We start from the raw sequence: 144,179 nt of genomic DNA, 5'->3' as shown, positions 1-144,179 counted from the left end.
GCAGCCCACCCCCACCGCAGCTGGGGGCTTGGTGCCCTGGCCTGGTGTTGGAGGGACATGACTTACACAAGTTTCTCAGTGTCTGGGCATCCTGACCCCAAAGGATTAAGAAATACTTTTTAAAAACGTTCTGTCTCTACACGTGAGAAACATCATAAGTCAGAAGTTATTTATCACAGCACTTTTTGTAATAGCAAAAGACTGAGAACAACCCGAATGTCCATCAGGAGGGGATTCCCTCAATGAATGATGGTATTTGTGTAAGATCTAATACTCTGCAGCCTTGAAAAGAATGGGGAAGTTCTCAGTATTGACTTTACAATGATTATCAAGATACACTGTTGACTAGAATAATAAAATATGAAGCAATGCATTTGGTTTGTTGTATAAAAAAGAGGGTAAAAGTTTTTTTGCTTCATTCTGTACAGAATATCTCCAGAAGATGCATAAGAAATTGGTAACTCTGGTTGCTTCTCGGGAGAGGAGCTGAGTGCCTGGGGGGCGAGGTCCAAGGGAAGATAACAGCCCTCTCTCGTTTGCTGTCCTTCAGGGTAGTATTTCATCTTAATGCCTCACTCAAAGATTCTAGAACAATACTTTATTGCTTCAGACTTAGTAATGATAGATGTTTTGAGGAGAGTAATGAAAACAAATGTTTTGCTTAGCTGGGAATTTGAGCTACTTCTCTCCTTGCCTGTTTGGCCACCAAGATCTCTAAAAAGCAACCCCACGAGAAGAAACAATTCTACCAGTTTTTGCAACATCCTTTGTTTTTCTTTTAAGAACTCTTTATCTAATCTCTTATCAGCCTATTTCAGTTGATTAATTCATTCCCTAAACCCATGTGAAGTATTTGGGGTTTAATTATGACTTCATGTCTATTTTTCTTGTTACTCATGGGTAGTGATTAGGGGAGGAAGTTCTAAGAACTTGTCAAGGATAGTCATGATGTGCTTAGTGTACTGAGAGCAAGGACACGTCCGTTGACAGAAAAGGATTTTGTATAGTCAAGTGCTATCTAAAGAAAATGTAATATAGTCAATATAACAGCTCACATCTTTGGAGTACTTGGTGCCAGACAATGTGCCAAGAATTTCCCATATTTATTTTATATAATTCTTTTTAACAGTTTTAAGGGGAAAGGGGGAAGCTATTATTATACCCATTTTGAACTAAAGAAATGGAAAGCAAAAACGGTTAATACACTCAGGGTTACATAAATAGTAAGCAGAGGAGCTGAAATGCACACGTGGCCTGCCTGACCCCAAATCCAAGTCCTTCCCACTCCACCCTCACTGGTCAGCTGGTCAACTAATGAGAGGAAGCCATTTTCCTGTTCCCTTTTTGGAGCTGGCTTCAGAGCCTTGCTCTAGACTCACCTGATTGGTGATCAGAGACCCAGAAACCACTCAAGAGCTTGGTCCCAATAACTGCATCTATCAACTGCTTTCCTTCTCCAGCTGTCAGAAGACACCCACGTGGTAACTTTTCTGCCTGTGCCTCCTGAGAACACAGTGGCATCTATGTACGGATCCTGCCTGCAAAGACCAGCTGCTGAGGAGCTGGGGATCCAGTGAAGATGCCAAGTAACAGCCATAATAATAGTGAAACAACCTAATGCCTGATGAAGAGCCATTCAGTTCAGTCACTCAGCTGTATCCAGCTTTTTGCAACCCCATGGACCGCAGAACTCCAGGCCTCCCTGTCCATCACCAACTCCCGGAGTTCACCCAAACTCATGTCCATTGAGTCGGTGATGCCATCAAACCATCTCATCCTCTGTCATCACCTTCTCCTCCCGCCTTCAATCCTTCCCAGCATCAGTGTCTTTTCAAATGAGTCAGCTCTTCGCATCAGGTGGCCAAAGTATTGGAGTTTCAGCTTCAACATCAGTCCTTCCAATGAACACCCAGGACTGATTTCCTTTAGGATGGACTGGTTGGATCTCCTTGCAGTCCAAGGGACTCTCAAGAGTCTTCTCCAACATTACAGTTCAAAAGCATCAATTCTTTGGTACTCAGCTTTCTTTATAGTCTAACTCTCACATCCATACATGACTACTGAAAAAACTATAGCCTTGACTAGATGGACCTTTATTGGCAAAGTAACGTCTCTGCTTGTAGGAAGGGCAAAAACCTGGGATTCTCTTTACTCAAAGCAGCCACAGTCATGTCAGTCTGGTTTTAGCTACCTCTGAGCACCATTGCCTCTATGGTAACGAGAAAAATTTCCCAATAAGTGATATTTCCCTGCACCTGTTTTCTGTGTGGCTCTGACCTGCAATTGGCAGATGCCCTGCTTCTTCAAGATAAGCAGAATGGACTCTCCTAAGAATCATATCTCTTGGGCAAATAAGATATCATTTTCATCAGCAAAAATTAGATTATCCCAATTTAACTAGCACCCCACCACCACCACCCCCCATCAGCTGTATAGTAGAAAGACAGCCAGGACACACCAGGTAAAAAGAGTCAGGTGCTTATCTAGGCCCAAGGCTGGCTCCCTTATTAGAGAAAACAGAGCAAAGCAAACGAGCGCCTGGTGGAATCCGAGCAGCAGAGAGCAAGGAGACCTGATCTGTTAATCAGGAAGTAAGATGGCAGAGGGGCTAGTGTCTGCCAACTCCTTCCTTGTGCCAAGCCCTCTATGTACCACAAATGTCTAAACAGACAGCAAACACGAAAAGGACAATGAGTCTCCACTTTCGAAAGACTGAAGATCAAAAAAGAGGTTTTGAACGATGTGAGGATATATTCTTTTAGAAATATAAATGAAACAGAAAAATGTCTACCGGTTACATTTATTAGTTTATCAAGACATTACAAACATTATAGTAATTTAGAAATACTGCTAACTTAGAAATATTTCTTTTAAATATTCCCATCTCACATTCATGAAACCATCCTACATTAGTTCTTCATATCTCCTTTACTAACACTGTCCTTGTCACAACCAAAGTCACATTTTGAGGCATCTAACAGTTTTCCAAAACACATCACCTTTACTTCCCGCTAAGTTGTTTTGCGATAACATTGCTTTTTGAATCCATATAATAATATGCTGTTAATGAAAATGTGCCTGAGGCCCCAGATATCCATCTCTGTAAGGCTTAGTACAGATGTGTCTCTTCATTCTCTAAATGTGTATTTATGGTATTTATAAAATTATTATTGCTTTTAAAAGTGGTCCTTAAAGGCCTGTTTTCAATGATATCTAGTATTTGCTCTTGTGAAGTCATATCCCTAGATTTATGACTAAATCTGTATTATCCTGAGATAATACAGATTTATGACTATATCTGTATTAAATCTGCCTCCTTTGAAAAAATCCATTGTGTAAGGCAACCCTTATAACCACTCCAAACTGCAGCTGACAGCAGAACATTGTCTCAGAACAATTTGTCCGTCTCAAACAGTACTTTGTCAAAATAAAGGAAAAGAATCCTCAAGTGTCTTGGCCCGGGTTCCACAGAAAGCAAAGCCTTCCAGCTGCCAGTCTATCAGGGAACCGCAGGCAGGAGTGGGGCGCTGGGCAGCAGCAGATATGGGGTGCATTCCTGAGCTGCACCCCTGCTGGTATCAAGGGCACCATCTCTCAAGACATCCTTCAAAAGGCCTTATAACTGCTTCTTGGGACGGGTACGGGGAGGGGCACGCATTCATCCCCTCTAGTCTCCCTGGGGTCAATATTGGCCCTTGGGAAGCTGGAGCTTCCCCCGTCCCATGGATGCTCAGGGCACTGAACGGGCCTCACAGCAACATGGCAGCGTCTGCAGGGAGCCCCCAAAGGGGCGGGAAGAAGGTGCAGCAGGAAGTGGGAGACTGTCGTTACCCCTGTGTGAAGGCACACCGCCGGTGGCAGCTGGGAGTTACCTTGAAACCAAGTGAGTCTGAGAGGCTATCACAGGGCCTCTAACACACCCCGTTCAGTTCAGTTCAGTCGCTCAGTCGTGTCCGACTCTTTGCGACCCCATGAACTGCAGAACGCCAGGCCTCCCTGTCCATCACCAACTCCCGGAGTTCACCCAAACCCATGTCCTTTGAGTCAGCGATGCCATCAAACCATCTCATTCTCTGTCGTCCCCTTCTCCTCCTGCCCTCAATCTTTCCCAGCATCAGGGTCTTATCAAACGAGTCAGCTCTTTGCATCAAGGGCCAAAGTACTGGAGTTTCAGCTTCAGCATCAGTCCTTCCAATGAATACTCAGGACTGATCTTCTTTAGGATGGACTGGTTGGATCTCCTTGCAGTCCAAGGGACTCTCAAGAGTCTTCTCCAACACCACAGTTTAAAAGCATCAATTCTTCAGCATTCAGCTTTCTTTATAGTGCAATTCTCACATCCATACGTGACTACTGGAAAAACCATAGCCTTAACTAGATGGACCTTTGTTGGCCAAGTAATATGCTTTTTACTATGCTGTCTAGGTTGGTCATAACTTTCCTTCCAAGGAGTAAGCGTCTTTTAATTTCATGGCTGCAATTCCCATCTGCAGTGATGTTGGAGCCCCCAAAAATAAAGTCAGCCACTGTTTCCAGTGGAAACAGTAGAAACACACCTCGTTATAGGGACACAAATATAAGGTAGTTCCTTTTTAGTTCTGAGGGGTAAGTTTTCAGAGGGAGAAAAAGCTCCCCCTCTGGGAAGATATATACAGTACATTGTCTGTTTATCCCTCAGAACAACCCTGCCAGGTGGATAATAGTATTTCCACTGTACATATGAGGAAGCCAAAGCTCAGGGAAGTTAAGTAACTCACCTGAGGGGTGCAGCCAGCCCTCCACAAACAGGGTGTAGAGGGAACACATACCCTGACCTAACTGTGCCCAGTTTTCCGGGTACCTGACACTTGTTTTAATCCAGTCCCTCAAGACACACAGACACGAAATGACTTGTGAAGGAAGACTTGTTTCTACTCACGCTTCCTCAGCAATAGGAGGCGTGGCACTCCACTGTGTAAGGCGTCCACAGGAGGCGCTATAACTAGTCAGGGGCAGAAGGAGCAGAAGAAAACATGACCAGGAAGAGCCTTTCCTGTGGTTCCCACTGGAAGGAAAAAGAGAGGCAGGATAAGGAAGCTTAGGATTGGCTAGGCTAAACAATGGGGAGTAGGGGCTGCCTCTAGTCATCTCTTACCTGGTCCGAAATGAGGAGGGCAGGGGACCAGGCCCCAGAAGGGGAGAGCTGATGAAGATGGCAGCTGGTAGCGGGAACACTGGATTGGTTTATCTGCTTATGAAAGGCGCACTCCAGGGTCTGATGGAGTCAAAGAGGTCAAAGCTTCAGCGTACAGAGAATAAAAGACAGGCTTAATGGAAGGCCCTCTCCCTGATCTCCCGCCAGTGCTGTCATTGGCTGGACCCTCCAAGAAGCTAAAGCATAAGGGAGTCCCTACGGGCTCCTCCAAGCCCACCCCCCAGGATGCTGAGAGGGTGGAGAAGGCAGGGAGTGGACCTAGGGGGAGATAGAACAGCTCAGTGTTTAACTTCCCTCCTGCATTCGAGGACTGGGGCATGGGGTGCACAGCAGGACGGCAATCAATCAATTTTCATCCGTTCACTCAATGCTGAGAGCCCAAGTATACCCTGCGCTGCTCTAGGCAAGCAGACAGTGGGGCCCACAGGACACACGTGGTCCTAGTTCTCCAGAGCTTATATATCCATTGAGGGACACAGAGAGTAAACAAGTGAGCTACAAGGATTTTATAGACAGTGGGTGCCCCGTCACTCAGTCATGTTCGACTCTTTGCGACCCCGTGGACTGTAAGCCCGCCAGGCTCCTCTGTCCATGGGATTCTCCAAGCAAGAATACCAGAGCAGGTGGCCATGTCCTCCTCCAGGGGATCTTCCTGACCCAGGGATCAAACCCACGTCTCCTGCATCTCCTACAACGCAGGTGGATTCTTTCCCGCTGAGCCTCCGGGGAAGCCCTTTGTAGACAGCAGTCAGTGTTAAAAAAGGACAGACAATGGGGTGAAGATGATGAGGCAGGAGCGGGCACACACCCTCTTTCCTGGTTTGAACCTTGCGGGAGCTCCTGGCTGCCTTCAGCAAGGGCTGCCCGGGGCCTCCCACAAGGGCTCCAGCCTCTGTCTGCAGCCCGTCCTCAATGCTCATCACCCCGGGACAGGCAGCCCCAGCAGGGCCCCATCACCCCTCAGCCCTTGCTGCTCTGTCGCCCAGATGTGCTTCTCACCTCCTGCTTCACCCCCATTTCTTCTCCTGCCTCATCCTCCTCACTTTCCAGGGCTCAGATGTCAGAAGGAAGCAATGCCTGACACCCCGGTACCATCAAGCAGTCCTGGCCCCCTGGCTGGGTTGTGGCCCTCTTCACCGGGCATTGCCTTCCTGGCCTGACTCCTCAGACTCACTCTAGAAATGGAAGCTCAGTCCGCTCTCAACACCTGGGCCGGGAGTGCCGGCTCCCTGTTGGCTCTCCACAGCGGCTCTGTCTTCCTTCACCGATTATTTGGGGACCACAGTAACTTCCTCATGGGTTTCGTGAAGAGTAAATGAGGTAATGCACACACACCAGTGCCTGGCAGAGTATTCAAGAGTAGGATTCAAACCCTCCTCAGGTTGCCTTTTTTTAACTCAAAAAGGAGCATTATTTTAAAGATTTTTTTAAAAGGTCCACACATTATTGAAATATATATATTTATGTGTGTGTGCATACATGCTCAGTTGCTTTAGTTGTGTCTAACTCTTTGAGACACTATGAACTGTAGCCCACCAGGTTCCTTTGCCCATGGGATTCTCCAGGGAAGAATACTGCAGTGGGTTGGCATACCCTCCTCCATGAGATCTTCCTAACTCAGGGATTGAAACTGTGTCTCTTACATTTCCTGCATTGAGAGGCAGGTTCCTTACTGCTGAGCCACCAGGGAAGCCTGAAAAATATATAAAATGAATGTTACATCTTCTTCTCACCTTATATTATCCAGTTTCCCTTCCCAGCGCATCAACAATAAGCCAGTAAGCATTTAAGACCACACATGCCCATGTGTATGTGTGTGTAGACACACAGGTAGATAGGTCCTTTTTCATACTAATCAAAGCTGACACTGTCCTGAAGCTTCCTTTCTTCTCGTAACAACATATCTTACAGTCACTATGCTTTTTAATGGCTGTCTGACTTCCGCTAAGACGAGGAGATCATAGTTTATCAAGTGGACTGTAAGCAACGGCATCTAAGTTGTAGAGATTTTTGTTTAGTAGCACACAAGCTTGGCGTGTCACATCCTGCCTGGTGGTGACAGCACGCGGCAGAGTGGGTCTTGATCTCTGAAGGGCCCGGCGCAGGCCTGAGTCACCAGGAGGGTGACTGCTGGGTGACAAATGAATGAGTGACCTCTGACCTTTGTCCCCTTCCAAGTGGGTATCACCCTCTCGTCTGAGTTCTTCTGCATCCAAGGAAAGACAGCCCAGCCATTCAGTGTCTGGTCCTTGGGTTTGCAAATACCAGGAAGCAAATAATATGACCTTTTTTCTCTGACTCCAGATATGCTGGGACACAGATTCAGATCTTTTGCCAGATTTGAAATACCTTTTCATACTATGCCTGAAAATTACCAAGGGCCAAAAGCTGATGGCTTCTGTTGTCTTCAGACTTGAAGCTAAACCACCTCCGACATTTTCTTTCCTTGCAATGGCTGGATGGAGCCTCGCTTTGCTTGCCTTTCATTGCCATTGTGAAGGGATTTCATAAAAGGCCCTGGCATGTCTATAAGGTGCTGAGCCAGGAGACAAGGTAAAAGATCTGAAATGATGGGAAAAGCTGAGAGACCTGAGTATTCTCTAAGGGGTTGTTCCCTGGCCCATTTGTTCCTCCCATGTGGCCTGCAGGAGAGGGGACAGCTCTGCGCTAGCCAGGCACGAGCTCTACCTCCAGGCCCAGACCCAGGTGGTGAATTCCCTGCCAGGGGACAGAACTCTTAGCCATTGGCTTGTGATGTGCATGATACAGAAGTGTTGAGTACAACTTGATTCTTGGAGTTTTAAGTGGACCCAACATAAACTTACTAAGAGATTTATCAGACATTGTGTTTTGCTCTGGGGTTAGGGACAAAATCAGCATAGTGTTCAGCCTCAAGAAGATAAGAGGAACTTCTCGGCTGTCCAGTGGTAAAGACTCTTCACTTCCACTGCAAGGGGCACAGGTTTGATCCCTGGTCAGGGAACTAAGATCCCACATGTCTTGAAGCTGGGCGTGGCCAAGTAAATAAATAAGAAGATAAGCAAAATGAGGCGTGCTATAACAGGAGAGCGGCCTGGAGGTTTAGAATGAAACTATAGGATCCAAGTAATTTTCTGGAGAGAATGACATCTGGCCAAGTCCTGAAGAAAACGTAATGTTTGTGGAATGGGTTGGGGGCAGGTGGCCACGAGCAGCCTTGTTGCTGCTGTTCAGCCACTCAGTCGTTTCTGACTCTGTGACTCCACAGACAGCAGCACACCAGGCTCCCCTGTCTTTCACTGTCTTCAGGATTAGGCTCAGATTCACGTCTACTGGGGCTTCCCTTGTAGCTCAGCTGGTAAAGAATCTGCCTGCAATGCCGGAGAGCTGGGTTCGATCCCTGGGTTGGGAAGATCCCCTGGAGAAGGGAAAGGCTACCCACTCCAGTGGGTATTCTGGCCAGTATTCTGGCCTGGAGAATTCCAAAGTCCATGGGGTCGCAAAGAGTCGGACACGACTGAGTGACTTCCACTTCACTTCACGTCTACTGAGTCAGTGATGCTGTCTAAACATCTCATCTTCTACTGCCCTCTTCTCCTTTTGCCTTTAATCTTTCCCAGCATCAGGGTCTTTTCCAAGGAGTCGACTCTTCACATCAGGTGGCTAAAGTATTGGAGCTTCAGCTTCAGCATCAGTCCTTCAAGGGAATATTCAGGATTGACTTCCTTTAGGATTGACTAGTTTGATCTCTTTGCAGTCCAAGGGACTGTTAAGAGTCTTCTCCAGCACCACAACTCAAAACAAAAGCATCAGTTCTTCAGTGCTCAGCCTTCGTTATGATCCAACTCTCATATCATACATGACTACCAGAAAAGCCACAGCTTTGACTATATGAACCTTTGTTGGCAAAGTGATGTCTTTAATTTTTAATGTGCTAAGTTTGCCATAGCTTTCCTTCCAAGGAGCAAACATCTTTTAACTTCATGGCTGTAGTCACCGTCCACAGTGATTTTGGAGCCCAAGAAAATAAAATCTGCCTTTGTTTCCACTTTCCCCCTTCTATTTGCCATGAAGTGATGAGACCAGATGCCATAATCTTAGTTTCTTGAATGCTGAGTTTTAAGCCAGCTCTTTCACTCTCCTCTTTCACCTTCATCAAGAAGCTCTTTAGTTCCTCTTCACTTTCTGCCATTAGAGTGGTATCATCTGCATATCTGAGGCTGTTGATATTTCTCCTGCAACCTTGATTCCAGCTTGTGTTTCATCCAGCCAGGAAAGTCATATGATGTACTCTGCATATAAATTAAATAAGCACAGTGACAAGACACAGCCTTGACATACTCCTTTCCCAATTTTGAGCCAGTCCACTGTTCCATGTCTGGTACTAACTGTTGCATCTTGACTGGCATACAGGTTTCTCAGGAGACAGGTAAGGTGGTCTGGTATTTCCATCTCTTTAAGAATTTTCCAGTTTGTTGTGATCCACACAAAGTCTTTTGTGCAGTTAATGAAGCAGAAGTAGATGTTTTTCTGGAATTCCCTTGTTTTCTCTATGATCCAGGGAATGTTGGCAATTTTATCTCTGGTTCCTCTGCCCTTTCTAAACCCAGTTTGCACATCTGGAAGTTCTCAGTTCACAAACTGCTGAAGGCTAGCTTGAAAGATTTAGAGCATAACTTTGCTTACATATGAAATGAGCACAATTGTAGGGTAGTCTGAACATTCTTTGGCATTGCCCTTCTTTGGGATTGGAATGAAAACTGACCTTTTCCAGTCCTGTGGCCACTGCTGAGTTTTCCAAATTTGCTGACATATTGAGTGTAGTACTTTAACATCATCATCTATTAGGATTTGAAATAGTTCAGCTGGAATTCCATCACCTCCACCAGCTTTGTTCATAGTAATGCTTCCTAAGGCCCATTTGACTTCACACTCCAGGATGTCTGGCTCTAGGTAAGTGACCATACCATCGTGGTCATCTGGGTCATTAAGACCCTTTTCATATAGTTTTTCTGTGTATTCTTGCCACATCTTCTGGGGCCCCTGACATTATCACAAAGGAAACTTGCTCCACCAGCTTGGACTTTCACATCAGAGAGAAACAAACTTCCATCCTGAGTGAGTCTATACTGAATCTGGGTGACTTTGATACTGCCTGTATTCAGCAGATCTGACCCAAGCAAAATTATGAAAGCTACAAACTGTGAGCTGAGTTTCCTTTCTCTCCACCCTCTTCAGTGTGATCTGCTCCATGGGGTCCAGGCTCTTCATATTGTCCCCCCACCCCCACCCCCACCCCAGCTCCTCACTGGTTGGCCAGGGCCTGTGTGCTTCCAACATCCTCTACCCCGACTCCCTAATCCTCAACCCTTCAAAACTTACCAATCATGCGTCTTTCATTCAGTTACAGGGAACTTTCTTCTTCCCAACTTCTTGGGACAGGAACGACTCTTTAATCTGAAGATACAAACCACCAATAGCTAGTTACAGCTTTATGTACGACCAGAACTTGGGACAGGGAATCACACAGACATGGATCCTAATCTGAGTTCTGCTACTTTCCAGGTGTAGTGAGCTTGAGGCTTTTGTGGTCTCTGCCTCCTTATTTGTAAAATGGTGATATGAGCACCAATTTTACAGAATTATTAAGAGAATAAAATAAAGCATGTAGCATAGTTCCTGGAAGAGGATGAGAGTCAAGCTAATCACAACTCTTCTAGAAATGCATGTTGTCATCCAGGTTCAAGCAGTCCAAGTGATAGTCATTGATCCTGCTTTTGGAGACCCCTGAGGATAAGATTTCTCCAGGCCCCTTCAGCGAGCCTGCTTAATCATCCTTGGAAATCCTTCCACATATCCACCAGGCCCTCTCTCATAGCTGCTCAGGCCTTTTTAACTGTGTGTAGGAAATATGGACAGCTTTCTCCTTGAGATTCTTTGCCTCTTCCTCTTTAGGTTAAAAACTTCTGAGTCCTTTATCATTACATCATAAAATCCATTGTCTATTACTGGGATAATTTAATAATTTTGTTACTCGTTTCAGGGGTCAGAGAGAGGCTTTGATGGTATTCAGCAAGGGACCGGGAACATCTAATTTGTAAAAGAAAGCAAAATGTTACGTTATCATAATTCTCACAGCGTGGTCCTGGACCAACAACTTCAGCATCACCTGGGAACTCATTAGCAATGCACATCCTAAGGTCTCACTTCAGACGTTCTGAGTCAGACACTGGCTGGAGGCCAGCAGTCTGGGCTTTAACAAGGTCTTCCAGTGATTAAGATGCTTGTGGAGGTTGGAGAACCACTGCTCTGTGCAAAATCCAAAGAGATGAGTTGGAGACAGTAGCCAAGAGGCCTGCGGCCTGAAGGGCAGCCCTCAGTTTCCTCCTGTGTCCAAATCCTCATTCTCCATTTGGCAGCAAAGGAGAGACGCTCCCTACAGGGAAGGGAGAGTGCTTTCCCGGCTCCCTCCCACTGAGAAGAGAAAGGAAGATGGGCCGGTATGTCCCCACTCAGGGTACTTCAACCACACATGGAGGATGAGCGAGCCACTCACTCCTGGCACCCTTGTGCCCTTGAACATGACCCCATCAGTGTCCGAGAATCTCAACAAGCAAATTAGCAGCTCTAGAAGCAAGGAAGGGCAAATCACCCCTGAATATTCATTGGAAGGACTGATGCTGAAGCTGGACCTCCAATACTTCGGTCATCTGATTCTAAGAACTGATTCTTTGGAAAAGACCCTGATGGCTGGGAATGAGTGAGGGCAAGAGGAAAAGGAGGCGGCAGTGGATGAGATGATTGGACGGCATCACTGACTCAATGGACAAGAGTCTGAGCAAACTCCAGCAGACAGTGAAGGACAGGGAAGCCTGGCGTGCTGCAGTTCATGGGGTCGCAAAGAGTCGGACACGACTTAGTGACTGAACAGCAAGGAGAAAGAAGAGTAAAAACTTCTCTTCCGCCCCAGGGACTGACAGCCCTGCTGGTTTCTCCCTCTCTCAACTTACTGTGGGAAATAAATTCCCTTTGTTGTTCTTAATAAATTGATTTATTTTTTGGTAGGGTGAACTAAAGTACCCTAAATCGTGAGGGTTTTACGATGTGTGTTGGGAATTATTAAGCAATTGATGCAAAAATTTTCCCATATCAAAAGCTTGGGCACAGTTCCAAGAGGAAAACTTTCCATAGCAAAACATCATCTGTTTTCAAATTACTCTAGAGGTCAAAGGAAATCAGTGCAAAAGACAGTGGGAGGCACCGCCAGAGGGCCCAAATCTACCCCACACGCCAGGCTGGCGGCTCACCCAGGCTTGCAGCAGGGGGTGTGGGCTAGGCCTATCTGGGAGCGTCAGGCCAGCAGGTTTTAATAAAGGCACCAGGAGGCACACTTCATTATGGCTTCTGTGTTTTTATGACAGTTTGAAGCTACAAGTTCCACGCCGGCCCCGCGCTCTGTTTTGTCACAAGGCAGTCATACTCAAAGTTGGAGATACTTAACTCTGAATAGCCAGGATGTAAAGTCTCTGTGCCCTGGATTTCATCAAAGAAAAATATCTCAAGCACAAAAGAAGAAAAGTCATAAATGTCATACTCAAATGTTTATGAATTTCATTGTTGTCCTGCTTTTCTTTTTTTGGCAAAATCGCGCCTTTTAAAATTCAGTTCACATTAGTCAGAGGCCCTTTGCCGCTGGTCACTGGTCTCCATAGTGCTGGGGAGCCATTGGGTAATTACTTTGTCCCAGGAAGTGCTCGTTCCAGCACGACACCCTCTGAAGCCCCGCAGCTGTCTCTGCGTTTCAAAAGATAAATTGTGAGGACCTTTTCGGAAACGTGCCTTCTTCTAACCTGTGCCCTAACTTCCTTCCTGATCTTCCATCTGCCCGTTTTGTGACGCTTCTCTGAAGGCTGCTGTGACACACGATGTGTGGGCATCTGAACCCGAGGTCCATTTGCTGTTTATGAAAATGATTCAGATGTACCAACCCCAAAGCAGCCTGCCACCAGAGCGAAGCAGTCCTTTCACTGTGACCGAGCAGCCTGGCCAGGTAGGCAGGCCCTGGGCACGGGCCAGCTAGCAGGAGGTTGAAGCTAACAGAGCCCCTGACCCTTGTTCATCAGGTAGCTGTGCGTGCAGAACTCTGTTTCCAGCTCAGCTGCACCATCCCCATAACCACGAATTAGCTCTCAAGTCTGCAAATCATATATTAGAAGCATCTTCCCCGCTGCAAGGCCTCCCCTGGTGACTCACTGGTAAAGAATCTGCAGTGCAGGAGACGCAAGTTCAAACCCTGGGTAGGAAAGATCCCCTAGAGAAGGAAATGACAACCCACTCCACTATTCTTGCCTGGGAAATCCCATGGACAGAGAAGCCTGGCGGGCTACAGTCCATGGGGTCACAAAACAGTCAGACATGACTTACTGACTAAACAGCAACAACAGCTGCAAGTCAAGGTGAGCTTGTGCCCCTGAGGCCCCTAGCCAGGGATGCTCTGCAAAAAAATAGGCTGAGGTGAAGTGAAGTGAAGTCGCTCAATCATGTCCGACTCTTTGTGACCCCACAGACTGTAGCCTACCAGGTTCCTCCATCCATGGGATTTTCCAGGCAAGAGTACTGGAGTGGGTTGCCATTGCCTTCTCCAGGAGATCATCCCGACCCAGGGATTGAACCCGGGTCTCCCACATTGTGGGCAGACGCTTTACCGTCTGAGCCACCAGGGAAACTGGCATACATTTGAGGTGGGCTTTTAATTTTTCTCCAAAGTGGAGGGGACGCCTGCCAGGGAGGAGACCTGCTCTGAATTTCCTTTGTCTTAATTTTGTCTGGTGTTTTCTAGGGATTTGGGTTGATGGTATCCCCTCCACCCCTAGCTAGGACTCCGGCAAGGGCCCTGCTCTGACTCATGTTGACCAAGAAGCCTGAGACACCTTTAAGTCCAGACTTAACCATTTCACAAACGAGGAAACGAGCTCAGAGAGGAGGTAAATCTCCTCAGAAGGTGGATTCCGCTCAGGTAGCTCAAAAAGAGCTTTTCTTTTGGATTCCTCCCAGGCCAGCCTTCCTCCCACAGCAGACTTTTGGAAGGTGGTCCGTGTTGTTCTCAAATTGCCCTCTGGGAGAGAAAAAGTTGCCCTAACTGAGGCTCGCAGATCAGCGGCAGGACAAAATTTCTGGGCCCTTGCTTGGTAGCCAGATGGGAAACCACATCTTCTTCAGGCATTTCTCTCAGTAAAGTTAAGAAACCCCCCCAAAAAACAAGTCATTTTGAATAGTTTCCAGAGCAAAGGAACGATCTTCTAAACAACAGAGTAGGTGCTGGGCCCCCCTGTCTTCTCAGTCCTGTGACACTGGGATCAGGCAGATCCTGTCCTCAAGAGCCAAGAGCCAGGTGTTGGGAGCAGGTAAGGAGATCGAGGGGCAATCTCGTGCTGCAGGAGACCCCAGCACTACAGGGGCATGGGAGGTGGGAGGAGCACCTTTCTCATTCTCCTGGGGTATCAGGTACTAGGGGTTCAGGCTAGGCCTTCCAGAGCGGTATGTGAGAGCCAGACAGGCAAGCGTGGAGGAGTGGTTCAGACCACTTAAGACAGGCAACCAGCTGGAATTCAGGGCAATTTCCAAGGTCATCAGATATTGAAGAAATAGTAATAAATGCAGCTTCAGATTGACCCAGAGGGAAACTGACTCCTAGTTTCAGATAAATAATGTGCAACCTACAAACTTCTCTCAAAGGCGAACTGTTAACAAAAACCTGGAGAAGCTCACCACTGACTTTACTAAAGCTTCTGAAGTTAGGCATTTTGAACTCAGAAATGGTATTAGTAGTGGGAGGGCAATATGGCATAACACATAGGAAATGACTCACCATGTAATATCTGTTGAATAAACAGATCACTTATCAGGAATTTCTTTTCACTGAAATATTAATTAGGAATTGTTGATGTGTGTTTTTATTTATTTATTTTTAATAGAAGGATCATTGCTTTACAGTACTGCACTGATTTCTACCAAACATCAACATGAATCAGCCATAGGTTTACCCATGTTCCCTTCCACTTAAATATCCTTTCCACCTCCCTTCCCATCCCACCCCTCTAGGTTGTTGTCAAGCCCCTGTTTGAGTTTCCTGAGTCATACAGAAATTCCCATCGGCTGTCTGTTTTATATGTGGTAATGTATGTTTCCGTGTTGCTCTCTCCGTACCTCCCACCCTCTCCTTCTCCACCCCACCCCAGCTGTGTCCATAAGTCTGTTCTCAATGCCTCTGTCTCCACTGCTTCTCTGCAAATAGGTTCATCAGCACCACCTTTCTAGATTCCATATATATGCATCAGTATGCAATATTCATTTTTTTCTTTCTGACTTACTTCACTCTATAATAGACTCTAGGTTCATCTACCTCATTAGGACTGACTCAAATGCATTCCTTTTTATGGCTGAGTAATAGTCCATTGCATATATGTACCATAGCTTCTTTATCAATTCATTTGCTAATGGACATTTAGGGTGCTTCCATGTCCTAGCTACTGTAAATAAAGTTGAAATGAACATTGGGTTTCATGTGTCTTTTTCAATTTTGGGTTTCCTCAGGGTATAGGAAGTAGGACTTTGAGAGATATCTGGAGTAACAGGCAAGTTTGGCCTTGGAGTGCAGAAGCAGGGCAAAGGCTAACAAAGTTTTGCCAGAGAGGGCACTGGTCATAGCAAACACCCTCTTCCAACAACACAAGAGACCACTCTACACATAGACATCACCAGATGGTCAATACCAAAATCAGATTGATTATATTCTTTGCAGCTAAAGATGGAGAAGCTCTGTACAGTCAGCAAAAAACAAGACTGTAGCTCAGATCATGCACTCCTTATTGCAAAATTCATACTTAAATTGAAGAAAAGTAAGAAAAACCATTAGGCCATTCAGGTATGACCTAAATCAAATCAAACGCCTTACAATTTTACAGTGGAAGAGACAAATAGAAAGGGATTAGATCTGATAGAGTGTCTGAAGAACTATGGATGGAGGTTCGTAACACTGTACAGGAGGCAGTGATCGAAACCTCAAGATCAAATCCTCAAGAAAAAAAAATGCAAAAAGGCAAAACAGGTGTCTGAGGAGGCCTTACAAATAGCTGAGAGAAGAAGAGAAGCAAAAGGCAAAGGAGAAAAAAAAAAAAAAAAGATATATCTACCTGAATGCAGAGTTCCAAAGAATAGCAAGGAGAGATAAGAAAGCCTTCCTCAGGGATCAATGCAAAGAAATAGAGGAAAACAATAGAATGGGAAAGACTAGAGGTCTCTTGAAGAAAATTAGAGATCCCAAGGGAACATTTCATGCAAAGATGAGCTCAATAAAGGACAGAAATGGTATGGACCTAACAGAAGCAGAAGATACTAAGAAGTGCAAGAATACACAGAAGAACTATAAGAGCCTTGGAGAAGGCTCATGAGACTCCCATGACAACAAGATCAAACCAGTCAATCCTAAAGGAAATCAACCCTGAATATTCATTGGAAAGATCATCGGAAGGACTGATGCTGAAGCTGAAGCTCCAATACTTTGGCCACCTAATGCGAAGAGCTGACTCATTTGAAAAGACCCTGATGCTGGGAAAGATTGAAGGCAGGAAGAGAAGGGGACGACAGAGGATGAGATGGTTGGATGGCATCACCAATGTGATAGACATGAGTTTGAGTGAGCTCCGGGAGTTGGTGATGGACAGGGAAGCTGCAGTCCGTGGAGTCGCAAAGAGTCAGACACAACTGAGCGATTGAACAACAATATGCTTAGTAGTGGGATTGCTGAGTTGTATAGTGTTGATGTTTGTTTTTACTAAAAGCTAAAAAATATGATATAAAAAGTAAAAATTACCTGTAATCCCAATAGCCAGACATAACCACTGTTAACTACTGAGGTCATCCAATTTGACTTGTGACAAATTGTCAACAGTTGAACCTAGGTGAACAGTATATGGGAGTTCATTGTACTTTCAACTTTTCTGTGTTTGAAATTTTTTATAATAAAACATTGCAAATAATGGTTCAATGATTAACTCTTTTGTATATATTTTTTTGTCCATGTCTCTGATTTAATCCTTAATTTTCTGTATGATTACTTCTGAAACTAGAGCCACTGGGTCAAAAAGTATGGCCCCAAGGACCTTAATACACATTCTCAAAGTATCCTTTTGGAAGGTTGCTCCATGACATGTGAAAACCTTCATCTCATTCTCTCTATGCCTTCATTGAATGACATGATTTTTTTATTACTGTTTGTTATTTTAATAGGAAAAATAGTACATCATTAGATTTCTTTGGCTATTAATAACTTTGAATTTTTAAAATTTTCATTAGCTCTTTGTATTTCTTGAATTGTAGTCTTGATCTATTTTTATGTTGAAAACTTAATGTTTACTCATGTCCTTGAATGGATTTTTAAAGTTTATTGTTTATTTTTTCCTGAGCAATATATGAACAAAATATACCATTTAACATTTAATTGTAGGATGAAGTAGTAGTCCCTGCTCTACTTCCCCCATCTCCAGGGATGACCTCTTTAAAGAGATTTTTAAAAAGAGCTATTTCTTCTAGTGTTTTCTCTAAGTAACATGCTTCTTCATTTTTGCTGATTTCAAATTCATTAAGGCATAGCTTGTGTACAATAAAATGCATATATTTTAACTGTACAGTTGATGAGGGTTTTTTGTTGTCCAGTTGCTAAGTTGTGTCCGACTCTTTGTGACCCCATAAACTGCAGCACACCAGGCTTCCCCGTCCTTCTCTATCTCCAGCAGTTTGCTCAGATGTCCATTGAGTTGATGATGCTATCCAACCATTTTTCCTCTATTGCCCCTTTCTTTTCCTGCCCTCAGTCTTTCCCAGCATCAGGTCTTTTCCAACGAGTTGGCTCTTCACATCAGGTGGCCAAAGTATTGGAGCTTCAGCTTCAGTTTCAGCATCTTCCAATGGTCTTTCCAATGAATATTCAAGGTTGATTTCCTTTAGGATTGACTGGTTTGGTCTCCTTGTTGTCAAGGGACTCTCAAGAATCTTCTCTAACACCACAATTCGAAAGCATCAATTCTTTGGTGCTCAGCCTTCTTTATGGTCCAACTCTCACGTCCATACATGACTACTGGAAAAACCATAGCTTTGATTATACAGACTTTTTGCCAGCAAAGTGATGTCTCTGCTTTTTAATACTCTTTCTAGGTTTGTCATAGCTTTTCTTCCAAGGAGCAAGTGTCTTTTAATTATGATTCTTTTTAAATTGGGTTAAAAAACATAACACAAAATTTACCTTAACCATTTTTAAGTGTACAGTTCAGTGGTGTGAACTATATTTACCGTGTTGTGCAACAGATCTCTAGAACTTTTTCATCTTGCAAAACTGCAACTCTATACACATTGAACAACATTCTCCATACCCTCCTCCCCATCAGCCCCTGACAGTACCATTTTACTTTCTGTTTCTATGAATTTGACTAGTTACCTATATAAGTGGACTCATACAGTATTTGTCTCTTTGTTTATTTCACTTAGCATAATGTCCTCCAGAATCACCCATGTGAACATAAATGGCAGAACTGCCCTCTTTTTAAAGGTTACATAATATTCCATTGTGTTTGTACACTACATTTTATTTCTCCATATATTCAGCTATGGATATTCACTTTTGGCTGTTGTGAATAAGGCTGCAATGAACATTAGCATACAAATACCTCTTCAAGACCTTGCTTTCACTTCTTTTGGATATATATTTGTGTTGTGTGTGCTAAGTCATTTCAGTCATGTCCAACTTGGTGCAACCTGATGGACTATAGCCTGTCAGGTTCCTCTGTCCATGGGATTCTCCAGGCAAGAATACTGGAGTGGGTTGCCATTTCCTTCTCCAGGGGATCTTCCCAACCCAGAGCTCAAATTTGTGTCTCTTATGTCTCATGCATTGGCAGGCGGGTTCTTTATTACTAGCACCACATGGGAAGCTGGATATATATTTAGAAGAGGAATTACTGAATTATGTGGGGATTTTATTTTTTATTTTTTTTTAATATTTTGATTTTCTAAGGAATCACCATAGTGTCTAAGTAATATGCTTTAACAGAAAATTTTTGCTATTTTTCCCAATTTTATAGACATTATTGATTGACTTTGTACCCTGAAAGATAAGCTATATTATACTTCAACCTCCATGGGCTTCCCTGATAGCTCAGTTGCTAAAGAATTCACCTGCAATGCAGGAGACCCCGATTCAATTCCTGGGTGGGAAAGATCCCCTGGAGAAGGGAAAGGCTATCCACTCCAGTATTCTAGCCTGGGGAATTCCATGGACTGTATAGTCTATGGCGTCACAAAGAGTCAGACACAACTGAGTGCCTTTCGCTTTCACTTCACTTCCATCTCCGTATATTTTCCAAGTATATTTATATCCAAAGTATGTTTATATCCCAAATTTTTGTTAAATTACTATTTTGTGTTTATATTTTTATGTCTAGTCAAGCATTGTTTATTTTGCTTTCCTGTAGAAGGGCTTGTTTTTCTTGGAGTTAAGGATTGTGTTATTATTTTTTTGTATTCCTTTAGTTTATGTTGTGTGTTTATCACCAATTTACAGCCAGACTCACTTACAAAGCTGTAAAGTTTCCCTCAACATGATCAAACACATCAGGAAACCTATTTTTTTAAATAATGTTATTTATCTATTTACTTTTGGCTGTTCTGGGTCTTTGTTGCTGTGGGGGCTTTTCTCCAGTGGTGGTGTGTGGGCTTCGCCCTGGGATGGCTTCTCTGGTTGCAGAGCGTGGGCTCAAGGGTGTATGGGCTTCAGTAGTTGGGGCACACTTAGCTGCTTAGCTGGTGTGGAGCATGTGAGATCTTCCCAGACCAGGGGTCAAATCCATGTCTCCTGCATTTGCAGGCAGATTCTTTACCCCTGAGCCACCAGGGAAGCCCCAGGTAACCTATTAATCACACTTTTTCCTTGGAGATATCCTCTGTTCCTTTGCTCCTTTACCTCTGATCTCTTAGAAGGCCTCCTGCAGAGCTGTGGTCCTAGGACTGACTTCTGCCATCATCCTGGTTATTCTCTCCACCTCCTTCTCGTGCTAGGTCCCCTATTTCCTGGATCTTATGACATAGCTTTCCTCAAGGCTGCTCATCCTTGGTTGCTTGTTTATATTTAAGAGTTGAAGCTATGCCTTTGCATAGAGACTGACAGGGCAAATACTGATTGCATATTATGTCCCAGACACTATTGAGTCCATGCGGCTTGAAAACTAAATAAGACTCAAAAGGAAAGAAATGCAAACACACAATTATAAATATGGAATATAGATGTGACTATAGCATTCAAGGTATAACAAGGCACAAGGGAAGGAATAGCCAACTCTTCTTAGGCAGCTTTCTCTTTTAGAATATTCTAATAATGTTATCAATTGTGGTATCACTGTGGGTTATAAATGCCTACTCTGTACAAGTACCATTATCCATTTAAGACCAAAGTTTTTCTTTGGTTTTGAAATGATGACCTTTCTGAATTTTGTGAACAGAATGCTACTGCCTTGAGAAGAATGAGTCATATATCCATAATATTTGAAAAATCAGCATAGGTTGACAAGTGGTATTTTGAATCTTTGTTTCTCCTTCAGTCTCTTTTAAAATGAAACAAAGGTACAACTTTATTAAAAGAAGTGCCCTTGTTCAGGGCAATATGTATGATATATCATTTGCACAGATATTTTTGCATAAATCCATATTTGGCAAACATTTTTCTAGAAGGACAGGGCTTCCTTGGTGGCTCAGACAGTAAAGAAACTAACTGCCTGCAATGCAGGAGATCTGGGTTCAGTCCCTGGGTTGGGACGATCCTCTGAAGAAGGGAATGGCAACTCACTCCAGTATTCTTGCCTGGAGAATTCCATCGACAGACGGTGGACTTGCATCCATGGACTTGCATCCATGGACTTGCAAAGAGTTGGACACAACTGAGTGACTTCTTTTTCTTCTAGATGGACACACAATAGATTGTGGACACCCCCCCAGAAAGGGTTGGGACTTTCAAGTATAGGTAAGTTGGGAGAGAGCTTTTTCATAACTTTTCTATGCTTCTGATCAGTTTTAAATCATGTAAATTTGCTTGTGTGCTCAGTCCTTCGGTCTTGTCTGACTCTTTGCAACGCTATGGACTAGAGCCAGCCAGGCTCCTCTGTCCATGGGATCCCCAGGCAAGAATACTAGAGTGGGCTGCCATTTCCTCCTCCAGGAGATCTTCTTGACCCAGGAACTGAACCAAGGTCTCCTGCATCTCTTGCATTGGCAGGTGGATTCTTTACTACTGAGCCACCTGGGAAGCCCTCATGTAAAATTATTTTACTTTTATAATTAAAAGCTAATTTGAGGGATTTCCCTGGTGGTCCAGTGGTTAAGAATCTGTCTGGCAATGCAGAGGACATGGGTTTGATCCCTGGTTGGGGACCTAAGATCCCACATGCCACGAAGCAACGAAGCCTGTGAGCCACAGCTAGAGAGTCCATGTGCTGCCCCGAAAGATCCCACATGACAGATCCCACGTGAAGAACCGGTGTGCAGCAACTGAGACCTGACATGACCAAATAAATAAATATTTTTAAAAAACTAATTTGAGGTAAAATAAAAATTAAACATGTAAAATGTCATCACAACATAGTAGACGAGTGATCACAGTGGGAAACACCACCGACATAATTCTCAGTTCTGTTTCAGGTCACAAGGGAGGGGAGCGTGACAGCCTGCTGCCCAGGTCAGGGAGGGGAGCAGGGGAAAATGTGATGAAAGGCAGGTTTTAGGAGTCTCACCACTGCTCTGCGTGTCATCTCTGCCCCTCAGGGACTCCCAGCCTGTTGGTGGTGCTGGCTCAGGCCAGAGCTCGGTCCATCCGGTTCCTCCCTGCTGTCACCTCTGTGCCCCTTCCTCCAGAGCAGGCATCACAACCTGGATGAGAGCCAGGGCTGGTGATTGTCTGTGTTCGCTTTGGGGCTAGAAACAGGGTCAGGACTGAAGCGAAAAATCGTGGACTGAGCAGGCAGAAATGAGCCAATCTGACAGCAAAACCAGTTGGTGGAAACAAGAAGTCAGGAGTGGTTAAGGCTTAGGTTCAGACTATACCTGTGAATGTACACAGGTGCAAAGAGTCAGACACGACTGAGCGACTGAACTGACTGATCCCTGTGAATGCAGAAGTCCAAACAGGTGTCAACACCAAGGAGAAGAGGCAGAACCAGCCCCTCAGGGGTTCACTTGATTGATCATCCCAACGACTCTATGATGTCAGTTCAGTTCAGTTGCTCAGTCGTGCCTGACTTTTTGCGACCCCACGGACTGCAGCACGCCAGGCTTCAATGTCCATCACCCGGAGCTTACCCAAACTCATGTCCATCGAGTCAGTGATGCCATCCAACCATCTCATCCTCTGTCATCCCCTTCTCCTCCTGCCTTCAATCTTTCCAGCCTCAGGTCCTTTTCCAATGAGTCAGTTCTTCCCATCAGGTGACCTAAGTATTGGAGTTTCAGCTTCAACATCAGTCCTTCCAATGAACACCCAGGACTGATTTCCTTTAGGATGGACTGGTTGGATCTCCTTGCAATCCAAGGGAATCTCAAGAGTCTTCTCCAACACCACAGTTCAAAAACATCAGTTCTATTCTAATGCCCATTTTATAGATGCATAAACTGAGGCATGGGCAGATGTGGTTTGCCCCTATTATACAGCTGTAGGTGTTGGAGATAAGATTTAAATCCCAACAGGTCAGCTCTAGAGCCAGGAATTGTGTTAACAATGGGGATAAAACACTCACTGCAATAACTACTGACTTATTGCTAATAAATGCGATTACAAGCTGAGGTAAGAGGTTTGAAGAGAGATACAGACCCACAGTGCAGGGTTAGGTGAAGCTGGATAAAGGAAAACTTGAACTGAGACCTAAATACTGAGTTACTAAGATAAAAGGCTGGAGGAAGCGGAGTTGGGAGGAGAAGAGAGCTCCGGGAGAAGGTGCAGCACTTGGAAAGGTTCTGAGGTGAAAGAGAGAGGCCGAGTTTGAGAAAAGCAAGTCTAGCAAGTGCTGTCTGGTCTCGGGGAGAGCGTGAAGCAGTGACAGAACCTTTTGGAAGCTTGCGGAGGTTAAGACTGGATAGCAGCCTTCATACCTGGGATCCAGGGTAGAGAAGGGCTCTGGTGTGAAGCTTTCAGAGCTTCTGTGGGCATTTCCTGTGAGTGTGTGTGTCAGCCTCTGGCGCTAAGCTTGCCCCAGCACTGATACACGTTGGCTTGTTCTTCTACGAGGCCCCCATTCTTCGCTTCTGCTACATTCCTGACTCCATGGCTCAGACAGAAGTGAGCAGCAATACCCAGTTTGCGCAAAGACCTGGGATATGGTTAGGCTGGTTCCACATCTTTGCAAAGAGGCCCTTTCCTCCTGCCGCCTCCCCTGTTGAGAATGACTCAGCACAGTGGAGAGGCAGCCAGCAGAAGAGCCTGTGGCCAAGGCCACCAGCACGTTGTGCTGCAGAGCCCGGTGGCTCTCCCTATCTTGGGCTTTCAAAAGCAACCCAAATAAAGATGAGCTAGGTGCCAGGTTCATTGATCTGCGGCGGTTAGAACTGAGGCGGATGTCAGCCGTGTCCCCATTTGGCGCCCCTTCCAAGCTGTGCTGGAAAGGCGCTGGAGGATGCCTCCCAGGGGTGCGCTGGAAAGCTGGCTGTCTGGCTCCCACTCACTTTGTTTGTCTGGGTCTCTGTCTAGTGGCAAGGCGACCATCCACCGCAGAGCTGCCATACTAGGATTGCTCCCCTTTGGCACTTCCCTTTGTTTTTCATTCCTACGAGTAAAAGAAGATTATTCATTGAATAATCAGGGTCAATTGGTTATTCAAGAACATTCTGTAAGTGTTACAGGATCGGTCCTTGACTTTTAGAAATAAAACAGACTTTCAGAGACTGGGTAAGAGCCAGCTTAGATACTGCCATGAAAGGGGGACGGATGTTAGCAGCACCATGGGAAGGTCCTTCCAAAAACCCCTCAAAACAGGACTGGCTTTGGAGAGCTCAGAGCTGTTATAGCAGAGCTGTTTCTTCACTCATCTAGAATCCTAAACACTGAAAAGTATACAAAAACAATACTCACTAACCACCTGACACTGAGCCCAGCCCTGCTCGAGGTCCTGGAATCCCAGGAGAGGCTCACGGTGGAGTGAGGACAGGTGTTAACTCTTGGTTTCCTCAGAGGAACCATCAATGACCCTAACAGAAGTTCACACAAGATGTAATGAGAGCAGAGCAAAGCCAGGCATATGTGCTGGGGGAAGAGACTATCAGAAAAAGCCTCGGCAATCTCTTTGATCCTCACACCCTTCTTCACAAGGGCCTTGTGTAAGCCTTTCATTTCTAAGGGAATTTCTTTACAACACTTTATGGTTTACGATCCCCTTTCTCTAATTCTATCCTTGTGATACCCTCACCAGAGAGAGGCTTCTGACTGGGCTCTTGGCTTAGTGGGAATAATTAACATTTATTGAGTTCTTACCAGGAGTCAGCCGTTGCCCCATGTAAGCCATATCTCATTCAATTTTAGAACATTTCTGTGAATCACCTTTTATCCCCATTCCCACTTACAGATAAGAAAACTAAGACTTAGAGGGATTAAGTGAGTTGACCAAGGTCCCACAGTTGGAGGCAGTGGGTTGTAACATGGGCAGTCTCATGGCAGAAACCTCACTCTAAACCAAGTGTCAGCAAATTACGGCTGGTGGGGGAAATCTGGCCCACTGCTTGTTTTTATAAACAAAGTTTTATTGGAACATAGCCATTTCCATTTGTTTACTATTGTCTACGACTATTCTTGTGCTACAGAGGCAGAATTGAGTAGTTGTTACAGAGATGTTATAGCTTACAGGGCCTAAAATATTTACTATATCACTCTTTTCAGAAAAAGTTTGCTAACCCCTGATCTCCATCAGCCTCCCTTCAAATTAAACCAAAATCTCATAGAGGGCATAGACTGTCTCATTCATCCTGGCTGTCCCCTCAGCCTCCAATCTGGGAGATTCCAGTATTGATGGTTGCATTTCAATGGACCTTACACACTTGCTCAATTAAATGGATTTAATCTGTATTTAAGCAATCCCAAACCTCCTTCTAAAACAGTAGACATTCAGGCAAAAATCGTATTTGCTGCAATCTTCATTAGGTGAGACAAATTTCAGAGGTCAAGACTGGTGTTCTAACAGGACAGCAAGGAGAATCCTAAATTAAAGTGTGTGATACATTTGTAGCAACCTCTTTCTAAAATGAGTTATTCTGTGAGCGGCTCACAATAAACTGCATGGAAGGAAGAAAAAAAAACCCAATATATCTTTCAGCACTTTGGAAACTAGAAAGTATACACAAGCAAAACCCCAAGGATACAAGAATAAATAAAGCCTGCACTAAGTCCCTGGTGCTTTGCAGGCAGCCCAGGAAGAAAGCAGAAGCAAAGGACGAGGTGCAAAGTGGGTGTCCATTTGCAGCAGTGGGGAGGGAAGGCGGACCTGGAAAGGGTTGCACATTCTGTTGGGCACCTTTGAACCAAGGGAGACCACACCCCCAACCCCACTCAGTCTTTATCATGTTACATGTGTGCATGCTAATTAGCTTCAGTTATGTCCAACTCTTTTCGAGCTTATGGATGTAGCCTGCTAGGCTCTGTCTGTCCATGGGATTCTCCAGGCAAGAATACTGGAATGGGTTGCCATGCCCAACCAGGGGATCTTCCTGACCCAGGGATCAAATCTGTGTCTCTTATGTCTCCTGCTTGGCAGGCAGGTTCTTTACCACTAGCGTTTATCATGGTGTTTGCCCAATTTTGGCAACTACCCAGTCAAGGACTGCAGTGGTGTGGGAGGAACAATGGGCCCGTATGGAAGATCTGGGGTCAAGTCCCAGCTGCTGCATGCCCTGGTGACTTCCTGGCCATGTCACCTCGCCCAGAACCTGACTCTGAGTAAGTCAATGAATGGGTGTCTAACCCAATGAGATGAACACAAGTGCTGGAGCCAGATAGTTCTGTATTTAAATCTCAGCTTTTTATTGAAGTATGCTGCTGCTAAGTCACGTCAGTCGTGTCCGACTCTGTGCAACCCCATAGACGGCAGCCCACCAGGCTCCTGTCCCTGGGATTCTCCAGACAAGAACACTGGAGTGGGTTGCCATTTCCTTCTCCAATGCATGAAAGTGAAAAGTGAAAGTGAAGTCGCTCAGTTATGTCTGACTCTTTGAGACCCCATGGACTGCAGCCCACCAGGCTCCTCCACCCATGGGATTTTCCAGGCAAGAGTACTGGAGTGGGGTGCCATTGCCTTCTCAGTTGACTTACAATGTTGATTTCTGCCTTTAATCTTTTTTCCGTTACTTTTATTATCTTGTCCAAGACAGTTATGATATCTTATTTATCTTTGTATTCCCACTCCTAGGAAATAATTGGTGCTGAACACTGAATGAAAGAATGCCTCTTCTTAACTTCTATCTGTATAGTTGGTATATTGGTACAGCATTGTTGACTTACAACGTTGTGTTAGTTACAGGTGTACAACAAAGTGAGTCATTTATATACTCTTTTTAGATTCTTTTCCCATACAGGCCATTACTGAGTACTGAGCAGAGTTCCCTGTGCTATACAGTAGGTCCTCATTAGTTATCTGTTTTATATGTAGTTGTCTGTATATGTCAATCCCAATCTCCCAATTTATCCCTCCCCCAGCTCTTTCCCCCCCAGTAACCGTAAGTTTATTTTCTCTGTGACTCTATTTTTATGTTATAAATAAGTCCACTTGTACATTTTTTAGATTCTACATATAAGTGATATCATATGCTATTTGCTTTTCTCTGACTCACTTTACTCAGTATGACAATCTCTAGGTCCATCTATGTTCCTGCAAATGGCCTTATTTCATTCTTTTTTATGGTTGGTTGATATTCCACAGTGTATCTGTACCACGTCTTTTAAAAAATATCCACTGGCTATCGGTTTTACACATGGTAATATACATGTTTCCATGCTTTTCTCTCAATCCGCCCCGCCCTCTCCTTCCCCGACTGTGTCCACAAGTCTGCTCTCTGTGCCCACCTCTCCAATGACGCCCTGCAAACAGGTTCTTCAGTACCAGCTTTCCAGATTCCATATATATGCATTAATATATAATATTTGATTTTCTCTTTCTGATCAAATTCACTAATAGGCTAAATTCACTAATTCAGTAATAGGCTCTAGGTTGGTCCACCTCATTAGGACTGATTCAAATGGGGTCTTTTTTATGGCTGAGTAATATTCCATTGTATATATGTACCACAATTTCTTTATCTATTTACCTGTCAGTGGACATCTAGGTTGCTGCCATGTCCTAGCTATTGTAAACAGTGCTGCAGTGAACACTGGGGAACATGCGTCTCTTTTAATTATGGTTTCCTCAGGGTGCATGCCCAGTAATAGGATTGTTGGGTCATATGATAGTTTTATTCCTAGTTTTTTTTTAAGGAATCACCGTACTATGTCAATTTACATTCCCACCAACAGGGCAAGAGGATTCCCTTTTCTCCACAGCCTCTCCAGCATTTACTATTTGTAGATTGCTTTGATGGTGACCATTCTGACTGGTGTGAAGTGCTACTTCATTGTAGTTTTTCTTTTCTTTTCTCTAATAATTAGTGGTGTTGAGCATCTTTTTCATGTACTTTTTGGCCATTTGTATGTGTTCTTTGGAGAAATATTTATTTAGCCTCAGGGGAGACCTCTGGAAAAGGAAAGAATCATCTCTCTGAGAATATCACAAATCACAAGACAATCCACAAAGTTCTCATTTCTAACAAATGTCAGACAGAAAGTTGTGTTGGAGAGTTGTAAAAAGAAAGAAAAAGAACCCGTAAAAGTATCTCCATGGAAGTTCATTAAAGAATAAATCTTTTTGATTGCAGGAAAAATCTTGGAGAAAATAGGAGCTCAGTGAATAGTTTTAAACAGAATTGGAGGCAATACAAGTAAAAATGCATAAAATTCAGCTCGGCTAAAGCTGAAATCAAAAGTGGATTAGAATTAAGTGTATCTCAGGGAATGGAAAATATGTTCTAAGAGTTCATATTAATAGAATGGGTTTATCTGAGGAGCAGATAGATAGCCAATGACTCTTTTATTATGAAATAGAAAAACAGAAGGATTAGGTGACTCTAGATTATTTTAGAAAGGAGTGGGACTGTGTCTGTTACAGGTTTATCCCTTTATATTCTCTTATAACTCCCCTGCCATTGTGAGAACTCAGCATTTGTTTCTCTCCTAAGCTTGACTTTAGTTCACCACTGACAACGTCTCTGTGACTGGTTTGTGCTGGCTGCTTCTCCAGAAAGACTCCCTAGAAAACAATTAGAACTGCCTTACCCAGCATGTTCCTATCCTACAAAATTGGATTTCCGTAAAAAGGTTCAGTGCTTTTATTTATGTTACATTCCCTACTCGTAACTTGCAATGGACTCCTATACTTGTTTCTAAGGTGACATCATGGGCAAAACGTGACCTAGAAATAACAACTAGTGTTTATAGCGGCACATGCACACCATATGCCAGGCAGGGCTTCACATGCACACTCCATCGCATTCAATCCTGACAGTCACCATCTAGCTAACCTCTGTCTCTTACTAGCTATGTGACCTCAGGAAGGTTCTTACCCTTTCTTCAGCTTTTTTCAACTTAAAATCCAATAATGATAATAGAGTCCACACCATGGAGTTGTGAAGGTTGCAGGAGTTTAATATACTTAATGTGCTTACAGTAGTGTTCCGTATGAAGTAAGTCTCAATAAATGTATTATTATTAAAGTTGCTAACTTGTTTAGCTGCTAAGTAGTGTCCGACTCTTTTGCAACCCCGTGGACAGTAGTCAGCCAGGCTCCTCTGTCTATGGGATTTCCCAGGCAAGAATAATGGAGCAGGTTGTCATTTCCTTCTCTGGGGGATTTTCCAGACGTAGGGATTGAACCTGTGTCTTGTGCATTGTCAGGCAGATTCTTTACCGCTGAGCCACCAGGGAAGCCCATTATTATTATGGAGGCGCTATTATCATCCTTATTTTACACATGACAAAACTGAGACACAACTTGTTTTTTTACCCAGGGTCAACACAGCCAGGCGGGAAGTGGTGGAGCTGGATGGTACCAGAGCCCTTTTTCACATAAGAAGCCAGTTAGTGCACGCTCCATTGTGTCAGACTCTTTGCAACCCCGTGGAGACTGCAGCCCACCAGGATCCTCTGTCCGTGGGATTTTCCAGGCAAGAATACCTGAGTGGGTTGCCGTTTCCTACTCCAGGGGATCTTCCAGACCCAGGAACTGAACCCGCATCTCTTGTGTCAGCAGGTGGATTCTTCACCACTGTGCCACACGGGAAGCCAAAAAGCAATTAGACTAGTGAGCAAATAAAGCTCCCTGCTTATTTATAAGAAAGAAAGGTAAGGCACCGTGGTTGTGTGGATTCCAATCTCACTGCCCTTCCTTGTCACCTGGAAGTGGTGCATGGCTTTCTTGCTCCATTTGCTTACATGCCCAGGTAGTCTGCATGGATTTCCTTGGACACTCGCAGCCTTTTGAAATTCTGTGAGCTCTACTTTCCTCCAAGTGGATAGAGCACAAGCCATTTCTGGGGGAAAATCTTCTCTGAACCTTGACCACAAATATCTGCTAAACAGGGAGTTATTCTGGGGGGAACTTTGGTGGTTTTTTATGTAAAAAGAAACATGGGTCATGAGATTTGCAGGAATCATAGAGGCAAAGACTCCTTCATATGAAATATTGTCACAGGCTTCTGTTGTGGAAACACTGAATGCACTTCATTTACTTTTCCTGATCCTCTTAGGAGCTGACGCCTTCTTAGCATATGTACCTCTAAAAAAACCTCCAGACTCTTCATATTCATGCTAAAACTGATGCTTAATGACGTTTCATTATGCCACATGGAGAATCTCAGTCTTGATTTAGCCGTTCTGATGTGTAGGAACTTCCTGTACTGGCATAGTGTCTTTCCAGTGGCCAAAAGGGATACTGAAGCCTCTTGTTTATTTCTTCTCTCAGCACTGTTTTTACTACATAGCTGTTGGTGTTGCCGTTAATCTACTGGTGTCAAAACTCAGGCTCACTGATGCTAAGGAATAGTTCTAAGATTTTACAGCCAATCAAGGGAAGAGTTGAATGACAGCTCCCTTTCTGTCTTCGTTGTTTCCTCGGTTATGGGGGTATATAAATGTGCCCTAGTCTTCTCTTGGGCTTCCCTGGTGGCTCAGCAGTAAGGAATCCACCTGTCAATGCAAGCGATGTGATAGACATGGGTTTGATCCATGGGTCAGCAAGATCCCCTGGAGAAGGAAACGGCAATTCACTCCAGTAGTCTTGCCTGGAGAACTCCATGGTCAGAGGAGCCTGGTGGGCTACAGTCTATCAGGTTGTGAAAGAGTCGGACACAACTCAGCAACTAAATAGTAACAGCAAGTCTTCTGTTAAGACTGCTCAGTTGCAAGTAAATGAAAGCTCAATATCAACTGTTCAAATAAACAGGGATTTTTTTCCTTACATACCAATAATAAAAAATCCATAAGAAGCCCATTACTTCCATTGCCAATTCAACAGCTAAAAGATGTTAGGACTACTGTCCCTGCCATTTGCTAATTTGCAAGAGAGCTGCTGAACTTTTTCACCTTTTATCAAGGTGCTTCCCCCACTCTTTAGCAGATATCTGCTTGTAATTCTTGCCAGGTTGGTGCATTTGGCCACCTTTATCTAGCTGCAAAGAAGGCTTAGAAAATAAGCAAGAGAGAAGGGGATTGGGAATGGCTGTCAAGTAAGCCAAACCAGTGTCTTCACATCTAAATCTTGAAGGCTAAGTTTGTAAAACTCCTAGACAATTGACTCAAATCGTTCCGCAATTCGATGAAAACTATTTGGAGCTGTGTTTGGTGGTGCAGCCTTCAATTGCAGTTGCATATTTTATTGTTTAATGGTTTGGGCTTTATTTGAACACCCTAATCCTGGCTTTCCCTGTTGGCTCAGAGGTAAAGAATCTGTCTGCCAATGCAGGAGACTCAGGAAACATGGGTTCGATCCCTGGGTCAGGAAGATCCCCTGGAGAAGGAAATGGCAACTCAATTCAGTATTACTGCCTGGAAAATCCCATGGACAGAGGAGCCTGGTAAGCAACAGTCCTACTCGCAAAAAGTAGGACACAACCTAGTGACTAAAACAACAAACACTCCTGCTCAAATCTTCCATCATTTTGGTCCACTGATGTATTTAGATAAAATCTGATCAAAACCAATGATTTTCAATAATATTCAGTGAATCAGTGCTAGGTTGACTCCATAAGAATCAGATATCCATTCCCAAGTCAGTTTTGATAATTTGAGTCTTTCAAGAATTTGTCCATTTTGTCTAAATTTTTTAATTTGTTGGTATAAAGTTGTCCATAACCTCATTTTAATGTCTGTAAGATCTGTAGTGATATTCCTTCTTTCATTTCTGATATTGGTAATGTGTGTCTTCTCTCTGTGTCTCTGGGTGTGTGTGTGTGTGTGTGTCTCTCTCTCTTTTTGAAAAGTTTAGCTAAATGTTCATCAGTTTCAATGATCTTTGCAAAGAATCAGCTTTTACTGATTTTAGCTACTTCCCCCCCCCCATTTTTAAATGTATTGTTTTTGGCTTTTTATTATTTCTTTTTTCTGTTTACTTTGGGACTAACTTACTCTTCTTCATCTTGTTTCTTAAGGTGAGATTTTAGATCATTAATTTTGGCCATCTTTTCTAATATAACTGTGTGTGTGTGTGTGTGTGTACTCTGCTGTGTCCGACTCTTTGTGACCCCTTAGATGGACTGTAGCCCTCCAGGCTCCTCTGTCTATGGGATTTTCCAGGCAAGAATACTGGAGTGGGTTGCCATTTCCTTCTCCGGAGGATCTTGCTGACCCATGGATCAAACCCATGTCTATCGCATCTTCTGCATTGCAGGCAGATTCTTTACTGGTGAACCACCAGGGAAGCTAGGGTAGTCTAGAGTATTATTCATTCCAAAATAATAGAGTCCTATTACTATGATGTGATTCTTCTGGGCCCTCTACTGAATGTTGTAGATGATGTAAAGGATCATCAGACTGAATAACCAGATTTCACATTTTTCCCTCCCTGTGTGAGCTTTGGGAATTATTCAGTTTATAACTCTGGTCATTCTGTACCCAGGCTTGTGGAATTTCACACTTTATACAGCAAAGATGCAAAGGAATCCCTACACAAGTAAGTTCTTTTTCTGTGTTACTCCCTCCTTTCTGGAACTCTGTCCCACAAGTTCAGCCACTTCAGTCTCCCCCAAACTTTGTCTCTATCTCTCCAACTCAGCAAGTCTCTGGATTCCCTCCTGCCATATCACTGATCCATAAATTGCCTGTGGGCAGAAGGTTGGGGGCTTCACAGGATTCACAGGGCTCGTCTTATCTCTTTTCCTTCTCTCAAGAATCAATGTGCTGCCTGTTGTCCAATGTATGAAAACAACTGTTTCATCTATTTTACCCTATTTTCTAGTTGTTTATGGTCTGAAATTAAATCCAAACCTCCTTACTCTTCACAGAAAGAGTGAAATTTTTCTCCCTAATCTTCACAGGAAGGTGAAATCTTTCTAGATGGTTCTTGATATGCAGCCATGTTTGGGAATTCCTAATATTAACAACTTTACATAATTCTTTTCTTTTCTTTTTTTTTTTTTGGCCTCATCACATGGTATGTGAGCCTGTAGGATCTTAGCTCCCCAACCAGGGAACAAAACCATGCCTCCCACAGTGGAAGCATGGACTCTTAACCACTGGACCACCAGGGACATCTTAATAATTCTCATTTGTATTTTATCAGCTTTTGATATTATCAATGGAATTGCCTTCCCAGATTCAACTTAAACATATGCATTTCTGATAACAATACATAAGATTATATTATCTTGTATTCTTAACCACTATATTACAGAGTGGCTTACACTAATATTATATTCAGTTCAGTTCAGTCGCTAAGTTGTGTCCAATTCTTTGCGACCCCATGAATCTCAGCACGCCAGGCCTCCCTCTCCATCACCAACTCCCAGAGTTCACTCAAACTCCTGTCCATTGAGTCAGTGATGCCATCCAGCCATCTCATCCTCTGTCATCCCCTTCTCTACCTGCTCCCAATCCCTCCCAGCACCAGGGTCTTTTCAAATGAGTCAGCTCTTCGCATCAGGTGGCCAAAGTATTGGAGTTTCAGCTTCAGCATCAGTCCTTCCAATGAATATTCAGGGTTGATTTCCTTTAGGATTGACTGGTTGGATCTCCTTGCAGTCCAAGGGACTCTCAAGAGTCTTCTCCAACACCACAGTTCAAAAGCATCAATTCTTTGGCACTCAGCTTTCTTCACAGTCCAACTCTCACATCCATACATGACCACAGGAAAAACCATAGCCTTGACTAGATGGACCTTTGTTGGCAAAGTAATGTCTCTGCTTTTCAACATGCTATCTAGGTTGGTCATAACTTTCCTTCCAAGGAGTAAGTGTCTTTTAATTTCATGGCTGAAATCACCATCTGCAGTGATTTTGGAGCCCCCCAAAATAAAGTCTGTCACTGTTTCCATTTTTTATCCACCTATCTCCCATGAAGTGATGGGACCAGATGCCATGATCTTCATTTTCTGAATGTTGAGCTTTAAGCCAACTTTTTCACTCTCCTCTTTCACTTTCATCAAGAGGCTTTTTAGTTCCTCGTCACTTTCTCCCTTAAGGGTGGTGTCATCTGCATATCTGAGGTTATTGATATTTCTCCCAGCAATCTTGTTTCCAGCTTGTGCTTCTTCCAGCCCAGCATTTCTCATGATGTACTCTGCATATAAGTTAAATAAGCAGGGTGACAATATACAGCCTTGACCTACTCCTTCTCTTATTTATTATAGAGTATTAATATAGTGTATAGTATTATATACCATATTATAGAGTACATTATCTTGTATTCTTAACCATTACATTACAGTGCATTCCAGAGAGCATTTCATGTAACTGCTATCCATCTACATTTAAATCTGGAAAACACTTACATAAGTTATATTAGTGGATATTACACATTTTGAGTAAGATCACATAAGCAAAGAGATATTAGCAAAAATAATATACCCCCAAGTACTTGACAATTTGCAATGGCCATATTGATAATCAGATTATTTGAATATCCCCCCAAAATTGTGCCACTAAAATTTTACATTTTAAATATCATTCTGCAGTACTCTGAAACTGTCATCCTTACCCAACCCCTAAGTTTCATCTCATCATCAACTACTACCTGGAAATTAAGATCAGAGTGACCCAGGGTGAGGGAGGGTCAGGACAGAAAGATCCACTAATTTACTGGGCATATCACTTGGAAATTTTAAAAAATAAACAGCATTTTTCATTTTCTTTGGAATACTGGGATCAAAATAGTTACACCAAAACACTTCCTAAATCAAAATAACCACATCCAAATGGCTGTGTTAATCAGTCCTGTTAAACTGTTTTCCTTCCTGTTATCTTTTTTCAAAAGAGAAAATGACTTAAAAACAAATCCCATTTTAAAAGATCATAGTTTCTGAAATATTTTGTTTTGGCTCTTAGTCATCTATTTTTGTCTATCTAGTCAAAACAGATTGGAATTTTCTAAACAGACCTTGAAATGGTAAGTGAAACCATGAATTAGGAGACTAAAGAGTAAATTGAATGTGAGAGGACATCTATCTTCTTTGCTCAGTCATTGAGGAAGGATATTTCCACCTTTATCCTTAAGCCCACAGGGCCATCACTCTTTGCTGTTAGGTTAGGGAATGGCTACAATGTGATTTTCAGTAATATTAATAGCACAGTCGTACTTCTTGAGATAAATGAAAGCAATCCATGTCTATTAATACATATTCCTAACACAGTAAATGACTGCAGGAATGTGCTTGGATGCCCATGGCTGCTGGCAGGCCTTGGGCTCACCCTGGCTATCACCCAGAAACAGCAGGGTTTTTGTCACATGACTGTCTCCTTAGGACAGCTCCAGGGTGGCAGCTGGCTTCCCCAGAGAAAGCAAATCAGAGAGTGAGAATGAGAGGGCAGCCCAAGAGAGAAACCACAGTCTTTCTCTTACCTAATATCAGAAGTGACACCCATCACTTCTTCCAGATTCTACTCACTAGTACTGTGTCACTAAATCCCACCACACTCCTGGTAAGGGGATGATACCAGGGAATGCACAGGGAGTTGGAGGCAACGTACACTTAATTGATCTTGTGTGCAAATTGCAACTATCATCTTCCAGATCACGAGGTTGTTATTAAATTTGCTTGACACTGATCAGTCCAACGCCCCTCACTACAGTTGAGCTTGTCAACCACTTACTCTTTTTTATGATTTTCTTCTCTGATTTTTTTCAGCACTTTAGTCTGCAAGTTTTTGTCTTATTTTTTGGCCTCTGTTTTTATTCTTTCATGGGGCTACTTACTCTGCCAAGAGTTTTCACCTTATTCTCACCACAGATATTATTTATCCATGTGTTTGTGTATCACTGAAATGAACATTACTGAAATCTACCACGTATTAAGTGTCCTGACATCAACCATTCTAATTGGCAGAACCACTCCTTTGAGTCAGTGGTCCAAGCTTATTATTTTCACATATTTGGTTCTGAGGGCAGACATACTGGAGATGTCTTTGTATTAAATCTGAAATCCCCTGCATCAGCAGGTGGGAGTAAGAACAGACCACTCTGCGTTATTGCTTTCCATTTTGCTTTTGGAACATATGATGTAGTTTAAAAGCTTGGGTTTGTTCTGCATTTGCTCAGCTGAAAGTGATTTCAGTTGAGTAATTTAATGATTGGAACATTTCAGAGCTTTTTCCAGGGCACCAAAAGTTTTAATACAGTTTATGAATTTCTGCATCCCTCTCTAGCTGACTGTTCTCAGCTGTTGGGGAGTCTACCAAGTCTCTCTGTAATTCCATAGTTCTGACCTCAATAGGGATTTTCATACCTTTTATTTCCTTAAAATATTTGCCAAATGATCTTAGGCTCTGATCGTGGTGAAATATCAGAGATAGGAACAGTCCAAGGTGGGCAAAGATTACTGTAAACATTTACTTAATAGCCTTTTGGTGGAAGAGTCCTTGAACATTCCTTCTGAAGCCTTGACAGGAGTGGAGTGAAACAATTGACAGAAAGGAAACTGCGTGAGCAAAGGTGGAGGGTTGTCATCACTGCTTCTGCCTGCTTCTTAGGAATAAAAAAAAGTAATAGTCCTTTGTGGATTAAGTGAATCATGCATGAATCTAAAGAAGATAGTCCTTAGCTAAATTCAGAGTGTCCTAATTCAGGGGGCAAATGTCATGTCAATCACTGGGCTGACTCTTTGGATAAGGTTCTCATTGACAGAGCAGTTTTCATGATGCACTCTTGTTGAGTGTTCACTCATCCTCAACAAATGCTTTCCTCCTTATTTTTCTTTCCTTTCCCTTACTCTGAGCATCTTTCCCTGCTCCCTTTATATTTTAAACATGATTTTATAAAGAAACTATGAGCATTACTAATACTAATATGCTAAGCTGTATTAAAGAGCTGGGCATATGTCAAGAAGAAAACTATTTGGGGCACAGTTCCAGAAAACACATGCCCAAATGACTTCATTCCTAGCTCCAGTGCATGGTATTGTCCTTGGCAGAAATGTGGCAATTAAATCCCTACAAATTCTGAAATAGCTGGATTCTTGGGTTGAGGTTTGTGGCAAAGAGTTTTGCTTAGAGTTTTAAACTGTTATTTCACTATAGCAGAAAGTTATTTTTAACTTTCATTTCATTTTTCTGTATTCTTGTTCAGTAATGTCTAATCGTGGGTAAGACGAGGCTTGCCAAATTAAGTCACAGACCAGTTAAAGCTAAAATGAGATTTCTGCCCTTTAATCGTCTTTGACAAGGAGGACACAGATTTTGGTTTATACAGTTAACGGGCAAACAACTCGGGCTCAGGTGAATTGAGGCAACTTTGCTAAAAAAGAGAACTGAGCTTCTGGAAGGTCTTAGAATGCTTCAGTTTAATTCCACACTTACCAAGAAACTGTTTTATTAAAGATTCTTTGCTGGCAGCAGAGTTACAATGATAATAAGACCTGGTCTCCTGCCCTCAAGTTGCACAGTGTGTGCTGGATAGGGGTGGGGTGAGGGGAAGTGAACACATGAATAAACAATTAAAGTAAGACTTGATGCTCTACAGACCACCTTCAAGACACGTAAGATGAATAAGACAGAACATGGGTAAAATGCTAACAAGTCTTAACCTTCAAAATGTACAGTGTGGAAATTCATGAAATTCAAAGCTGTGCAAGTACAACTCTTAAGCAAGTGAATGAAATAATGTGCTCTATTAGACCTCAGTGGTGGGGTGGGCAAGAATAGCTGACTGAAGACACTGCTGCTACTGCTGCTAAGTCGCTTCAGTCGTGTCTGACTCTGTGTGACCCCATAGACGGCAGCCCACCAGGCTCCCCCGTCCCTGGGATGCTCCAGGCAAGAACACTGGAGTGGGTTGCCATTTCCTTCTCCAATGCATGAAAGTGAAAAGTGAAAGGGAAGTCGCTCAGTTGTGTCTGACTCTTCACGACCCCATGGACCGCAGCCTACCAGGCTCTTCCGTCCATGGGATTTGCCAGGCAAGAGTACTGGAGTGGGGTGCCATTGCCTTCATCTCTGCGTCTATATTCCTTGAAGGGATTCTAAAATATGACCATTTGAGGTCCTCTCTGCACTTTGTGTGTTAGTCACTCAGTCGTGTCCGACTCTTGCGATTCCATGGATTATAGCCCACCAGGTTCCTCTGTCCATGGAATTTCCCAGGCAAGAATACTGGAGTGGGTAGCCATTTCCTTCTCCAGGGGATCTTCCCCACCCAGGGATTGAACCCAGGTCTCCTGCCTTGCAGGCTGATTCTTTACCTTCTGAGCCATGGACTTTGGGGATCACTTTTCATGGGGAAGGCAGCAGCCATGCTGGCTCCCCCCAAACATCCTCATTCCTGGGCTGAGAAGCCATAGGCGAGTTCAATCTCAGTTGAGTGTAGCCCCCCAAGGGAGTCCACCAGAGCACTCTGGAGAAAGAAGCCTGGACAGCTGGCCACTATGGCCTTTGCTCGTGTTCCAGTAAGTAGGAGGAGAGCACATGAGGAAAGTAAAGCTAGACAGACTGCAGGTACTGAAACTGCAGGTGCTTCAAACCTGTAGGGAAGGGAAAACTATTTTTGTGTTCTCCCACAGACTGGATTTTCTCTCCTAGCTGGTTCTTCTCCAGGGCTATCGCTAAGTCTTTGGATTCTGCCCACTCTGTTCAATGCTTGTACCTCCTTGACATTTTCTGCCCACATCGATCTCTCCATTTATTGAAAGTTCAGCAGCTAACTCTTTGCTGCCATCGATGTCCATCTTGGCTCCATAATTAGATTCTAAGTTAAGCTATTCACTTATTCGAATACAGAGCCTCTCCTACATGCCAGCACCATGCTCAATGATGGGACACAACAGTGAACAAGGTTTCTGCCCCTAAAGAAGCAAACCTAATAAAGGACATAATATACACTATGAAAGTGCCAGGAAGAAAATTAACAGGTGGATAGTAACAGGCAGGACAGCTTGGAGGAGACCAACTTTACACTGAGACCTAAAGCAAGAGAAAAGGGCAGACACAAAAAAGGGGGTTAGAGGTAGGAGAATCTTTGAGGCAGAGGCACATGTAAAGGAACAGAAGGGGAAGGAATCTGCCCCCTCAAGGAAGTGCCAGATGGTCAGTGTGACTAACGTATGGTGAGTAAGAGGGAGGAGGCAGGAGATGAGGTCAGAGCGGGTAGGGGTTGGATAAGAGAGGCCTGCAAAGGAATTCAATGTTATATTTCATTCATGCAACATTTGACGCTCAGTCCATGACTTCATTCAAAAGTCCTCTGGGTGTCCAGCACAGATCTTTGCCTGAGATGAGCTTTCAGCAAAGACTTGCTCGTTGAAATGACTGAGTGGCCCCAATCTTGCACCAACACTTTCAGAACCTCCTGCCCATCGCTCATGCTCTGCCCAACTTCAGAGACAGGTCTTCGGTCTGTCAAAGGTCTCTCTTCAACCCTTGGGTTGGACAATGCTTAGCCCTCACACATGCTTTTCCCAGGAAATGGAGAGCTCAGTGGATGAGAGTGATCTTGGTGAGCAGGTCTCATCACCAATTCTCTTCTTCTTTTTTTTTTTCCATTTTACTGAGAGAGATAACAATGGACAAATAACATAGCAAGAGACTTAAAAGTGTACAGTGTGATGAGTTGATATACGTATGTGTTATGAAAGAATTCCTCCCATCGAACTAATTAAATCAACACAGCCATCACCTCATATTTACCTTTTGTGTGTGAGAGAGAACACTGAAATTCTACTCTCTTAGCAAATTTCAGTTGTACAGTACATTGTTATAAGACTAACCTGCTTCCTAGAGGTGGCTCTGCAGTATAGTTAAAATGTGAGAGTTGGGAGCTGGGCTGCCAGAGACCCTTATCCTGGTACATTACCAATTAGTTGTGCTGTACGAGATGAATCTGTTCACCTCCTGAGCCTCGGGATTCTTCCTCGTAAGGGTGCTTTCTCAAAGGGTTTCTGTGAAGATTAAATGGGACTATGCATGGAAAGCCCTAAACACGGTGCCTGACATGTGGTGAAGACTGAACGATTAGCTATTGCTAGCTACTGCTAATTAACATTAGCATTCGTATTAGCAACCATGGCCCTTAAAATACTCCAGGTTCCCCAGTTCTATCCTTCCCTTCTCTACTTGGGGAAACCCTAAGGCAGAGCTGGGTGCCACTTCTGTGATGGGTTCCCAGACCCTCAGACAGAAGTGACGGTCACCCCTTTCTGCCACCGAAGCAGTCCGTGTGTGCTCCACCTTGGTGTGACGACGCTGAGCTCACTGCACGACGATCATTGAAGTCGTCTGCCTTGTGCGATTGTGCCTTGGAACAGAGACGTGCCTCTTTGTAACAACCACCAATTCAAGACTCGCTTTGTTTTTCACATTTTCACCTCTCCGCAGTTGAGGATGCATCTTACTAATAATGGCATGGCAAAGTTGATTTGCGGTGCTCTTTGCCTTCTTCTCTGGTGGCTCAAATGATAAAGCATCTGCCTGCAATTCAGGAGACCCGGGTTTGATCCCTGGGTTGGGAAGATCCCCTGGAGAAGGAAATGGCAACCCACTCCAGTATTCCTGCCTGGAAAATCCCATGGACAGAGGACCCTGGTAGGCTACAGTCCATGGGGTCTCAAAGAGTCGGCCACGACTGAGCGACTTCATTTTCTTTCTTTCTTAGTGTCACTTGAAATAACAATGCATCTCACGAGAGCTGGCTCCTTAGATTAGACGATATATGGTAGTTTGGGGCATGGACTTCAGAGTTAAGACTTCTGGGGTTGTTTCCTGGTATGCAACCTTGAGCAAGTTACATACTTCACCTTCCTCTATCACAACTTCTGATCTGTACAATGGACATAATAATTGTATCTCCCTCATACTGTTGTTGTAAGGACTCAATGACAATATTTTGTAAGGCATTTAGAATAGTACGGGGCACATGATAAAAGCTGTAAAAATTACTAACTAATGCGATTTGTGTTCCTAGTGACTAGCTCAATATCAGGCCATGATATGGTTGTAGACTTTTTAGTCTCGAAGTCATGCCAGACTCTTTGTGACCCCATGGACTGTAGCCCCCGTGCTCCTCCGTCCATGGGATTTTCCAGGCAAGAATACTGGAGTGGATTTCATTCCATTTCATTGCTCCAGGGGATCTTTCTGACTCAAAGATTGAACCTGAGTCTCCTACATGGGCAGGAGGATTCTTTATTACTGCTAGCCATGGTGGAGGCTCAACAAATATCTGACCTACGGATAAGCAAAAGGATGAAAGGCAAAGTTGATTTGCGGTGCTCTTTGCCTTCTTCTCTGGTGGCTCAAATGATAAAGCATCTGTCTGCAATTCAGGAGACCCGGGTTTGATCCCTGGGTTGGGAAGATCCCCAGGAGAAGGAAATGGCAACCCACTCCAGTTAGGTTGCAACCTAACTATGACGGCCATTGGAAGGCGGGGGGTCAGGGTAGGCTCAGATGCTCCCTCAAGAAGCCCCTCATTGCAGGAGTTGGAGGATCACCACCTCCACCTTCAGGATCACATCCCCAGTCAGCAGCCTGGCGGAGCAGGGGTTCTGAGATCCGAGGCTTCTGCCCAAAGTGGGCTTCTCCAACAGTCTTTACTTCGAGCTCGGCATGGGCTTGGCCCCGGGCTCTCAGAGCTGCACGGCGGGCCTGAGGCTCCTCCTAAAGGTCCTCCCGCCCTCCTTGGCTCCTTCAACACCTAGCACCCTTCCCTCACGGCCCGGGCTCCCCTTAGCCTCCTTTCTTCCATCCCTCACAGGCCTTGCCTCTCACAGAACTTCTCCTTGCCTGTTTCTTTCTCAGCCTCCACTTCCTGAAGGGCCTTCCTGGAGAACACACGGGCCCTTCCAAGGAAGGGTCACTGACACTGAGCTGGGAGGACGTAGAGCAACCGGGGAAGAACTCACACCCCCAGGAAGCCTTACCCCAGGACCAACTTCCGGCTCAGCCGGACCGGGACGCCAGGCAGTGATCCAGCGCCGAGCCGCGCGGCCTGCTCACTCCAGGGGAGGCTTCCCCTTCAGAGGCCCCAGCAAGGTGCTCTGAGATCCCCCCACAGAGGTCCACACTCGACAGGGAGCCCCCCGGGGCCTCTCCCCTCCTGCCCCTCAGGGGACCTTTCCCTGGTTCTCTGTGTCTGCCGCCACCCAAGGCCGCAGCAGACCCCCGGAAATTCCACCTCTGGGATCTTCTCTCCGCCAAGAGCCAGAAAGTCTCACTTTAACTTCAGTTACTAAAAATATGTTCTGTTTCCTCCCAGTCCTGCGCTTAATTCAAGTAACTAAAAGGCTGCACTCACACAGGTGCTATTTTTATTCCCACCTCCCTGGTGCCTGCCCTCCTCCCCTTCCAGTGTAGCTTTCCAACTCCGGGACTTACCCCTCAGCCCAGCTGTTGCAATGGAAAGAATGAAAACTCTCTCCCCATCACAGGAACCCTTGTTTCCATAGCCCGGCTTCAGTCTTCTTCCTGTCCCACCGTGCACTCCCAGGATGAGGATCATGTGTAAAAAGGTGGGGCGGGGGTGGAGGGGGGGAGGCTTTGATCTCTGTTCCAAAACACCAAGGGCTGTTGGAGACATTATTAAATAACCTGTGGAGGCCCCAAGTGTGACTTGTGCCCTAGCTGTGGACATTATTACCCCTGGGTTCCAGAACAGTCCCTTCCCCTTTAGAATTATCTACCGTGTCAGGATGCTGCCCTCCTTGTCCAAAGGGCCCAGATGGCTGACACATGACAACAGGTGGCATACAGTCCTTTGGACATGTCGAATGGGGCCCGTACCATGCTCGAGGTACAAGTGGAAAAGCAATAAAATAGGAAGTAATTGTGTTATGAAAAATATTCTTTGTCTTTGACACTGTCAGGAAGTAGTAGTATCAGTCGCTCAGTCGTGTCTGACTCTTTGCAATCCTGTAGACTGTAGCCTGCCAGGCTCCTCTGTCCATGGGATTCTCCAGGCAAGAATACTGGAGTGGACTGCCATTTCCTTCTCCAGAGGATCTTCCTGACCCAGGGATCGAACCCAGTCTTCTGCATTGCAGGGAGATTCTTTACCATGTGAGCTACAGGGAAGACTGTCAGGAATGTCCCTTTAAATAACCAGGTCTCCAAGCACAAGAAGATCACTTTACAGAAATGTGTGTTTTCGGAGTAATTTTTGCTCTAGTCTACAAAAGTTCTGCTCTTCCACAGGCAGAAGCCGCGTCTTTCTTCTCAGCTTCGTCGTTGGAGTTCACAGGCTCCGACATACTGACAGAGTGACCTGGGACTGTACCCACCAGGCTGCTCTCAGCGGAAGGATCTTTGAGGGCCGAGGACAGCAACCCCCCACCTTCCCTGAGCTCTAGGTCATGGTCCGTGTTTCCACCTGGGAAAAGATGGAAGCAGGCCCAGGTTAAAGGTGCCCAGAAAGTTGAGAGGCTTGGGAAGCTGATGTTCTGAAGAAATTTGCTGATTCAGACCCCACAAAGGATCATATTCCACACCAGCCTGGTGCTAACCCCTCTGAGGATTGTCTGGAATAAGGAATCTCAGCCATGGTTGCACATTAGGTTCATGTGGGGATATATATATATATATATATATATATATATATATATATATATGGTTTTTTTCAGAATATTAACATTAAAACACCCTGCCCAGACATGCTGACTCATTTGGGGATGGGGCTCTGGAATGAGTATTTTGGAAAAACTCCGCCAGGTGATTCTAACATGTGTCCACTGAGCACCCTTGTGGTAGAGAGCTGGCCATCCAACAGCCGCCCACATTCTCAGGATTCAGCCAGAAGGAGACAGGCTTCGGTGAGAAGAAATTTAGGAGAATGAGAGCATGTGTGTTTGGAGAACCCACGTGCATTGTATATGCATTGTATGGATATTTTCATAGGTATGTAAAATGTACATCTAAGTGTATAATGTGTGGCACATTTGAATGCAGCAAAATCAAAAATAGTATTAGCTTTGAGACACTCTCCTCATAAGATAACTTCTAGGTTTGAATGCTATTTTTTTCTCTTACTATTTTAAAATGTGTTTTAAAACATTGATATTATGAACAAATATTGTATGATACCTGATTCAGGAAGTTAGAACAGTGGTTGCCAGGGACTAGGGGTAGGAAGGGATGAGGAGTTCATGTTTAATGTGCAGAGTTTCATTTAGAAACTCTACACATTCATGAAAAAGTTCTAGAGATGGATGATGGTGATGGTTGTCCAATAATGTGAATGTACTTAATGCCCCTGAACTGTACCTTTTAAAATAGTTTAAAATGAGTTTTAAAAATAAAAATTTAAGACATTGTTTCTTTTCAGGTAACTCTTAAGTTCCCAAGTTTAACAAGTTCCCATGATGCATATAGCATTATACAGAACCTTGGAAACAAATTCTCTCCTTCTTGCCCTGGATACTTCAGAGGTAACCTTAGCTTCCTGCCTGTGAGTATTTAGACCATGCTCCCCACCCCCTCCACAACCCGATATCTCTCCTCTTCATTTACTGCTGTCCAGAAACCCGTCTGGGAAATCCCATGGATGGAGGAACCTGGTAGTCTATAGTCCATGGGGTCGCGAAGAGTCAGACACGACTGAGCGACTTCACTTTCACTTTTCACTTTCATGCATTGGAGAAGGAAATGGCAACCCACTCCAGTGTTCTTGCCTAGAGAATCCCAGGGACAGGGGAGCCTGGTGGGCTGCCGTCTATGGGGTCGCATAGAGTCGGACATGACTGAAGCGACAGCAGCAGCAGCAGAAACCCCCAAGACTTTCCTTATAGCTTCTCCCAGGAGTACCTCCCACCCCGCTCCTGAGACCCTCTCACTCTCACAGCTACTTCTCAATCATCCAGAAATTCCTGCAGGCTTTGTCACTCACAGGCCTCACTCACCACTGCTTTCAGCTGTGAGGATGTTGGAACGGCTCATCAGAGCATGGTGAAGTGGGAGTTTAAGGTATCGCTGAGGATACTGTAACTAAACACAGATGGATTAGTTTCGATTTTGTCTAACGGTTGCCTCTTAAATGACAATGGTATAAATGGGCTAAATGAATCAGCTGTTTCATGTATTCATTCTTTAAAAACTTATGGAGGAGCCGCTATGAGCCAAGACTTGTCAGAGAGATGCTGAAAGGATTCAGAGAAACCCCAGACTAGTTGGGGAGGTCAAACGTGCTCCAGTTGTGGAACAGAAGGTCCACAAGTAAGGTACAAACATCCACTCTTCTAGTTGCCAGGGCAGAACTCCACTGAGCTTTAAGTAAAACAGGAACGTACCGCCTCACAGGATAAGAAAGTCCAGAGCAAGGTTGCCCCCAGACAGAGCTGGAGCAGGCACTCAGCATTTTCAAAGTCTCCTCTGAACTCTCTGTGGTCCTTGCTCTGAGACAGGCTTACCTCTTATGGTGACTAGAATGCTCTAAGCTTATTTTCGCCTAGTTTAGCAAGTTGTACTTAAAGAGAGCTGTTTTCTGAGAGTTTGAACAAAATTCTAGAAGTGAGTCTAGGGACATGGGGAAAAACAGGAAGTTGACTCTAAACTATACAGACGGGGTGTGGAAAAGCTGGGGAACGGGGAGGGGAAGATGTCTTCCGGTGGAAATGCAACCACTCTCACCAGCAGAGGGGATAGATCCTGGCATTTTCCTCACCACAGTGTAGAGGTTTAGATGAGATGGTGGCTGGGTCTCTGTAGTTTCCTCACAGAAGGCTTCCCAAAGGGACCAGTATTTAAATTGGTCTTGAAGACTCTAAGAATGGGTAGGATCTGGTCATGAAAGGAGTAGAAGGTTCAGACGGAGGGCCCACGAAGGGGAAAAAGCATGAATACTAATCAGTGGTTTTAGATGAGAAAAAGCAGTGATTTTAGATTTTAGATGGTTATGTGTGATCAGTCTACTATTAGGCGATACAAATTGGTCCAGAGAGGACAACCCTGAACTGAGGCAGGAGGGGTGCCTGAGCAGACCTGCCACGGAACTGCCTGTCTTTCAGGAATGATAAAGTGACCTGGCGTTCTGCAGTCCATGGGGTCGCAAAGAGTCAGACACAACTGAGCGACTGACAACAACAAGGATGCAATTTTAAGTGACCTAAATCACAGTCACCCTTGGTCCAAAACACACAAGAAAACTTCCTAGAGAAGTTGCTGAGGAGTTAGACCATTCTTTAGGCTGGGGTAAAATCTGTGCAGTAAATTTGCTTTTGGCGCTCCTAGATTTTTGTTTTCTTTTGTTTGGTCTTTCAGCATTTGGTGAGACAAGAGAGAACCTCACCCATCATGAGACTTCCAATGAGTCTTGTGTGAAAAAAAAAAAAAAAAAAACAGGTACAAAAGCTCAGTATTATGTTGGGGCACAGGATAACATTATGCAAGAAAGTAATATTGAGGTCTTAGAGTTTACATAATTTCTTTTGTCTTACTTTTTTGCTTTCAAAAATATATAATAAAAGCCCACAAAGAGGGTTATTTATGAAAAACAGAACTCCATGGCCTGCTTTAGCCATCAGTGTAGGAGTGCCTTTTCAGATACAAGTTCTTTTCCCCAAAATTCTTGAAAATTCTGAGAGGCTGTGTAATGTTGAACGCTTTCAAGACTCAAATCGGGAGCCAGACAACAGCCCCAGGTCCTAGAAGTGCTTCCAAATCTAAGGTTTTCTTATTTAAAAATTTAAAATTTCTCATGTATCTGCCTTGAACATCCCAATCCATGATCATAAGCACAGTGAATGTTTATTTCATTGTGGACCCCTCTTTATGGGTTGATTCTACGTGAGAGGTAATTTTGACTAACGATAGTTAACCACTGCTAGCTAGTCCTTCCCTCAAGAAATGCAAAGAATCAGGAAGCAGAACCAAAGAAATCCAAGAAACAAACAAAGCCACAGCCAATGTTTATTCTTGATTGTTGTCACTACATCTTTCATGCTTCCTTATTTTCCTTCACCATTAAATATATAATAACCAAAACTTTATTAATATACACACAAAGGAAGTGGGCACAGCACATGAGCATGGGAGGTGGTGAGTAAACATGGTGAGTGGCCGGTGTTTGCAACCAGGGTCTGTGAAGCAGGCCTCTTCAAACGATCAAGAGTTTCTGTTCAAACTGAGGGACAGGTCTGCCCTTTTATTTTTTCTTCCTGAGACTCTGCTTTGTTCTTTTGTCCAACAAATGTTTTAAAATTAGTGAAATACCAAAGGAGATATGGTGGAAGGAGACATGGGATGGAATTAGAAAAAAGCATAAATGGAATCCAGAAAGCTCTGTGATGGGTGACTGATAAAACCTCTTGAGGAAGCAAAAATAAACAGACTATTTCATCAGCCCCTCATTCCCTGAGAGGGAAAAATACACATTTTTGTGTTTGGAGAAATAGCTACAACTTTTGCAGAGTAGAAAAGTGTCATGAGAAATGGGAAAATATCTCTAATGTCTATAGCACATGAAATATCTAAAAGTAATAAAATATTGAAAGACAAGAGAGTTTATCTGTAAAACTTCCAGTGCATATGTTGGATGAAAAGTAAAAATACGGGACTAAATGGTTATGTTACTGAAATAGCACTTGGTACATAAACTCAAACATTCTTTTTCACATTCAGTTTCTCAGAGCCTTGGTTTCAGATGCCTGAGCACTTTCAGCATTATGTTGGCCTTTATCCCTCTTCATCCGGAAAAACATCACTGCTAAAATTATGCCTAAAAGAGAAAAATCAGAGTCAAATAGATGAAATCTTACAATGTACTGTCACATTCATTTATAAAGTAGCACCCTGGTAGGAAAAAATGACTCATAAATTTCATTTTGTGAGTGGGTCAACAGAGCTTCGTTGTCATGGTGATTAAGGGCTTCTAAACATGGGTTTTCTTGGATAAGTACGCTTATCACTTTTCTTGCTGTCAGTGTGTAACAAGTCCCAAGTTATATCTAAGCTGATGGCTCTCCCCAGGCCTCTGTCAAGGGATATAGGACTTTATGCCTGCACTACCCTGAAGACCATATGAGCATCTGACAGAGTTCCTGAAGTCTGGACGCAGCCAATAGATGTTGATTCCAGTCCTTCTTCCCTGGAGGAAATAGGCCAATGAGAACAACCAGAGAGCTTTTCTAGGATTCGTCCATCTACCTAAAGCCTACTTTCACCAAGTATCACATTTTCTTTTGCACCTTCCTCATGGCTCCAGCTTGAGTAGACTACCTAACCTCTCTGCTTTCCCTCATCTCTGACCTCCTGCAAAATTACATTGTGCGTTTTAGCACTAAATGTGTACTACAAACCAGAGACCTATATGGAAAAGGAAAAGGTGAACTAAAGACCTATTGTTTTTAGGAAATTAACCTGGCATTAGGGTCACAGGAGGAATAATGGCAGAAAAGACTGGATGCTCAGAGGCCCATTAAGAATCTTGCAATAATCCCAATCCTCCTATTTTGAAAAAAAAGTAAGGATATGAAACTACAAGATCCTATTACTTCTGTCTGTAGATCACCAAACTCATCCAATCTTTAACTTGTGGTAAAATTTTGAGAGTAAATGGTCATGCTAGAAAACCATGGCATGCAAACCCAAAAATCCTTTCAAGATGAGAAGACAAATAGAATAAGAAAAGGCATAGAGGTAGGGGGGAGTTTGGTAAGTGAGTAAACCTCAAAAGCCAGCTCAATTAGCATAAAATGTTTGTACCAAACTGTTGTCAGAGAGAAATGATGGTCACCATGCACATATTAGGCTTCCTTGTAGCTCAGACAGTGAAGAATCTGCCTAAATGCAGGAGGCCCAGGTTCGATCCTTTGGTTGGGAAGGTCCTCTGGAGAAGGGAATGGCAACCCACTCCAGTATTCTTGCCGGGAGAAGCTCATGAACAGAGGAGCCTGGCGAGCTATGGTTCGTGGGGTCGCAAAGGGTTAGACACAACTGAGCGACTAACATTACTACTACTATGCACATGTTAGGATGGGCCATGGTCACGCCACAAAGGCCTTTCTGTGTCATAATAATGAGGAATACAAACAGGAGGGTATGAGGAAATGAGATCCCTGTTAGAGCTACGAATCAGAATCCAGAGTGGTAGACCGGATGATGGCAGAAAAGCACAGATGCCAAAAGAACAATGAAAGAGACTTAGAATAACCCCAGCTCTTCCTTTAAAAGAGAAAGGATGTGAAACTGTGTCAACTCCTTCGCTCAGGTGCATGTGAACTGATGAAGTATCTACTAATACGTAATTTGCGGTGAGAACACCTGTTGAAAAGAGGCTAAAGACTACAGTAGACACTGAGCTGTTTACAAAAAAGAAGACAGGGAACTCTGCTGTCTAGGGGCCAAGGCAGAGTGAGGCCTGCAATGCAGTGGAATTATTCTGAGTTAATAAAGAATCAAGGTCCACAGTCACAAAAACATAAAAGGGGGAGTTCTGCAACATGTCAGGTCCTTCAGATACGCCCGCGTCTCCACTGGAAGGCTGCTGCTGCTGCTAAGTCGCTTCAGTCGTGTCCGACTCTGTGCGACCCCATAGACGGCAGCCCACCAGGCTTCCCCGTCCTAGCTTCTACCTATTCCAACAATGGCGGGCTAGGCCCTAAGCTCTGTGAGTGAAAGATCCGCTTATGTCCGTCACCGTGTCTCCCACCAGGCACAGTGCCTGACGCATAGCAGAGGGACAGCTACTGCATTTATTTCCCCTTCAGCATGAAAGCTTGGTGACTCAGCGTGAGATACAATGATTTATTCTTTAAAGCCACCTATGTGATTTTAAATGAGCTGGTTTAAACTTGCTGGTTTTAAACTAACCAGCAAGGCAGTGATGGGTGGAGGGTAGGACCAAAGCAGTAACTCCCAATCAGGTTTACTGGTGATCTGTGTGCTTGGTTATTGCCCAGGCTGCCATCTGAGCAGCCCCAGCTCAGCCCATGAAGTCAGACCCTCATGTGAGCTCATGTTTCTGACAGAAATCGTTGAATCTGAGAAATTATACTCACCGATGACCAAAAAGGTGGCAAGGAGTATACCAACTGCCATGCCCACTGGGGGTATCCCAGGCATGCGAGCCGCTGGCTGGAAACACCTATTTTCCACACACTTGCAGAAAGTAACTGAGAAACAGAATAATATTTGGTAGATAAATTTTCAAGCAAACAATTGAGGAATCCTGTATTAAAGATAAGAATTCTCACAAATTATCATATTGAGAGACATTATCCCAAGTTGCCTGCAGCAAAATATCTACCTGGCAAAGAGACAGTCCTTTCCAAGGGTGGCCGGCCACCATCACCGATGCGGATTGGGATGTTGTAAACTCTCTCCTCAAAGCCCGTGTGCTTGGTGGAGAGGCGGGCATGAGTTCCTGTCAGAATAGGGGAAAAAAATGACTGACATGAAAACACAACTGTGGGCCCCTGGATGAGCAGGAATAAAGCTCATCTCTGCCTCGTACATGAATGGTTAGATGAAAGTGTGAGTTAAACTACCCCAAGTATCACCACTCCACAGGTACCCTCCATAATGTTAAAAAGGATGCTGAAACATCCATCAAATTCTCAATTCCTGACTTCGCTGTAGAAACGAACACCAAGTGCAGTAGGCTGTCATTACTCCTGGTAGTTATGTTCCATAAAGTGGTCAAAAACACTGAATTAGAAAGCATATTCGAAGAAGTAATTGCTAACGTTTTTCCAAATTTGATGGAAACTCTAAATCCTCAGATCCAAGAAGATCAGCAAATCTCAGGAAAAAGAAAAATAAACAATTACACATAATACTCAATTTACTGAAAACTAGTGAAAAAGAAAATCTTAAAGATATCCAGAGAAAAAAGGATATTATACTCAAAAGAACAAAGAAGAACCAATACAATCCAGAACACAATGTCTGTAAAGTACTGAAAGAAAAACTGAGTAAGTTTAAAAGTACCCCAATCACATGTTCTCAGGTCACCATGGAATTAAATTAGAAATCAGTAACCAGGAAGATGTGGGCAATCCCCACATATATGAGAACAAAATACCCTACTTCTAAATAATCCATGTGTCATAGAAGAAATTTAAAGGGAAGTTAGAAAGTGTTTTGAACTGAATGAAAATGAAAACGCATCAAACTTCATGGAATACAGCTAATACGACACTGAGATAAATTTATAACACCAAATACCCACATTAACAAATAAAAAAATTCTCAATTGCTTCAGTTTCCATCTGAATAAAAGCAGTACCAAAAAGCAAGTTAAAAACAACATAAGAAGAATAAAGGAAATAATAAAGATCTGAGCAATGAAATATAAAACAAAAAATAAGGCAAAATCAATGAAACCAAAAGCTTGTTCAGTGTGATTAATAACCTCTAGCCAGACTGATCAAGACCAAAAAAGAGGCAAAAATTTCCAATATTAGAATGAAGTGATATCACTACATACTCTGTAATTATTAAAAGTAATAAAATATTATGAACAACTTCATGCCAATAAATTAGACAAATCTATTGAAATAGAGAATCATTTGAAAGACACAAACTAGCAAGCTCAACCAAAAATAAATCTATAACTTGAGTAGTCCCTTATATATTAAAGAAATCGAATTTATAGTTAAGACTTCCTACAAAGAAAACTTTGAGTCAGAAGCCTTCACTGGTGAATTCTATCAAACTTGAAGGAAAAAATAAAAAGCAATTTTACACAAATTCTTCCAGATAATTGAAGAGGTAGAACACTTTCTAAATCATTCTGTGCAGCCAGTGCTACTCTGATACCAAAATCAGACAAAGGCACCATAAGGGGAAACAGGCCAATATCCCTTATGAATATAGACAGAAATAGTCTTAAAATTTCAGCAAATTGAATCCAATCACATAAAAATGCTAATATTTCACCATCAAGTACGCCTTATCTCAGGAATAGACTGAATTAAGATACAAAAGTTGACTGAAATATTTCACCAACTAACAGACAAAAACAACAAAAACCTAAATTAACCAACAATCATCTAAACAGATGCAGAAAAAACACCTGAAATTTTTAGGATCATACTTCATTAAAAAAAAAAAACAACCTCTCAGCAAGTTAGGAGTAAAAGATAAAGTCCTCACTCTGATAAAGGACATCTACAAAAACTTATAGCTAACCTTAAACCCAACGGTGAGAGACTTCTGAATGCCTTCTCCCTGAGATCAGAAGCCGAATTGTTTCTTCTCTCACTACCTTCATTGAACATTGTTCTGGTGATTTTAACCAGTAAGAAAGCAAGCTAAACATATAAAAAGCCATCCAGATTGGAAAGGAAATAAAGCTATAATGATTCACAGACAACATGTAGAAAAACTATGAAAATGTAAGGAAACAAGGGAGAGAGAACTTACAAGTGAAGTCAGCAATGTTATACGCTACAAGATCAGTATAAGAAAATCATCGGTTATATTTCTATATGCTGGAATTAAAAATTTTAAGTATTTATAACAGCATAAAAATATGAAGTGCTCAGGGGAAATTCTGTAAAACTATACTTAAAAAATTAAAACACATTGCTCAGAGAAATTAGGAAGACCTAAATAAGTGGAGACATAATCATATTCATGGATTGGGAAATTCAGTTTTGTTAAGATTTAAATTGTCCCCCAAATTCAAGCACCGATTCATACTATCTCAATCACAACCAGCATAGGTTTTGGGGGTAGAAACAGACAAGCTTAATTCGAAAAATTATATAGATATGCAAAATAAACTTGAAAAAGAACAAAACGAGGACATTGATACTACCTGATTTCAAGTCTTATTATTGAGCTGAAATTATCAAAACATTATGGTGTTGCTATAGACAAAGAACTCAATAAAACAGAAAAGAGCCCAGAAATAGATCCATGTATATGTGGTCACTTGGTTTTTGACAAAGCTGCCAAGACAATTCAATGTGAAAAGGATATTTTCAATAAACAGTGTTTAAATAATTAGACGGCCATATTTTTTTTAAAAATGAACCTTGACATTTGCCATACATGCAAGAAAGATTAACTTGAAATGGATCATAGAGATAATTGTAAAAGCTAAAACCATAGCTTTCTCTTCCTCTGGAAGAAAAAAATCTCAGAAAACTTTAGTGACCTTGGCAAAAACTTCTTAAAGAATATGCAAAACAGTCACAGATTATAAGGGAAAAATATCAATAAATTAGATTTCATCAAAAAAACTTAATTTGCTCTTCAAAAGGTGCTGTTACAAAATAAAAATATAACAGTGCCTTGGAAAAAAATATTTGTAAACATATATCTGACAAAGACCACAACAGAAGTCAAACCTTTGCTAAATTTTTTAAGCAGGCACAGTATTTGACCAGACACTACACTGATGAGGATATATGGATGGCAAATAAGCTTATGAAAAGCTGGTCAACACCATCAGTCATTGGGGCCATGTAAATTAAAACCATAATGAAATACTACACTCCCACTACAATGGCTAAAATTAAAAAGACCGAGCATAACAAGCATTGGGAAGAATATTAAGCAACTAGAATTCTCGTTCACTGGTGGAAATGTAACATATTACAGACTATTTGGGAAGCAATTTTATATCCCCTTAAAATTTGACCATATAGCTACCATATGACCACTTCCAGGTATTTAACCAAGAAAAATGGAAGCACAGGCTCCTACAAAGTACTTTTTCACAAATGTTCATAGCAGCTTTATTTGAAATGGCAAAAAATGGAAGCAATTTAAGTGATAATAAGTCAACGAATAATAAATCATGATATACAATGGAATACTCCTCTGCAATACAAATGAGTGCTGTGTTGATATATGCAATAACACGTGAAATCTCCAAATAAGTATACTAAGTGAAATTAACCAAACAAAAAAAATTGCATGCTGTTATTTTATTTACATAAAACTCTTGAAAATGCAAACCAATCTACAGTGACAGGAAGCAGATCAGTGGTTACTTGGGGGTGATGGACAGGAAAGCCTGGCCTGCTGCAGTCCATGGGGTCGCAGAGTTGGACACGATGAGCAACTGAACTGACTGAGGGATGAACAGCGTGGGGTGGAAAATAGGGATTGCAACAGAGCATGAAGAAACCTGGTGGAGCTGGTGGAGTCATCCTACCTGATGGTGCTGATGGCTTCAGTGGCACATACGTATATCAACTTTTATAAAACTGTATGTTTTAAATATATGCTGTTAATTGTATGTCAACTATATTTCAATAAAGCTGTTTTTAAAAGATCATGACAAAATCTGTTTCTCAGCTGCCACTGGTTGTTTTGCAATGCTGCTCTGATTGGAAAACAATTCATGTACACCAACTACTGTCCAACTGTTCGTTTACACCAAAGGGGACACTGAGTGTTAACAATCTGTCTTTTCCCAACCTTGGGGGCTTTCAACCCTCTGGAGAGCTTGCCTGTGCAAGTTTCCACAGCATGAACTTCCTTTCTGGAGCGGGGAAGAAAGCTCTGTGTTGAGTGCTGCACACACACCAAGGCAAATTAAAAACTCATTTCATCGCCCATCAGTGTTTTTCTCAATGTTCTTTTGACAACTCACCATTGATTTTGGAAACTTCCCAGTCTTTTTGTAAGCTTTCGCTGCCAAGGGAAAATGTAAAGTGTCGACCCCGAAATGTCAGTTCATCATCATCGGTGGCCTCAAAAATGAGACTTCCGGGTGCTTTGGGGGGATAGCAAAAGAACAAGCCTGTGTACTCCTTGACCAGCCGTGGGGGATTGTCGTTCACATCCGTAAGGGTCAGGTGGAATTGCGCCGTGGAGCTCAAGTAGGATCCACCTAAGGAATTGAATCATTGAAATACGGTGTCTGTTCTCATTCTCTCAATCAGAAAAGATATTTCCTTTCCTTAAAAAAAATTTTACAATTCAGACCTAGTTTCATTTTCTGCTTTAAAAGTCTTGATAATAAAAATAACTAAGGATTATGAATCTGCCTGCCAGTGTAGGAGACGCAGGAGATACAAGTTCGATCCCTGGGTCGGGAAGATCCCCTGGAGGAGGAAATCGCAACCCACTCCAGTATTATTGCCTGGAAAATTCCATGGACAGAAGAGCCTGGCGGGCTACAGTCCATGGAATTGCAAAGAGTCAGACACAACTGAGCACACACGCACACCCCCAAGAATTATGTGCTAATGTTTTATACATGTTACTTCAAAACAATTCTGCATGCATTTATTGATGAGAAGACTGGAGCTCAGAGAAGTTGTGTGACTTGCCCAAGGTCACACAGCAGTGGAGAGTCTTCCAACTCAAGAGATCTGACTCTAGAGCCCACAACTTCAATTGCTCCTCATCACTGACTTAGGTGTGGTTGTTAAGTTTTCTAAGCGTCAGGACTGCCCTGTGGTCCAGTGGTTGAGACTTTGCCTTCCAGTCCAGAGGGTGAGGATTTGATTCCTACTCGGGGAAGTGAGATCCCACCAGCTGCAAGGCACCTAAACCTGCACTCCACAACTACCGAGCTGAGCCTGCACACCACAGCTAGAGAAGTCCAAGTGCCGCAGCCAAAAATAAATGAATAAATTAAAAAAAAAAACTTTTCTAAGTCTCATTTCTTCAGCTGTAAAATGTGACTATATGAGGATCCAACATGTAGTATTCTTAGAAAATTGTACAGAGCTGTACAAATGTTATTTGCTGGGGTACCATGGTAAAAATTTTGACCTTGCTGCCTGAACAATTAGTAACTGTGTGATCATTGGCGGGTTACTTATCAGTATCTTGGTTTCTTCATACATCAAATATAATCAATAATAATCCCTCCCCATAGTGTTGTGTGAGGGGTAAGTGCTTAGAAGGAGACGGTCAGTACAGCAGTGACGCTGATGGTTCTCATTCTCCCTGATGTTCCTACAATTTCTGACTCCAGCCCGCTTCAATTCCTGTAAATTCTATTTGCCTGCTTTTCTTGCCAGCTGTCTGCATAACCAAAGGAGGAAGAGCTACCGGGTTCTTGAAGTCATTTCATCGACACGGATCAGTCCAGGGCCAACAACTGCACACCGGGCAGAGTTTTGAACCCTGTTTTTGATTCCTGACACTTCTAAACTGTGAGAGGCTTTAGGACACGTCTAGGAGAAGGCAATGGCACCCCACTCCAGTACTTTTGCCTAGAAAATCCCATGGACGGAGGAGCCTGGTAGGCTGCAGTCCATGGGGTCTCGAAGAGTCAGACACGACTGAGCGACTTCACTTTCACTTTTCACTTTCATGCATTGGAGAAGGAAATGGCAACCCACTCCAGTGTTCTTGCCTGGAGAATCCCAGGGACGGGAAGCCTGGTGGGCTGCCGTCTATGGGGTCGCACAGAGTCGGACACGACTAAAGTGATGCAGCAGCATCAGCAGCAGCAAAGTGAAGTGCTGACCCCACGGTACATTTTAGCAGAAGGCAGAGCACAAAGATTTCACCAGAAACTTTCTGCTGATTAAATCGGGAGCTTTTAAAATCAAGAGTTAAATGTGTAGAGTGTGATAGTGGTATGTGTTAGAAGCACATTAACTAGAAGCAAGAGAGAGAGTCCCCAACCCACCTCAGCGAGGTCCGTGCGCTCACCCACAACCATTTCAGATTCAGCACACACATCTGCGGGTCTAGCTTCCTTGGTTTAACATGACTACAGTACTTTGCTGTTCTTCAGCTTTTTACAGACAGGGACCATTTTCATGATTCCCACCTACTGGAATTTTCCCCATTCCCCTACTCCCAAACCTGGGCTCTACATTTTGAAAGTTTCTTTCTTTGCTCTAAATCTGTGTTTATTTAGTCATACTTTGTTCAGTTCTCTCTCTCTCTCTTTTTTTTTTTTTTTTTGGTAAGTCAGGCAGGTATATTACTATATATTATATAATTCTGGGGCTTCCCTCATAGCTCAGTTAGTAAAGAATCTGCCTGCAATGCAGGAGACCCCGATTTGATTCCTGGGTCGGGAAGATCCCCTGGAGAAGGAATGGCAACCCACTCCAGTATTCTTGCCTGGACAATCCCATGGACAGAGGAGCCTGGTGGGCTACAGCCCATGGGGTCACAAGAATCGGACAAGACTTAGCGACTAAACCACCACCACCATATAATTCTATATACTACATGGTGGTTTGATCCCGCTCCCTGGAGAAACCCACAGCCACTTTGGAGGAAGGCGGGGTAGTTCAGTGGGGTCACAGGAACCTTCCTAGAAGCCGTGGTCCCTGCAGGACCCCACAGAGGGAGCAGCAGCCCTGAAGCCCTGCCAGCCTCCAGGGGCAGCCCGGCCGGAAAGAGCCCCGCAGCAGTCACGAGGGTTCTCACCCAGAACACAGCCAAGGCGGGGTGAACCCTTCCCTCCGTGTTTGTCCTCTTCTTGTTTCTCCACTGGCAGATATTCTGACCGTTCAACCCAGTGGAGTTTCCCACTCACCTCGCCTTCCCTCCCACTTCTGTTGACGTAGCCCCTGATCACTTGTGTTACCTTTTCCGTATTTGTGTTGGCTCACCTACTTCCGTTGCCACCACTTGTACCCGATACAGACTTTCAGCTTCCCTGTCCAGCAGCGCCACACTGAAGATCTCACCAGTGGCGGGGTCAATTCTTAGCCAGCCTCTCTTGTCGCCTCTCAGTGAATAACTTCAGTAAGAGAAAAGAGCGAAAGAAAGCCCACGTTACCCTGCATGAAAACGTGGAGATAGTTTATGCACCTCTACGCTGTTATATCAGCACTGTCCCTTGCAGACTATTGACAACATATATAAAGAAGCATAATCTAATATTACTAATGCTTTGTTTGCCTACCATCTGCCTTCAAAAGAAGGATTTGTTCATCCCTACAAAGTGGTTTTTGTACTTGTTTTAATTTTTTTTTTTAAAAGGTAGAGTCACAACCTCTAGTGAAAAAAGTTAAACTTCTTTTTCAAATAAAACAACCTGGAATTGTCCATTAAAACCATGCCCTCTAAGAAAACGTGAACACTCATTGGTGGATATATGTGAATAGGTGAATACTCAGAGGCACGGTGAACTCTTCATTCAACAGACATCTGCTGAGAGATAGCAAACATCAGGCTGTGGACCAAGAGAGGAAATTACCAAAGGGGGTTGTCAGGCCAGTGGAGGAGACAGAGACAGATAATTCTAGTGTGATGATTGTCAGGTCCATGTGGAATTCCAGATAAGGTAATGGGAATCAGAGAAGACTTTCTGAAAAAGTGAGCTGTGCTGTGTTTAGTTTCTCAGTCATGTCTGAATCTTTGCAACCCCATGGACTGCAACCCACCAGGCTCCTCTGTCCGTGGAGATTCTCCAGGCCAGAATACTGGAGTGGGTTACCATGCTCTCCTCCAGGAGATCTTCCCAACTCAGGGAACAAACCCAGGCATCCTGCATTGCAGGCGGATTCTTTACCAGCTGAGGCACCAGGGAACCCTCTCCTGAAAGAGTTCAGTTCAGTTCAGTTCAGTCACTCAGTCATGTCTGACTCTTTGCAACCCCATGAACCGCAGCATGCCAGGCCTCCCTGTCCATTACCAACTCCTGGAGTTTACTCAAATGCATGTCTGTTGAGTAAGTGATGCCATCCAACCAAACATCTCATCCTCTGTCATCCCCTTCTCCTCCTGCCCTCAATCTTTCCCAGCATCAGGGTCTTTTCAAATGAGTCACTTCTTCTCACCAGGTGGCCAAAATATTGGAGTTTCAGCTTCAACATCAGTCCTTCCAATGAACATCCAGGACTGATCTCCTTTAGGATGGACTGGTTGGATCTCCTTGCAGTCCAAGGGACTCTCAAGAGTCTTCTCCAGTACCACAGTTCAAAAGCATCAATTCTTCTGTGCTCAGCTTTCTTTATAGTCCAACTCTCACATCCATACATGACTACTGGAAAAACCATAGCCTTGACTAGATGGACCTTTGTTGGCAAAGTAATGTCTCTGCTTTTGAATATACTGTCTAGGTTGGTCATAACTTTCCTTCCAAGAAGTAAGCGTCTTTTAATTTCATGGCTGCAGTCACCATCTGCAGTGATTTTGGAGCCCAGAAAAATGAAGTCAGCCACTGTTTCCACTGTTTCCCCATCTATTTGTCATGAAGTGATGGGACCGGATGCCATGATCTTAGTTTTCTGAATGTTGAGCTTTAAGCCAACTTTTTCACTCTCCTCTTTCACTTTCATCAAGAGGCTCTTTAGTTCTTCTTCACTTTCTGCCATAAGGGTGATGTCATCTGCGTATCTGAGGTTATTGATATTTCTCCCGGCAATCTTGATTCCAGCTTGTGCTTCTTCCAGTCCAGAGTTTCTCATGATGTACTCTGCATAGAAGTTAAATAAGCAGGGTGACAATATACAGCCTTGACGGACTCCTTTTCCTATTTGGAACCAGTCTGTTGTTCCATGTCCAGTTCTAACTATTGCTTCCTGACCTGCGTACAAGTTTCTCAAGAGGCAGGTCAGGTGGTCTGGTATTCCCATCTCTTTCAGAATTTTCCACAGTTTATTGTGATCCACACAGTCAAAGGCTTTGGGATAGTCAATAAAGCAGAAATAGATGTTTTTCTGAAACATCTGAAAGAGTAGACATTAACTAAAGCGAGAAAAAGAAGGATGCTTTAAGCAGAAGGAATTGCAGGAACTAAGGCAGAGAGGCCAAGGAATAGCTTAGGATGTGGGGGCATCAGACATTCCAGTAGTGAAGGGATAAAAATAGGGCACAGTGGATGGCAAAGGATGAAGCTCAAGGGATGGAAGGAGCTGGGTCGTGGGAAGCGATGGGCAGGCATGGGATGGTGACCTAGTCATGTTTGTGTTTTCAGTGGAACTCATTGGTAGGTGCATGAAAGGTGAAATTGAGCGAGAAAAGTCTAGAACCAAAGGAAAACAGATGGCTACAGCCTTTTGGGAACAAAGCGCATAGCCATAAGGATGTCTGTATCTTTAAATTTTAAAAAACCCCACCTCTGGAAATTTTCTCCAAATTAAGAAACAATTTAATAGAAGTCTTAAAAACGAATTATTTTCTATAAGTTAAAAAACACTGGAAACAACCTACATGTCTGGGAGTAGGAGAATGATTAAAAAGTAATAATGTTGTTGGTTCACACTAATTTTTTCCCAGTGTTAGAATATTCTATATGCCAAGCACTGTGTTAGGCTCTGTGTATGGGCAGTGAATTAATAATTGCCTGTGTTTGGTTGGATGGCATTACTGACTCGATGGACATGAGTTTGAGCAAGCTCCCGGAGTTGGAGATGGACAGGGAAGCCTGGCGTGCTGCAGCCCATGGGATCACGAAGAGTCGGACACGACAGAGGGACTGAACTGAACTGATGTAGTCGGGATTTCTGAGTGAGATGGAAACCCTCTGGAGGGTTTTCAGAGGAGTTGCGTGATTTTACTTTTTTAAAGACCCACTCTCATTGCAGTGAGTGGGGTGGAAGAGTTGATAATGTGGCCTGGATCACTGAGGAAGTGATGAGTAGCAGGTCAATTCTGGATATAGTTCAATGAAAGAATCACTAATATTTACTGATAGATTGGATTAGGATCCATTGGGTGCTAATGGATTCCAAGTTTGTGGGTCTAAAAGAAAGAGAATTAAATTGCTCAGGTTTTAGCAGCAGCTTTGGAGTTATCCTTAAATCTTAACTGACTTACTCCTAGCATCTCAACTATTGATTACTCTCCATTCATGAAGTACTCTTTTCATTTGTTTCTGCCAGGACATTATCTTTCTTCTCATCTTCCTGATTTTAACTTAATAGTACATACATCACATCATTTCCTCAGATGAAAGAATGAACATCTGAGGAATGTTCTTAAATAACTTTGTTTTCTCCACTCATAAACTCAAATTTTTACTCACTTGCCCTTGACCAATGACTTTCTCATGGCATTCTCATGAAGGAGATGGGAGCATTTGTTAAAGAGTAAACTGTTGTAAAATTAGGAACATTTTGTGCCCCATCAGGCTTAGTGACTCTGACGTACACAGTAGTATCTACACTAACCATCCAGTACAACACATCTCTTCTTTCCTTTCTCTTATCTGTCTTTGTGAAAGTTGATACATGCTTGCAGTGTAAAATAGTAGGTGGGAACTTTACTCCGACAATCAGAAAAACGTCTTGAAACTGATTCCAGGTACCAAAAGGATCACTCAGTGGAAGGCAAGACTCCCCTCAAATATTTAGAGACACTTAAGGAATTGTCATTCATAACATTCATAATCACTTGCATAGGTTTTAAGCCATGCTAAAATATTTGTCATGCCATGGACAGTAGGGCTGATGTTATACAATAGAAACAAAAGATCCAGGATCAAGTCCTGTCCTTGGGCTTATTAACGAGATGATCTTAAGAAGGTTATAGGTATTGATACAGACATGGATGTATACACATACATCTGTTATCTTGGAAATTTTTATTATTGTTGCATATATTTAAGGAAAATCTGTGTGGGTTCTATCACCCTGAAAAACAAATGAGAACTACTAAAATGGAAATACTTACACATCTTGTCTAACCGTCTTAGCCCACATACTCACCTTTCCAGGGCTGAGCTCCGGAGTGAATCTTGTTGCCCTGGACCTGCTCTGAAGAGCTCTTCATGGAGAAGGTTCCCTTCACCCTCTCAGGTGGCTGAGTCCACCCCGTCAGGTTTCTGCTTTATTTTGCTGTCTAGAACGCCCATCTGCCTCAGGAGCTGGAGCTTGTCTCCGGACCCTGACCCTGTGACTGGTCCAGCCCCACCTCCTGGACTCCCCAGCTCTCAGCTGGGACCTGAAGTAGGCAGGCTGGGCTGGAATCTGACCTGCTTCCCACTCCCAAGTCTGGATGCTCCCCGATGCCCCCAAGATGACTGGCACCTGCCGAAACCAAGGGCAGATTCACCAAGCACACTGGGACACAGCTTCAGATCCCTGGCTGCTCCTTTAGGGGAGAGCCCTCAAGTCAGGCCAGCTTCTCTGCCCACCCGCCCCCCAGCCCTTCCTCCTCCCATGGGCCGTGACTACAGCACCCAGCCAAGCTTCCCAGCACAGCTCCTCTCTACCTGACGTCCAGACCTTCCGGATCCTTGGCAGTCATGTTGCCCACTTTTGTGCCTTTAGCCACAGCCTCACTGACTTTTGCTTCAGATACTTGTTGGAAAAATTGCGGGGCCTCATTCACATCTGTCACCGTCAGTCTGAAGGTAGTAGAAGAGCTGGCATTATACTGTACACCAGGCACCAGAGGCTCAGGATTTTCTGCTTGGACTACAATATTATGAATGGCTACTGTTTCAAAATCAAGAGGCTGTACAGGGGGAAAAAGAAGGAAAATCAATTGGGGGATAATTAACTCCCTTAAAATCCGCCCCCTCCCCAAGGCGCCCTAAAAAACGCTCTGACAGAGCATCCATTCTTAATCTAGTGTCAGCAAAAACTTCTTTCTCTGGATAGCAGAGCCATGGAGAAGCTTTTGCTATGGGACTTACCAGGACTTTGAATATGCTAATGTGTGTTCTGACTCTCCTAGAAGAGGGAATCAGTACAGCACTCCTCCAATTTATTTAATCCTGGGATAATTCATTCATTCATCAGAAATTTATTGATTCTCTCAAGACAGTTCTCAGAAGTCACTGGGAAATGCTTATACAGAGATTTCCACATGGTGTGGGGCTTCCCTGGTGGATCAGTGGTAAAGAATTCCACCTGCCAATGCAGGAGATGCAAGTTCAATCCCTGGGTCCAGGGGATCCCCTAGAGAAGGAAATGGGAACCCACTCCAGTATTCTTGCCTGGAGAATCCCATGGACAGAGGAGGCTGAAGCAGCTACAGTCCATGGGCTTGCAGAGCTGGACACGGCAGCAACCAGATTGTATGGAGAATGATTTCCCAGAAACCTCAGGATTCGCATTTCAAAATAAAAGAACTTAAACTCTTGGCGGGTGGGAGAGGTTAGCATAAACTAGAGCATACTTGCTCATTTTACATCTAAAAACTATCTCAGAAACTATAAATACCTACCCCTCAAAATGGCCAAAACCTTACTAAAGACAACCTAGAATTTTGTGTGTGAGAACTTGGTATGGTTACCATCAAACTGGGGCCCCAAACATGGCTGAGCAGAAAGAAATGGAGGCTGAACTCCGAACGCTGCTAAGTTTCCTAGCAAACTGCTTTCAGTCTTCAGGGGAATTGCTGCTAAGTCACTTCAGTCGTGTCCAACTCTGTGCGACCCCATAGACGGCAGCCCATCAGGCTCCTCTGTCCATGGGATTTTCCAGGCAAGAGTACTGGAGTGGGGTGCCATTGCCTTCTCCATAAGGAGAACTACAACGGCCATTAAGAGGAATGTTCCAATTAGACAAGAACATTTAAGAAGAGCACTTAAAAGCAAGGAATACCTATTTTAATTGGCATGAAGAAGCCTCCAAAAGACTTCAAAATTCCAAAATAATTTCATTGCAAAAGCCTGATAAAAAATTAGAGATATAAAAGGTATCCAAAAAAGACTACAGGACTCATGTAATTCCTACTGCTCCCCTCCACAGAAGTTCACTGAACATCTAGATCACTTCTAAGTAAGATAAAATACTAAAACATTAATTACTGAACATAAATTTTACCCACTTTGGTTTCTTTTTGCAGAGGAACTAAAGATATTTGGATCTATTAGTATATATGGCTAGTGCCACATTAAAAATGTTTACTATGAGGAAGCATATTTTTCTAAAAATTATGAAATATATTCATAAATTTGCTAGTCTAAAGAATGCTAGGGTAACAGTTCATAATTGCTTAGCAAGTGTTCACTATAAATTAAGGCTTCTAAGTTTAAGAATTCTAACGTGTGCAAGCTCAGTCACTCATGTAATTTAAAACAATAAGAAATAATTGTGTATGCAAGGAAAATAGGAGGTATTTTTTGTTTGGGAGGCTTTTTTTTTTTTTTTTTTTTGGTTAAAAAGTGTATGAGGTATGGCAATATATTTTGTTGAGGGAAATAAAAGTGGTTTTTTTCTCTAGTTATTTTAAAATAGGAAGGAGAAAAATTAAGGGAAAACTATGGACATAGAAAATAAAGAAGAATGAAAGAAAGAAAAAGAGGAAAAAAGAGGAAATCCTGTGCGGTCAAGTTAGCTAAAAAAATTAATTGTTATTTCAAGAGTTTTAAAATAAGTTTAAATACTAAAATATTCTTACATAAAGCTAAAACCTCTCTGCATTAAAGAAGAAGCTGAGTGATTTACAGACCCAGTTAAGCCACGAGATCCAGAGTGACGTCCTCACCGTAAACTAGCTGCAGCTCACCTGTTTGAGCAAAACAGTTGGATTTCAGGTCTCTTCTGAGACTCTTTTTGGCTCCTGGGCACTGGACAGCTGTTGCTCAAGTTTCTTGGCAAGCCTTCAGTACCAATTAGCAAGGCAGCATCGGGGAGGGGTAGGTCCATGCCAGCCTCGATCGGTTACAGATCACCGGGGGCGCCACTGCCATTGCCGGCAGGACAGTTTTCCCCTTCATTTAGCATCCCTAGGCCTTCCTGTAGGTTGGCAGCAGTGCTCCCTGAAACACTCCTTCCACCCTGTCTCCCAGTGTGCCTCGGGGGCCATAGGGCTCCCCTGTTGACAACCACTGAGCTGGACTCTCACTTTTGGGTCATTTCAGCTCTTTACTTCGAACCCTTTCTGTTCATGAGTTGGAGTGCTCACCACTGTAGGCTCGTGTGTAGGGACTGACTCTGAATCCTGACTCAGGCTGCACGAGCGCCCTTCCAGTCCCTGCCTCGGCCACCCTACTGGCCTTTCACTCAGATTCTCAAGTGTCCTGAATTTGAGAACCTCTTAAGAGTAGTGTTAGTCCTAGGCTATCCCCCTCTTCCCCCCAGTAAACCTTGTATTTTGTTCTCTACCCATCAGTTTCAATCTTCACCAACAATGGCCAGATGATTTAATTTGTGTGGTGGGGGCAGGGGAGAGGACAAGGACCTTAATGAAGATCTGGCCTTGACCCTTAGCCCTGTAGGTAGGCACACACCAAACACAGTTAATTAGGCAACCTGGCAGGAGAAGCCTGGAGAAAACCGGAAATCTAGTACAGAAAGGAAGGGTTATTTATTAACAGTAGTTGTCTTTTGAAAGTTTTTATTTTTGGCAATAAAGAGCACAACGTAAAAAAAAAAAAAAAAAAAGCTAAAACTTAATTTTATTTCATCTGCTAAAAGGACAAATTTTATTAGATCTATTAATAAAAAAGATCTACTCTTTATGAGAAATTTGAAAAGCTTTTTTTAATCTTTAAAAAATCTGTTTAGAAAGCAAAGACTTTGTGTTTTATCAAAATAATTTTTTGTGCTTTATATCTTTATTATCATGTCTTTGATTATTTAAGTAAACTGAGTTGTCTCAACATTAGAAAAGCAAAATTTGGCTCAGAAGTACGTAACTTACTGCATTTGCTCTTGAAATAATTAATTGGATAATTAAGTATTGTTTCATAATGATCTGTGATCCTTTTTAGTTGTGTCCAAATCTTTTGAATTTTTTGACAGAACTTCCCAAAATCAAATTCTAAGTGAAGTCTTTTTGACCTGGAAATAACTTTGGGATTTTCCAGAGGTACTTTGGAAAAATCAGAAAAGACATTTTCTTTCTCCTTATAAAAAGAGAGATGTTCCACTAATTAAGATTATTTGAAATGTTAAATTACATGGAAAACTTTGTCAAACAAGTAATACTAAGCCTTTTTTTTTTTTAACGATTTGAGTGTTCAGGCTTCTTTTTCTAAAAAAATGTGTTTATTTTTGGCTGTGCTGGGTCTTCATTGCACACAGGCTTTCTCTAGTTGCAGCGAGCGGGGGCCACTCTCTAGTTGCGGTCCTCAGGCTTCTCACGCAAACCATGGGCTCTAAAGTGCATGGGCTTTAGCAGTTGTGCGTGGTTGTAATGTATCGTGTGGAATCTTCCCAGAGCAGGGATCGAATCCATGTCCATTGGACCACTAGGGAAGTCCAAACCTTCTTTATGTTATATTTACACAGGTATGTAAATGTTATAGAAATTATACAAAATTCCTGGAAATCTATTATTTCCTGGTATGATGTTATCAGTCATAATTCTAGTTATCTTAAACATTACTCATTGCAAAAATTACCAAATTTTCTTGTCAATTCCATTACAATGAATTCTTATCAGATATTTGATAATGGACATTTTAAGGATTTTGTCATTTACAGATAGTTAATTATTGTATTCTGATGCTTTTGCAGAAATGTTCCTACAAAACTATTTCATCTTCAGAGAAATCCATAAAAAGGACTCTGACAGGTATTCTACAATATCTGATCATTTTAAAATCATAAAACTAAACTGGATAAGAATTCCAGAATAACAGAAAAACTAGATTAAAATAGAGCCAGTATTAATTACATTGAACTAAATAAACTGAGGAGGTTGATTATAATTTGTATGACTTTCTGTTCTAATACAGTACATATTTCTTAATGTTTTGTTTTTCCAGATTTAAAGAAATGTTTTCTTTTAAGTAATCTATGACTTACAGCAATCGATAAATCATACCTTTTTAAACAAAAATGACATTTTTTTTCTAGGTGATCTTTCCAGAATTCAGAAACTCTCAATATGTTCTTTTCATGGCAATATAGGTAGTCATTCACATATGTTCAATAAGAATCTGTTCTCCTCATAATGGAACACATTTGGAAACATTGATTACATTGCTAAGGCTTGGACTGGATTGTCACATTTGAGAGAGATGTGCATAGACTCAGAGAGTACTTTGCTTTGAAGATTCCAGCATGAGCTTACATGCTATGCTATGCTAAGTCACTTCAGTCGTGTCCGACTCTGTACGACCCCATAGACGGCAGCCCACCAGGCTTCCCCGTCCCTGGGATTCTCCAGGCAAGAACACTGGAGTGGGTTGCCATTTCCTTCTCCAATGCATGAAAGTGAAAAGTAAAAGTGAAGTCGCTCAGTCATATCCGACTTTTAGTGACCCATGGACTGCAGCCTACCAGGCTCCTCCATCCATGGGATTTTCCAGGCAAGAATACTGGAGTGGATTGCCATTGCCTTCTCCGATGAGCTTACATGGTCAATCACTATTCTTGCTGTGCTTATGTAAATAATCAAGCCAAATTTAATGCAAAAAAAATTATTTTACTGGGGTTATCCTTATAAAGAATTTTTTAAAAAGCAGGAATAATTGTAGAGAGAAAAATTCTATTTGAACCTTTACATTCCCCATGGACAGAGGAGCCTGGCAGGCTATAGTCCATGGGATCACAAAGAATCGAACATGACTGAGTGACTAAGCACAGCACAGCGCATTAGACTCGGCTTCCCAGGTGGCGCTAATGATAAAGAACCCGACTGTCAATGCAGGAGACAAAAAATGAGGGTTGATCCCTGTGTCAGGAAGATCCCCTGGAGGAGGGCATGACAACCCACTCCAGGACTCTTGCTTGGAGAATCCCGTGGACAAGGAGCCTGGCGAGGTATAGTCCATAGGGTTGCAAAAAGTCGGACGTGACTGAAGCGACTTGGCATGCACACATATACCCATAAACTGGACTGGATCCTGAATTTTTCTAGTTTCCTCAAATATCCGGCTACAACTCTCCAAGCTAATGTTTCAGTTGTCTCCCACCTTTCTGAATTGGAATCGGTGAGAACAAAGACTGCCCTTGAACCTCCTTGGAAGGGATCTGCCTGGTCCTCCTTACTCCCCACACGGCAGCCAAACTTTAGAGTCTTAAACCTTAGATACACATCTCACAGCTGAAGAGGGGTCCACCGGACATCTGGTTTTATAAAAATATCCAAATCAGATTGAGTAGGAAGAGAGGCAGCTGACAGTGAGGCAGATGCTCCCTTCCAGGACATCAGATCAACACTTCATACTTCAGCTGAACATGAAACTCTCTTTTTTTCCCTTCCCTTTCCTTCACTCTGGCATTGGCCTGGAAAGGTAAACCACCATCTGTATCTCCCAGACTGTCGCTAAGGGAGGCAGCCTCTGAAATTTAAAACAACTAGGATTTGGGGCTGGGAGAAAACCTAACTGACATCTAACTTGAACAGGCATATGCAACTAACTATCCCTACGAGTGAACTCACTAACAGTGCTGCCTCGATGGAAGCGATTTGTGTCCTGACAGCATTTATTTTTGTCTGTGATGGTTATCATTCTCTGTATGTACCTAGACGGCTGGTACATCGTCATCAGGCAACGTCTCCTAGGTTATCTAACTGCGCCCCTGAGTGTTCACAAACCAACTGAGACACCTCATTGGTTGAACCCCCTGGATTTACATCAGTAAATGAGTTAGAAAGGAATTGTCAAGAGGTATTCATGACTCAGGATTCCCTTTCTTTAGCCGGTCCATTCTTCTTAAGTGAAGTGAAGTGAATTTTGCTTAGTCGTGTCTGACCCTTTGAGACCCCATGGACTATACAGTCCATGGAATGCTCCAGGCCAGAATACTGGAGTGGGTTGCCTTTCCCTTCTTCAGGGGATCTTCCCAACCCAGGGATCGAACCCAGGTCTCCTGATTTGCTGGTGGATTCTTTACCGTCTGAGCCACCAGGGAAGCCCTCCTTGGTTAAGAGTGCATGTAAACCAGAATATGATTAGGAACCTTTCCTTAATTCTTGAAAATATTGAAAAATTCACTGTTAGAGCAATAGCTGCCCAACAAAAATCTTAAGACTTTCTGGCCAAAGTTGTTCTTGATATAAGATAGCCCTTGATTCTCTTTCAGGTGAGCAAGGAGATGTCTATGCTGTAGCCAACACCACCTGCCATACCTGGAAAACACTTTCGGGGCAGCAGAAATTCAGGATCATCAGATCACTGAACAAGCCACTTGCCTTCAAAGGGTGACTCCTGCCATGGAGTCTTTCTTTGAATTATTTGCATTTGATTGGTTTGGGTCTTGGGGGCCATGGCTCAAAGGTACACTCCAAACACAAGGAATTATCCTGCTTGTTAGAATCAGAGTACTCTCTCTCACGTGCTGCATTCTCTCAAAAGCTTTAAATACATGCTCACAACCACTCACTACCAAGTCTCACTAAGACTAAGAACATCAGAAAGGGGACAGAAAGAATGACCAACTTAAAAACTCTAAACCTGCAGTTGACACCTGTGAATATCACAGGGATTAAGTAGAAAAAAAAAACAAAAAAAAAAACCATTATGACCTGTGAATATCACACAGAAGATCAACAGAAGAAAGAACTAAAGAGCAGTATCTGATAGTGGCATTTAATGCTTCAAGTTTTTATCACATTTCTCAGATAAGTGAGAATCTGATCAAAATGGGGAAACTGTTAAAGGGCTTCCCCAGAGGCTCATCAGTAAAGCATCCACGTGCAGGAGACGCAGGAGACGTGAGTTCGATCCCTGGCTTGGGAAGATCCCCTGGAGAAGGAAATGGCAACCCATTCCTGTATTCTTGCCAGGAGAATCTCATGGACAGAGAAGCCTCGCGGGCTACAGTCCACAAAGAGTTGGGCTCTTTGGGGTTGCAAAAAGTCAGACACAACTGAGCATGTACACACTTTAAAGAAACAACAGGCCCAAAATGGAATCACTTGTGCTAAACCCCATGTCAGCAACAAAACTTAATACCTGACTTATTGCATTCTCAATCCCTGCCCCAGGAATGCAACTTTAACCAGTCAGTCTTGAATCTGGTCGGCCCTAGTGAGGTAATCAACCCAGTAGGCCCTTTTGTTCCTTTTAGGAGGGCAACCTTGTCTGAAACAAGACATTCTTTGCCAATAATTTCCTTTTTCCACTCCCATTCTACCTTTAAAAATCTTTCCTTTGCTACAGCTTGGTGGAGCTCCTTTCTATTTGCTAAATGGAATGACACTTGATTTATGAATTATTTAATAAAGCAAATTTGATCCTTAAACTTACTCCATTGAATTTTTGATGTTTGTGCATACATGAATTTTTTCATCAGGAGAGGTTATGTGGCTTTTGTCAGAGTCTCGAAGGTATCCATGACCTCAAAAAGATGAAGGAACCAGAGAAAAGCTCAAAAAGCACATTATAGATTCTGGGAACTGCCCTGTTTTATTCACTCTTCCAGGCCTGGAGGACCCAGGATCTCTTGGGGAGCTGTCAGTTCTTTAACTTTAGTTTATATCAGTTTCTCATCAGTTAAACAAAAATGGTATTTTCCTTTCATAAAGAGGAAAAGCTGACACATGACTGCATTCGCTCAGCCTACTCTTCCCTCAACATCTGAAAAAATTCTCCCCATCAGTCCAAAGTTGGCTCAGTGCTGTTCTCTGCATACCATCTTCCCCAAATCCCACTCTGTATCCCCAAATAGATGAGCTCCATGCCTTCTGTAATCTTATAGGACTTAACTCAGGATCCTAATTGTTTGCTTCTCTATTCCAGATCCTTACTGACCATGAGCTGTCTGAGAAGAGGAACTGTATTGCATTCTTTGCTTCTCATCACTTCCCTGACAGTGTGCATAGTATACCCATCAGGAAATACAAAAATGAGAAGGTCTTGGTCCTTCTCAAGCCCTTGCAGGCTCCAGTGGGAAAGAGATTCTGGAGAAAATCTTCACTCTTTAGAAACTCTCTCCTCCATGAACACACAAACACACACAATATCCGCAACCCAATTGCTAGTTCAAAAGGAAGTAAGACAGAAAATTTCCTCATATGAAAGAGAAAGAATTATGTGTAAAGACTCAAGGTCATCTGAGAATGAATTGGCTCTTGTTAAAATGCAGGGTATAAAATTTTGTAATCCAGCTGAGATGTAAAAAGAGAGGATTTTCATAGAAATAAGCATCCAGTGCCTACAGGGTATGACCCCATGATGACCTCTTGGTCAAGACCTCATGGTGGGATAGGGCTTCCCACCCAGGGGAGTTGGGAAGAGATGTGTGCACCCTGGAGCGTCTGACTCCCAGGGATCCACCCATCATCTCAGGGGAGGAGGGCAGGGCCATCAAACTAAAAGTCTGGTAGATGGAGCAGGAAGCCAACAGCCCCCAGAGCAAGCCCGCCATGTGGACCAAGGATGCGTCAATCTGTTCCTTGTGGGTCAAGCCAAGACCAAGCTCAGACAAGCAGCACAGCACTCTGTGGGCTCGGGCAGAGGACACACACCTCATCCTTACATCAAACAGGTCCTAAGTCCCCTCCCTGGCTTTCCGATCCTTTCACGGAAAGGTGAGGGTGAGGTGAGGTGAGAGATAAGAAACCAGAGGTGAGGGATACAGAGGTGAGGGATACAGAAACGAAATGGTGTACCTGCAAATAAGGAGCAGCAGGAGTTAGCAGGACAGAATGTGTGACCTGAGAGAAGAGAGAGGTGATGGAGAAGATGGTACACGTCAAGCTAGGAAGCTGGGACCTGATCCTTGATGAACAGAGAGAGGCGGCGAGCACAAGACTGACAAGGTGGGACTTGTACTGGAGGAAGTTAACTCTGGGAGCCGCTAGGGGAGGGGTGGATTTGAGCCAATCTGACCAGGGCAGGGAGGCCCGTTAGGAGACGGTGTCAGTGTTCCTTCAACCCTTACTGAATGGAAGTAACAGCTTGCTATCAGTCAGTCCGCTTAACTTTCACACCAGGAAAACACACAGAACCACATTTTCCAGGAAAAAAATTAGAAATGGAAGATACTAAAATTAGCAAGTGATAACCAGCAGAGTTTAATCAAGAACAAGCTTTATCAAACCATGTGCCCTGTCTTTCACTACACAGGGCTATGCTTGCAGAGTCAAGTCAAGAGACCCTCACGACCTTACTCATCAGGTAGGCAGAAAACACCCACTTATGCCACAATCCCTCTTCTGTACATGGCTGCTTGAAAGGTCAACCCCATGATTTAGATTCAACCTGGAAGCAGAGATAAAGTGCTGAAGGAAAGGAGCTGAGACCGGGGACATTTAACATTTTCATCAATAATCAGTGATGAGAAAAAAACACACATTAGCTTTCCACATGATATTCTAGCTGCTTAAAAATACATCATGTACTGAGAATTCAAAAGGACAAGCCATAATGAAGAAGTGACAAAATTTGTATCAAAAAAACATTAAAGCCAAAACAAACCTCTGAATTTCAATTTCAGGAGAGTTATTGATGAGTCTGGCAGGGCTCAGAGAAATAGCCTTCCTGGCTCCTGATACCTGCTTGGTCTCAAGAATATGCTGATCTATCACTCAATAGGCCAGAGCTCAGGGTGGCGGTAAAGACAGGGAGGACAGCAGTTCTAAAACGTGTTTATTCCCAAGCATCACTTGTGGTATATGAATTCATAGAAAAAGTATATCTTGGTCTTTTCCTCTGGTTCCTGACACTGAGCTCCTAAATCCCTTGCAATTTCCTGGGTGATAGGGACGCCTTTTGTTCTAATGAGGTGACTCTTGGTGGCTCCTGGTAACCAGGACGGGAACAGGTTACCAGACCAAGACCAAGGCATGGTTAGAAGCTTGGGATTTTCAGCACAACCCCTTCCACCTCCCAGGAAGGGGACAGGGGCCGGAGACTGAGTTCATGATCAATCATGTCTACATGATGAAGCCTCAATAAACATCCCCAGAGTAAGGCATTCAGAGAGCTTCTGGGTTAGTGAGCACATCCAGGAGCTGGGGAAGTGACACACAGCTCAACTCCATGAGACAGAAGCTCCTGCTCTCGGGGTCCTCCCAGGCCTCACCCCATCTCTCTCTTCATCTGGCTGCTCCGCTGGATCCTTCATCATATCCTTTATTACGTGATACATTGGTAAATATGTTTCCGTGCACTCTGTGAGCTGTTCTAGCAAATGTTGGAACTTAAGGAGGGAGTCATGAACCTCTGATGTATAGCCAGTCAGTCAGAAGAACAGGGGACAACCTGGGACTTGCTACTGGCTTCTGAAGTGGGGTGGGAGAGTGGGACTGAGCCCTTAACCTGGGGGGGCCGGATGCTGTCTCCCAACAGACAAGTGTCATAATTGAGTTACATAGTAGGACACCAGGCTGGCGTTGGAGAATCGATGGATGGAAAGCCCACACACCTGGTATCCACCCTGAAGTGCAGTCATTACTCAAGAGTAGAGGAGAAAGCCTTTGCAGGGCACTTGCTAAAAAGACTGATTTCCAGCCCACCCACCCCCTCCCCGCTCCCCGGCAGAGAGCCAGAGTCAGCTGTCCCCAGAGGGCACTCTGGGATCGGGCAAGTTTGGTCCCCTTGGCAAGAAGAGAAAACGTCTCATCTGTCCACAGCCAGAGTCCTAGCTTCTGCCCTCACATGTCTTAAAAGCTATGTGTGTATTTTTGCACTGAATCCTCCAGGATCCTCATCAAGAAGGTTCCACCAATTTAAGTTTTCAGATCAGAAAACTGAGGTCTGAGAGGTTACAACATTTGTGTCAAGGTCGCAGAGCTAGTACATGGCAATCCCAGGCTGCCATAGCAGTCCTTTCCTGAAAGGAGTCAGAAGCCAGGGGTCAAGTTCCCAGCTCCTTCATCTAGCAGAGCGGCTGACTGTAACTCGTGAGCCTGAGCCTCAGCTGGATGATGGGACTGTTTATGCCTCCCTCGGGATCAGCTTGAGAGGCAAAGGAGTATGTGCAGAAGTGCTTCATGAAGCGAAAGGGGCTTCAGTTGTGGAGTGTGCGCTCCTCGGTGAATTTTACCTGTTGCCATTTGCACATTTAGAGCTTCCCTCATAGCTCAGTTGGTAAAGAATCCATCTGCAATGCAGGAGACCCCAGTTCGGTTCCTGGGTCCGGAAGATCCCCTGGAGAAGGGATAGACTACCCACTCCAGTATTCTTGGGCTTCCCTTGTGGCTCAGCTGGTGAAGAATCTGCCTGCAATGGGGGAGATCTGGGTTCGATCCCTGGGTTGGGAAGACCTCCTGGAGAATGGAAAGGCTACCCACTCCAGTATTCTGGCCTGGAGAATTCCATGGACTGTATAGTCCATGGGGTTGCGAAGAGTCGGACTCCACTGAGCGACTTTCACTTTCATTTGCACATTTAATTCAGGTGAACAGGTGCTGATAGGATCATGATAGTTTAACATTGGGATTAAATTTTTTTTTTAAATGACCAATAAAATGGTTCTGAAGCAATGGAAGGCTTAATGAGGAGGGAATTAGAAGTAAGGCTAACTAAGCTATACGTGAGAAACCACACGAGTGCGTGCTCAGTCGCTTCTGTCGTGTCTGACTCTTTGTGACCCTGTGGACGTGTAGCCCACCAGGCTCCCCTGTCCATGGGATTCTCCAGGCAAGAATGCTGGAGTGGGATGCCATACCCTCCTCTAGAGGATCTTCCTGACCCAGGAATCGAACCCATGCCTCCTGTATCTCCTGCATTGCAGGCAGGTTCTTTACCACTGAGCCACCAGAGAAACCACATAATAGAGTCTAAGTTTAAAAACCTGAAAACTGCATGAACACACCTGTCATGGCGAGGACACACACCCGAGGGGCGGTTGGCTGACATCAGTGCATCCTGGTCAGGGATCCACACCTCTGGGCTGGCTGGCACTTAGCATTTGAAAGACCCCAATCAGAGCCACACCCCAGAGGCAGCTGCTACAGGCTCTGAGCTAGCACTGTCTCAAGCTACACTAGAAGGCTTGTTAATTAGCACAGTGATCTTGCAAAGAGGTTTTTGTGATATCAGTGGTATTCAAGACATGCAATTTGGTGGAAAAATACATTCTTGAAGAAGAACGTAGCATCTGGCTGGTCCAGCAGCTTACACCCTTCAGAGTTCCAGGACTCCAGTTCTGGTCTATCGTCACCTTTTCTGCGGACAGTCAGATGAATCCTGTCACTAGACTACTGTGATTACAGCGCCTGAGGGACAGAGAGCCAGGCCAGCACAAACCTAAAGCCTAAAGCACAAGTTGAATGCTGGTTTTCAAACCTGCTTGTTATTAATTGCACATGGGACAGAATTCAACTATGTATTCAGGCAACCAAGATTTATTGAACCTCCACTATGTGCAAATATTCTGGACACTTGGCATATAACCACAAACAAAATAAGGATGTGACCAAGATTTTGGCCAGAGGCCCGCTGTACTGGAACACACCCTCTCATGTTAAGGGTGTGGGAAGAAAATTAGAGCCTTCACCTACTGCTGATCATCAAGGTTACCAGCTTTTCCCTATAGTTGCCCGTTAGCCACAGATGGTCAAATTAACTTACATTAGTTCACAACAAGCCACCATGAAAAGTTACTGACATTCATACTGAGATGGACGAGCCTTTATCTTCTCTTAGACACCTAGAGGGTGCTGGTCCTGGGGAAGGATGGAAGCTATCTGCCCCCGCATCCTGCCCCAGGACCAGGCCTGCCGCCTGGACCACCCATTGCAAACTCGGGGCCCTGACCTTTCCTTCTGGGTTCTTTGTGTCCATATAGGCAGCCACGAATAGAGGGGGAAGATGTAACGGCACCTTTTTCAAAGGTCAGACTCACACAAAACACTGCTGCTTAAGTAGGTCCACGCACAAACCTTGCAGCTGAAACCCAGTGAGGCCCCTTGTCAGAGGCGGGGTGTGTGGTCAGAACGATACCAGAATTCTGAGATTCTGCTCCAGGGTTTCCTTCAGCACCAGCACTTTTCCCCCTATGCTTCTATCCATTTTCTGTAAAATTATTTTCTTTTGTCTTCATTTTCAGTTTCTACCTTTATTCTGGGTCAAAACTTTCCTTCAGAGCTTTCTGATGCAGCCTCCCACACACTGTACTACAGACTTTCTGCATTCAACCATGTCTGCAGAGTCTCGATTGCTGTAACTCTGATCTCTTTTCATTCTAAAGATATTGGATGACATTGAGTGCCGCTTCCTGTTGAGTCATCCGATACCCAGTTTACATGCATACATGAGGCAGCCAGGGAGGAAAGGGCCAAACTTCAGGTGTATACAGTAGGGGATAGGAGTAGACTGAATGAAGAATGGGAAGACCCTGTATAAAGAAGCAAGTATCAGGGTAATCAAGATTTTGGCTTCCAGGCTACCCAGTCCTTACAAAGGGAGAGACGAAGCAAGAGCCAGTGGACTTAGCAGCACCGTAAAAGATGAATGTAAGGAGTGGGCAGGGAAGAAGGTATGAGAGAATACATTTGTTTATTATAACTTGCCTATTAAAGGAGACCTACCACCCTCCAGTCATTATTAAAAAGAGGAACCTATGGCTGGTCCACTAGAATAAACAGCCTACATCCTAAAGGGTTCATGGGCTTCATCTAGTCTAATATCCCACACCTGCAAAGGGAAAATAAAGCCCTGAGCACTACCTTGCCCAAGATTTAGTAAATAAAAATAAAGAATGCCTGGTTAAATTTGGATTTCAGATAAACAGTAAGTGATTTTTTAGTAAAAGCATTTCCCAATAATTGCATGGGACATACTGATACTAAAAATGATTCATTCTATAATTTTTATGAAAATACTACCTCCCTCTGCAAAGGTTACTTGGTTAGCTAGTGACAGACTCAGAGCAAGAATCCCGGCCTCTGTCTTTCACGAGGACAGGAATGACTGCGGGGGTTCCAGGAGTCCATCACGTGCCTGAGAGGTCGCCGCCAATTCATCACCTCTGCTTATAGGTCCCTGAATGGTCCTAAGGAAACTAATCTATGAAAAAGACAAATTCCATTCAATGGGCGATTTACCTTTTTAAGCTTGACGTATCCAGTATTGGTTTGGGGATCTGTTTCAATCTCCAAACGTCCCTCACTGTCTCCCTGTGTGATTCGATACAGGATTTTAGAACTCCCAGTATGTGGTTCATCAGCGTCTGTGGCCTGGATGGTTAAGATGACAGATCCCACGGCTGTGTCTTCAGGGAAAGTTAGGTTTCCATACTAAGAAGGAAATAGGGGAAGGAAACAATGAGAATGTCCATTGTCATCAAGGACAATTATCAACAAGCAAACCTGCCTCTGGTTTCAGAATGGACACAAGTCATCGTTTACATCAATACTTACCAAGCATGTTTTTCCCGTTGATGAGTAGGTTGCAGTTGCTTTGACATCAGTCACACTTGTAGACTGATATCCGTTATACCAAGAAACAGCGTCTCAGAGAGCGACTGATCGGATTCTAAAACAGATTCTCCCACCCACATCCAATATATTTAATAACTGTAACTATCATTATAGTTGTTAGTAATGAGACAGATAAATAGCTCCTATGTATCGAGTACCTACAATGTGACAGGCACTTTACATGTATCATTTTAATTAATTCTTAATCAATCAGAATAGTTGTTAAGAGCCTGAACTTTGGAGTCAAGTGGCCTCAGTATGAATCCTAGGCTTGCCACTTATTACCTGGGTGAATTGAAATAAGTTACCTTATTTTTTAAAGTCTCAGATTCATCCTCTGTCCATTGGACATAATAAAAATGGAAGCTATTTTATGTTTTCTGTTTGGATTTGCAGAGATAATACATATAGAACCTCTGAATGCCTAGCATATAATAAGTGCTCAAAAAGGTAAGCAGCAAGACAAAATGCCCTACTGAATAGCTGTGTCATCACCTCCATTTGACAGAGAAGCAAAAGACTGGAGAGCTGAAACCCACTCCACACAGCTAGTTGGTCACAGAATTGGGGTTCAAATCCATGCTTGTCCACCTCCAAAGCAGGTGCTGTTAATCTCTTACTCCTCCACTGAAAATCCCCCAGGTCACGTCTCTTGGCATCACGATCATGAAGATGATAACAGGCAGGGTCCAGGAGTGGACCACGGCAGCGAAAGAAGTGGACTCACACTTTCTAGAGCCCCGTTTGCCTTTCCAAGCTCTGAGATTCCTAAAGCAGAACTCTTGTTCTCAGTCTAAAAACACTGTCTAGATGTAATGCGAGGAGACTATAACATACAGAAAAGATCAAATACCCAAGAGAATGGAGACGGAGAAGAGACAGGCTCTTCATCTCATGCTCACTTAACCTCAGTGCCTGCTACACAGGTTATATTGTCAAACCTTTTACCTCTGCACACCCTCCTGTAAATCAATTCCCTTTCTTTGCCACAGCTTTATCCTTATTTTGATTTATGAACATCATCACAAGGCTCAGGGCTGCCTCATCACTGACTTCAAACATAACAATCTAGTCAAAACAGCTTCTCTCTCCTCCAAAATAAATAAATAGAGGCATCCATTTTAAGGGAAGCAATGATAAAACTACTGCCAACTTCAAAGCCCACATTACCAGTAAATTAGCTTGAATTCTTCTTGATATAGTCAACTGATCTTTTTTCTCCTGCTCTTTCTGCCCAGTTCTTCTCTTTTTTTGCAAGTGTCCTGAGCACATTCTTTTGGCATAAACCAGAGGTCAGCTTTGTCTTCGCCTTTGTTGTTGTTATTCGGTTGCTCAGTCATGTCCGACTCTTTGCAGCCCCACGTGCTGCATGCAGCACACCAGGCCTCCCTGTCCTTCACCATCTCCCAGAGTTTGCACTGAGTCGGTGATGCCATCCAACCATCTCATCCTCTGTCGTCCCCTTCTCCTCCTGTCTTCAATCTTTCCCAACATCAGGGTCTTTTCCAATGAATCGACTCTTTGCATCAGGTGGCCAAAGTATTGGAGCTTCAGCTTCAGCCCCAGTCCTTCCAATGAATATTCAGGGTTGATTTCCTTTAGGATTGACTGGTTGGATCTCCTTGCAGTCCAAGGGACACTTAAGAGTCTTCTCCAGCACCACAGTTCGAAGGCATCAATTCTTCGGCACTCAGCCTTCAGATACCCTCACATCTGTATATGACTACTGGATTCTTATTCAATTAATGCAAGGTGAGCTTAAATTGCCAATATTTTGCCAGATTTTAAATTTTGACAACAAATTCTTGTTTGAGAACGTAGCAATAATCTATTTATTGTCCTACACACACAAAATATATAAAGGCAAACTGCAAGCAGCCACTCAATTCATCTCAATTTGACAAAGACTGTGCTTACAGCTTTCAAGCAGTCCTTGAAATAAATGAGCTGTTGGCAAAAGTTTATAAACAGATGCTCGCAGATACTATAACAGTGAACATTACTGTCCCCAGAAGGTTTCCACTGAAGACGATGCCTGAGTTTACTAGCAGAGCATTAACTAAGATATTAAATCTGGCATTATCCCTAACTACTGTTTGTGTCTTATTCCAGAAGTGGGGGTCAGGTAATATAAACAAAGTAAAGCAAAAACAAGGTGACAACTACTCACATCTGACTTTTCAAAGATGGGGATCTGATCATTGATATCAATAACGTTGATTTGCACAAAGCAGAGGGTCTTGAAATCTGAAAATCAAAAGCACATCACAAAAATTTTCACTGAAAATCACGCATTGAGATCAGAAATCTGCAAGAAAAACAGTTAGCAAGTACAGTGACAGCCACGCCACAATTTGACTATTGGCCTGCGATGTGCAGAGCAAGGAGTCTCTCTGTTCCCCACCAACACCCACGTGTAGGTCACCAAGGTGGGGTGGAAGAAAACCCTGGGAGAGGCTCCTCTGGGATTCCCGCTCCACCCACCTGCCTCCTCCTCCATAAAAGCTTGTTCCTGAGCCAGGCTTCCTGGGAAGCAGCCTCTGTTTTCTGGCTCGTGAAACTTACGTAGCCTTCAAAGCCCAGTGCAAAACTGTCCTTCTAGAAAGCTTCTTTGAGCATCCGAGAAGGTTGTCTTTCCTTCTCTGAACACTTCTGGCTCTCACTGTGCTGTATCTCTTCTGCCCCCATAAGGGAAGGCCCAAGTGAGGGAGGCACAGTACAATGGTGTGTCTGTGTACAAAGTCGCTTCAGTCGTGTCTGACTCTTTGCGACCTTTTGGACTATAGCCTGCCAGGCTCCTCCGTCCATGGGATTTCCCAGGCAAGAGGACGGGAGTGGATTGCCATGCCCTCCTCCAGGGGAATCTTCCTGACCCAGTATTTTACCCAGGTCTCTTACATATCCTGCATCGGTAAGCGGGTTCTTTACCCCTAGCACCGCCTGGGAAGCCCACGATACAATTAGCCCTCTTCCAAGGGCATGCCTACCCAGAGGCAGCTCACAGAATCCTGGAAAGTGGCTTTGAGGGGTGGGTTTGACAATTCAGAGACCTAGTCAGAGACAGCAGTTCAACCTGGATCCAAGGTGAGCATGGAGTACCGGTAGAGATGGGATCCCCAGAAAAACAGCCACATGAAGGCCAACAGGATGGGATCTTTTGTTGAGGTTTCCATTATTCCAGCCATGAAGCCTGTATTATACAATGGCTAAGGCTTTGGGCTCTGGAACCCCACCACTGAAATTCTGTCTCTGCTACTTATCAGATGTGTAAGAGGTTGGTTATGTTACTTGAAATCAGTGTGAGGCAGTCAGTTTATAAAATGTAGACAGCAACAAAATCAAGGTTCTCATCCTAACAGACACCGCTGGCACTCTGTGCGTATCAGGCGCGGCATTAAGTGCTTTGCTTACGTGACTCATTTCATCTTCACTCTGACGCTGTGATGTAGGTACGATTGTCATTTTCATTTAGTTCACAACCGAGGAAACCAAGGGCAACTTGACCAAGGTCCTGCAGCTGGCTCGTGGTCGAGCCAGAATTCGAGTCCACGTGCTCGCCAGTCCTCTCCATCTGCTCCCCACCCTTCACCCTGCTCTGTGCCCTGGGGCTGCCCTTAGGAACAGCATCACTGGGCATCCTGGCCCTCTGGGTAGCAGTTGAGCTCTACCAGGGGGAGCACTGGCAGGAGGTCTGAGGAAGGGCAGGAGCACGGAGTCAGTCTGGCTCCCACTGCCAGCAGCTTCCTCTAGAGTCACAGCCCCAGGCCCAGGGCCTGCTCCTTCAGGGAAGGGCCCTTCCCTTGCCCTTCTCAGCTTGGGGTAAAAATGACTCCGTTGTGCTTCACACCTCCTGCTGGCTTCCCGTAACGCCTACCCACAGCTTTACAGATAATCCCTTCTTTGCTCTCTTTTTGGTTACTTCTTTGAAGAGGGCTTTCTTTTCCTGGGATACTGACAAACATACTCAGGCTACAGAGCTCCAGAGCTTGTTCTCAACACGCCAGACACAAGGCCAGGCGTGTAACCTAATAATAACCATCTTATAAATAAGTGGATGCTAATTAAAGCTGGGTCCAGCCCCCAGGACATTTGTAGACAGCAAGAACGGCTGGAGATTTGGAGAGGTCCCAGGGCCTGAACTCACCACTTGCCTGTTCCACGTAAGCCTCATTTGGACCAGCAGTGAGCCTCGTGATTTCATGTAAATAAAATCACTTCCCTGAATTTATGTAAAACTATGCTAATTATAGCCTACTGACTAATTTTCTGTAGTATACTATTGAATGTTTAATTCCATCAACACACATACACCCATATATTTACATATAAATATATTGCATAATCTGGTCCATATATTCTATAGATGTATTCATGTATATAGACAATTTGTCATCTGATTTCCACTTTATGCTCTTACGGCATTAAACTGCTTTGGGTCTCCATGCATTTGCACATGGACTTTCTTCTCCTCTATAAGCCTTTACACTGTTTTGTAACTTGTCATATTCATCCATCGAAAGTCAGATTAATGACACCTCTTCCAGAAAGCTCTCTTAGGTCTCTCTCCCTCTCCACTGAGTCACTCATTGCTTTCATGGGCTACCTTGTACATATTCCTTATAATTTATTTATTCACTTGTCCGTCTCCTCTACCAAAAGTGCTCCTTGAGGCCAGACAGCGGGTCTTATTTATTTGTGCATTCCCAGTACCTTGAATGGTGCCTCAATCAAGCTAAATGCTCAGTAACCACTGGAAGAATGGCTGGCTAATGGTGTGAAATTGTCAGCTCATCACAGACAGGGATAATTTATTATACCCACTTTCATTGTACCTCTTAGCATAATGCTAAGCATTATGTTAGGCCCTCTATATTTGCCGAATTACTATGTCTCAAATGTTCTGCTTTGGGGGCCTGGTAAACCCCAGGACTCTCAGTTCTCTTTAGTATCTCAACATCTGGATAAAGAAAAAAAATATGAAGCACAATGTGAAATGATGCTCTTTAGTACAGCATACCTATATAATCTCTCTTTCCTAGCATAATAATTACTGAACTACTTGGTTCTTTAAGACTCAGGACCAGTTAACTCGAAGAAAGATTCTTAACTTAAAAGTATTAATGACCCTAAAACAGGCCTGTCTTTGAGGTCGAGTATGTTTGTGTGTCTGTGCAATTTATCTGAGAACATATGCATTTGTTTAGGAATTCATAGTTTCCATCAGATTCTCAAAGGGTCTCATGACTTAGCAAAGATTAAAAACCACTTGCTTTGAAATTGTATAAAGTATAAGGATGAATGTTTCCTGATATTGTCAAATGGCCAATTAGAAGCTAATAGGAGAAGACAAAGCTTTCCAAAAGTTCCTTCACAGTCATACAGTAGAAGCCTTTGAGTCTGAAAGGGAGACTTGAGAAATACAACTAACTGTCTTGTTTGTGATCACGGTGGCCATGACAACGAGGCTTGCCAACAACTTCTAACAACAGGGATCTTAATTGACAACATGCTGCCTGGCTCTGAACTCCATCACCACGTGTGCACCAAGACCTTGCTTCCCATTGGCTGCCCCAGCAGTGCCTGAACAAGGCAGGCAGGCTAAGGTAGGCCTGCTTTGGGAGACCACAGACTCCTTCCACAGCCAACCTCGGACCTCCGATGACCCTGCCGAACTTCCCTTTGACCGGGAGTTTCCCCAGCACTTTCCTTCCTTCCCTCCTTCACTCAGGGTCAGGCTCGAATTGAGGTGTGATGGCTCTCCCACACTTCTCTGTATCCCTTTCCATTTTTTCTCATAGGCAGTTCCCCTAATAAAATCTTTATATATTTAATCCCCTCGTGGGCATCTGCTTCTCAGGAGACAAACATAATCACATTTTCTGAGCTGCAACTCTGGCCGTTACCATGTTGGCTTCTGGCCTTGTTTTATGTGGGAAGCAAGACCTTTTTCAATGGTAGCCTCTGTAACACACCCAGGCATTAGAGCAGCCTAACAATCACAGCTAGAAAGAAAACAAGTGTTTTCACTCGACACCGTGAAAGCGATACTAACCTCTGTCAGACACCTCTATGGTCAGGTTGTACTGCGGAGTGTCCCACTTACGCAACGACTGCACCACTAACTGGAGTATTCCAGAGAATTCTTGGACCAGGAAGAGTCCATCTTGAGGGACTTTGGGAGTTTGATCCACAATTCTGTATTCTAAAACACTGTTGATAGTGTCTTGTTCATCCATGTCATGAGCAGTAAGACTTCCAATACTGCTCCCTATAGGGAAAGAAAGAAGGAAACCCGTCCATTAATTTTTTTAGCCTATTAAAAAATGGCTTCTGTGGAGAATCGGGTTCCTAGAAGGCACTAGAAGGAACCGTGAGAAGCAGAATAAAGTTCTTAGATTGATGCTGGTGCTTCTCACCTTTTCAGCAGTACAGTGTGTGGAGCAGCGTCTTAGTTGGCTGCATGTGTGTGTGAGTCGCTAAGTCGCATTTGATTCTCTGCGACCCCATGGACTGTAGCCCGCAGGGCTCCACTGTCCATGGAGTTCTCCAGGCCAGAATACTGGAGTGGGTTGCTGTTCCCTTCTGCAGGGGATCTTCCCAAGCCAGGGATGGAACCTGGGTATCCTGCATTGCAGGCAGATTCTTTACTGTCTGAGCCACCAGGGAAGTCCATTTTTAGCTGGCTAGGGCTTGCCATAAAAAAAAAAAGTGACCACACGATGGATGGCTTTAACAACAGCAATTTATTTTCTCAGTTTCTGGAGACTAGAGGTCTGAGAGCACTTGTGAGGAGGACTGATTTCTTCAGAGATCTCTGGCTTATAGATGGCCATCTGCTGCATGTGTTTGCACATGGTCTTCCCCCGTTCTGTGTCTATTCAGATTTTCTCTTCTCAGAAGGACACCAGTCATATTGGGTTAAGACCCACGCTAATGACGTTGAAGACCGTGTCTCTAAATGGTAGTCCCCCTTGAGGTGCCGGGGGCTAGGACTTCACCATATGAATTTGGGAGGACCCAAGTCAGGGTCTTGAACCATCCTGGATGTGGAGTGGGCCCTAAATCCAGAAGAGACGACAGAGACACTCACAGAGGAGGAGGCAATGTGAAGAAGAGGGCAGAGACTGCGGCAAGGCCACCATGAGCAGCCAACGAATGCCAGGAGCCACCAGGGGCCAGGATTCTCCCCTCGCGGGCACCTTGACTGCAGGCTTCTAGCCTCCAGAACTGTGTGCGGATACATTTCTATTGTTTCAAATCTCTGAGTCGGTGGTCATTTGTTACGGCCGCCCTCAGACACTAATGCACAAGGCAAATGGTAAAACTAAACAAGGACAAGCCAACTGTGCTGAATTCTAAGCAAGTTTCTGGAACAACAGCAGAGACTGACTCCACCCCCAAGATAAAGACAGCACGGGCCGAGAGCAGGCTGGCGTCCTCTCCACCTCGCTGCAGTTTATGGACCTAAGTTTTATTTCTGTGAGTGTCTCAGTCCAGGGAGTTCTAGAAGTCTGGCCACAACGCAGTGCTCTACCCAGGTCTGTCTGGATGAGCTCTGATAGATGCTGGGTCATCTTGCTGCATGAAATGGGAATTGTGTGTTTCTCTACGCACAGCCAGAATTCCACGTGAGGGCTAGAACTTGAATATGTATCCCCCTTGTGGAGTTGGCTTTATCCCCTCGCCCTGTTACTTTGCATCTACTGATTCACAGGGAGATTTGGAGGGTTTCGTGAGGGGAGGAACGAAAGTACCTATGTTATGCCTCTAAGAGGGTTGCCCTGGCAGACGTGTCTCCTGGCCAGGGAAGGAGAGGCATCAGAACATGTGTCTAGCGTGGTAGCAGCTGCCATTTCTGCGTCCTCACAAGCAAACAAGTCACCTTTGCAACCTGCATCTGCCCTTGTAAGAAAAGCATCTGCGTGCTGGAATGAAAGTGCGTCTCACTAAATTCTGTGGTGGTTTGGTGTCTGAGGGCTTCCCTTGTGGCCCAGCTGGTAAAGAAGCCACTTGCAATGAGGGAGACCTGGGTTCGATCTCTGGGTTGGAAAGATCCCCTGGAGAAGGGAAATGCCACCCACTCCAGTATTGTGGCCTGGAGAATTCCATGGGCTGTATAGTCCATGGGGTCGCAAAGAGTCGGACACGACTGAGCGACTTTCACTTTCACTTTGGTGTCTGAGCAGCCCTGCTCGGGACCCTTCCCTCGGCTAGTGAGTGTAACACAGGGGACACCGGTCTCCCCTCACTGCGGGGGAACCCTCCAGCAGTCAGAGACACCAGGACTGTTTGGCATCACTGACAGGGAAACTCCAGTAGGGGGCGCCACTCAGTGGGAGCAGAGAACTTCATGAATGAGCCAGGAGTGAAAGAAGTGTCATGTCTCCGAGTGACAAAAGCTAGGAATAAGTGGCAGCCCAAACTGATTCAGAGGTACGTACAGTATCTCTTGGGGCACCGAGAAATACTTTGGGGAGGTGGGGCTTTTATGAGAGGATAAAGTTCTGGTGTGAATACAAAGGCGTTGGTGGCAAGTGGGATTTCAGAATTAAAGTTGGCACTGCTGAGACTTGGGGACAAGAGTCTCACAAGTTTCTGGCTGATACAAGACACCAAACAGGATATAAATATACTAAAGAATAATCTGGTATTTTAGTGAGCTAGACAGGGCCCCAAAAGGCAGGGGCATTTTTGGGGGGGTATCCTTCTAGGCTATATATATTAGAATAGACTCATTCTGTGTTGATTTCTAAGAATTCCTGATCCATTAAGTCCACAACTCAAGACTGTGAAATATTGTTACAAAATAAATGATCACTTTTGGAGAGGCTGCACCCTTGAACAATTTGTTTTCCCAGCAAGGTAAACTAGTCTCAGAAAACAAGTACTGTCCTCCTCCCTAGTAAGGCAGGCCACCACTACAATGGCCCTCAGCAGTCGCCCCACCCCTGATAGTGACGCCTTGGTGGAACTTCCTCCTTTTGAGTGTGAGCTGGGCCTAGTGACTCATTTCTAATGAATATAGCAAAAATTATGGGATGTCACTTCTGAGATTAGGTTATGAAAAGACTGACTTTCATCTTACTTGCCATTTTTTTTTAAACTCTCTCTCTCTCTCTTTCTGAATGTCCAGATCCCTAACTCAGAGAAACTGTGAGATAATAAATGTTTGTTATTTTAAGCTGCTAAATTTGGGGGCAGTTTGTTATGCATCATAGATGAACAGATACACTAAATGTTGGGCCCTACACAAAAATACTTGAGGTATCATCTACAGAGGTTTTCAAAGATCTTCTGCACAACCAATGAGCTCAGCAGTAAGGAGTAATAGGTAAGAGGTGTCCCAAATCCAGTGAAGTCACAGAACTCCCAGATATCAGTGTTCTAATAGTAGCTGTCCCTGCACAAAACTAAAGCTATCCTGGAATAGTACAAAGAAATGAAGCAGGTCAAGAATAGAAGGACAAAAGCAGACAGAAACTGAACTTCATCTTTAAGCCCCATGAGCTTTTATCAGCTTCCTAGAGAGGGTCAATTGCAGGGTATCTGGCATGGAGTGTGAATGTTTGTTTAAATTATTTAGCAAATTTGATGGGATTACATCTGTCACTGACTTTTTTGGAAGGCAAAAAAAGAATCTATGGGAAAACTGTGCAGATGAGATAACGTTACACATTTATACAGGATGCTGGTGCAAGTGGTTATGGTGCTCACGGCAGGTGTAGGGGTGTAAGTAGCGACAGGAGTAGTAGTCAGGAACCGCGCTATGAGTAGGGGTGGTAGTTAGAAAACTCCAATTTTAGAACCCTTCTCAGACACTCCCTGAACTGAAATACTGTACCCGTGTGAGTCCCAAAATGCATTCTACCTCTACGCTGTGTTGGGCATGGACAACCGATCCCCAGTCAGGTTTATCTGCCACCATTTACCCAACAGGGAGGAGAAAGGGATTACAGAGTTAAAGAAGACAGACACACACTTTCTTACCTATTTGTTCATTCTCCTGGACCTCAAGTACAGTCACTGGAGATGGACACGTAGGTGGATTATCATTAATGTCTTTCACTTTCACTTGAATTTTCAGTGGGATTGAGAGTGATTTTCCCTGCTCATCCCTTGCAACCGCATAAAAAACATACTATAACAAGAACAGAGGTAAAACATGACTCCATCATCATCTTTTTTAAAAGGCAGAGAAAACAACTGTTTCAAGACTATTCCATTTATGCCTTTATTTTCCATTCCTTTAGAACTGCGAAATGAGAAAATATAAAATGGATTGAATTTGTGGGGTTATTTCCATGCCTTTGAGAGCAATAAGGCACAGAGGTTCAGAACACAGTTCTGGGGGTTTGGTGGCGGTGGTGTGGGTGTTCAGTAAAATCCTCTCTGCCCTCAGGTCTCCACGGGCACAGGGTCTCGTCTCGTCACCCGTGAACCTCCTCTTAGATTTACTCACTGCGTCCTTTTCTTCTCGGTCCAAGGGCTGAGTCACATAAATATCTCCTTTCTGGTCTATCGAAAATGGAAATCGTGGTGTGTTCTCCTTGTCCACTAAGGAGTATAGAGCACCTGGATCATTCCACTGCACCTACAGGGCCCAGAGCAAAATGTGAGGAAAGACAGTCCCGGACGGACAGAACTGGAAAGGAAATAAACAATTTTCTAGCTCTCCGTTTGAAATTTCTGACGACCTTGTTTGGATGTCTGTGGTTTCTTATAACTGCTAAATTACATTTTTCATTTTCAACCTAAAATAATCCCTCCCCCTTTTTTCCTTTTCACTGTTGTATTGCTCCAGATAAGCACATAGCAGTATTTCCCTTCCCTAAAGCAATTCTTTGTGAACCCTCTAAAGAGTCTATAGGTTGTTCATTTGGAAGCCTGGTTGTGAAGACTTCCTGTCATGAAACACCACTTTAAGAAACAAGATGCACTTAACGTCTGGCATTTTGTGAGGACCAAGCCATGATGAATGACAAGCTCCCAAAACTCCCCAGTAAAGACAGGAGACACTCTCAATTCTTCATCATGCTGTTATTTAAAACAAGTGATACATAAATAAGAACATCTCTCCTTTAAATATTTAATCTCATAGACTTTAGGGATAAGAATATTTGCCAACTCCCAGTGTTGTTTTGTAAATAACTTGGAAAAAATAAAATCAATAAACTCAAAAGTAAGTCCCGTCCACTTGCTACAGACAGAGCCTAGCCTATGGGATAATCTACTTACTACTAATAACAACACTTATTGAGGGTTGTGCCCCATTCCAGACATAATACTAAACACTTTAAAGTGTCTCATTAAATCCGCAAACAGTCCCATCAGGTAGAGACTATTGTTACCCGAATCTTATAAACCGGGAAACTAGCACGCAGAATGTTTAAATGACCTGCCTAAAGTCCTACACTAACTGTTTTCTCAAAGACAACTTGGGAAGGGTATCAAGGAGCCACCACTGTCCTTTTCTAGTTATTTAAGCTCCAGGCCAAAGGTTATGTTCTTGGTTGTAAGCAAGCTCCCGTTACGCCCTACAGATTCAGCCCAAGTTCTTCCATCTTTCCCCTTCCACTCTTCTTCCTCAGTTTGAAGACACACCGAGTACTTTTCCCAGGCCTGGGTATTGGCTGTGGCTCTTTATATTTTCTTTTCTTCGACAGTGCTATGAAAAACTAAGTATATGCATTTTTTTTTTTTTTAGCATTTATAAATCCTTATGAAGGCAACGTGAATAATAAATAGGAAGACTTTCATAAAGGAACCAAACTGAAATTCTTGGAGAAATGAGTCCTGATATACTTTCTTATCTGGTAAAGCAGAATACTTCTTGCTTTCGTTTTTTTTCTTCTGAAGGTGAAATTCATTAATTCAACATTCAGTAAGTGGGAAGCTGCTATATAACGCAGGGAGCCCAGCCTGGCACTCTGTGAGGGCTGGGATTGGGGGGAGGTGGGTGGCAGTGAGAGGGGGCTTCAGAGGGAAGGGATATATATACAGTTATGACTGATTCTCGTTGTATGGCAGAAAACAAACACAACATTATAAAGCAATTATCCTCCAATTAAATAAATAAGTAAATTTGTAAAAGGAGGTAAAATATTTTTCACGTTAAAAACCTTCAATAAATAAAAATCTTAAGTTAGAAGATAGATACAACGGGATGGGCCCCAGGACCCCTTAACAATAGCAGTACCATTAAAAAATATATATATATAGGAGTACTAGAGACCAGAACTGCCTCATAACGTTAATAACTTTTATCTACTTCCACAGATACTAATTAACTTCTGTCACACCCTAAAGAGCTTTCATTATCCCCATTTTATTGGTGAGAAGTTGCCTCAACTTCTCATAAACAATAAATGACTTGTTTATGCTTCCCTGGTGGCTCAGATGGGAAAGAGTCTGCCTGCAGTGTGAGAGACCTGGGTTCAATCCCTGGGTTGGGAAGATCCTCTGGAGAAGGAAATGGAAACCCACTCTGGTATCCTTGCCTAGAAAACCCCATGGACGGAGAGCCTGGTAGGCTACAGTCCACGGGGTTGCAAACAGTCGGACACAACTGAGCGACTTCACTTTCACTTTCTTTGTTTATGATCAGTCCTTGAGGTAATAGAGCAAGAATGTGGTTTTGCTTATCTGCTTCCAAATCCAGCGATCTTCCACTGACTCACAGCTTTCTGTGTCAAGAAATCTCCTGATCTCCCAGGAAAGATCAGATCTGGGTGGGCCCCAGAGTGGATTTCCAGGAATTAAAGCAGGAAGAGAAGGCTCAAAGTGAGACACAGGTGGGACCAGGGGAGGGTCTGAAGGGAGAGGGGAGGTACCTACAGGGGATGGCGTTGGAAAGGGGGTGGGCTCCAAAGATAAAAGTTGTCTACTCAGCTCTTACTCTTGGCCAGTCCTATCTCTGCCCCTCAGCCTATGATGGGGCAAATCTTTCACACTGAGATTTTCCCCACCGGAATAAGAAGCAACATTTCAAAACTAATTTGCAGTCTCAAATTCAAATCATGCACATGTACCATATACAACTCAGCCATATTCTACACTATAGACAAGAAAAAGAAAATAGCATTATCTACTTAGAAAATGAAGGTGAGTAAAGTTCTCTTTTAAAACTCAAATATATGTAAGTTGGGCTTCCCTAGTAGCTCAGATGATCAAGAATCTACCTGCCATGCAGGAAACTTGGATTCGATCCCTGGGTGGGGACGATACCCCACGGAAGGAAGTGGCGATCTGTTCCACTACTCTTGCCTGGAGAATCCCATGGACAGAGGAGCCTGGTGGGCTACAGTCCACAGGGTCACAAAGAGTCAGACATGACTGAAGTGACTTAGTGCACATGAATCTAAGTTGGTACAGTCCAGAGTTCACCCATGATGGCAAACTCCAGAGACTTGTGGTCAGAGATTTTGTTTATTTAGTTTGCTTTATAATGATACTATGCAAAAACATCAGTGAAGACCTGAGAGTGGGCCCCTACAATGTGAGTGCATTGATTGGGCAGGCTGTTAGCATTCCCTGGGCACTACCTGAGTGATTTTAATGGGGTAAGGTTCAGTCGAGTTTTCTTCAATCTCCACAGGTTCTGGCGGTTTCCAAATGTTCTCCTTCACCGTAATATCCACATGCACGCTGTCAGTGAAGGAATGCTCACTCAGGCCTCCCATGTCTTCCACTGAGACCAGCAGCTTATAGGAAGGATTCTTCAAAGGATCCAATTCCTGGGATCCTATGGGAAGTAGGAGAGAAGAGAAAAGGAAATGTCTCTGAAGATGATATAGATCTAGGTCATTTGTATTGATTCAGAGAGTCCCTTGAGGGCATCACTTAACTCACCTTGTGGAGTAAGTGAAATTCCTCCTGTTTGGTTGTTGATCTGAAAGTACATGACATTGTTGACCTTGGGAAGCTGCATGATAATCTGATAAATAAGTTGGCCATTGAGTGTGGCTGGATCATCCAAGTCTGTAGCATTGACATAGATAAAGGGCTTTCCTGTTTAACAAAATGTACCCAGAAAAAAAAAAAAAAAAAGATATTTAGATATTAAAAAAAGATGTTAAAAGATATTTTTTAAAGATATTAAACCAACCATAGACACATTTGCCTTCCAAGGGGCAGAAATAGAGTGGAGGAATGTGCCATAATTCATATTAGTGTGGAGTAAATCTTTATTCTGCTCCTTTTTCCTAGGATGAAATTCCTTAAAGTATGGTCCAGGAACCTCTAGGGGTCTTTGAGACTGTTTTTAACATGTATAAAAGACCCATCCAAATCACAAGATAAATTGATGCATTTTAGCATAAAGGAGTACCCCAAAAGACATTGATACAGTTTCAGATTCCACATTGCAATCAACAATAAACTATCCCTTGCTGAGTTTTGTCTCGTATCAAAGACTATTCACAGTAATCTGAAAACACTGTTACAGTACTCCTTTTTTCAACTACATACCTGCCTAAGGACAGTTTTTCTTTAAACGTTTCAACCAAAACAGTATATGGCCACAAAATGAATGCAAAAACAGACATAAGAATCCAATTGTTCTCAACTAATCCAAACATTAAAGGATGTGCAAAGACTAAAACAATGCCATTTTCTTAATAATTCCTACTGTCTTTGAAAATACAGTTCTTTTTATTAAAATATGATAATTACTTTAGATCAATTACTAAATAATTTTTCAATTTCTCAGTTTTGATTTCAAATATGATAAATATTGGTAGATATAACCAGTGATATAGTGGAGCCAACTGGTACAACCCAGTTGAATTTCCAGAAATACTGTGAGTCAATTATTAACACCATTGGTAGTTTAAAATAAGTTATGGTGGGAGTAGTTATACCACAGAAATTGACAAATGCTACAAATCTGAGGTTTTTTTCCCACCCCCAGATAGACAGCTATTAAAATTTGCCAGCATACTACTGGATATAAGCCATATATCCTTGGAAAAGTTCCTTAGAGCCTGTAATAGTTTTTAGGAGAATACAAGGGCCCTAAGACCAAAAAGTTTGAGAACCACTGAACTAGAAAATCCTATTGGTGAAGAATAAGACCTGCAAGATAATTACTTAGCACAGTTCAGCAGTGAACCTTTGGTATGCAACCTCAGAGACAGAGACACATGAAATTACTCCACATAATAAAGTGAAAGGAATACTCTTCCAGAGTTATTGGAAGTGGGCATTGAAAAATGAGAGAGAGCATTAAGTAACACAGAAGGAAGTTTGAGAGTGAGTCGATGGAAATGGCCAAGAGTCTTTCTGAGAACTCAAAGTCTAATATTCAGGTTTATTTTGTGCACTGTTATGACAAGATGCTCCTTCATTTCTCTAAATCTTTAGTAAAGCCTACCACACACACTGTGATTGCAGCCATGAAATTAAAAGACGCTTGCTCCTTGGAAGGAGAGTTATGACCAACCTAGATAGCATATTCAAAAGCAGAGACATTACTTTGCCAACAAAGGTCCGTCTAGTCAAGGCTATGGTTTTTCCAGTGGTCATGTATGGATGTGAGAGCTGGACTGTGAAGAAGGCTGAGCGCCAAAGAATTGATGCCTTTGAACTGTGGTGTTGGAAAAGACTCTTGAGAGTCTTCTTTTGGACTGCAAGGAGATCCAACCAGTCCATTCTAAAGGAGATCAGCCCTGGGTGTTCTTTGGAAGGAATGATGCTAAAGCTGAAATTCTAATACTTTGGCCACCTCATGCGAAGAGTTGACTCATTGGAAAAGACTCTGATGCTGGGAGGGATTAGGGGCAGGAGGAGAAGGGGACGACAGAGGATGAGATGGCTGGATGACATTACTGACTCGATGGACATGAGTTTGGGTGAACTCCGGGAGTTGGTGATGGACAGGGAGGCCTGGCGTGCTGCAATTCATGGGGTCGCAAAGAGTCAGACACAACTGAGCGACTGAACTGAACTGAATTGAACTGAACCGCACACACCTAGGCTTTGATGAGGGGATTTCCTGGAGATAAAAGGTAAGAGGATTGTGAAAGGATGAGCCCTAGCTAGGAGCTGGAAGTAAGAGAAGAAAAAGAACTAGGAGCCAGCAGTGACCATGAGAATGTGGATTCCTGGGAGGGTGTGGGGAAGTAAGCTTACCCTTTCAGAGTGTTCTAGAGCTGTGTGTGTATGTGTGTGTGTGTGTGTGTGTGTGTGTGTGTTAATTGCTCAGTCATGTCCTACTCTGATGACAACATGGACTATAGCTGCCAGGCTCCTCTGTCCATGGAATTCTCCAGGCAAGAATACTGGAGTGGGTTGCCAGTCTTTTCTTCAGGGGATCTTCCCCATCTAGGGATTGAACCCAGGTCTCCCACATTGCAGGCAAAGTCTTTACCGTCTGAGACAGCAGGGAAGCCCCTCTAGAGCTGTAAGGTATTCTAAAATCTCATCCAAAGATAGTGGTCCTTAACTGGGGGTGATTTTGCCCCCAAGAGATATTTGAAAATGTCTGAAGACATCTCGGCTATCAAAGCTTGGAAAGGAAGTGTTGCTCCTGGCATCTGATGTGTAGATAGGTCAGGGAAGCTGCTAACATCCTATAATGCATAGAACAGCAGCCCCTGACCAAAAAAAAAGAAAAACAACAACAACACAAAAAAGAATTATAGAGCCTAAGATGTCAGTAGTGCCAACGGTGAGAAATTGTGCCCTAGAGCAATGGGGATAATAAAACTAATCCCACAGGATTGCTGTGAAATTTAAATAAGATAAATAAAATTTAAATAAGATAGTAAGTGCTTAACGAATGATAGCTATAGCTGTTAACCACACAAATCTGCCATTCTGCCAAATATCTCCAGGCTCCTGCCTATTACCTGGGCGAGAATTCTGCCTTACTGAGCCTTCATAATGTTGCTGGAGAAACACAGGTCGGTTGTCGTTGATGTCCTTCACTTCGATGGTGACAGGGACCGGGCCCTCCACTGTATTGCCCTGAGCATCCAGGGCTGAGACCTGATGTTGACAGGAAAAGGAAAGCTTCTCGGTGAGTCTGAACCTCATATCATACACCCAAAAGTCACTTGAAGGAAATTAGAGCCCAAATAATCAATGGTCTGATAACTACAGGGGAGAAAGACACCCATAAAAGCCCAAATTGGGAGCTGCTAAAATAGAGGCCCTATCAGTTAAGCCAAGCTAATCATGACTGTTTTCCAGCAGTGGGATATGCTGGACACTGGACATGCTGTTTTCTAAATAGCTAGAGTCAGTGAAATAAGAACACTTTGACCCTTGAGGATATGGAAACATCACGTGCTGTTACAGAGGCATTTTAGTGGTCAATCTGCATATTTACTAACAGAAAGCTTTTGGCCTGCTCTTTACCCACAGTTAGCTCTCTACCATTTCTGTGTATTCAGATACAAACCATGAAACCTAAGGGAGAAAGAGAGGGAGGAGGTCTCTTTAGTCAGACTCTGACTTTGGTCATCGGTCACTTCTGCTTCTTGCAAGGCCCAAAGGTGCGTCATCTAGCACCAATGCTGCCTTCTTTGCGGAGCCAGAGCCCACCCAATAGCCAGAGCAAGACACCAGTGAAATATCAGAGAAGTGTTGAGTGGTTTTGATCCAGGTGCCTAAGTAGGGCCTTACTTGATGAGTGATTCATCTGAGAGCCTTGGCAATATAACTTGGGTTACCTGGTCAAAAAGCCTAAAAACGAAGATATCTTTACCAAATCACTCTCTAGTTGATTTAAAAAATATATATATGGACAAACGAGATTGGCAAACACGTCGTTAGGGTAAGGAGAGTGGAAACGGGATTCTGTGCTGGGGAGGAGTGTGCCAGTGGCATCTCCAGCACTCAGAGATTGGAGCTGGTGTCCGTGGCCTGGTGTCGATTCACCTGCAGTCTGTGAACAGCTCTTGTTTCCCTGTCCAGGCTTTTGTTGTGATATAGAAGTCCATCAGATTGTATCTGAAATATGCCATCTGTCTCCCCCGTTAGTTTGAAAGTCACAGCAGGAGGATTGGCCTTAAACTGGGAAAAAGCAAAAATTAGATTAAGTCATTAGGAAAAGCAATGTTGTAGAATTTGTTGTAAGTCACCAATTTCAGGTAACATTTTTATTTGCACAAGCACCAAAATAAAAATTTCTAAGCTTTTAAAGGGATACATTCTAAAAGTCTGCTTTAATATTAACTAATATTCAAACTACATGTCTCTCAAGAAACAATAAATGACATAATTTAATATATTTACAAAAATCAATTGATACTTTACATTATAGCTAGAATTAGATGAGATTTTTTTCTGGGAATATCTGAGAGCTATATTACTCCTAGCTTCTAAGAAACATTAAGAAGTGTAGTTTCATTGCTAGGATGAAAAAGACAGCATTTAGTACTTCTAAAAACTGTGACAAAGATTAAGAGATACTTTAATGTTAAGGAAAACAACTTTAAAGTGACTTTATTTGATAATATTCTGTATGAAAATCTCACTTTTCAGAAATGAAGAAAATGTCAATGATCATTCATGGGATAGCTATAGTATTTTTAAGACCACAGAAGAGAAAATTCACTTAAAAGCAGACAGAAAAGTCATTCAACCTCATTAACAATTTTAATATATTTTTCTATATTCACAAGTTAAAAATCAATAATAGCCAATGTTGTAAAAGCTCTTGTAAAGAATGGAAAAAAGCACATATATTATTAATGAAAATATAAATTAGCATAATCCTTTTGGAAATAACTTGAGGCATAAAATGTTGCAGGACATAAAATCAACACACAGAAATCCCTTGCATTCCTATACACTAATAATGAGAAAACAGAAAGAGAAATTAAGGAAACAATTCCATTCACCATTGCAACGGAAAGAATAAAATACTTAGGAATATATCTACCTAAAGAAACTAAAGACCTATATATAGAAAACTATAAAACACTGGTGAAAGAAATCAAAGAGGACACTAATAGATGGAGAAATATACCATGTTCATGGATTGGAAGAATCAATATAGTGAAAATGAGTATACTACCCAAAGCAATTTATAGATTCAATGCAATCCCTATCAAGCTACCAACAGTATTCTTCACAGAGCTAGAACAAATAATTTCACAATTTGTATGGAAATACAAAAAACCTCGAATAGCCAAAGCAATCTTGAGAAAGAAGAATGGAACTGGAGGAATCAACCTACCTGACGTCAGGCTCTACTACAAAGCCACAGTTATCAAGACAGTATGGTGCTGGCACAAAGACAGAAATATAGATCAATGGAACAAAATAGAAAGCCCAGAGATAAATCCACGCACATATGGACACCTTATCTTTGACAAAGGAGGCAAGAATATACAATGGATTAAAGACAATCTCTTTAACAAGTGGTGCTGGGAAATCTGGTCAACCACTTGTAAAAGAATGAAACTAGAACACTTTCTAACACCATACACAAAAATAAACTCAAAATGGACTAAAGATCTCAACGTAAGACCAGAAACTATAAAACTCCTAGAGGAGAACATAGGCAAAACACTCTCTGACATTCATCACAGCAGGATCCTCTATGACCCACCTCCCAGAATATTGGAAATAAAAGCAAAAATAAACAAATGGGACCTAATTAACCTTAAAAGCTTCTGCACATCAAAGGAAACTATTAGCAAGGTGAAAAGACAGCCTTCAGAATGGGAGAAAATAATAGCAAATGAAGCAACTGACAAACAACGAATCTCAAAAATATACAAGCAACTCCTACAGCTCAACTCCAGAAAAATAAATGACCCAATCAAAAAATGGGCCAAGGAACTAAATAGACATTTCTCCAAAGAAGACATACAGATGGCTAACAAACACATGAAAAGATGCTCAACATCTCTCATTATCAGAGAAATGCAAATGAAAACCACTATGAGGTACCATTTCATGCCAGTCAGAATGGCTGCGATCCAAAAGTCTACAAGCAATAAATGCTGGAGAGGGTGTGGAGAAAAGGGAACCCTCTTACACTGTTGGTGGGAATACAAACTAGTACAGCCACTATGGAGAACAGTGTGGAGATTTCTTAAAAAACTGGAAATAGAACTGCCTTATGATCCAGCAATCCCACTGCTGGGCATACACACTGAGGAAACCAGAAGGGAAAGAGACACGTGTACCCCAATGTTCATCGCAGCACTGTTTACAATAGCCAGGACATGGAAGCAACTTAGATGTCCATCAGCAGATGAATGGATAAGAAAGCTGTGGTACATATACACAATGGAGTATTACTCAGCCATTAAAAAGAATACATTTGAATCAGTTCTAATGAGGTGGATGAAACTGGAGCCTATTATACAGAGTGAAGTAAGCCAGAAGGAAAAACACCAATACAGTATACTAACGTATATATATGGAATTTAGAAAGATGGTAACAATAACCCTGTGTACGAGACAGCAAAAGAGACACTGATGTATAGAACAGTCTTATGGACTCTGTGGGAGAGGGAAAGGGTGGGAAGATTTGGGAGAATGGCATTGAAACATGTAAAATTTCATGTATGAAATGAGATGCCAGTCCAGGTTCGATGCACGATACTGGATGCTTGGGGCTAGTGCACTGGGACGACCCAGAGGGATGGTATGGGGAGGGAGGAGGGAGGAGGGTTCAGGATGGGGAACACATGTATACCTGTGGCGGATTCATTTTGATATTTGGCAAAACTAATACAATTATGTAAAGTTTAAAAATAAAATTAAATTTAAAAAAATGTTTATAGACTTTAATAGCAAAAATTACTAAACAGAATTTATCCTAAGGAAATATTTTTTAAACAATAGTGGCATGTGCTCCACAAAAAAAGAAGCCACTGCAATGACAAGCCCGCTCACGGCAGTAAAGAGTTAGCCCCTGCTCACCACAGCTAGAGAAGGCCCACATGCAGCAATGAAGACCCAGTGCAGCCATAAATAAATAAAAAAATATTTTAAAAAAGAAACTAAATAAATGATGACTAAACTAAGCCAAAGCAAGCAGAAGGAAATATAAAGTGGAAATTAATGAAATGGAGAATACAAAAGCAAAGGAGAAAATCAACAAAACCAAAACTTGTTTTTCTTTTTTTTTTTAAAAAAAAAAAAAGATCAATACAATGAACAAATCTTCAACTGGACTTACCTCAACCAGTTCAATCTCTGGTTGAGGAACTAAGAACCTGCAAGCCAAACATGGCACAACCAAAAAAAAAGAGGGAACATCACTACCAAACTTACAGAGATTAAAAAATCTAAATAGAATACTATAAGCAACTGTTTTCTCACAAATCAGACAACCTAGGTGAAATAGACAAATTCTTAGACAAAAACTACAAAAACTGACTATGCCAAAGCCTTTGACTGTGTGGGTCACCACAAACTGTGGAAAATTCAAGAGATGGGACTACCAGACCACCTGACCTGGCTCCTGAGGAATCTGTATGCAGGTCAAGAAGCAACAGTTAGAATCGGACATGGAACAACAGACTGGTTCCAAGTTGGGAAAGGAGTCCGTCAAGGCTTTATGTTGTCACCCTGCTTATTTAACTTGTATGCACAGTACCTCATGAGAAACGCTGGACTGGATGAAGCACAAGCTGGAATCAAGATTGCCAGGAGAAAGATCAATGACCTCAGATATGCAGATGACAGGACCCTTATGGCAGAAAGTGAAGAGGAACTAAAAAGCCTGCTGATGAAAGTGAAAGAGGAGAGTGAAAAAGCTGGCTTAAAGCTCAACATTCAGAAAACAAAGATCAAGGCATCTGGTCCCATCACTTCATGGCAAATAGATGAGGAAACAGTGGAAACAGTGACAGACTTTATTTTGGGGGGGGGCTCCAAAATCACTGCAGATGATGACTGCAACCATGAAACTAAAAGCCTCTTGATGAAAGTGAAAGTGGAGAGTGAAAAAGTTGGCTTAAAGCTCAACATTCAGAAAACTGAGATCATGACATCTGGTCCCATCACTTCATGGGAAATAGATGGGGAAACAGTGGAAACAGTGTCAGACTTTATTTTTCTTGGGCTCCAAAATCACTACAGATGGTGATTGCAGCCATGAAATTAAAAGACGCTTACTCCTTGGAAGAAAAGCTATGACCAACCTAGCTAGCATATTCAAAAGCAGAGACATTACTTTGCCAACAAAGGTCCATCTAGTCAGAGCTATGTTTTTTCCAGTAGTCATGTATAGATGTGAGAGTTGGACTATAAAGAAAGCTGAGGGTCGAAGAATTGATGCTTTTGAACTGTGGTGTTGGAGAAGACTCTTGAGAGTCCCTTGGACTGCAAGGATATCCAACCAGTCCATCCTAAAGGAAATCAGTCCTGAATAGCCATTGGAAGGACTGATGCTAAAGCTGAAACTCCAATACTTTGGCCACTTGATGAGAAGAACTGACTCATTTGAAAAGACCTTGATGCTGGGAAAGATTGAAGGTGGGAGGAGAAGAGGGTGACAGAGGATAAGATGGTTGGATGGCATCACAGACTCAATTGACATGAGTTTGAGTAAATTCCGGAAGTTGGTGATGGACAGGGAGGCCTGGCGTGCTGCAGTCCATGGGGTCACAAGAATCGGACACAACTGAGCAACTGAACCTAACCAAAATTGACAAAAGAATAAAAGAACTATAGCAAGTAAAGAGATTGAGCTAGTAATTTTAAAAATTCCCACAAAGGAAAGTCCAGGTCTAGATAACTTCACTGATGAATTCTGCCTAACAATGGGAGAATTAACACCAAAGTTTCACAAATACTTCCAAAAAAAAAGAGTATGGAACACTTCCTAACTTATTCTACGAGGCCAATATCATCCTTATATGTAAATCAGAAAAAAAAATACAATAAAACTGCAGAGCAGTATCTCTTATAAATACAGATGCAAAAATTTTCAACAAAATACTAGCAAACTGAATCTAGCAACTATAAAAAATTATATATCATGACCAAGTGGCATTTATCCCAGAATAAAAGGCTGGTTCAACATACAAAAATCAATTAATTTAATATTCCATATTAATAGAATAAAGGACAAAACCAGACGAGTATCTCAACAGAAGCAGAAAATCATTCCACGAAATCCAATATCCTTTCATGATGAAAAATATGCAACAATTCAGGAATAGAAGGTAAATTCCTCAACCTGATAAAGGATATATAAGAAAAACCCACAGTTAATATTAATATTATACTTAGTGGTGAAAGACTGAAAGCTTTCCCCATATGATCAGGAACAAGAAAATGAAGCCCAATCTTGTCACTTCTATATAGTAAGTCCGCTTCAAGTTGTGAGCTCTCAAAGATTCGAGTGTGCATTTCCGTGTCTTAAGTTAGTGCACTTATCTGGCGCACGTTGTCACGTGTGTGCGTCCTCTGCGAGTGGTTGTGCTTTGTGTACTTTACAGTTCTGTAGAGAATGGGCTTCTCAGGGGGCTCGGTGGTGAAAAGAATCTGCCTTCCGATGCAGGAGACACAGGAGATGCTACTTCAAGCCCTGGGCTGGGAAGATCCCCTGGAGGAGGAAACAGCAACCCACTCCAGTATTCTTGCCTGGAGAATCCCATGGACAGAAGAGCCTAGTGGGCTACAGTCCATGCGGTCGCAAAGTCAGATATGACTGAGCACGCACGCACTGTATAGAGTGTAGTAGTATAATGTCTTAATTTCAAGCCCAAGATATCATCTACGATGAGAAAAAAAGAGGCACTACCCAGACATCACTGGATCATTTTATCAAAAGGGTAGCGTTGAATCCAGCAAGGAGCCAGAACCTGTGCTACCAACATCAGGCGGGAGTGGAATTGCAGCTCGCCCTCTGTCTCCTATTGCTGACACTCCTTCAGCTCTGTCGTCGGCCACCTCCTCTCCCTCTTCAGGTCGGTAACTCCTCTTGCCTATTCACTCTGTACCAGCCCCTGTTTGCCAGGTGCTGTCCTGTACTTTTCAGGGTACTATTCTGTAAGGTAAAAATGTTTTCCTTATTTTTTATATTTGTTTTTTGCATATTATTTGTGTGAAAAGTATTATAAACCAATTATAATATGGTCCTCTATAGCCAATTGTGTTAGCTGGGTACCTAGGCTAACTCTGCTGGACTTATGAACAAATTGGACTTTAAGAATGCACTCTCGGAACAGAATTCATTCGCATGGAGGGGACTTCCTATCTAATATTGTACTTGAGATCCTAGGTAAGAAGAGAAATAAAAGTCATCCAGATTGGATAATAAAAGTACCTCTATTCACAGAAGACATGATCTTATATATGGACAATCTTAAGGAATCTAAAAAGAATTTTACAGCAAATAAACAAGTACAGTGAGGCTGCAGGACAAAAGATCAATATACAAAAATCAATACTATTTCTATACACTAGCAAAAATAAATCTGAAAGTGATGTTATGAAAACAACTCCACACACAATAAGATTAAAAAGAATAACATACTTCAAAATAAATTTAACCTGAGAAATACAAGAAAATCTGAATTTGTAATCTGAAAACTTTAAAACATTATTGAAAGAAATTAAAGATCTAAATAAATGGAAAACACCCCATCCTTAAAAGTTGAAAAACAAGATTTTTAAGATAGTAATATTCCCCAAATTGAGATACTGATTCAACACAATCCCTACCAAAATTACCTTTGTCTTGTTTGTAGAATTAACAGGATGATCTTAAAATTTAGGTTTAAATGTAAAAGACCCAAAATAACCAAAACAATCTTGAAAAAGAAGAACCAAGTTGGGAGACCTAACACTGCATAATTTCAAACTTTACTACAAAGCTACAATATTATAGAACTGTGTAAGAATTTCTTTCTTTCTTTTTTGGAGGATATGTTAATAATCTAAGGATCAACCCCATGGGGCAATAAGTTTATGGCACTGGCATGCTGCTGCAGCTGCTAAGTCACTTCAGTCGTGTCCGACTCTGTGCGACCCCATAGATGGCAGCCCACGAGGCTCCCCTCCCTGGGATTCTCCAGGCAAGAACACTGGAATGGGTTGCCATTTCCTTCTCTAATGCATGAAAGTGAAAAGTGAAAGTGAAGTTGCTCAGTCGTGTCCGACTCTTAGCGACCCCATGGACTGCAGCCCACCAGGCTCCTCGGTCCATGGGATTTTCCAGGTAAGAGTACTGGAGTGGGTCACCAGTGCCTTCTCCGATGGCACTGGCATAAGGATAGACATATAGATTAGTGGAATCAAAATCAGGAGTACAGAAGTAAACTTTTGTATTTATTGTCAAATTAATTTCCAACAAAGGTGTTAAGATAATTCAAGGGGAAAAAAAAAGTGTTTTCAGCAAATGATGTTTGAACAACTGGATACTCACATGCAAAAGAAAATGAAGTTAGATCCCTACCTTGTACCATGCACAGAACAACTAAAAATAGATTAAAGGCCTAAATGTTAGAGTTAAAACTATAAAACTTTAAGAAGAAAACACAGGCATACAACCTTATGACTCTTGATGAGGCAGTAGTTTTTTAGATATTATATCAACAGCACAAACAGAAAATAAAATAAATAAATTGAACTTCAAAATTAAAAGCTTTTGTGCTTCAAATGACATTACCAAGAAACTGAAAAGATAATCTACAGAATGTGAGAAAGTATTTGCAAATTATGTGTATAAGAAACTTTATGCAGAATATATAAACAGCTCTTACAATAAAAAGACATAATCCAATTTAAAAATAGGCAAAGGATTTGAAGAGACATTTCTCCAAAGAGCAGATACAAATAGTACGTAAGTACATTAAAAGATATTAACATTAATCATTAGGGAAACCCAAACCACAAAGAAACCACTCTACTCCACTAGGATAGCTTTAATTAAAAAAAAAAAAACAGTAACAAGCGTTGCCAAGGATGTGGAGATATCAGAACACTTATACAATGCTGGTTGAAATGTAAAATAGTTTAGTTGTTTTGCAGACCAATTTTACAGTTATTCAAAAGGCTAAATATTAAATTCATCATGACTCAGAAATTTTACTCTTAGGTATATACCCAAGAGAATGGAAAACATGTCCTCACAAAAAATTGTACATGAATGTCCATAAAACCATTACTTTGTAATAGCCATAAATGTCCATTAAATGATAAATGGATATTCAAAAGGTAGCATATTCACACGATGGAATATTATTCGGCTATAAAAAAGGGGTGGAGTACTAACAGCAGCTACAATATGGATGAACCTTGAAAATAAGATGCTAAGTAAAAGATACTATACACAAAAGGCCACATGTTATATGACTTCATTTTTATGAAGTGTCTGTAAAGGCAAATCTATAGAGACTGAAAATAAATTAGCGTTTGCCAGGGGGTGGGAGGAGACGAAAGAGTGGCTGCCAGTGGTACAGGGTTTCTCTGAGGCTGGTGAGAGTGTTCTGGGATCAGACAGTGGTGATGGTTGCATACTTTTATGATATATTAAAACCCAAAGAATTGGCCATTTTAAAAGGGCAAATCTTAAGATATGTGAGTTACATCTCATACATTACAAAGAGAAAAGGCAAAAAATGACCTATCTCAGAAATGTAGCATACAATTCTTTCATCTGGAAGCCCCTGAGAATACAGAGCTGGGCATAATTGCAAATCTTCAGTGAAAGAAGTCTGTAGATGTGTAGTTCCTTCCTTCCTTCCTTCCTTTTCTTTCTTTCTTTCTTTTTTGGAGGATATGTTAATAATGCAAGGGTCAACCTCATGGGGCAATAAGCTTGTTTTGTGCCTCCCTGACTTCAGGTAAGAAGTCCTTTGGTACAGATGAGGGGACTGGGACAACTCCATGGAATAAAGAGCTCAGAGTACATCTTACCAAGGCCGAGTTTCCCACATCATCTCCACAGCCAAAGATGGAGAGAGAATGAAATGCTTTTTTTTTTCTGAGATGTCAGATTTTATTTTTTGTCATGTAACCTACTTTTTAATTTAAATTGAAGCACAATATTACATGGGCTTCCCTGGTGGCTCAGATGGTAAAGAATTCACCTGCAATGCGGGAGACCTGGGTTCGATCCCTGGGTTAGGAAGATCCCCTGGAGGAGGATATGGCAACCCACTCCAGTATTCTTGCCTGGAGAATCCCCATGGACAGAGAAGCTGGGAGGACTAGTCCATAGGGTCACAGAGAGCCAGACAAGACTGAGCAACTAAGCATAGCACAGCACACAATATTACATGAATTATAGGGATGCAACATAGTGATTCACGTCTAAAGGTTATACTCCACTAATAGTTACTACAAAATATTGGTCATATTCCCTGTGTTGTACAGTATATTCTTGTAGATTATTTGCTGTTGTTCAGTTGCTAAGTCATGTCCAACTCTTTGCGATTCCATGAACTGCAGGACACCAGACTTTCCTGTCCTTCACTATCTCCTGGAGTTTGCTCAAACTCATCTCCATTAAGTCAATGATGCCATCCAACTATCTCATCCTCTGTCATCCCCTTCTCCTCCCGCCCTCAATCTTTCCCAGCATCAGGGTCTTTTCCAATAAGTCAATTCTTTGCATCAGTATTGGAATGTCAGCTTCAACCTCAGTCCTTCTAAGGAATATTCAGGGTTGATTTCCTTTAGGATTGATTGGTTTGATCCATTGCTGTTCAAGGCAGTTTTACACACAACAGTTTGTACCTCTTAATCCCCTGCCTCTCTCTCGGCCCCTCCTCTCCCCCAGCCTGTCGCTGGTAACCACTAGTTCTCTCTCGGCCCCTCCTCTCCCCCAGCCTGTCGCTGGTAACCACTAGTTCTCTCTCGGCCCCTCCTCTCCCCCAGCCTGTCGCTGGTAACCACTAGTTTGCTCTCTGTGCCTATGAGTCTTTTTTGTTGTAGTCACTAGTTTGTTTTGTTTTTCAGATTCCACCTATAAACAATTTCATACAATATTTCTCTTTCTCTGTCTGATTTATTTCACTTTAATGTAATACCCTCAAAGTCCGTCCATATTGCTGCAAATGGCAAATTCTCATTCTTTTTATGAAAGTGAAAGTGTTAGTCACTCAGTCATATCTGACTGTTTGCAACCCTATGGTCTGTAGCCCGACAGGCTTCTCTGTCCTTGGGATTTTCCAGGCAAGAATACAGGAGTAGGTTGCCATTCCCTTTCCAGGGGATCTTCCCAACTCAGGGATTGAAGCCAGTTCTCTTGCACTGCAGGCAGATGCTTTACGGTCTGAGCCACCAGGGAAGTTCTTTTTATGGCCGCGTAGTACTCCACTGTGCGTGTGTGTGTCACGTGTGTGTCAAGATATTTTGTATCCGTCATCCACTGACGGACACTTAGCTTGCTTCCATATCTTGGCGACTGGAAATACTATGAATATTGGGGTGCATGTATCTTTCTGAATTAGTGTTTTCATTTTTTTCACATATACCCAGGAGTGGAACCACTGGGTCATGTGGTAGTTCTATTTTTCGAGAAACCTTCATACAATTTTCCACAGTGGCTGCACCAATTTATATTCCCCCAAAAAAGTACACGAGCAATTCCCTTTTCTCCACTTCCTCACCAACCTTTGTTATTTGTGCTCTTTCTGAGGATAGCCATTCTGACAGCTTGAGGTGATATCTCCTTGTGGTTTAAATGTGCATTTCTCAAGACTATACTTTCAGGGATCATTTCTAGAGTTTATTAATTTACATTTCTCTGATGATTAACAATGTTGAACATCTTTTCATGTGCCTGTTGGCCTTCTGTATGTCCTCTTTAGAAAAATGTCTATTTCAGTATTCTACCCATTTTTAAATTAGGTTGTTTTCTGACGTTGAGTTGTATGAGCTCTTTGTATATTTTGGATATTAACCCCTTATCAGTTATATCATTTGCAAACATTTTCTCCCATTCTGTAGGTTGTCTTTTCATTTTAACAATCATTTCTTTTGCTGTGCAAAAGCTTTGGAGTTTAATTAGGCTTAACTTGCTTATTTTTGCTTTCATTTCCTTTGCTTTAGGAGACAGATATGATTTATATCAAAGTGTTCTGCTTATGTTTTCTTCTAGGAGTTTTACGGTTTTGGTCTTACATCTAGGTTTTTAATCCATTTTGAGTTAATTTTTGCATATGGTGTTGCGTGCATGCTCAGTCACTTCATTGGTGCCTGACTGTGTGACCCTATGGACTATAGCCCGCCAGGCTCCTCTGTTCATGGAATTCTCCAGGCAAGAATACTGGAGTGGGTTGCCATGCCCTTCTCCAGGGGATCTTCCCAACCCCAGGGATTGAACCCATGTCCCTTATTTCTACCTGCACTGACAGGCAGGTTCTTTACCACTAGCATCACCTGGGAAGCCATATATGGTGTTAGGTAGCATGATATACTCGACTAGAACATGAGAACAGCAGTGTTATAATATCAGTTATGCCATTAATTTATTTAAGCCTCGATTTTCCTATCTGTAAAACAAGCAGTTGGTACAAAGAGTCTCTAAGGTGTTTTCTAGCACAAAGACTCTGAGATTCTAGAAGGAATTCCCCTTCATCTCCTACTTCTCCTCTGTAACACACATACCCATACACAAGAGCTTTCAGCCGTGACAACGGGGCTCTCATTTCCTGCCTAGAAGAGATAAGCTTTGTAGCATGACTGATGGAAAAAGAACAGAAAACGACGTGGAGCAACCCAAGGAATGATTTTACTGGCTGGGATCCTCAGAGACTGTGAAAGGATCCTAAGAAGCAATTTCTAGGTCTGCGATATTTGTAAGTTGGAGATTGTACAGTTCAGTACATCAGAACTATGTACAGTTCTGATTCTGTTCAAAGAGACGTGGACCTGTACTCGCAGAACATCTGTTCCTTTCTGCCCGAAGAAGTGACGGCAGACTCTCTGGCCCACAGACAACTTTTGCTTTGATTATAGGATGCTTTTTTTTAACTGTGCCAATATTCTTAGATTTTGATTCTTAGGAAATATTTAGATTCTTAGGAAATTCTACATAAAGATAAAAATGTCTGACTTTTGTGGAAAAAATCATGAAATCCTGTAATACACAAATTCTGATGTGAGAAATTATCTGGAATTGCCCTGAGCCTTTGCCCTGTGAGGCACCCTCAGTTAGTCCCGCTCCCCACTGTTCCCTGTGTCCCACAGGCTGACACCAAGTGTCAGAAGACTTTTAATTTCACATTTGCACAGTTTCGGGGTTTTCTACATCTGTTTTTTTGCTATTGCCTTTCTGATCCCAAGATAGTACCGTTCATCATCTACCTGGCCCCTGTGGGTAGTTGAGGTACTCGCTACAGACAGGCTTTCAAACCCAAGCTCTGAATTAGCAACTGAGAGGAAGACTCTCCAGTCTACAGCTCCAGACTCATGTGGCCACTGTCTCTTAAACATCTCCACCTTGCTAACCCCACAGATTAAATTCAATAAGCCTAAAACTTATTTTCCCATAAACTTTCCCTCCCCTCCTTCTCTCGCTCTCTCTTTGAGTGACACCATGAACCAGCCAGTCAAGCAATCCAGAGACCCTAGAGTTACCCTCAACACCTTTCTCTCACTGCCTGCACTCACTCAGTAACCAATTCCAGCACATGGGACCCCCTCGCATTGCTCCCACCCGTCCCGTCCCCTCCACTCCCATTTATACTTGCTTAAACCAGGCCTCCGTCATGTCCCACTGGTTCTATGGCAAACAGTGTCCCAAGACCCTTCCCGTCTCCAGGCTCACTCCCCTCATCATACACTCAAAGTGATCAGAGAGCAAGTCTGGGCAAACACAGCCTAACTCCTTCACCCCTTCCTTAACGTCCCAGTGGGCCCTGCCGCCTAACACAGGTTAAACAGCCAGTCAGGACCCCCACGCCGACCCTCGCCCTCAGCAGTCTCACCTTCTCCTCACAGCCTCTCCCACCCTAAACCACCTGCCATCTTTCATTTTCTTGCTAAATGCCTGCCCCCATATTTTTTTTTCCATCTAGTCCTCAGGGCCTGCTTTCTGTTTGGGAGTGCCTGGTCAACTTTAAATACCCAGTTCTAGGGTCCAATGAAACTTTTTCTGTTCAACGACTACCCTCCACTCTTAAAATCGACCACTCTTTCTCCGCCTGCACTTGGCCCCCTCCGCAGCCCACCAGACTCCAATCAGAACCCTCCAGCGCATTGTTTGCCTTCTTGTCAGTCTCCTTCTGCTACCCAAGAGCGCTCCAGGGGCAGAATTGCTGCTGGTCTCATCCTGCACCCCCAGAACCCAGCACAGCATCTTGTAACACTAGGCACTTTCTGCACAGTTCATAAAAGGAGATGAATGTGTGCCCAGCCCACAGCATTCTTACCAACTTATGAAGCATAAAACACACAAATGAAAAGGACTTTCCAAATGTAAATGAGAAATCTCTAACTAAATGCTCCCTGGCGAGGGAGACAGAGTTAGTTAACGAGATATTCCCCTAAGTGAGCCCTCGCCAGAGACTCCCAACCTTTTCCTGGCATCCTCTTCCGTTTCCCAGCTCCCTCCGCTTTGCAGCCCTGAACAGAAACGTGATTCAGGCCCGCTCCTCTGCGGGGTGGGGGCGGAATCTAAGAACCTCAGAAGTCAGGATCCTTCCTGTCTCTGCGGCCTCCGTTCCTACCTCCTTCTCCAGGCTTGCAGCTTCCCGGCTTCACTGGCCTTCTGCCAGAACCCCAGGCAGGCCCTGCCCTCTCCCAGCACAGGGCAGGTGTCCCAGCTGTGCCTTTGCTGGACTGCTCTTCTGTCTAAGCTCTCAAAGCATTTGCTCCTCCCTCAGGGCCTGACTCCCCTAACTGGAGAGGTCACAGCCTCTGTAACACCCTAGGGCGGGGGCAGAGAGATACCTGTGCACCCCCACCAGCTCATATAATAGGGCCACTTAGCACTGATCTGGTACCAAATGAGAGAAGGTGGGATGAGACAGTTTTCGGTCCCTCCTCTGTGGATGGGAACTGTCCAACAAAAGAGATGTTTGGCACTTAAGAGAAGGCATACCCACCTCAGACAGTAGTTTGGCAACCCCTGTTGCTCCCCCAGTGCATGGAGCAGGGGATCACGGGCATCCTCTATGGCCCATCAAAGCCTCTTCAACCACTCCAGGGCCAAGCAGGTTTCCCCAGGGGGTTCTGACCAATGCAGTAGGATGTTTTTCTCCCTCTCTCCATTATGTTTCCAGGATTCTTTCAGTGCCCCTAAAGCTGAAGTCTCTTGGCCCTCAAGCCCCTGCCATCCACCCTCAATCTGAGGCTTCTCAGTGAACCAAGTGAACAAGATGACTGCCTCCCAGTGTGTCTCGGTCAACGCCTGGGTCGGCCTAGAGACAGGCTCAGAGGAGGCAGTGAGGAAAGCAGGCTGTGTGTGTGTGTGTGTGTGTGTGTGTATGTGTGTGTTCGTTGCTTAGTCGTGTCCGACACTTTATCAACCCCATAGACTGTAGCCCACCAAGCTCCTCCCTTAGACTGTAGCCCACCAAGCTCCTCCCATAGACTGTAGCCCACCAAGCTCCTCCGTCCACGGGATTCTTCAGGCAAGAATACTGGAGTGGGTTGCCATTTCCTTCTCCAGGAAGGCAGGCTATTCCAGCGCTAAGCCAGAGAATCGCATCTTCAAATGCTGCAAGCAGCCAGCTCACGGAACAGACCAAAACTCGGATAACCACCCCCTTCCGAGACTGGTTCCCTGCCCACCCCCGGAGAGGGGCAGAGCCTACAGGCCCTAAGATCGCCGGCTCAGGGACGGGAGGTATCCCAGATACCACTGAGAAAGTCCGAATGAGGACGCCTGGTATTACTGAGACTGCTCATCTCTTGGCTCCTGAAATCATTCTCCATAATGAGATCTCCTAGGCCTCTATTTTATTTCTGGGTGTCCAGTAGATAAAGGAGTAAAGTCCACAGAGAGCCTGCAAAATCAAGATGACAGGGACTAAGAGTAGCCCTTACCTGGAATATGGGTTGACTCGGTTCTTGGCCTTCAAAAATTGAAAATTCCATGGGTTTTAGGGGTCCACTAAACTTTCCCTCTTGGCCATATCCAGTTGTCTGTTAAGAGATGAAAGAAAAATAGAAAATTAGCAACACCATGTACTATGAATGTATTTGGGCCACTTGATGATTTTCTTATGGTTCTGGGAGTGATATATGAAATCTAAGATTCTAAAATGGCTCAAAAAAGAAAAAGTGAAATCAAGTCAAAATAGGCAGGAAGGGTTCTAATATTTGTTGAGGCTCCACTATGTCAAGATGGTTTGTCAGCAGCCTAGCATTGCTTTTCTCATTCAAGGTGATTCAAGCAATCACCCTGGGTGGGGGGGTGGGGTGGGGGTGGGAATTAACACTGCCGTGTTTTCAATCAGGCTCACAGAGAGTTAGTCACTTGACCGGAGTAGAACCCACGAGCAGTTGACATGGCACACACACTAGGTTATAGCTGAAGGAAAACTGGTGATCGTCGTCCCACAGTGCCACTATGCCATTCAATTCTACCTGGTTGACACCAGCTTCTTAAAACCCCTCCATTCCACTATTGTTAGTTTATAAGGAAATCCATGGCAGATTCCCCAGCATGCTAGAGTTCAGGCACCTCAAAGACAATTGAATCCATAAGGGGAAAAAAAAATACGTGGACCTGTTTAGTACAATGCTTGCCTGACACACAGCAAAAAGAGCTCACATTCACTACGCTAGCGTATGCTGAGCTTTGTCCTAAGCACATTTAACCACGTTAACAATCCTACATTTATCATCACTAGCTCTGTTTCACCAGCGATGAGACTCAGATGCAGAAATGTTAAGTCATTTGCTCACAGTGCAGGAAGCAGGATTTGAACCTACAATTCCAGACCACTCTTAGCCGCTCTAAGCCACTGCCCCACTACCCACTAGAAAGAGCACAAGTGGCCGAGACAGCCTGGCAGGAAATCTGCAGCATGGAGGGTGTGCAAGAGGGCACATTCAGCGGTAGTTCCTGCCATCCCTTTGTCTCCCACCAACGAGGATCATTGAAGGAAATCGCGAGGCAGAGCAGCACGCAGGAAGGGACCGCCAGCTATACACCCACCACAGTGGGCACCCCTGGAACGAGGTATCTAGCACAACACCCAATGCCAGTGCCTCTCCTGAGTGGTCCTTCCGCTCTCCTCCTGTGGTGGCAGTCAGGGGTGGGATGGATTAGTATGATATGGGAAGTTAATGGTTTGGAGAACTGGACAGGTAAAACAAAAAAAGAAAGAAAAACTGGGGAGAAGAGATTTATTCTCCATTTCCTTATATGGAGCAAGTACACTCTTACTGCAGAAACACTGGAGATAAATAACCCAAAAACAATTAGGACAAAATGATGGGGAGAAAAGATCTTGTACTGTGGCTCATTAAACCTTGACTGAGTTGATCTGGGTGTCCAACAAAAAAGCATTAATAAACAAGAACACAGAGGTTTTGGAATTTGGAACTTCCCTCCACTTCAGAGATGTAGTGGACTCTTGGGTTAGCTGCCCCCGCAGCCATCATCAACCTCTATCCCTTGGAAAGACAAATGATCTCTTTCCCAGACTCCTTTGCAGGAAAGATCAGGGCCAAGTGACTCCATTCTGGTTATTGAAACAAAAGGTGGAGTCTGCTGGGTCGGGGTGTGGGTGGGGGAATGTTTCCAGTCAAGCTTTTGTTCTCCTGATGAGAAGGAGACAACAGAGGATGAGATGGTTGGATGGCATCACTGACTCAATGGACATGAGTTGGGGTAAACTCCGGAAGTTGGTGATGGACAGGGAGGCCTGGCGTGCTGCAGTCCAAGGGGTCGCAAAGAGTCAGACACGACTGAGTGACTGAACTGAGCTGATGAAAAAGGACAGATGTGGGTGGCACGGCCCTTCCTCTTTCCTTGTTCTTATTCAGGCAGTGGTCCCCTGTCTGTAGCTGTGGCAGCTGTCATGAAACCATGGGGGATAAACCAGCTCAGATAATGGTGGAGCAAAGATAAAGAAGCCCAGGTCTCTGATAATATCACAAAACTGCTAAACCTGCCCAGGACTGCCCACTATAGGATTCTTGTTGTCTAACAAAAAAATAAATCCCTGTTGACTGGAGACACTCTAAATATGCTCATAGCTAAAGGACTTCTTTGGAGAAAGCAATGGCACCCTACTCCAGTACTCTTGCCTGGAAAATCCCATGGATGGAAGAGCCTGGTAGGCTGCAGTCCATGGGGTTGCTAAAATTCGGACACGACTGAGAGACTTCACTTTCACTTTTCACTTGCATGCATTGGAGAAGGAAATGGCCACCCACTCCAGTGTTCTTGTCTGGAGAATCCCAGGGACAGGGGAGCCTGGTGGGCTGCTGTCTATGGGGTCACACACAGAGTCAGACATGACTGAAGCAACTTAGCAGCAGCAGCAAAGGACTTCTTAACTGATGCAATAACTATACAGACTCCTAGCTCATCAGTTCCTTTCAAGGTGTGTCTTCCTCTGAGGGCTCATCTTCCCTCCCACTTCTTTCCACATCTTCTCCAGCTCCAGCTCCAGCTTCTCCTCCCTCTGGAAGGCAGAGCACAATAAGTGGGCGCTGTGGTGGATACAGGATGCTGCTGCTGCTAGGGCGGTGCCTTTTGAGGGGCTACTGCTTAATAGCACAATGCTTTCACCAGCTTTCTGCTCACATCAGAAAGCAGTCTGTCTTGTGGCTCAGCTGGTAAAGAATCCGCCTGCAATGCCGGAGACCTGGCTTTGATCCCTGGGTTGGGAAGATCCCCTGGAGAAGGGAAAGGCTACCCACTCCAGTATTCTGGCCTGGAGAATTCCACGGAGAATGGAATTGAAATGGGGAATTCCATGGACTGTATAGTCCTTGGGGTCACAAAGAGTCAGACACAACTGAGTGACTTTCATTTCATTTCATCAGTTTTCTGCTCACATCAATAAGCAGTCTGTCTTTCAGCTGATCACACCGGTGACAGACCCTGCAGGAAAACTATGTTAGTCAGGCACACCTCACCCACAAGCCTGCATTTTTCCTCTGTGGACAAGCCGGCTCACCTATCAGGAAACAAGGAGATGTCTCAGTGGCAAGGTTCAAAGTAGGGTTGGGTTCTCATATCAGGGCTATTTGAGCTATAAAGATTTCAAAATGCATGAGTCAACAAGCCATACTGCCAGAACTGGGAAGAATGTTATAGTGAAAACTTGTGAAAGAGTTGGAGGAACAAAACCCACCATCTTGCATAAAGAGGTGAAAGGTAGGAAGCGGATGGAACTGATATTTTTGTGTTTCCTGCTATGGAATGTGACCCTCCACACATGTCATTTCTTAAGATCCTCACCACTATCAGGGAAGTCTCTCAAGAGAACCCCCTAGCAGAGGCACAGATAGTTGGTGTTACAGTGGAATGGTGCCGAGGGGGCTGGACTACCAAGCCCCACCCCCTCCAAGTTGCCCCACTGCCTTCCAGGCCAGCAAAGGACACTTGCAGTTGTCAGATCTGCCTGCCTAGTAGCCACCTTCATTGCGCTTTACACCAAGAGTTCTCTGTGTTGGTTATACAGTAAGTATTTCAAGCTCTCCTCCTTCTGGAGGAAGCAGAGTCCCAGGCACAATTCTAAAACAGTTGGCTTCTCCCTGATTTCCTTGCATCCCTACTCAGCACTCTCCCAAATCCTCTCTTCAGTGCCCTTCCAGTGTGTTCACACAGTGTTTCTAATCCCCTAAGAGAACCAGTTCTCAAAAGAGAATGGCTGAGCCACTATAGTATGGAATAAATGGTAAATATCCTCTGCTAAATAAAAGCTTGATGCCCAAAGAAAGAAGCACCAAGTGAACTTGCAGTCTTCACAGGAGAGGGTCTGGGCACAGGGGTCGGGGGTGGGGGCAGAAGAGACATGGCTCCTCCCAACGGCCCTGAGACCCCAGTCCACAGGTCGCAGCCTCCCTCCTTCACCCAGAGACAGCTGTGCACGTGGCCGTCTCCCAGGCAACGCTCTTGCTGCCAGCAGTGGTTTGGGCCGCATTTCTCACTCCGGGTAGAAACTTCACTATGGTGAGAGTAAGGAAAACAAAAGGAAGGAAAAGGAAAACTGCTTTTCATCCTCTATCTAGGAAGAAAAATGCATATCCCCATCTCAGATCAGAAGCTGTTGAACCTGCTAATGTTAAATTATCATGAAAGAATCTTCTCTGTCTTTCTTAGAGCTCACTGTTGTTTCTTAATATAAATCCATAATTATGTATTTAATTTCTACCTTGTTCCTGGCACTGTGCTATGTGCTGAGGATGCAAAGATGACTAAAACACAGTCTTCCTCATGGAGGTCAGGGTCCATATGAGTGTAATCCCTGAATATTTAAAATGTGGTAGTAATAATTATAGCTAATATTTATCAAGTCCTTAGACTGTGCCAGTCACTGATCCAAGGGCTTCGTATGATCTCATTTAGTTGCCATATAAGGCAAGTCCTCTTGTTAGACCCATTTCATAAGGCAGAAAACTGAGGTTCAGAGTGTAGTAACTCACCCAAGTTCCTATCACCAGTCAACAGCAGTGCCAAGTTTGAACTAGGCACTGATTTCACCGTTCTGCCATAATATAGATAGCAAAGCACATATGAGAAGGTAGCAACAGGAGCGAAGCCAAGTGGTGCTTCTTGGCAGTCCTGAGGAAAAGCTTCGAGCCCCAGGCTGTGGGGATGCACAAGGCTCATAAGGTTCAGACTGCAGCTTTTCCCCTCAAGAGGAACGCTTTGGTAAGTTTACAAGTACAGCTGTATGTCACTCTAAATATTTTGAACTGTGTAGACTCTCAGGGGCTCTCTGGAACTTGAAATCCGATGTTATATTCGGGTTTTCAAAGAAAGGAACCAAGATTAGAGGTAGGAGGATCTAGTAGCTTCCTTCTAAGGAGAAAGCAAATGCTTCCCCATAATTTTGCTTCATAACACAGCAAATCTGGCACATGTATGACCCTTAGGAACCTCACGACAAAAGGGAAGACCGCATCCCTCTATCCACCTGAGGCCTGGGCTGGTCTCCCCACGTTCCATTCAGCTCCAACTTCTAGAAGCCTGAGTCGATAGGGTTAGCTCGACAAGTGACTAAGGGCAAATTTGGCCAAAAAAAGTCCAAGCCATATATGGAAACAAAAGTGCAGAGCAGAGTCAAAACTGGAGAAAATACTTTTCTTAATTTCGGTGGTAATTTAACGATGGTTAAAGACAAAATAAATAAAGTCAAGACTAAGGGACAGAGACTAACACATGTATCAGTATACTTTTCTTTCCAGATTCCCTGAGCTGGATGTAAAAGCCTAAAACTGAGTAGATGAATGGTTTAAAACTTGCCCGTGAAGGGGCATTGGCTTATAAGAGCTGAGGAGAAAGCATCTCCCTGGTTGAAAGTTAGACATATAACTTACAGCCATTTCATCAAAAATGGCCCATTAGTGTAAGCTGTGTGCTTTGTTCACAATAAGTTGATAGACTTTTTTGTTTAAGTGATGATAGCTGTTGCTTCCCCGGTATGGGCTAGAAATATTCCACTAAATAAAGACAGAACATTTCTCTTCTCTTACCAAGTAAAGTGTAAGGAGACACAAGCAGTGTAGCTGGGCTTGCGTTGTCATAATTTTCCTTATTCAAACTCCTGTGAATAAACCGGAGATAAGTTGATTAGTTCCCCTCCTATTAAAACCATGTTTATCCAAGCACAAAGGATCCCTGGACGATATTCAGTTGTAAACCTCGTAGGATGGCATCCTTGAAGGCCAGCCTCTCCTCTGCGGAACAGCCTGGACTTCCCCAAGCCCCCTGATACCTCATCCACAGCAACCACAAGTCAATATCCCGAAACAAGCTTGTGCTGACTCCAATTTTACCGCTTCACTTTATCACTCTTCTTCACTTAAATAGTCTTAAGTGGGAACTTCCCTGGTGGCCCAGTGGTTAAGAATCCGCCTTCCAATGCAGGGGACGAGAGTTCAATCCCTAGTTGGGGAAGTAAGAGCCCACATGCCCGGGGGCAAACAGAGAAGCCTCAACTACTGAGCCTCTGCTCTACAACTAGAGAAGCCCCCATGTGCCGCAATGAAGACCCTCATTATATGGATGGAGGAGATGCGCCAAATGCCAAAATAACGAGATGCTAAAATTTTAGTGGTTCTGATTCACAGCTGCAAATATGTGAGAGTCTTCAAGGAGGAAGAACCCAAGCATGTTCCCAATCCTTCATTCAACGACCTCACCAGCCACCTCTTTGGTCTTCTAAACCTTGCTGTTAATTGTACAATACACCAAAGGAAAAAATGTATTTATAACTCCCAAAGCAACTCAGTGAGAATCTACACTCTGCCCCTCTTCTCTCCTACTCAGTATTATTTTTCCTCTTTCCCTGTGTCTTCACGTTTCACAAAAAGTATACCTTTCACCCTAAGATACATCATGACTAACTGATTTTTTTCCTATTCTTATTTTTTCATGACTAACTGATTTTAAGATCTGAGACAAATTTTCCACATGGTCTGTGAAGCAGGACTGTTGCCTATCATAATATTGGACTGCTAAAACAAAACAAAAAAAAAAAACAAGGAAATGAAGAATGCATTCACTTCACTAAAATTCCAATTATTTTATTGCCTCGAGGAATTGTAGATGATCTTGTTTTACTTTTTTTTTTTATTAATTTTTTAAAGTTTTCTACATTGAACTTACATCGCTAATATAATCTGCACGGGAAAATGGTTATAAAATTCTAACTATCTAAAAATTTAAACCCTGAAAATTTTTAATTCCTTACCTTTGGACACCTTCTATTTGAACTTTAAGAAAGATCAAAGTACTACAACAATTTAGCTTAACAAATGTCCTGGGAAATAAAGATAGAAAATAGTGTTTATTAAGGATCATCCCTGGTGGCTCAGACGCTAAAAAAAAAAGAATCTGCCTGCTGTTTGGGAGGCCTGGGTTTGATCCCTGAGTTGGGAAGATCCCCTGGAGAAGGGCATGGCTACCCACTCCAGTTTTCTTGCCTGGAGAATCCCATGGACAGAGGACCCTGGCGGGCTACAGTCCATGGGGTCTCAAAGAGGTGGACACGACTGAGCGACTAAGCACAGCACAGCACATAGGGTAGATCAGTGGAGGGACCTTTACAGACAGAATGGCAGAGGCCCAGAAGGTGTACTCTTGAGTCAGCGAGTCTGGGTCGGAAACTCAGAACAGCCTTTCGTTAGCTGTGTGGCCACGTGGGTACTACTTAATCTCTCTCTGTGCCTCAGTTTACTCGAATGAAAAATACATAGCAATTGCTCAATAGTGAGCGAACACTTTTACGAGTTTCTCACAGTCATAACGAATTAGGAAATGTTACTCTTACTTTATACATGAGGAAACTGAAGTCCAAAGTTAAGCCATTCACCTTAAGACACAGCTAGGAAGTGATACTGCCCTGTTGCCAACCAGATCTGTCAGAAGCCAAAGTTCAAAGAACTTTCCTCTCTCTGCTCTACCCTGTACTGTGTGATAGCCCAAGAGAGGCAGATATAGGCATAGAGATGTGCGTGTTGTTAGCGCATGCTGTGTAAATGAGACCAATTGTCCCAAGGCTACAGCTATTTTAAGAAAGAGCTAGGACTGAAACCCTTCAGGACAGTTAGATCTGTAAATTCTGTGAATGTTTAGAAATGAGCTTTTGCAACAAAATTAGTTTGGTCTATGTGTCCAAACATCATTTTAGAATTGGCTCCTTGTCAAACACAAACAAGACATTTTTTCTACGGCTTTAGACTACTTACATGGTTTGGAAACATACGGAAACAAATAACAAGCCCAGGTTCTAGCATACTACAAATATATTTAAAATTAATAAATTGGTATTATTAAATCTAACTAGTCATTTTTTTATATTAGTAAAATGAACACGATCAGCTATCAACCAATATTTGCTTAAGAGAAGTAGCATTTGGGGATCTTTCTCCTCAGAACCCTCAGCATCAAGATCTTTTAAACGTTGGTCCCCAGTTGCTCTTCTGGCCTTATCTCCCACTCCCGCCGCACCCAGGAATGCCGCGAGCACTCCGTGGACTTTGCACCCAGCTTCCCTGTCTCCACGCTTCGGCACTGGCTGTTCTTCCTACCCAGCAAAGGGCCCCACCCAGGGTAAATGACAATTGATATTTGCTGAATCCAGCTGGATTGAGATTATGTGTTCTCATTTTTCCTTACATACCTGACCATCTAGAGCCAATTTATTTATTTTAAAATCACTGAATTTAACAATTCTATTATGTGCCAGATACTGGGCTAAAATCTGGGAAAACAAAATAAGGGGTATAGCATCTGCCTCATGGAGCTAGAAATTACATCCTTCATGCAATCTCTCTTTTTTCCAGCCAGAAGCTCTCTCAAAGCCCCTCCTCCTGCTGCTGCTGCTGCTGCTGCTGCTAAGTCGCTTCAGTCGGGTCCGACTCTGTGCGACTCCATAGACGGCAGCCCACCAGGCTCCCCCATCCCTGGGATTCTCCAGGTAAGAACACTGGAGTGGGTTGCCATTTCCTTCTCCAATGCATGAAAGTGAAAAGGGAAAGGGAAGTCACTCAGTCACGTCCGACTCTTAGAGACCCCATGGACTGCAGCCTACCAGGCTCCTCTGTCCATGGGATTTTCCAGGCAAGAGTACTGGAGTGGGGTGCCACTGCCTTCTCAAAGCCCCTCCTACCTGCATTTTATTTTTTATCGCTTATTTACATGTCTGTGTTGCTGCTTCTACTAGAAAACAAAATCCTTCAAAGCAGAGGCCTTATTTTAAAATTATATATTTTTAACCTCTCCCAGCTCTTCATACTATGGCTTGCATATATTACACTCTCAACAGATGTTTATTAAATTCTGAAACATTTGTGATTGTCTAACATTGGTATCGGAGAAGGCAATGGCACCCCACTCCAGTACTCTTGCCTGGAAAATCCCATGGACGGAGGAGCCTGGTAGGCTGCAGTCCATGGGGTTTTGAAGAGTCAGACACGACTGAGCGACTTCACTTTCACTTTTCGCTTTCATGCATTGGAGAAGGAAATGGCAACCCACTCCAGTGTTCTTGCCTGGAGAATCCCAGGGACGGGGGAGCCTGGTGGGCTGCCGTCTATGGGGTCACACAGAGTCGGACACGACTGAAGCAACGCAGCAGCAGCAGCAGCAGCAACATTGGTATTCTATGAATTTCTCCAATTAGTAAGAACTTTCAGAATAAACAGAAAACATTAAAGGAAACTAACAAGATCTAAAGATTTATTTTGATGCACAGTAATACATTTTTATTGTTGATGATAAGGATTATTTCTCTTTTAAATACACAAACAAATTTCTTCTCAGTAAATAGGTTAAGAACTGATCGATATATACCATCTGCACTTGAAATGATTTCTTAGCACTTCCAAGCTTCCAAAGACATGTAAGTTGAATGGCAGAAAAGCAAATTAAAATAAATGCCTTATTTTAGCTAGATGCTCAAACAGGCCACCGTTTGAGGTGCTTAATGAAACCTAAAAAGTAAACAAAGCATTAAACTCATCCTTTATTTTGTTATTTACATTTGGTTTCACCCCTCACAGAAAGGTTTCCAGTGGGAAACAGAAGTAATTGCTTTCTGTTCCCATGCCTAGAGTCTCATGATTTCTTTGTGGATGAATCAGTCACACAATGCAATTATTAGATTGGCTGGTTTGGACCCTGGCTCCTCCACCGACTCGCCTCTGTAAAGCGAGGATAATAGTATCTACTTTGGGGACCTCAATAAGTGAATATTTTGAACAGTTAATATTTTTTGTCAAATAAAATTTCCTTCTGCCACCCAAGTTTATTAGTCAGAACTTTAAATGTTGTCCTACAAGACAGTTCCTGTCACAATTCCCAGCTTTCGATGGCCCTGGTCACAAGGATACTCGAGACGCAGCCTTCACAACAACACCCTCACGGCCAAAAGAAGCGGCCAAGTAAAGCCTTTGTCTGAATGATCCAAGGCAAGGTACCCCACTGCTAGGATTATGCCAGAGGAGGACTCCGTCCTCACAAACAAGTCTCGCCTATCTTTCTTCTTCACACAGACATAATTTCACTAATGAATATTACATCCTGGCTGGAGGGAAACCATGGTTTGTAACTGAAATTGCCTAAAACCACCAAGCCATACACACTTGGTAGACTACTTCACCAACCCTACTTGGCAAAGGATTGGAGTAGATTTCCAGATAATTCAGTGATGTTTTGTCTGAACTATCTGAAACAGTTGATCCAACCCTCTGCTAGGAATTTTTGCTGTCAGAGTTTCCCTCAGGCACAAAGACTAAATTCACACAGTTTCTATGCAACTATCTAAGAGGCCAAGTACATCCTTAGCAACAGAGGTCAGAGGTCTGGGAGAGTTTTGAAAAGCCACCACCAGTTGCTTTAACCGTAAACAATTTACAAACGCGGAATCAGGGCTGCTGGCCTTGACAATTAGGGCTGACGGCTTCGTTTAACTTACCACAGCCCAGAAAACACTGAAACCCCTCCATGTCCTGAATCTGTGTCCAGCCAGGATAATGACACAAAGGCAGCTAACATTTCCTGGAAGCCCTTTGTCTCAGCACATGCTGAGACTTTTATATAATTATTGATTTTTCGTAAGAACCCTATGAAGCAGACGCTGTTAAAATTTATCTCTTAAAGGGGCTTCCCTGGTGGATCAGCAGTAAAGAACCCACCTGCCAATGCAGGAGACATGGGTTCGATCCCTGATCTGGGAACATCCCACCTGCCTGTCTTGGAGCAACTAAGCCCATGTGTCGCAACTACTGGGTCTGTGCTCTAGACCCGGGAGCCACGACTACCGAGTCCAGGCCCTAGAGCCTGTGCTCCGCAACAAGAGAAGCCCGTGCACCACAACTAGAGAAAAGCCCGCACAGCAATAAGACCCAGCACAGCCAAAAATAAATATGAAATTATTTTTTAATGTAAAAAAATTTACCTCATAAAGATCAAAAATCAAAGAAGTCACAAGACACTGGTCCAAGATCACACCGTCTGGCTAACTTCACACCTATGCGCTCATTCATATATTAGTCTCTCTGAAAGCATGAACATCCTTACAAATAAGACTCCTGGTGTCACTGAGTCGGTTACGTATCTTGCTAAAATTCCAAAAAGTTTTGTTTTTCGCTCCATGGCGGCGCTTCCTCCTCAGACACTAACATGCATTCGCCTTCTCAGAGGACCATCAGCCTTGGAGATCCAGCTCCTACCACACAACTATTTCTCTATCGTACCCTCTCCTCATTCACTCTCTGACCTTCACCCCCCTAGTTTCTTAGTTTTCAGTCGAGCTGAGTGTGATGGGTTGAAGACTGCCCCTTGCCTCAAAATTCATGTTGGAGTCCTGACTGCCAAGTACCTCAGAATGTGATCTGACTCGGAGACTCAAGTCTTCACAGAGGTAATGTGGTTAGAATGAAGTCGTCAGGGTGAGTCTGCTCCAATATGACTGGTGTCCTCATCAAAAGGGGGAACTTGGCCACAGAGACACACGTAGAGGAAAGACAATATGAAGGGCCACAGGGAAAGACAAGCCAAGGCGAGAGGCTGCAGATCTCATTGTCTGCAGGAGTCAGCCCCTCAGGCACTTTGATTTTGGACTTCAGGCCTCTAGAGCTGTGAGACAATAAATTTCTGTTGCTTGAGCCACTCTATCTGTGGTACTTTATTATAGCATCCCTACCAAACTAATACATCAAGGGGCCCTAGTTTTGACTGACAAAGGCACTGCCATCCTAAGACAGAGGTGGCCTCAGATGGAGCCTCATCCAGTTACTATATAGGCAGTGGCCACTGCATCCCAGGGGCTCCACTCCAAGCTGATTGAGTCTCCTGCTGGGCTCCAGTGCCTCCAAGAGGTATTTTTAGACTCCCCTGTCGTTTCCCCATTTATCTGAGTAAGGACGAGGAATTTCTAGGTCCCAGGTCTCCAAACCTGCAAGTAAATCAATACACAAGCATTGATTTTCTTCCCCCTCTTACAAAAAGCTAAGTGATAGGCAAACCTTAAATCAAGTCAGCCATACTCATCCTTTTTGTTTAAAAAAAGAAAAGTTAAAGGCTTTGAATTAAAGTAATTCACCATGCTCTAAGGCTGGACAATGCATTTCCAAAGAACAATAAAGGTACAGATGGAGAGGGCTGAAGAATTTGCTCTCCAGTATCACAGGTGATGTGGCCAAGGAAAGAATGTGACTAGAATTCATACACCATCAGGACCAAATAATGGAGCCAAGGAAAGAATGTGACTAGAACTCATAACACCATCAGGACCAATAATGGAGCCAAGGAAAGAATGAGACTAGAACTCATAACACCATCAGGACCAATAATAGAGCCAAATATTCTGTGAGCCACTTAATTCACCTCTGCATTGTATATTGCTAAGAGCAGCATAAATTGGACAGCAAGGCCAGATATGAATAAAAATCAGATTAAAAGCTTGCTCACATTGTTCATCAAGTAATGTTCAGATCAATCATGCCCATCTTTGTGGTCTTCTTGCTCACAAATCTCTGGCACCCATTATATCACTTAAGGTTTAGAAAAAATCACAAGAGGATCTGACCAATTTGCATTCTTGGCAAATTAAGGACCAAATTAAAGCAGCTAATAATAAGCTAGAAACAAACAGGAAGGTGTAAAATCTGGGCTGCTGCCTTCCACTTCATGCTGATTAGAAAGGAGGAAGGAAGGTCCAAAGAAGGAAAAGGAAGGGTGGCTTGCCCTCTCCCCACCCAATGCACACATAAAGGCAGGCACTTTGTTCTCTCACTGAATTTTGCAATTGAAATATGCCCATCTTTCAGCATACGAAAATCTGGATTTACACGTATGCAAAATTGAGGGTGATTTTTTTACTTAATCAGTAGGTGAATAATTGGTTATAGTCTTATGAGAGGGTAGAGGGCTCCTCTTAAAATATGTTAAATTTCTCTGATTGACTTAAATACAAATTTTAAACCTAATTATTAAAGAAAGTAATAATGAGTTCTAAGGACTATTTCAGGAAGTGTGCTCATACTTACCTCCACCCAGCACTCCCCCCAGAGTGAGCTAGGAAAAGGGCAGCTGGGGTGAGGAGATCAGAGGGAAGGGAGGCCCTTGCATGGGGTCACAGATGGCGACTCACCCCCATGGTACTTGGATGACTTAAGCAGATTGGCAGTAAGGACGACAGTATTGAGTTCTCTAAGGTGTTTCGGTTTCCACCTCAGAAACCTGAGGCAGAGATAGGACTTCTTTCCTCCATATCTAGCACAACAACACCACAAGGGTCTTTTCTAGCCTAAAAGGAGGACTGTTGTCATTGTGTAGTTGCTCAGTGGTGTCTGACTCTTGTGACCCCATGGACTGTAGCCCACCAGGCTCCTCTGTCCATAGAATTCTCCAGGCAAGAATACTGGAGTGGGTTGCCATTTCCTTCTCCAGGGGATCTTCCCAACCCAGGGATTGAACCTGGCTCTCCTATGCTACAGGGGGTCTCCTGCATTACAGGCAGATTCTTTACTGACTTTTTTGGAGAGTAGAAATCAATATTTCTCAAAAGAGCATCTTAATTATTTTTGACAAAGTGTTTCTTCATGCTTTATACAACATTTCTTTGTGTATTAAGAAGTGCACAGGTGAATACTTTGTCAAGATAATACATTCTGGCCTTAGAAATTCAATATGAGGTAAATCTAAATTAGATCCCATCCCATATGATTTAAGGGCTTCCCTGGTGGATAGACAGTAAAGAATCTGCCTGCATTGCAGGAGACCCAGGTTCGATCCCTGGGTCAGGAAGATCCCCTGAAGAAGGGAATGGCAACCCACTCCAGTACTCTTGCCTGGAGAATTCCAAGGACAGAGGAGCCTGACAGGCTATAGTCCATGGGGTCGCAGAGTCGGACATGAGTGAGTGACTAACACTTTAACTTTCACATATGGTTTAAACCCTGAGATTTAAACAAAACAAAAGACTTGCTACAATACTAGCTCATGTACGAGGTGACCTTCAGACAAGGGCTCTAAAAACAAAAATGTGCAGTCCTCCTCAAGTGTGGCAGGCTTTCTGATTCTGTAATTAAGTTGTAATTGACAACTGGGATGGGCAAGAGAATAAGGGGAAAATAAATTTAATTCTATCTTCGTAAAGGGTGCTTTACCACTATGAAAACTCACTCATGAGTTGGTTTTTTATATTTGTAACCTTTAAAAAGAAAAAAAAGCTAGCATTTAGTGAACATTTACTAAGTTATGTACTTTGGATGACTTATTTCATTTAGTTTCACAACGTCCCCATAAGGCAGGACCTGATGTCATCTTACAGGGCAGAACAGCTCAGGGAGGTTGAGGAAGGAGCATCAGTCTGATCGAAGAGACCAAGCATGGAACCCTCTGCGTGAGGAAGATGTGCTCATCCTGAGTTTAACATTCCCTAAGGGCACAAGTCTACCCTTCCGATTTCTCTGCCTCTCACTCATAAACACAAGTCCTATGCTTTAAAATAATTAAAATGCAGTAAGAAATCATTGATTCAGAATATCATGGATGAGAGAATTCAATGTCGGTCTTACAGAATATTAAGACAAATTAGGTTTTATTTATGTCACATACACAATAACCATGGACAGCTTGGTCTGTTACACACACGTAAGTGAAAAGCTCAGCTTGAGTGTACAAGAGTTTAAACCTCAACCACTGGGTGAGTATCTGCTTTTGCTAACTTAACACTTCTTATACCTAAATAAACACCCTTGTTTGTTCTCACAAGTAACAACTAGGTAGATTGATATTCCCCTAACAAACTTCAGTACCTCTTTTCTTGTTTAATCACGCAGGAGAACACAGAACAACTACCCCTGCTAAATTCGACACCAGGGATTTCTGAAGGAATACAACTTCATGCTAACAAATAAACCTGTATGTCTCTACCTGTGTAAACTAACAGCCATAAAGGCACTTGTCAGCCTTCAGAGAAAGGAGCACAGCGGTGTTCAGCTTTCCTCCTGAGCAGAGTCACCTCTCTTGATCAGGAAGAAAAGGGGGACCCCACTCTCCTTTCCAGAGAGTTCCTTTGACAAACAAACAGGAAGTCGAGTTGTTGCTGGGGTATATTTTGCCTTTTTATGAAAGAAGGGAAGAGGTACTGGAAATGCAATCTTCATCCTGAACGACAGCAATGACTTTTCCCAGGGGACATCTTAGCAAGTCTCAGAGGATACCACACCCCCTTCTCACCCAAGATATATGTGAAAAATCAGACGTGCTTTAAAATGCTTCATTTGAAAAAAAGCAAAACTCAAGTGTTTTCTCATTATCTCATATTTTGGGACCCCACTTCTTTGGCATAGAATCAGTTTCTCCCTTGCATACTGGTAGATGTAGTTACTGCAACATTACTGTTGGTTTCTTTCCCTAGGGATTGAAAGAGCAACTTCTCAGTCTGACCTGCATCACCTACTTAAAAGGTAGAGTCAACATCTTTTCTCATGGAAAGTAGTTAACATTCATTAAACATCTATTGGGTGCCAAACTATGTACTGAGTTCTTGACATGCTGATCTAATTTTTAACTTATTCTCATAACTACTTGGTGAGGCAGGTATCTCCATTCTGTAGGTGAGAAATTTAAGGTACAGGGAGCTTAAGCAATCTGCTCAGTGTCCGCTGGCTGGTAAATGATGAAACTGGCCTAACCCATCTGCCCAACCCTGAAGACTCATAAACTATATACTCTACAGTCCATGATAAACCCTCACTCAGCAAAACTCATTTCATTTCCTGGTGAGGGGTGAATGCCATCCATTTTCCATGTCATCGAAACATATGCTTTCTTCTTCTTTCAAATTATTCCTCTCTTGCTATCTGAGTTTTTGAAGAAACAGAAAGACAAGAAAATATTAGAGAATGCATTGCCCGTCTGCTGCTTGGCGTCTGCCAGCCCAGAGGGCATCTGTTTCAAAGTCACTCACAATGAATAAAAAACTGGGACAAAGACAGGGACTGGACCTTTGAAGATACTGACAAGCTGTACATGTCTTGTTATCTCAAAATAATCACTCATTAGCTGATATTACACCCACCAATGTGGCCGAAAGAAGGACCAGAACCTGACCGATACACGCACCAACCTTGCTTTCCCAGTTGGGAAGGCAGATCCGTCTTTCTGTTTTCAATTCCTATTCCACTACTTTTAACAAAGGACTTTTTTTCCTCCTATGCATTTCCTTTTCTCTGTTCTGTCCCAGGCAGTCCTATGAATCCTAAATTGAATCTCGCTCTCTAAGAAGTAAATAAAATGCACAGTTTTTAAAGATCACCCCTGAGAAATGACACTTTGTGAAAATGAGATTCTGGCCCTGATTTCTAGAGTATGAGAGTCCCAGGTCCTCTCAGGGCTGGGCACTTTTTTATATTTTAATTGAAAAGAATGGGTGTGATCCACACGTAAACATCCAAAGAATTATGCTTTCCTTTAATTCTACTCCCAAGCTTGACTTAACCCAAACCACTTCATGAAATGGATTTATAGAAGATATAGACTAATCAAAAGAACCTGCAAAAGAAATTATGCTCCAGAAGCATAACTTATTACACTAGGAATAAACTTTTCTTCCCAGCAAATGCTACCCAGCACCCCTCAAGGAATACTTTTATCCAGCAACTTAAGTAAGGCCCTTTGCCATCTATTCTGCTCTCCTTAAAGAAATACATTATCAGCATAGTTAAGACATACCAAAGCTTACCTTTCTGTAAGTAACAAAAATGGTGGTTAAAGGTTATTTTCTTCCATTCAGCTGCTGGGACCCTTGCTGGGACTGGAGTGTCTTCCCCAGAGGCCACACCCAGTGCACGGCTCTGCTTCCCCAGCCTCTCCCTTCCCCTTCAGTCAAACATTAACCATCGACTGGTTTTATTGATTTTCATCAGATGTCATAAATGGAATCGTAATCCAGGAAAGAAATGTGTTTGTACCAAAAGCGGTTCGTTCACATCTAATACATCTCAGAACAAGTTTCTGAATATCAGAATGTAGGTTAAATAAAATAGAAGACAAGAGGAAGTTAGCATGGAAAAACTTTCTGTGTATTCAACTGTCTGTAGAGTGTAAGTTCCCTGACATCTCTGAGTTTCCTCCATATTTTGCTCTCCCAACCCTTGTGCACTTAGTCCCTCAGTCGTTTTCAACTCTTGGAGACTCCGTGGACTGTAGCCCCCCAGCCTCCTCTGTCCATGGGATTTCTCAGGTAAGAATACTGGAGGGGGTTGCCATGTCCTTCTCCAGGGGATCTTCCTGACTCAAGGATTGAACTCACACCTCCTGTGTCTCCTGCATTGTAGGTAGATTCTTTACCCAGTGAGCCAGAGAGGAAGTCCTCTTTCCCACCACTTGGCACAGAAGAATAATTAACAGATATTTGTGTAGATTCCGTCTTAAACACAGACCAGTACAGGATGTCATGTCTGAGCAATGACTCAGTTCACTGATAACCAGGCACAAGAGACGGGGGAAATGATTCAGACGGTGCAACCCAGGGTGCAATCTGACAGCACCCGCTTCTGAAGCCCAAGGGTCCTCTTCAAAGTCTGCATGAAACAGCCAGCAGTAGCCTTCCCCCAAAACACAAATCAAGTCCTTTTTCTCACTCTCTGATATTGGACTTACTAAGAACAAGTTACCACTTTTTCCACTCAAAATGAGGTTTCCAATTAAACAATAAAAGCCTATGGCCTTTTCCAAAGTCAAGGGCTCTTTTTGACGGATTCCTCATTCCCACCCCTCAGTCACTCTGGAAACCTACACTAAAGATGTGGATCAAGGTCGCTTTTATGTCAAATGTGATAGTCATTCTGATACTCATTTCTGGGCCGCTCCTGAGCTGCACTGCGTTCTCCATCTGTCTCTAATGTGCATCTGGTACAGTCAAAGCACAAGAGCACAGCCCACTGTCTAGATGGGCTTCTTCCTTCTTGATCCCCTTGAGAAGACTAAGCCTCACTTGTCTCGGGGACCCTGAAGTGAAATCACCTGGTTGTGGGTCAGCAGTCAGCATGCTCGGTGGACCGGCAGGCCCAGCAAGGATCCTTCTTCCTTTGTTTCACAACATAGCTACATTTAGAAAAATGAGGTCAGTGAGGCTAAGCAACTCTCACATTCTTAACACCTCTGCCCTCCCGTGAACCAAATCAAATGACCTTGTTCCACAAGATCAAAGAACTTTCACTTGTGTGTTTTACTTCCTGAATCAATGACAAAAATTTCAAGGTGTTGCTCAGACTTTGCTTCTTCTTCAGAAACTTGTGGTACTTCTTAATAATGTATGCAAAAAGTACGTTTAAATCTATAAGCTTTTCTTCAAAAGAATGTGTATATATGTACCACTTTTAATCACTGATTCTTAGCAATGATCAAAATTATAGAATCAGGACTCCAGCCTTGGTCTGTCTGATTCAAAGCCTAACCTATTCACCACCACAGCTGTTGAATTTGCCAATTTGTTTTTCTTCTGGTTCCATTTAGGAAGAAATCCATTTGTGTGACCCAGTTCCTGATGGGAGATAGCCAGGTTCCTAAAGTGGGCTTCCCTTTATATATTTTATGTTCTAGGTTCCTAGCTTCTCAAGTCCGGAGAAGGCAATGGCACCCCACTCCAGTACTCTTGCCTGGAAAATCCCATGGATGGAGGAACCTGGTAGGCTGAGAGTCGGACACGACTGAGTGACTTCACTTTCACTTTTCACTTTCATGCATTGGAGAAGGAAATGGCAACCCACTCCAGTGTTCTTGCCTGGAGAATCCCAGAGACCGGGGAGCCTGGTGGGCTGCCGTCTATGGGGTCGCACAGAGTCGGACACAACTGAAGCGACTTAGCAGCAGCAGTAGCAGCAGCAGCTTCTCAAGTCAGATTGATTAAATTCTAAAAAGGCCAAAACCACCCATCAGAGAAATTAACAGGTAATTACATCTCTGTATTATAAAGGCTTCTCTTGTGCTCTCCATGATAATTGGTTAGCATAGTTTTCAGAGCTGTGTGTTCACCATTCATACATTAAATTTAAATTTATTTAAAAATTTAATAAAAAATTAAATTTATAAGTTATAAAATTATCTGGGTTTACAATTCTAGATTAAAGTCATCTGGATTTATAATTCTAGATTAAATTCTGCCCTGTGTTTCAGGGTGAACACCTTTGCATTTTAGGAACCCATTCTTATGTAAAAATGAGGCATTTCCAGTTCAATAGTTTAATACTGACAGTAATAATAAGGAAATTTTAATCGATCAGATCAGATCAGATCAGTTGCTCAGTTGTGTCCGACTCTTTGCAACCCCATGAATCGCAGCATGCCAGGCCTCCCTGTCCATCACCAACTCCCGGAGTTCACTCAGACTCACGTCCATCGAGTCAGTGATGCCATCCAGCCATCTCATCCTCTGTCGTCCCCTTCTCCTCCTGCCCCCAATCCCTCCCAGCATCAGAGTCTTTTCCAATGAGTCAACTCTTCACATGAGGTGGCCAAAGTACAGGAGTTTCAGCTTTAGTATCATTCCTTCCAAAGAAATCCCAGGGCTGATCTCCTTCAGAATGGACTGGTTGGATCTCCTTGCAGTCCAAGGGACTTTCAAGAGTCTTCTCCAACACCACAGTTCAAAAGCATCAATTCTTCGGTGCTTGGCCTTCTTCACAGTCCAACTCTCACATCCGTACATGACCACAGGAAAAACCATAGCCTTGACTAGTCGAATCTTTGTTGGCAAAGTAATGTCTCTGCTTTTGAATATGCTATCTAGGTTGGTGATAAAGATTACTAATTCCTTTTATCAGAGCAAAGTAGATATAAATTGTTTATATGGTGGAAACAAGTGAACAACTGGAAAAGTTAGGATAAATACTTCTGACTAACAGCTTCATGGTATTAGAACATATTAACAATTAATATTAATAGTGTTTTTTTGATGTAGCAGCAGCAGCAGCAGCAACCATTCCTTCAACATTAGCCATAGAAAATATATAAGCAGTGTTTGATCTATGGACTGTGCTACTTAGCTAGTTAGCAAGGAATAAAGTTTGGATAGCCTCCCAGACAAAAGCTTGATGAAGAGTAATTAGCCTCAATTGAAATGAATAAACTTAAATTAAAAAAAAAAGCTTGATGAAAATTGGAAATGGTTCTTAAATTTCAAAGAATGTTACATTTCTAATATTCTTATTATTTAAAGCTCAAAATAAATTTATGAATGCTAAGTTTTTCCATTTTTCATTTGCTTGCACTTTAACTTGGACTTTATTTGCATTACATATCATGCATTTTAAGAACATTTTATCATGCATCTATCAACATAGAGCCTCATCTAATAGGAGTTATATAATACATATACATAATAATACTTTTAATTACTTAATATCTGTCTTACCCATGTTACTGGTGGCAGAAACTGTCTTCCATTAACACTGAATAAATTCTTATTATTTTATTTGTTTGTTTTTTGACCAAGCCATGCAGTTTGCAGGATCTTAGTTCCCAGACCAAAGACTGAACCTGGGCCCTCAGCAGTGGGAGTGCAATGGCCTAACCACTAGCCCACCAGGAAATTCTCAGTAAATACTTTTTAGAATTAAACTCTTTTGAGTTATTTAATTCAATAACTCCAAATAGTCAGGATTGCATGCAGGCCCAACCAAGGCTAATGGGAACCCAGATACGTGAATGATTTTGGATCCTCTCAAGGCTATGTTTTACATCTTTTATTCCACATTTATTTAGTGGAATGACATGAAACTAATTTTCTGCTGGTGAATGTTTTAGACCAAAGCAGAATTTTCTCTAATTCCTTTCACCGGCCAAGGCAGTGTCCATTTTCTGATAAATGTAAGCAACACAGCCCCCACTCTTACATTGCCCTTATTCTTGTCCTTGAGTTTGTTTGAATTTGGGCTTTTTATTGTTTTTCATGTTATCGTTTCAGGCAATTTCCCAAACCAGAACACTCTAAGGAATTACTAAGTGATTTAAGACTTAGATATTAAAATAAAACACTAACGCCAAGGAAAAAACACTGAACCATACATAACGAAGTTTCAAAATCTTAGCTATGACCTGTGCTCATCCTAAAAATATTCAAAAAAGACAGTTTGAAGCTAATGAAAAGTTTTTCCCCTGTTTTCAATTTCGACAGAAGTGGATCCGGTTTGCATTTGTTTATTTCAGGAATACTTTAACTCCATCTATAGAGGGTTACTTCTGACAATTGCCTAGGAGGCAATTGGTCCTAATAGGCACTAGGTCCTTAATCTGGCTCCAGTTACCCCATCAGGAAACTTCTGGAGAACCCTATGACTGGAATGGTTAATAAGTATCCACATCAGACATAGATTGGACAAATGCTTTCTAGAGCTTTCTGACTATGGGCAGTTTATTAAAACTGGGCCTCCTATGATGAGATCCTGACTCAGGAGGTCACAGATGCATCCCAGGGATCAATATTTTTTTAAACCCTTCTGGATTCCTGATGCAAGTAATCACATGGACCCTTCTCTGAGAAACACAGCTTAGTGATTCTGTGCTCTGCGAGTAAATATTCTTTAACAAGGTCTGTCCTTGATAATAATTTTCCCCCACCATTTCTGCAGGACCTATCTCAGACAACACTGCAGTTGAGTTGATGTCGTCCATGTAGACTGAATCTGGCAAACACAAAGATGCTTATCTTGCCTCAGACATTTTTTTCACAGTCTACTGAACATTTCATTTGACCTCAAATTTTTTTCTTAATTCCAAGAAATTACAATAATCTTGTTGCTTTTCTGAGTCTGATCTCTGTATCTCTTACCAGATTTCACCAGCATTGGTCTCGGCTTACATCCAGTTCAATGCTCAGACTGTTGCATCTTATTTCCACCTCCAGTATCCCATGGAAGCTGCACTCACAAAGGCGATAACAACCCCGTTTGATAATCAGAAACGCTGCACTTTACCAGATCTCTCACAACATGTGACACTATCAATAGCCTTCCCTGAACTGCCCTTTATCCTTAGTTTATTTTCAAATACTGTTCTGATTTCTTTTCTACTTCTCGAGCCAGTCTCTGGCAGTCCCATTTGTAGCCTCACCAGACTCCTTGGGTCAATGCCGGGTTATCTCACCTTATCACTCATTCTAGAAGGTTGGATCTGTTCCCATCTGTACAGCAAAGTCTCAAGTCTCTCAGCATAGATCCCCCCCCTGGCCTGGGTTTCAGTCTTTTTACACCAACCAATTATTGCCAAAGCTCCCTTTATATGTCCCAAATGCACTACAAACTCAACATATCCGAAATTGACCTCACCATTTCACTCTCTCCCAAACTGAATCTCTTGGAACACTACCCCTTCATGTTAGCCTTGGTAGTCACCAAGCCTTAGCCAGGGTGCTGTGATTGATTGGTAATTCCTGCCATGGGTACAAATAGGAGGCTGGCAGTGAATACTCCTGGGAATCACCCACCTTGCCTAGGAAGGACTCCGTGACTTGGACACGAGGGCTCAGTGAACTCTGGATTGCCTTCTCTACTTATGGGTTTCTCATGGGAAAACAAAACATTGGAATTGCCTCTGAAAATGTTGTTCTTAAGAAGTATTTCCTGGAGAAAAATAGTATTTTCAACACATGGTGATGAAATAACTGCATACCCACATGCAAAGGAATGAAGTCAAAACTCCTATATCATACCATCCAGAAAAATGAACTCAGAGTGGATTAAAGACCTGAAATTAGGGACTCTATAAAACTCTTAGAAGAAAACAGTGGTAAATCTGAATGTCTTTGGATTTGGCAATGGTTTCTTAGACATAACAGCAAAAGCACAAACAACAATAGAAAAACAAATTGGACTTCATCAAAGTTAAGAATTTGTGCTTCAAAGAGCACTATTAAAAGTGGGGGACTTCCCTGGTGGTCCAGTGGCTAAGGCCCCCCACTCCCAGTGCAGGGGCCCAAGTTCAATCCCTGGTCAGGGAATCAGATCCCACATGCCACAACTAAGAGTTTGCATGCTGCAACTATAATCAGATTCCAAGTGCTGCAACATAGACCCAGTGCAGCAAATAAAGAAAAATAATTTTATTTTTTTACAGTGGAAAGGCCACCCACAGGATGAGAGTAAACCACATATCTGAGGAGGGAGCTGTAGCTAGAACACATTAAAAAAAAACGCTTAGAATTCAAAAATAACTAGATTAAAATCCATCAGAAATAGACAAAGGATAAGAACAGATATTAGTAAAGAAGGTATTCAAATAGCTAACAAACACATGAAAAGATGGTCAACATCATTAGGCATAAGCATGATGTAAATCAAATCCACAGTAAGATACTACTTTATACTCATTACGATAACTATAACAAAAAGGACATATAATAGCAAGTATTGGAGAGTATATAGAGAAATCAGAATCTTTGTATACTCAGTGGGAATGTAAATGATAAAGTCACTTTGGAAAAAAAAATCTGGAAATTTCCTCAAAAACTTAAACCATCTGACTTAGCAATGTCATTCTTAGGTATGTATCTAAGAAAAAAATGACATATGTCCACATAAAAATCGGTGCACGAGTGGTCATGGCAGCATTATGCATAATAACTAAAAGTGAAAACAACGAAATGTCCACTCAACCAACAAACGGATAAACAAAATGTGGTGTATCCAGGTAATAGGGTATTCTTCAGCCACAAAAAGCAATGGAGAGCTGGCATTTGCTACAACATAGATGAAGTAAAAGTAGCCAGACAAAAAAGGCCAAACACTGTATGACTCCATTCATGTGAAATGCCCAGAACAGGCAAGTTCATAGAGCTAGAAAGTAGATTCAGGGTTGCCTGAGGTCAGGGAGTGGGTCGATGGGGTTAGAAGTTTATGTTAAAGGATATGGGGTTTCTTTTCGTAGTGATAAAAATATTCTAAAATTGGTTGCAGTGACGGTTGCACGATTCTGTAAATATAATAAAAACAACTATTGAGTTCTGACTTTAAATTGGTAACTTTTACATACATTAATTTTTATCTCAGTAAAGCTGTTACCAAAAAAAGGAAGAGGTAATTCCTGCAGCCAAACTCACCCTGATATGAAATACAAGACACAGGCTTAAACATTTCCAGTTACCTCAAACAAAGAACTTCAGAACAAATTCATTGTGTTCTATTATCATAGATGATTTGAGGGATTTTAATCATGTTAGTCTCACCTAAGTGTATTTGTTTTGCTTATTTTACTTATTATTTGATCTCATCTTCTATGTTTTACTTTTAAAAGTGTATATAAGAACATTTCCATTCTTGAAAGTTCTCTGCCCTGAGCAAAGAAGGAAGGAAAAGAGGACCGGGTGACCACAGGCCTTTCCGTCTCTCTCCTAGCGCTTCAGGTCAGTCAGTTCAGCACTAGAGAAACTCTTTGAATTCACTGCCCCCCAAAAAGGGAAGTCTACTTTCTTTCGACGTGACCAAGTCTAGTAACTCGGAAAACAAAAGAGAAATTTTTTTCTTCCTTTGGTCTTCCGGCTCAGGGTAATATTAAGCCTAGGGTCACGTACGCACACAATAATAATGCAGGAGAATTTCTGGAAAAGCTCTCTCTTCTTAAGCCTGAAATTTTCCAGTTGCTACATGAGAAAATCCAGGAATGAAATCTCACACCTGAGATCCACTTTGCTGTTCTTCAGGAGAAGCCTGAAGGAGGAGGAAAGAGGGAAGCCACTGGGGAAAGATTCTTGAGGGTCACCGATGAGTGCTCAGGTTATGCCAGGTCCCCTCACAAAGCATGGGGAGGCCCCAGACCGTCTTTGATTAAACTGTTGGAGTCTCACTCACACTGTGCCCCTATTTTAAACCCCGTGGTCTTGTCCGGTGAGTCCCAGAGGCAAGGCTCCAAAGAGACTGTTTTACTCCCATATCTTCCCAGTTCTGCTCCTAAGTGTGAGAAGCAAAGGGGATTGCCTAGAACCAGCACTATATCCAATCAGATTGATTTACAAGCCAGAGGTGGCTGTACCTTCTCCAAGTTACCATTTTATACAAAAGCAAACTAATCACAGTTAACAACACAGGACTTGACTAAAAGTTAACCAAAAACCACCACTCTTTTCTATCCTCTGAGCTTTCCGAAAACAATTAATTTTTAGTACTGAGCTTCTTAACCCTGGCTGCACAGAAGCAAAGTGATTCTAATTGGATTGGCGTTTGATAATCTGACAATAGCCATCTCTATGTTCTCCTTGGTACCAAAGGCTCAGCTGAGCTTGAGACTCACCGATCCAAGGCCTGCCCTTTGTCAGGCACTTTCCTAACTGGTCTCAGCGTATTACCCTCACAACAATGCTGTGAGGTCATTATTTGTATTACTTTGCAAATAAAGAAACCAAGAAAAAAAGAAGATAAAAATAGACTCAGCAAGGCTTGAATCCAGGTGTGAATTTAAAAAAAAAAAAAATATATCAGAGCACTTCATAGCTACCCAGGGCTGAGAGCATTTAATACCCACAGGTGCCTCTCCTATGCGGCTCTACTTATCCACCAGGCACCAGAATCAGAGGCAGTTTAGACGCATCAGCTCACAGAACCACAGCCCAAACATCCACACTCCCACCCCGACATCATTCCCACCAGCTGTCCCTTCGCCCCACCTTTTCTGAGAGCTCCTTCCCTGGGAATCCTCCCCTGGCTGCGAAACCTGCCCTGGTGTCATTTCCATTCCCAGATAACACCAACTACTTTACCCCCTAGAGCACGTTCCACCCAGATCTCCTCCCCAGCCGGTATCCTCTTAGACATCCCCCTGACCTTTCTCGGCGTGGAGGGAGAGCATCACCTGGCCGACTTGGATCCAGTCTCTCTCTCAGCTGGTCTGGAGGAAGGTCACCCTGTCTCAGAGCTAATGAGGAAGTGGTTAGCTTTACTGGAGTTCAGCTCAGACCAGCCCAGCCCAGAAGCCAATATTGTTCAAAGAATTAGACACGCGGCCAGGTGCACTTTGCCCCAGCAGTCAATCAATTATCCCTGACTTCCTGGGTTTTTTACATATTGTTCGTTGTTTAGTCACTCAGTCTTGTCTGATTCTTTTGCAACCTCCTGGACGGCAGCAGGCTAGGCTCCTCTGTCCATGGGCTTTTCCATGCAAGAGTATAGAATGGGTTGCCAATTCCTTCTCCAGGGGATCTTCCTGACCCAGGGATCCAACCACCATCTCCTGCTTGGCAGGTGGATTCTTTATCGGTGGGCCACCTGGGAAGCCCCTTCCCCCAATAACTGAACATCCTCTCCATTACTGGGGTATCACATGGCTCCCAGTACAACAGTGCCAATGTGCTGACTTTCCTTCTGGAATTTAACAGGGGCCTTGGACTTTGACTTGGACTTGGGCTTCCCTGGTGGCTCAGCTGGTAAAGAATCTGCCTGCAATGCGGGAGACCTGGGGTCGATCCCTGGGTTGGGAAGATCCCCTGGAGAAGGGAAAGGCTGCACACTCCAGGATTCTGGCCTGGAGAATTCCAGGGACTGTATAGTCTCTGAGGTTGCAAAGAGTCTGAGTGAGTTTCACTTTGGACTTTGAAATTAATTTTCTGTCTTTGGAATAGAGGACCCTTTGGTCTTTTTCTTTGTTGATCATGAGGAAAAGACTGGAGGGAAAATTACCACAGAGCCAGTCCCAGGGCTCTCAGGGTCAAGGACACATTTCCTGAGCCTGACACGGGCAATGAGAACTTATTTCTCCCCATTTTTAGTCAGCTCCCTAATGAACTATTAGTCTACTATTCTTTGTGGAGAAGGAAATGGCAACCCACTCCAGTATTCTTGCCTGGAAAATTCTATGGACAGAGGAGCCTGTGGGGAGTCCATGGGGTCACAAAGAGTCGGACACGACTGAGAGACTAACATATGCACACTCTTCTTTGAGTCAGAGTGTTTAAGACCACAGCTTTTGGGGACTGGCAAATTAGGATCTGAATCCCAATTCCAATACTATTCTTGACTCCTATATTTATCGCCAACAAAGATTTGGAAATCTTAGACTAGACCTTCCATAACTGAACCGCCTACTCTGTGCTCATAACCGCAGTGGCACAATTAAGGGGTTAAAAAAACTAAGGTGCAATAGGGGTGTTTGTAGGGAGCTCTGAACTCTGCTTAAAAATGGTACCAAGATACGTAAGAATATACTGAAGGTAGAAAGAGGAGATTCCAACATCTTCCATTAATTACTTTTCTAAGGAGCCTTTCAACCCTACTCTACCTGCCTTGAGAGTGTTTTGCCATTTGCCTCCCAACCTCATTCAGACCAGGAACCAACAGCAATTAGCCTCATCTACCACAAGCCTGGTGTTGGAGAAGACTCTTGAGAGTCCCGTGGACTGCAAGGAGATTCAACCCGTCCATTCTAAAGGAGATCAGTCCTGGTTGTTCATTGGAAGGACTGATGCTGAAGCTGAAACTCCAGTACTTTGGCCACCTCATGCGAAGAGTTGACTCATTGGAAAAGACTCTGATGCTGGGAGGGATAGGTGGCAGGAGGAGAAGGGGACGACAGAGGATTAGATGGCTGGATGGCATCACCAACTCGATGGATGTGAGTTTGAGTGAACTCCAGGAGTTGGTGATGGACAGGGAGGCCTGGCGTGCTGCAATTCATGGGGTCGCAGAGTCGGACACGACTGAGCAACTGAACTGAACTGAATTGACCGCAAGCCTAGAAGGCTTAATCAACCTAATCTCGTGGTATTGCAAAGGCTGCTAGGAAACTAAAATTGGTGTCGTTGATAAGCAAACCAAATACAAAGGAAGCCACAGAAAGCTAAGTTCAAATTCTCATTTAAGTTTCTATTTTAAAAGCTAAAATACAGCAAACATCAGTGAGAAAGCTTGAAAGAAGTCGTTAGCATCTCAGCAGACACCATTTGGACATATTTCTCAGCAAATGGCTTCTGAAAGTGCAGTGAGAACTCTGATTTCTATTGGTAGCTGACTAGAGAGTTGCCCTGACTTTACAACCCTGCAGCAACGTCTTTGGATTTGGTGGACACACAACTCTCCCCAGTAGGGACCTTGCACAGTTTTCAAATGTAGCCCCTGTGATTGCTCCAGAAGCTGTTTTGCCACCCAATGTGTTCAGCCCTGAATTTAGGGATGGTCCCCAATTCCGACTTGACTATTTAGTCTGATCATTAAGCAGTTCCTTTGTCTTTCTTCCATTTATTTGTTTACTTACGCCTTCTCCTTCTCCCTCCCGGCCAACCACCAAACTTTCAGTCCGTCCCTCTCCCACCCCACCTCCCCCTTGGCAACCACAAGACTATTGTCTGTGTCTGTGAGTTTGCTTCTCTTTGCTAGATGAGTTCATTGTGTCATATTTTAGATTCCACATATAAGTGGTATCACATGTTGTTTGCTTTTTTCTGAATTACTTCTAAATGATGATGAGGTCTACGTAGCAAGTATCTATTCTGTGCCAGATGCTGGGCAAAGTGCTTGGCTTATCTTATCTCTAATGTACGCAAGACTGAAAGGTAGATCACAGTCTCCAACCCTAATTACAGAAACTGAGCTTCAAGGAAGTCAAATACCTTGTTCATAGACACATAACTGGTGGTTACAGAGCTAAGATTTGGATTCAGATAACTCAGGATCTTTGTCATTGTGAACACTGCTCCTGATTTATAGAGGTGTCCTAGTCACAGCTTCTACCCTGGACACCAGGACCACATCCTTTCTCCTATTACTTGGACTTGAGTGTCTCAACCAAACAGAAGAGGCCTTAGTGTACAACTAACTGTTTCACATAGTTTAAAAAAAGTTCTAGAGAACTTACATCAAAGCCAAAACTGTTACTTTGGGCAAACTCACTAATGTTGAAGTAGACAATGTTAAACCAGCCCTGTTTATTCATCTACTTCTATATTCCCTCCAGGACATATTTATATGAGTTCATCCAGACTGCTCTGTCCAAATGCCATCCTCTCCATTTCAGAAGTTTACTAAGGTTCTGCTGAGGTTAAGGAAGGTGGTAACCACTCTTAGCATCTTCCAGGCTTAAAGCATGCCAGCCATTCCATGAGGAGAGGAACTCTAGGGTGATAAGAAAAAGTTTCTCTTATAGATGTCTTCCAGCAAACAAATGAAGTGATGATGATATAATCTGAATGTTATCATTTTGCAAATGCCTAGTGAAATAATGAGTCTAGGTAAAGACTAGACTGTCCCATCACATGTTGGCAAACTGGTCACTAGATGCCTTCTGGTAGAAGTATGCAATACCATTTATACAGGATTATTCCTGGGAAAATATACCTGAATCAGATTAAACCTCAATTCTAGAATGTACATCCAAGAATGTAATATCTTTTTGCATTGACTGTATAAAAGATGTACATTCTCTATAAGGGTATCTCTTACATCCACCATTGATAAAAGCAAAGCATATAACATGAAAAATTAACTTAGTAAAAAGGCTTTTCCGCTGGAATTTAAATTAATGAGATCCATCTAGGATAATCTTTCTGCTGGTGATTAATTTGATTCAAGGATTGATGTAGAAGGCCCACAGGAGTATCTGTAGTCTATGGTTGGATACCAAATGCTTCAGTCAGGCTGTGTGTGTGTGTGTGTGTGTGCGACTTGAATTCTCTTATTGTAACATTTTGCAGTGGAAAAAATTAAACATAAACAGAAGTAGAGAGATTAATGTAATGAACACATGTACCAACCTCCAGCTTTAGCAGTTAACAGCTCATGTCCAGCTTTGTTCCATCTGTGCTTCCCTTGAAACACATGGCCTGATCCCTCACCCTAGAGCATTCAAACTGACTTCTTAGGAAAAAAGAAATACTGGTCTTGCCTAGAAGCAGACTTCTGGTCAACTCTCAGTTCAGTTCAGTTCAGTTCAGTTCATTTCAGTCACTCAGTCATGTCTGACTCTTTGCAACCCCATGAATCACAGTATGCCAGGCCTCCCTGTCCATCACCAACTCCCGGAGTTCACTCAAACTCATGTTCACTGAGTTGGTGATGCCATCCAGCCATCTCATCCTCTGTCGTCCCCTTCTCCTCCTGCCCCCAATCCCTCCCAGCATCAGAGTCTTTTCCAATGAGTCAACTCTTCGCATGAGGTGGCCAAAGTACTGGAGTTTAAGTTTTAGCATCATTCCTTCCAAAGAAATCCCAGGGCTGATCTCCTTCAGAATGGACTGGTTGGATCTCCTTGCAATCCAAGGGACTCTCAAGAGTCTTCTCCAACACCACAGTTCAAAAGCATCAATTCTTCGGCACTCAGCCTTCTTCACAGTCCAACTCTCACATCCATACACGACCACAGGAAAAACCATAGCCTTGACTTTTTGGGCTCCAAAATCACTGCAGATGGTGACTGCAGCCATGAAATTAAAAGACGCTTACTCCTTGGAAGGAAAGTTATATCCAACCTAGATAGCATATTGAAAAGCAGAGACATTACTTGGCCAACAAAGATCCGTCTAGTCAAGGTTATGGTCAACTCTACTAGAAGTCAAATGATCCTGCATCACCTGGACTATAGGCCAAACTTCTCAATTCATAAAATTACATCAGCTTTTCTCTCTACCTGACTGGCATCCAACAAATAGCAGCTCTTCTACTTTTGAGCTGGTTGGGCTCTTGGAAGCTTTTTCCAAAACTGTCTGAGCTAGGGTCTGAAGAGGCACCATGCAAGTTACTCTTAACATTGCTTATTTGTGGTAGACAATTTTGAGGAACTTTTGCTCTCTGGACCACAGAAATTCATGAGTTGAAAATTCAACAACTGAGAGGAATTGACTTTCAGGCTCTAACCAAGCAGCTGAGTCTTTGCTTGGCTGCTGCTACCCAGAACACTGCTATATTTAAAATGGTTAATCAACAAGGACCTACTGTAGAGCACATGGAATTCTGCTTAATGTCATGTGGCAGACTGGATGGGAGGGGAGTTTGGGGAAGAAGGGATATATCTATATGTATGGCTGAGTCCCTTCACAGTTCACCTGAAACTATCACAACACTGCTGGTTAATTGGCTATACCTCAGTACAAAATAAAAAGTTTAAAATAAAATAAGCACTGTGAAGAAAGGTGAGTGCCGAAGAATTGATGCTTTGAACTGTGGTGTTGGAGAAGACTCTTGAGAGTCCCTTGGACTGCAAGGAATCCAACCAGTCCATTCTGAAGGAGATCAGCCCTGGGATTTCTTTGGAAGGAATGATGCTAAAGCTGAAACTCCAATACTTTGGCCACCTCATGCGATGAGTTGACTCATTGGAAAAGACTCTGATGCTGGGAGGGATTGGGGGCAGGAGGAGAAGGGGACAACAGAGGATGAGATGGCTGGATGGCATCACCGACTTGATGAACATGAGTTTGAGTGAACTCCTGGAGTTGGTGACGGACAGGGAGGCCTGGCGTGCTGCAATTCATGGGGTTGCAGAGTCAGACACAACTGAGCGACTGAACTGAACTGAACTGAACTGAAAACCAAAAGAAAATGTATATATTTAATAGTATGCTACCATCACTCACCTAGGGCTCATCCTGGAGTCAGAAGTCAAGTGGGCCTTAGGAAGCATCACTAGCAACAAAGCTAGTGGGGGTGATGGAATTCCAGCTGAGCTATTTCAAGTCCTAAAAGATGATGCTGTGAAAGTGCTGCCCTCAATATGCTAGCAAATTTGGAAACCTCAGCAGTGGCCACAGGACTGGAAAAGGTCAGTTTTCATTCCAATCCCAAAGAAAGGCAATCCCAAAGAACGTTCAAACTACAGCACAATTGCGCTCATCTCACATGCTAGCAGAGTAATGCTCAAAATTCTCCAAGGGAGGTTTCAACAGTACATAAACTGTGAACTTCCAGATGTTCAAGCTGGATTTAGAAAAGGCAGAGAACCAGAGATCAAATTGTTGACATCTGTTGGATCATAGAAAAAGCAAGAGAGTTCCAGGAAAACATGTACTTCTGCTTTATTGACTATGTCAAAGCCTTTGACTGTGTGGATCACAACAAACTGTGGGAAATTCTAAAGAGATGAGAATACCAGACCACCTTTCCTGCCTCCTGAGGTATCTGTACGCAGGTCAAGAAGCAGCAGTTGGAACCAGACATGGAACAATGGACTGGTTCCAAATCAGGAAAGGAGTACGTCAAGGCTGTATATTGTCACCTTGCTTATTTAACTTATATGCAGAGTACACCAAGTGAAATGCTAGGCTGGATGAAGCACAAGCTGGAATCAAGATTGCCAGGAGAAATATCAATAAACTCAGATATGCAGATGACACCACCCTTATGACAGAAAGTGAAGACTAACTAAAAAGCCTCTTGATGAAAGTGAAAGAGGAGAGTGAAAAACCTGGCTTAAAACTCAACATTCAGAAAACTAAAATCATGGTACCTGGTCCCATCACTTCATGGTAAATAGATGGGGAAACAATGGAAACAGTGAGAAACTTTATTTTGGGGGGCTCCAAAATCACTGCAGATGGTGACTGCAGCCCTGAAATTAAAAGACACTTGCTCCTTGGAAGGAAAGCTATAACCAACCTAGACAGCATATTAAAAAGCAGAGACATTACTTTTCCAACAAAGGTCCATCTAGTCAAAGCCATTGTTTTTCCAGTAGTCATGTATGGATGTGAGAGTTGGACCATAAAGAAAGCTGAGCGCCGAAGAATCAATGCTGTTGAGCTGTGGTGTTGGAGATTCTTGTTGGAGGAGATTCTTGTTGGAGAAGTTTCTTGAGAGTCCCTTGGACTGCAAGGAGATCCAACCAGTCCATCCTAAAGGAAATCAGTCCTGAGTACTTATTGGAAGGACTGATGCTGAAGCTGAAACTCCAGTACTTTGGCCACCTGATAAAGACCCTGATGCTAGGAAATATTGAAGGCAGGAGGAGAAGGGGACAACAGAGGATGAGATGGTTGAATGGCATTACCGACTCATTGGACATGAATTTGAGCAAGCTCTGGGAGCTGGTGATGGACAGGGAAGCCTGGCGTGCTGCAGTCCATGGGGTCGCAAAGAGTTGGACACAACTGAGTGACTGAACTGAACTGAACTGAAGCATTTATCTAATACTGAAGAAGGGGAAGATACTAATTCATATATTTATTTATATACATATATATATAATTATGCACATATATAAACACATCCAGATATACATTTACTTATACTTTAGAAAATAGAAGGATAAAGCACATTTGTTTAATAGTTATCATAGGGGAAGCTAGAGATCAAAGTGGAGAGAATAAGAACAGAAGCTAGAACTGCTCTGAATATAACTGACTGTATAGATTTGACATTAGAACCATGCAAATTCTTTACATAACTACAAAACAACTTTAGGTCAAAATTAAAAGAAAGCTACTCTTAAATGGAAAGCAAATGAAACAAACAAAATTCATTATGTATTGAATGAGAAGCATAGCCTGAGAGGAAACAATTCAAACAATTTAAAAACAGCAATATCACTGTGAACCATGGTGGGTTAGATCCTAAGAACAAAAATCACCTTAAAAATCTTAAACTGTTTTCAGAAATCATTCTGCTAGCAATGATATTAATATCATCATTCTGAAACACAGATAGTAAAGCCAAAGTAATTATATTAATACTGCTTGGAGTCAAGATTTTAGGCAGAAGAGCAAAAATATACAAATACAAAATCAAAGAAGTTAAATAGCAGTCCTACAATACTAAGTCCAAATTCAAAATTTTAGCAGGAACTCATGATGTATTTTCTCCTAAATAATTTTTATCATTCTGTCCACTGAAACAGCCTAGAAACAATGACCAGCTCATAAGCAATGAGCAGCCCTAAAGCCATCTTGTGATCTTTAAACATCATTTCTCACAAAAAGAGCTAAGTCTCCTTGAAGAAATTGCTGACTCTTGGTCTGGAGCAGGAAATGTACAAAATGTACCTAGAACATTTGTCATAATGGACAGCAAAGAAGTTATCAAAACCCACTGGAGTTGTATTCAAAGAATTCAGCAAACAGAAAGAGGCTCTCAGAGGCAAAAAATGACTGAAATGAACTGAAAGACATCAAACATGTTTAAATCCATGAGGCTATAATTATACTCAACAACAAAAACTCATTGATCACCCTTGGAGGATGACTAAGAACCAAGTTATCATTAC

General features: G+C 43.0%; 1 protein-coding gene and 1 long non-coding RNA gene across 6 annotated transcripts; both read right to left on the bottom strand.

The window, feature by feature from the left end:
* Positions 1 to 2,784: 2,784 nt before the first annotated feature.
* Positions 2,785 to 23,784, bottom strand: LOC139186968 (uncharacterized). The gene is made up of 6 exons (XR_011570672.1): positions 23,357 to 23,784; positions 22,571 to 22,701; positions 22,006 to 22,141; positions 10,556 to 10,630; positions 5,135 to 5,254; positions 2,785 to 5,044 (listed from the first exon to the last, which is right to left on the bottom strand). It is a non-coding gene; the product is annotated as an uncharacterized lncRNA (long non-coding RNA).
* A 23,046-nt stretch (positions 23,785 to 46,830) lies between these two features.
* On the bottom strand, positions 46,831 to 135,977 carry CDH17 (cadherin 17). Of its 5 annotated transcripts, XM_019974054.2 has the most exons (19): positions 135,824 to 135,952; positions 132,496 to 132,631; positions 115,529 to 115,599; positions 109,913 to 110,011; positions 94,877 to 95,011; positions 93,844 to 93,982; positions 90,845 to 91,003; positions 90,538 to 90,737; positions 87,456 to 87,587; positions 86,984 to 87,134; positions 83,049 to 83,264; positions 79,167 to 79,243; positions 76,622 to 76,813; positions 61,992 to 62,236; positions 57,442 to 57,572; positions 54,504 to 54,743; positions 50,199 to 50,315; positions 49,951 to 50,064; positions 46,831 to 47,669 (listed from the first exon to the last, which is right to left on the bottom strand). In XM_019974054.2, exons 3-19 carry the CDS (start codon positions 115,577 to 115,579, stop codon positions 47,569 to 47,571), a joined length of 2,499 nt encoding a protein of 832 aa, XP_019829613.2. In that variant the 5' UTR covers positions 115,580 to 115,599; positions 132,496 to 132,631; positions 135,824 to 135,952; the 3' UTR covers positions 46,831 to 47,568. The 5 variants fall into 5 exon arrangements, with proteins under 5 accessions (XP_019829613.2, XP_019829612.2, XP_019829611.2 ...); XM_019974053.2 differs by lacking the exon at positions 132,496 to 132,631 and having other exon boundaries at positions 135,852 to 135,977; XM_019974052.2 differs by lacking the exon at positions 132,496 to 132,631 and having other exon boundaries at positions 135,824 to 135,966.
* Between the last annotated feature and the right edge of the window lie 8,202 nt (positions 135,978 to 144,179).

This window comes from Bos indicus, chromosome 14 (genome assembly GCF_029378745.1).
Source record: "Bos indicus isolate NIAB-ARS_2022 breed Sahiwal x Tharparkar chromosome 14, NIAB-ARS_B.indTharparkar_mat_pri_1.0, whole genome shotgun sequence".
NCBI lineage: Eukaryota > Metazoa > Chordata > Mammalia > Artiodactyla > Bovidae > Bos > Bos indicus.
The sequence above is the reverse complement of the archived record's forward strand: the minus strand, read 5'-3'. Positions and strand labels throughout refer to the sequence as shown.

Excerpts from the sequence above, each read along its gene's own strand:
- CDH17 (XM_019974053.2), bottom strand. The coding sequence starts at position 115,579 with ATGACAACGCAAGCCCAGCTACACTGCTTGTGTCTCCTTACACTTTAC. Across the intron at positions 93,983-94,876 it reads GAGCTGTTCACAGACTGCAG|GTCTCAGCCCTGGATGCTCA; the intron begins GTGAATCGACAC and ends TGTCAACATCAG. Across the intron at positions 47,670-49,950 it reads TGCCACCTTTTTGGTCATCG|GCATAATTTTAGCAGTGATG; the intron begins GTGAGTATAATT and ends TTTCTCTTTTAG.